Here is a 121,896-nt window from a genome sequence, read left to right as displayed (position 1 = left end):
AATAAAGTACCTATCTTTCTAATTTATGCTGGCTGATAAAGCAGGATAATTGTTCCATCCCATGAAGGAACATTTAATCACCAAATCTGGAGCTATATGGTTTTCACTGGATAGGGAGGGTTTGAAAAACTGTAATCTTCAAATAATTAAAGTTATCATGCAAATGTGGTGGAATAAAAAAGCACAATGCTGGCCTCTTAGATTCAGTGAGGAAGAAATATAAAGTTGTATAAAATGGAAATACGTGTAAAGTCAAGTGAAAAATACCTAAAATATGTAATATAAGTGCAGTATTTGAGTAAATGTTCTTAGTTACATTGCACCACTGGTTGTCATATTGAGCGGTTTGAGCAAATCTGTGTAAATCTGCAGATTTTGAGTACATTTTTATTCATAAACTAACAGAGGGGGTTCCTATCTATCACGATCTTTTGACCAGAGGGGTTACAGCTCGCTAGCGTTACACATACAGCATAGTAAACCACTCTGCAGGGAAGGTGCAGCACCACTGCCTGCCAGTCTGTGCTTGGCATTAAACAGACGGACTGCCATGCAAAAACCTAATAACATTAACATACGTGATGCTGCTTGCAATATGAGTGGTGCATGAAAGAGAGAGAGCACGATGCACGTCTTTCATGTAATGCTTGCAGAACACGTGTACTGAAAAAAAAAATCTGTGTTCACAAATGAAATGAAAAGGGGAGGGAAAATGTAAAACCTACAGACAAACTCTAATTGGATGTGCCCCCCTTTTCCTACAGTAGCTGCAGAGTCATGACTGCTCAATGCGACCTGCAGATTCATAAAACTTGAAAGCCCCGCCCACTCGACAGCCAGCGTCTGTTTACGAAAAGTCACGGGAACAGCATGGAGCGAAAGGTAGCGAGCAGAGGCGGTCACAGCGTGTTGCCAACAGGGGGAACGGGAGTCAACTGCGAGCCGCACAAGGAAGTCTGTCACGTTGTTTTGGATGGATATTCTGATGCCTGCTGATATTTCCAGTTCGGCACGCGAGTAGCTTCTAGTTTGTGCAGTAGGACTTGGAAACGCGTGTACCGGGAGTATTTGTGCTTCGGAATTATCACCCACACACCCGACTTAAAACAATGACGAGGCGTAAAAGGCGCTACCTACTGAATTGTTGCGCTTAAAACCCAGCCCGGACCACACGGAACCATTTCTGCGCTACGAGAGGGAACCACAGCGCCAAAAAAAAAAAAGAAGAAAAAAAAAAGAATTAAAAGGCACTTGGGGCGACATGGAAAGCCCGACCGAGAACCCTACTCGGGCTGCGGAATATTTGAAGGAGCTTAACAAGATCATTGAGACCCAGCAGGAGTTGCTGGAGAGGCAGAGAGGAAGGATAGAGGAGCTGGAGCAGCAAGTGTCCGACTTGTGCACGGAGAACGCCTGTTTGAAGGAGCAGTACCAGCGGCACCTGGCAACCTGCAGGCTGCTGCAGGGCACCAACAGCCTGATCACCCTGGGAGCCATAAAGGAGCATGTCACACAGGAAAAGTAAGAGATAACAACGCCTCGTGGTGCTTTCATCAAAAGTCGAGTAATCTCTATTTAACTATATTCCCTCCTTTGGTCTGTAGCAAAGTTGTACGTGATTAAAGTAATTATGAATAAATCAGACCTCAACTCGTGCGACTCCAACTGCCACACTTTCGCGCATCAGGCGCTCCTGCTTTTACTGGGGTTCGCTGTTGGAAAATGGGTCTGCGAGCTGCTTAAAACAACAGAAAAATGGCTATTACTGGACAACATGACGCTTTCTGACCATGTATGGAAATATATAAAGGAGAACAGACACCCTCCCCCCCCCCAAAAAAAAAACAACCACCATCACCGTGTGTTTTCAGAGGGAAACCAGCAACCGATTGATACTATATTTTGAAAATTACAATGCAGTTTGCTTGAAAGAGTGTGTCGGTGGTCAAGACTTGACATATCACAGCAGATCCAACGCAGATTAAGATAGAAATGACACAAACATGTTCACAGTTGTGTACACTTAAGCTTCTTTTTTTTTATTATGATTATTATTTTCAATTGCCTCTTGAGTATTTCTCATTTGCCATCTTTACATCAGGTTAATATTATTTGTCACATTCTGTAACTGTACTCACTGAACCTAAAAGGAAATTTCATGTGCATGGCCAGACACATTAATCCGTTGTGAAATGCAGTTGTTGAAACCCCTGGGAAAAAGGCACATACTTGGGATAAATCCAATATGTTTTAGGGCTAGCTTTATATCTGTAGGCAGTAGGTTAAGCCCTGGACAGGGCAGGAATAGTAGCGCATCTGTTTGTTGTCCTGGGGAAGACCTTGATAGTCAGACAGTTAGGATTATTCCCCCTGCACTCTGTGCTGAGGCTCACACTCTGTTGGCTGTATGGCCAAAATGTCCCAGCATGTAGACAGGATCATGTGATCGGGCTTGACCTTTGTCTCCAGGGGCGTGTTAGTGTCATGAGGATCAGTGGCAGCAAATCAATACTGATGACTCATGGACTGTATGTCTTTGCTGGTTGATAAAACCAGACTCATGATATTAGGGCACTGTAACACTGACCTTTAGCGCGCTCCACTTATAAATCTCACTCGGCCACTGGGGAGTATTCTGTCTGATTTCCCTGGAAAAAGTCTGTCACCGTCTCTCGTTTTGTACGGTCGCAGTGCCTGAACACCGTTTCAGTCCGTCTCTGGTACATTGGCACAGAGGTTACTGAGCCTGTGATTAACCCAGTTAACCTGATGAAATATGACAGCTGTTAATGATGAAAAAAAAAAAAAAAAGAAAGTGTGGTTTATGGAGGATACAGGATTTAAAATGTCATCTAAGTGCAGTGAGCAATTTAAAGAATGCAGCGGCCTTAAGCAAGACTGATTCTAAGATCTGCAAAGGTCATTTGAGCATAGAAAAAAAATGGGATTTAAATAGTGTGTATATGGGAATTAAATTGTCTGGCCCTCTGTTTTTTTCCCCCACTTACCAAGGTCAGTGGCAACAGTCAGCCAGAGAAGCCTGGATATATTTTCTTTATAAACTCCTGGTTTTTCTGAGGGTTTCCCAGGAATTCCCATGCTGGGAGTCTTCTTCTAATCTGCTTTTCTCTGCATGCCTCTAAAAGGAGGATTGGACAGCTGCTGAGTGGCTAAAGTACACTTATATTGATGTTAATGTTGTTTAAACAGACACACGCCAAAGCCTGGCCTTGAATATCATGCACATTAGCAGAGACAAAGCATATCCGGCTTCCACTGACAATGCAATCTTGAGAGGTTGTTTTTTTTTTTTTCTACATGATGCCAAAAATGGAGACAAAGCTCTTTGTGATGTCAAGCATGTCCTTTTCACGCTTAGCGTGGCAGTTGACATGCTAGCTTTGTATTCAGGAACTGACCAGCACTGAACGTAAGGAAGCAGGTGAATGCCTTGTGAGGTTTATAAAGTTATGGCCATTATCTCGACCAGTTCTCTGAGTGAAAGAGTTAAATCTACCGGAAAGGAATAGATTGACATTTTGGGAAATACGCCTTTTTGCTGTCTTGCCAGGAATTACACGCATCAATCAACTAGAGCACCAACTCTCATAAAACTGGAGAGAAGCTTATCTTAACTTGGATTAAAGACTGGAAACAGCTTTGTTCTGTCCAAAGGTGTAAATTAAACTATACAAATACTGAAGTATGGAAACAAGTCTTTCTGATAAATTAACCCGACTAGCCTTTTGTTTACAGCACAGACCTGAGAGTGATTACATTCTTCTCGAATAACTCTTGGCAAGGAAGAGAAGTGCATTTACCAAAATGTCAAACTATTCCGCAGGTATTGTTTATCGGAATAAGATGTCTTATAATTGGAGAGGTTGTCCTTACTGCTACATCGGCTTTCCCAGGAAGGCAAAGCTTGAAATTTCTTGGTAGTTGGAACAGAGCATCATCATCAGAAATACAAACCGAAGTGCAGACAGCTCGGTAACATATCTCATTGCTGAGTGTTCTACTATTCCACTAAAAATGTAACAATGTAATTTTGCAGACTGTAACTCTACGCTAAACGTACCCAGTCGGGTTTGAACCTAAGGCCATGTTGCAGAGACAAAATTGGTATTTGCTGTGTGTTTAACTTTATATTAGGGGGTAAAATAATTAAAAAAAAACAATAAGCTCGGTGAGGTGGAGGGGAGACCAACAAGGTCACACTTTGCATTTTGCTGCTGTTTTGAGTTTTTGCTTATTTGTTTTCACTGGTTTAAGTGGATTACTCTTTTTTTTTTTTTTTTTAATATGCATGCAGGTTGTCCTGCAGGATGTAGTGAATTTATAGTGCTGTTGCAGTTTTCTCTCGATTGAGATTTTAATCCGATTCTTTTTTTTTTTTTTCAGTCTCTTGAGTTGCTGTTTGTCATCTGGTGCACGAATGCAGGGGAACAGCATGCATTATTTGTATTAGATAGACATGAAAACAGTGTGTTGTTTGTTCATGCTGTATAGTATACTGTATGAACAGTGGTAAACTGTGTTGTCAGTTCTCAGATGGCACCGGCTTAAAATACCATTGTCAGGTGGCTTCATGATGGAAAGAAGGAATTAAAAAAAGAAAAACAGTGTAAAACAGTTATTGTGCCATAAAGATTTTCTTCCCCTGAATGATACATTAGCCCCTTTTGCTGCTATCCTGATTCTGGCTCTAAATGGAAAGCTCTTCCCTGAATGTTGTTTGTGTATTTTTTTTCCTTTTTGCCCTCCAAATACAGCGAGCAGGAAATGCGATGCATCACTGAAGGTGGAACCTGTGGTGCCAAGTCAACAGATTTGTGTGCGAACTCTGCAGAACGGGCTCCTGGGTAACGTTGTCAGTCCGGTTCTCAGTATGTACAATGGCTCCGCGGTTAGTTATCGGAGTCACGTCAGTGAACCGTTGACTGACCCTGATGTGCATCCATAAACTTGTCCACCTGAGTGATTGTAACCCTCGGGAGCTGCTTGAGCACAATGAGGAGTCATTCTTGGTCACTTTGTGTATGTAGCAGTCAGGCAAGAGGTAGCAGTCACATACATATCAGGTTTCTTCTGTTCGTGGCTCCTGCCTTGGCAGCCTTTTAGTTCAACAGTATTTATGCTGACCGTATAGCTTCCTCTTCTGATGGTATTTGTTTTTAACGGCCTTGTACGGCGCCTCGTATCCCTTGTGCCCACTATGGAGTTAGATAGATAGCTAGATAGCTAGATAGTTACTTTATTAATCCCACAAGGGGAAATGTTTTCGCTACAGCAGCATTATAGGTACAATGATCTGTAATGCTAGCCAGGATTGCACGTTTTTACAGCGCACATTGGTGATTAATGATCTTTCATGGGCAGTGATGTTGAAACTGACTTAAAAGTTTTAGCAGACTTTCAGTCACACATGCCTGGCCCATCTCATCAGTGAATATAAACGTCCCATTTCAAACTTTTAATAAAACTTGGTGGTACAAGTTTTTCTTGAGTGTTTAATCACAGCGGATCCACCATGATCTGAACCTGTCCGCTGGGGTTTGGGTCTGAATAGTGTCTGGAAGGACTTTCATTTCTTATCTCAGTGCTGGTGGATACATCTGCCAGCCCACATTAACATTCAAACTTTGTCCCAGGCCCAGATAGCCAACCGAGTGTAAACAATATTTGGGATGCTGGCGTAATCACAGGAGAGATATTGTCTTTCAGCTGTAGATGACGAACAGCTGATATGTCATTCTTTGCAAATCTTTGCTTTTCCCTTTCAGAAATGTACTTAAAGAGCATTTAAACACAGAAATTCAAACTGAAAGCTCTTGTGCCATGAAGGAGTGATATTCATTGTTTGTTAAAACAACAGAAGATCCATATTCTGGGGAGTCTCGTATCTCAAATGAATACTGGTGGTTGATTGGAGTGGTGGCAGTGTTTGTGGAGATTTTTCTTTTTTTCAGGCAGTCATTTAAATTCAATATGATTTCAAGTCGGTAAAGAAGCGCAAGTAATCTTGACTGATCAATTATTAATGAATAACATGAGAAATCATTGCGAACTCCAGCTCTCTCCCCGTTAATGCTCTAATGAGGGCTTCAACGCTGATGAGTGAGCGTCAAAGCTCTTGAGTTGTTGAGTCCAGGCCAGATCTCGTCCAGTAAGAGTGCCAAGACGGGTTACTGTTTCTACAGGGTTGTGATAACATGAAAAAAAGAGCATCTTCAGGCAGGCAGTTTTTACAGTATGTTTTCTTGAGTTGTTTACACTCATCGTTGCTACTGTAATTGCTTTGATGCTCAAGCTCTGCACTTGATGCTACTTGACGAGTTAAAGCAGCTGCATAATTATGCAAATACAAATTTGTGATGGAAGATAAAGGTTAGAAAAATGTGTTTTTAGTTGTATTCTGAACAGGTACCTGCTAATGCATGTTATTTATGTCAGCTGCTGTGTTGGGGCTTTGTTTTTATTTTACAAAAATTGGAATAAATTGTGTTAAAAGTTTCACAACAAAGTCTTACAAAAAGGGTTAATGGATTCATAAAAAAAGTATGATGTTGGATTACAATTTTAAAGCTTTGCTTCAGTTTAGAAATACCGTAGACTTGTCATATAGAGGAACTTGTACCACAAATCCAATTTTCTGCCTGACCGGTTGAATAGACTCGAATAAACATAAATTAAATCTTAAAATGTTGCCGTAACTTTGTAGAATAAAACTTTTAGAAAGGTTTGAACTAAATACTTGGCTTTACGTGGTGTTTTGCATGATGTCACTGATTTAATGTTTTTTATACTCATGCTGATATGACAGACTCGGGTGTTTCCGTATGTTTTATTTGTTTTACAGCATCTCTCTGATGGGTCTGGATCCAAGCCAAGGGAGTTAATAGATATTTAAGTATTTGATAAAGGTTCTTTTAGCATGTTGATTTTGGCCTGTACTTCCATCTCTTTAAATTCACTGGTGGTTTTATATTGCCTTCTGTATTGGTTATTGTGATTGTGTCTTGGCTTCTTTGCTGTAATTTGCTGCCTGGGGAAACCTCAGATGCCCTTCCTAAGTCCTCTGGATGGAGTCTGTAGACTGGAGATTGGCAAGTTCATAAATAGTTCACCTCAAGCCACTGTAACAGCTTCAGCATGTGTTTTGCGACCCCTCTGCAGGAAATAATAGCATGATGGAGGAAGCTGCCTCTCGTGGCTGGCGGCGTCCACTCATTTACTCAGCGATCTGCTGAACAATCAGTGTGCCAAACCAAATTTACGAGCACATGGGCTCCCTCTCTCCAGCAGAGCCCCCTCTAATGAAATACCTCTGATAGATTAATGTCTACGCAGGGATGATTTGCATTCAGACTCACCTATAAATCTCAAGCAATGGCCAAAGACAATTTGCAACTTGCGCTCAAAATCAACTGCAGGCCGCCTTCATCTGTAATAGACTGTCCATCCTGCTTCTCGGTATGGCTGCAGTCTTGCTGGATGAAAGCCAGTCACCACTGACCTCTGCTTCCCTCAATCAGGCTTATTAGGACAGAGTTAAGGTTGGTTTGTGCCCTTTGATGTTTCTAGTTGTCCCATGACAAAGGATAATTATGGCTTTAATGAGGCCTGTTACCCCTGTCTCATGGTATTGCTGGAAAGAGGCTCCACCAAGGGGGTTCAGACAATACAGCTTTGGCAGTCAGAAAACCATATTCTGTTTTAAAATACAACCTCAGTTTGATTTAATTTAATGTCTTGATATGAAGTCATGTGCTGTTGGTAATAAAACTTTTGAAATTTCATAAAATGAAATGGATAATGGCTGATATAACTTGAGTTTTGTGTGTCATTTGTATTCTGCAAACCTGAACTTTAGGGATTAACAGCTTTGCCCTTGTATAGTTTAGGTTTCTTGATGGACAGCCAGTGCTCATATGGTTCACATAGAAAATTCAGTTAAACCTACATGGCTTTCATTTCAGTGTCAACCAATAGCCTACATTTGGTTTTCAGTTGGATGGACATAAAGTTGGACCAGTAAAAGCCCTGTGGAGTCATGGTTTTCTCAGATTCTCCCGGGTTATTTTGTTTCCTTGGGGCAGAGGATAACTAGTTTTCCCTCTTCCCAGTCTGTATGTTCACCAAACCGTCTGCTGCTGATAGCTTTATATTTGGTGTACAGATGTGTGGGTGGTATCAATTTTCTTCATTTGCGAATTAAAGGTCCAATATATTTTGTCTCAACAAAGCTTTACATCTCTCTTAAGCTTCTTTCTGGACTTCTGCCAACAACAGGCTGGCTTGTGTCTGTGTTTAGGGCACATTTATATCAATTAGTCTCTCTTCTCATTGGTTGACTCTTTTCTGAGTGCAGCAGTCCGGGCCAACCACAGGTTTTGTGGCTAGCTAGCTCTGCGGCGGAATGACAACTCTGTGTTTTCTTCTATGTAAAAGGTTGGACAGTGGGCTTTGCTGATGGCAGACATATCATATGGATGTGTCTTTGTGACATCATAAATTCACATTGTCCAAACGGTACTGCTGCTGAAAATGAGCTGTGTGCATTTCCCCTTGGAGTGAGTGTTTTGAAACTTTCACAGTATTCATATAGCACATAGACCTGCTCTGTAATAAAAAAAATAAAAAAAAGGAAATGGAATCCTGAATTTCTACAATATGGGACCTTTAAAATACTACAATAAAATGTAATTGAAAATTGTGTTCTTTCTTATATTGTTTTATCAAATTAAAACAGAAATAGAAGCACCACAACTATTAAAAGGTTTATTTTTCTGTCTGTTTACATAGTTGTATTTGTACTCAAAAAGAAAGCAAACCATAACTAGTTAAAGCAGATAAAGACCACTTTTTGTGAAACATCTATATCTAAAACATTCTTAGTTTCTCTATTTCATCAGTTTGTTAGAAAAAAAAATCCACTGAGTATAAATCTGAAATGTATTATCTGATGTTGATGCACACGTCATGTTTAATTTAACGCCTTTTTACTTGAAGCTCGCTGCATCTTTGAGTCTCTTTCCACTCTCTCTTATTATTACAAACCGCGCTCAACACTAAAGCAGCACATTGTAGGGGCCACAAGGCCAAAGTATGGTTGCCTGTTCATTCTTTATTTCCTCACAGTTGAACCAATTATCCGCCTCGCAGCTGTCAAAACCAGCTGATGCAGCAGCAGCGGAATCGAAGGCAATTTGTAGCATAGTATCTGTGGAGAGCTGTTTGAAAGGCTGCCACTAGTTTTCTGCCAAGTGGGAGTGCTGTGTGTGTGTGTGTGTGTGTGTGTGTGTGTGTGTGTGTGTGTGTGTGTGTGTGTGTGTGTGTGTGTGTGTGTGTGTGTGTGTGTGTGTGTGTGTGTGTGTGTGTGTGTGTGTGTGTGTGTGTAGTGAGGGGAGGCGGGGGTAAAGGTGGGGGGGCTGACAAGGTGGAGGCTGAGTCAACAGCTAAACACAGATGAGGAGTTGCTCACTTATCTTCGTCATCACAGATAGATGTCAACACAAACTTCCCCACAGCTGGCTGGGCCTTTGACTACTAAGGTTTTGCCTGAAATATGCATAAGTGTTTCACAACGTCACCTCTGCAGTGTTTGGGTTTAGTTTGTGTTGTTTAGCTGCCACGTGTGTTTCAGCAGGCAGAGAGTGACTTGCTGGTTCAACAGTTTGCTTCTACTCGTGTCTCTCAGGTGTCGGGCTGTAATCTATGTGTTTCCACGCTGGCTGCCGATGCGCTCCGCTGTTTGTGTTCTTCATAACCCTGCACTTTGCAAGAGACTCCGAGGGCTCACCCAAATCCAAGCAATATGTTCAGGAATGCAGCCACAGTGAAAGTGAGGATTCCCTTGAATCCAGCTCTCCCTGTTAGGTCAGGTGCTTAAAGGTTCCTGGATTCAGTGTCAGAGAAAAGTATGAACAGGTGCCGTAAGGATCTGATATATAAAAGACAGATCCTATTAAGGTTGTACAATTTCTGATTGTATTCACATTTGAAATACTGAGACTGAATAGAAGTCGGCATCTGGGATGTCCACAGAGTCTTGATCCAATACTTGTATTTTCCTACATATTACAGCGGCACAATGGACACTTTAAATTCATTAAAAGTATAAAAATGGTATATATATTGTTCACAATAAACTAGATCTGTAATGCATGTTTTTTTTTTTATGACTCTTCTCAATTGCACTCATTCAGTGTCATGACACAGTGATCCCAGCGGCATCGATCTGAGAGATTGGCTTGGGACATCCCCACTTGGCACAGTAGTTTGCCATTTTGGCCACAAATAACAGAATAATGTTTGCAGATATCAGGCCTAACCTCAGGTTGACATCAATAACAATGAGTGACAGGGTCAGTATATCACTCCTTAAAGTCTCGCCAGTGCTTTTCATGCTCCGTGGTATTCGTCTAAATAATGTATTGACTGGTTGTACAGTTACAGTGTAGACGACGAGGAAATAAAGTGGCGGAAGGAAGCAGGTGGGGGGTTTTGAGCAGTTTGCAGCAGTGTGTGTGCGTGCGTGCGTGCGTGCGTGCGTGCGTGCGTGCGTGTGTGCGTGCGTGCGTGCGTGCGTGTGTGTGTGTGTGTGTGTGTGTGTGTGTGTGTGTGTGTGTGTGTGTGTAGGACTGCCACCATCATTTTATGCAGGGGCAGACAGCCAGTGGAGGTCACGCACCAGTAACTCCTCAGAGATACATAATTTGAAAGCACCATGAGAAGCAAACCACTACAGAGAACTGGACTGACTCATTATATCTGCTTAGCCAGACACATTTGTGCTTGTAATTAGTTGATTAATACAGAACACTTAGGTCTCAGTCATATGAACGCCAGAAGTATGTAGTGCACTAAAGAGTCTAACACATGATGAATGCCCTTCATTTGTGCTCTTGACTGAAAAAAAGCTTTAAACCAGGGGAGACTGACATGAAGGCACACAAGCATGGATCTCATCAGAGCAGCACGAGCAAAATCTACATCAAACGATGAATTGGCGCATGCTTTATCTTGACTGCAGCTTTCTTTGTTTTAAAGAAAAATGAATCTTATAAAATATTGACATTAAATATGAAATACTGTACCAGAACATCAAGCTTCACCGTGTTCCTCTAAGGAACCTGTCAGCGTGAGTGAGCTCTTAAGAGTCAACGGCAGGTTCAAGTCATTGATCATTTGGTGACATTGAGAATTGAGGCAAGAGCCATGAAACGGCAAAGACTGGCTGTTCTGTTTTCAATTGAAAAGTTTTGTAAATTCAGTGTTACTTTGGGGTGTGATTTATTCCTTTTCATCACCGCTCGAAGGGGCTTTGTTCACAAAAGCTTGAGGTGTTTCATGACTGTCACGGTTGCCACTGAATGACACAGTATATTCAGTAAACCCAATAACTGTTTCAGTCACTTTTGGAAATTCATGTGGCCTAAGCAGTTCAGTTAAGGACTCTTAACTGACTTAAAAATGATAGGTGAAAGAAGGTTTAATGAGGGAATAATAAAAGACGCGTGTAGTTCACTCGGAATGCCATCAATCACGCACCTTAGACAAACTATAATTACCTCTGATTTTCTGCCGAAAAAAGGAAAGGAAATAGCCACACATGTATTTCCTTCAGTGCCCGAGCGCTACTTTTTTTCTTGCCATATTAAGGGCGGTAATGTGATGAAGTACTCGAACACATTTCTTCGAGGCTCAACCCTACTCAATATTTAACAGCGAAAAACAAATAATGGCTTTTTAATTACATTGGAGCAGGTCTTTCCTGAAAAAAGTGAGGAAAGTGAAACGGCTTTAGGGGAGCGTGTCCAAGCCTTTTTTTGATACATGGCACTGCGTCTGAAATTAAAGAAAATATCACACTAAAAATGTACTACACACTGAGCAAAAAAACAACAACCAGGGATTCGTGGGCAGCAAGATGTGTTGACGACTGCATCGCTGCAGCTGCAGTAGATGATGTTCTAGTTCATTTGAAGCCAAGCAGGGAGCTATGATTAAATGAGCAGACTGCTGCATTTCTGCGGTCGTGTCCAGTTGCACTTACTCTTGCAGAAAGGCAGATTGATAAAGTCTGAGTCAGCATTTTTTGCGCTCAGCGTGCCCTCTATTTATTTCCTCCCTCACAACAGGAAGCAGACTGTCCTGACTCTGTATTTGAGCCACGGGAACAAAAAGGGGCCATCCGCATGCAGCGAGGTAAAGGACAGGTTTGAAGTCACTGACACGGCTGTAAAGGCGGCACTTGAAGATTTGGTTTAAGGAAGTAGCTGGGGTGACATCTTAATTCTGCCAATGGAGATTTGGCTTCATTGTTGGCAACCAGAAAGCAATCTCACAGCTTGTGGAGGTCTTCCTGTGGAATGATACTTCCGATGGGATTTGGCATTTCATGCATTATTTAAAAGGCTTTGGGAATGCACATGAATGAGCCTCAGTAGCCAGTGTTTCTGTGCAGTGCAGAAGAAAAACAGCTGAACTTGGAGTCTAACTTCCATTCGTGTATCCATCACCATAAACATGATAGATTCTGCTTGGATAAGGCAATAAAACATGGAATTAATTTTCTTAATTATGTCCACAAATGAACTTTGTTCATACTGCAATCAGATTTATACTTACATAATTTCTACTGGATCAATGATCCTGTCCCATAAAATCAGACGATCTCCAAGAGCTGTTTCACTTTGTATGAGCCTACTGTTCTTAATGAAAAGGGAACAATATTGTCGACCAATAGGTTAGGGTGCAAATACCCTCAGCAGTGAGTCTCCAATTTGATTCCCATCCAGCTGGATCTTTACTCAATGTTCTCCCTGGTTATCTTCTTGCCTCATCACAAAATGGGACTGGGCCTTTGATGTCGCAGTTCCCGAACTGCGGAATCGTTGTCGAGATCAGACTGGCAACATCTGTAGTGTCCTGTAAATCTATTTGTAAATACACTTTTTAAGAGGAAAACTTTTTTTAAAAATGTTTTACACGTTGCTGTGTTTTATTTATCCCACTTTAGACAGCTCGTTATGTATCTGCATTGCCTATAGCCATAGCTAGGGGCATTATTGTTTTTTAGGTGCGTTCGTACATGCATACATCTGTATTCAAACTTGGCACTAATGAACTAATATGATGTTAGGTGTCAAAGGACAATGCTCATGGTCACTATGACCTCACATTTGTCCACTCTTGTGAACAAGAGTCTCAGGATCGCCTTGGGGGAATTTGGTCAAATTTGGCACAAAGGTTAATTTGACCATCAAAATGTTTAGATGGTCAAAGGTCAAAGGTCACTGTGACTTAATAAAACATGTTTGTGGCAGTAACTCAATAATTCAAATGTTAATCATAAGAAAATTTCACACAAATGTCTAATAGGATAACATGATTAAGTGATGAGATATAATATTCAAAAGGTCAAAGGTCAACCACACAGAAGGTGAGATGGTGACCTTATTTTACATTTGGTCAACTGCTGAATTGGTGACACTAACCTTGGGTGCCCACCTTGAAACTGTGGTGATTGTGTAAATCTTCTGTGCTGTCCGGTTGAAGATGTGTGTGAAGCATTTATGTTTAAGAATTTGTAGCTTTTTTTGTAGCAACATCTATGTTTGAAGCATTTTGTACTGCCAGTCAGCTCTCTTGGCCAAGCACGTTAACGCACATACAAGGATTCCTTCAAAGTCTGCACTACATAGATCATAGGAATCTGTACAGATATGGTTGTGAACAGCAACTCGATTGGTTGGCAGAGGTAAATGACCGTGAGGCGTTAGTTGCCGTTTCTTCTTCTTTTTTTTTTTCTTTTTCTCAAGCACTTTGTATTTTGTTGAGAATAGTGATATATTCTGTGAATAAAGTTTAGTGTTATTATATATTACTGTAACTGCCTAAAGAAGCAACAATGGAAAACTCTTTTAAAGGAGCAGTGATAGTACAGTAAAAGTGAAGTATGCACTTCTCATCTGCAGCCTTCAAGTGGCTTTAATTGACGTTTTCTCATTACACTATGAAACCAATGTGACAGTGTGAAAGGGATTGCAGTGAAGAATCTCCACAGAATGATCACCCAAATCTGCAGCTTCTTCTAACTTTACAGAGCTTTGTAATGAGTTTTAGCTCACTGTTTATGTGGCTGACCAGCAACTTTCACTGTTTTGGTCCATTCTCGCGGCTCTAATGTCTCATTTTCAACCACATCAGACAGCTGCATTCAGGGAAAAAGACCTAAAAAAACAAATGTTCACTACCTGCTCAGCACCAAATGGCAGACAAAACACAATGAAGTATTCAGCAGTTAAAGAGCAGATATTTCCCTCGGGGGTTGTCAGACACCATAAGCAGATACAACAGACTGAATATTGGTCTTACATTCGCCAGGTGGCCAGAAACACAACTTTAAACTAATGCTATTGTTGCTCTGAAGCAAATGGATCAGTAAATAAGCAGCTGTTTACTTGCAATTTTGCCACGTTATTTTCACAACTTTTCACCGCTGCCCTTAAGTGGACAAAAAAAAAAATCGAACTTGTCAAGTCAGTAGCTCAGAAGGGCACAAAGTGAAGTTCCACATAAATACCAACAATGGATGATACATCAAAATGCATCAGACTGTCCATCTGTCTTCGGTACAAGTCTGACACTTTTTCAGAATAAGAAAAAATCTGTGCCCTAAACTAGGGATTGGCATTTTAAGCAAAATTATTATTCGGAAATTGGTTTGAACTATTCGACTATTAATCCACGATTCCCCCATTCATGTCTTGAAGGAGTTCCAGTCAGAATTTTTTGATTGCTGTAGTCATCTTTGCATTTTTCTCCTGTTCACAAGACATCTAATCTAATCTAATCTAATCTAATCTAATCTAATCTAATCTAATCTAATCTAATCTAGTCTAAACACAGTTTTACCTGGCAAAGCTCTAGAGCCCTGGTCGCAACATGTTCTTCTTATGTTGTTTTATCGTGGTCGGCAGACAGCTTTTAGATGCATTACCGCCACCTTCCGACTGAAGTAAAGCATTACAACCCAACGCCAATAAAAACAGGGGCAATAGGGACAAACGATAGTCGCATATACTAATTGATTTTTTTTTAAATTTAAATGACTATTCAAATTTTCAAAAATCCTGTCCCTACACAAAACAAGATTTTTATATATAGTAGTATATATATATAGTAGTGAGGGTCGTTCTGTAGGACAGAGGAGCTGTCCATGGTGCTGTCCTCTTCCTCCATGCTGTAGTTCGTTCCGAGGACGTTTCGTCCGCATTGCTGGGTTGGAAGCAGATAAAAGTCAGGCATACCATTTAGCAAAATATTTGTGAAATATAGTTATAGTCTGATCATTTATTTCAGTGATGAAGTGTATACACAGCAATCAATAGCTTCAGTAACTGCTAGTTTATGTGGACTGCAGCCTGTGTGTCAATGAATCTCATCCTACCTCTGCATTGTATTGACCCAGCTCTTGTTTTCGCCTCAACCTACTTCCACAGTTATAATGGGATTTGCTCTAATGCAAACAGCAGTGGTATCAAGTTTGTTCTGTGCTTTACGGAAATAATGAAAATTTGTTTGGATGTCGCTGCTGAAAGAACAGAAAACTTTAAGCACATCTTAAGGCGAGATGTGGATATTGTGGAGTGAGCAGAAAAGTGCGCAGCTAACACAAAGGAAAACAACAAAGTAAATTAACTAAGAGGGATGAGAAAGGAGAAAAACAACCCCAATTGAGAATTGTCCACAGCGTTTTGCAATATACAGGATCATTTTCCTCCAGCCAAATCTACAAACTACCTGATCAGTAGAGACCTTCCGAGAAGAACCTTTGCAGCTACAGTAACCTAATAACAGTCAGTTACTGCAGTCTTTTCCCCATGAATACCTCATTGTTTTCTGCATGTGAAAAGCCAGACAAGCCGACAAGGTGGCTCATAAATTCACCCTGGTGCAGCCATGCGGTCGCTTTATTGCCCCTCACTGCAATGGTTCGCAGAACAGGCTACATTTTATTCTTGTAGTGTAAAGAGCTCTTTCCTGGCTGTTGAAATGCCATTAACGGTTTCTAACAATTTCATGACAGAAATTGAGACTGTAAAGTGTAAATATAACTTTGCACAAGGCCAAATGTTATAAAGTTTGTCCGTCTAAGTTCAAGTAAAGTGAGCCCCCTCGGTTAAAGCATTTCAGCACTATTACTGTAAGTCCCATTTTATTATGCATTTGCAATATAATAGCCTTTTTTTTTTTAAAGTACATGTGTCATAATAGAAAAATCACAGGTTTTATTAATAACATTAATGTTTTGTGCCATGACAGTGAATCAGTGCAAAACATATGAGTGGGTGGGGGAAAATGATTTAACTGATTTAATCCAGAATTTAAAAAAAATTACACTTTAAGGCAAGATAAGTTTATTTATATTGCACCATTGCGGAACAAGGCAATTCAAAGTGCTTTACAGAGGCATAACAATACTTGAGGAATAAAATATTAAGAAGAAATTAAAAGTGCATTTTAAAGACGATGAAAAAACAAGGCCGGTCAAAGTGCTTTGTAGATGCAAAGAAAAACATAAAAATTGCTGTTGCACGTTTAATTTACTGTAAAGCTCCAGCAAACATTAAAGTTTTAAGTCCTTGTTTAAATGAGCTGACACTTTCAGCTGACTATTCAGGAAACTTGTTCTACAGGCAGGGAGCAGAGAAACTAAAAGCTGTTTCACAATTTGATTTTGGAAACCCTGAGTAAACCTATCCCAGATGACCTGAGAGGTACCTCATAACGTACAAGTAAATCAAAAATCCATTCAGGCCAAAGTCCATTTAGTGTTTTACAGATAAGTAATAAGGTTTTAATATCTCTCATTTGACACACAGGCAGCCACTGCTGTGATTTAGGAGCCGGTGTAACTTTAGATCGTATAATCTTTTTTTCTCCACTGTGTAATCTTTTAAAAAGAAGTTTAGGCTTGGTGATTGGTTTTCTTGATGCAATGCACTTTGGGAGTTGTCTCGTCATATTATATTTTTCCGTTTTTTTCTACTAATTATTCACCTGGGAAAGCTTCACAGCGGTATAAACCCAACCTAAACCAGTACGGAACAACCACTTACTATGCCCAGAGAGTTTGATCAACACCAAAGCAGAAAAAGAAAGCTGTTTGTATGTGCAAAGACAATATGCTCTGTTCATAATAAGCATTGCATTGGCAGAGGAAACATGTATTACACACCAAGTGGATTATTTATGTATAATTTGGGGAATTTTGTATCTAAATTGTGATTGGAATATAAACCTGAGCAATTTCAAAAGTGCAGCACCTGGCAGTGCCAGCTGAACTTGGCTGCAGTAATGTAGCTGCTGAATCAAGTGATGGTGGTCAGTGAGGCATTTTATGTAACTGTACACGTCCTTAGCTGCATTAGTGACACACTGAAGCATCCTGGTTTCTACCTGCTCAACAGAATCAGTTATTCTTTTTTTTTTTTTTTTCTGTCTTTCAGAACTGAATGTGACTCCTCCAGAATGGTCAGGTATGTCCAATTATTCTCATCTACTCGGGACCGTACATCTACCCTCGAGAGTTTTCTCCCTTTAAACACTTCTAAAGCTGGTCGCTGCTGGGGGAAATACATATTGCTTTCGAACATACTTTGTTGAAGACACTGTGTTACACAAGTCATTTGATTTGAGTGTGCAAAACTGAATAACCGAGAATCGTGGCGATAACCAGGGTGAGCGGTTTTCCTCTGTCTGAAGGACTGTGGCAGGCCTGATGTCGTGCCTGTTATTGGTGTCTGTGGATGCTACGGTGTGGAGGAAATGATGAGATCTTATGTCAAGTGTAGTCCAAGGTCACATTCCACTGTTGTTAGTTGTTGGCTGTGTGGACTTTGGTGGCTGCAGATTTGTAGGGGTGTCTCCACTGGTAGAGTTGAGATGGGGGGGCTGATTTAAAACTGTAATGTGAATCCATCATTGCTGCGTACACAGCTGAGGGATATGGCTTGCATGCAGAGAGTAGACGGGCTTCTCTCATTGGTAAACACACTCCTTATCTCTACTTTCTCTCTTTGCCTCGCTGTAGGATCCAAACAGCCTCTTCCTCTGCCTCCGTAGGGCTGCATGTTAAGGAGCCAACAGTGTCTAGACAAGTTGAAAAGAGTGTAGCAGAGCCTGTCCCGTGTTTTAGTGAACATTTTCCAGGCCATGTCTGTTCTTTCCTTAGTTGCTCTACTGTCTGAGCTCCCCGGGCCGCTTTTTCTTCTGCTCTAAATGTCCCATTACAAATCCGAAGCAAATCCAGAGGGCCGCAGCCTGGAGATGTGTGCCCATCTTTGTCTTTGTACAATCCCAGTATATGTGGATGTCTATGTGAGTGCATGCATGTGAATGGGAAGTGTGTCTGCCACTCAGTAGCACCTCTCCAAAAGCAGTGCACCAAAGAAAAAAAAATCAGCACAGAAAATAGGTTATATGAAATTTTTATGTGTACTGTTTAAAATCGGATGAATTAAAAAAAAAAATAATAAAATATCTTTGTTTAATAGTTTCACTTTCAGTGTTTTGGCAATGGTTTAAAAATATGAACCTCATTCAGCACATCCCAATGCTGTAGTTCTTTGATGATTTAGAAGGCTGGCACTGTTTTTAGTTACGAAACTTGACCTATGGTGAAATTGCTTGAGATAAAAAGAAAGATCTTCTGTTTTTCAGTGCTTTTTCACACTGGAGATTTTTGTTGTTCTTTAAGCACATACAGCTATAAAGCCACTCGGTTTCAACGCTGTTACTGGCAGTCAGTTTTACTCTGCAGCTTCCAGTACTGAATAAAACTACATCAAACATTTTTGAAAAACTTTAAAACTTGATCAAAGAGTTTAGTTTAGTTTCCACACATTTTTTTTAAAGATCCATAGAAATATCCTTTTCTCAAATACTATTTATTGTAAGAATAAGCTTTCTGTAGACTGTGATCCCTATATTAATGTCATATATATTATATATGTCATATTTCTCAGCGCTATATAGCTTGTGCCAGTGCTGATAGTGATAAAAGCTTTCAAAAATGGAGGAAAAGGCTTCAGAGGCATACAGTCCCATCTCACCAAATTGATGTTTTGATGTAGTTTTAAACCTCCCAAATGGCCGCAGCTTTCTGCATGCAATTCTTAGGTGTGAATTTGGCCGCAGTTCCTCTAATATTCCCTTCATTAATATGAAAAGTGGCATGCCAAGACTGTTATTGTTCCTCTGTATAAAATTAGGTTTGAAATGCATCTGCAGTTACACTGCATTATGCTGAAAGATGCTGATTACTGACTTCTACTCACCTTTCAGTGGCTGATATGATGGTACTGATTGTAAGATGATGGCATGTTTTCATGCAGGACCGACAGTGATTTCTTTTTTTAATATGTAATTGGATAATAATTTATGGAAAAATGTAAAGTGAATGGATAAATCCATCAATATAAAAAAATGTAATCATTTCAAATCATTAATTAAATGACACATTTGTAATTAGAAAATACAGAGTGTTTAATAAACAGCTTTAGGGATAAATTACTCTAATAATTCAAAGGGAAATATATAAATAACAACATTTAAACAAGAAAAATAAAGGTACCAGTGCACAAGGGGCTTCATTGGTTATCATGGTTCATAATCGCAAATGCACCCAGCACCATAAGACCAGGTTGTACAGCGGCTGAGAGCCTGTGTAACAGCTCAGGGCATCACAGCAAAGTGGATCCACAACAAAGCCGCATTCATTAACAACCCCCTGTAAAGGATAAAACAAAACAAAAACAGGCTCATGTTTTGGAGAAATACACAACCAGGTAGGTGCAGCCTGTCTTATATACATGAATACATTTTGCTCCTCCATTGTGTTATGGTAATTAATGGAAGCAAAGAGAGGTTGAAAGATAATTTCTCAATATTGTTAAGTATGCTTCATTAATACTTCAAATTTATAACCAACAAATGCTTCATGTAAAACTCAAACTGAAAGTGTAATTGAATTGATGTAGCTTTAATTCCTCTGTCCACTTAAATTTTCATTAGAGGATTTCAAGCTGTGCAATCTCAAAAAGGTCATATTCAGTAAGTTATTTTTTACAGTTCGCAAATTCAGATAGGAAGCACACGTGTCCACTATTTTAAATAGCATTCAGGTCAGATTTATTTTCTAACTTTCAGATCAAATATTTATGTCAACTTAAGTGATTCAAGTTGACTAATGGTACAATTGAGACAACAAAATTAAACATGAGGAATTGTAACTTAATCATCGGAGAAGCAGCAATAAGAAATTGAGCCTGAATGCAATGACTCGTGACTTCTGTCCCATCAGGTTACATTCCGTCAGTCGTACGATCCGCAACACTCAGATAAATGACAGGAAATAGTTTTATTTAGGCTTTCAAGAAAGTTTAAAGAGGAGAATTCGGACTTCATGAAGTCAGATAGACTTTCAGAGTAAAATATTTCAGAGATATGAATTTAAATTTCAACATTAAGTATGCATAAGATTGTAAAAATTTTCAACTTGGTATTATAATAAAGTTAAAATGATCACTGCCCTTTTCTGCTTCCATACTAAGTCTCATTACACAAAAAAGCAGTCAGCCTCGGTGAATACTTGCTGTATGCTCCTGCTTCTAATGCTTTCCATACGATATGGATATAGTATCTGAGTGTGACTATTCTGTAGCATCTATTTAAAGTGAAGCGGCAGCTTGTTTCAAATTGCACTGTGAATTTCTCTGTCATTCACATGGTTTATCTTGGCTTCACGTCCCCGTTGCTATCACTGCTTAAAGCTGTGTAAAATCACTACAACTGCCAAAACAGCACTCTGCTGACAGCAGACTTGCAGTCACTTACATCTCTCACCCTGTTAATATGCCACACCACGACACAAGTGAGCCTGGCTGTTTAAAATGTTGTGTGTTACATGGCTTGGTAGGTTTCATTATCATTAATAATGTAAAAGCTACTGAACTTGGCACTGGCACTATAAATAAATAAGCCCTGATCCCAAAGGATTGCTTTGCACTGGTTTGATAGATGCGTGTGTGTGTGTGTGTGTGTGTGTGTGTGTGTGTGTGTGTGTGTGTGTGTGTGTGCGTGCGTGCGTGCGTGCGTGTGTGTGTGTGTGTGTAGAGACAGGAAGATTGGCCCAGTCCTTGATAGAGTGGATTATTCTCATGCATACTCCAGGGCTAATGAGAGAGGAGTAACAACATGGTGGTGTTTAATTGGTCTGCTGTTCTGTAATCAGAATGGATGGCTTCATTCAGATGTGATTAGAACCTGGCTGAGATGGGCAGGCGGGCACTCTACAGCCTCAGTGACCTGCTTTTATTGGATTGTTCTTCGCTGAACGTCTGACGATGAGATGTTCTCCCACTGCCATTCCACCTGATGCACTTTAGTACAACCCCCATTCATACAACCCAGACGAGCACATGACAAAAGCCTACAGCCGAGGATTAGTTAGGCTCTCTATCACTCCGGCTGCAATGAGAATGCATGATGAAAATACCCCTGTCTAATATATTTTAATCAAATTCTATTATATCTTGATCAACTCCTTGAGATGCGTCATGTCGTTGTCATGGAGGTCCAAACATGCTGCGGGTCATACAGGACATAATGATATACATCACAAAAACAGCAAAAAACATCCAAAACAAATCTTTAAAGATAAACATCTGTAACGACCAATCAATGAAGAAAAGGCACTGTAGCGGTTTAATTGAAAAACATAGGAAAATTTGATTTGAGATACAAAAACAACATTTTTAAATGGGCAAAATAATAACAGGGAGCAGATATTTACTGGTAACTTATTCCAATCAGATAGAGCCCAAAAAAATTGTCCCAACTTCCTTAGAAACAAATGGGACAATAAAGAGGATCTGATCACAACTTCTTAGTGCTAAAATTTGAAATATATTAGGAACAAAAAACTGTTTTAATAAATAAAGATATTTCAAAATAAATTGTTACCTGTGAAATTGTGGCCGGTGAGCTTGTGTTCTGTGATAGATATCGGTTGTTATTTGTCTGGGAACGGAAAGATGATTGAAATTTCACATTGTTCAGGATGCATTCTGTTGTTTTTTTGTTGAACTTGTTCGGTTTGACGCAGAGGAAGGCCAGCTTGTCACAGAACCGCAGTGTGGTAACTGACTGGAGGTATTCTGGAGAGCGTTGGCGAGGTCTACGGCTTATATTTTTCCCACAGATCTCCGCAGAGGGTTGGGGAAACAGAGAGGCGGGGATAATACAGCTCAACCATTATTGTAGAAATGACAATGGAGAGAATAAAGCTTTGCGGGGCTGTTGTTGTGGAGGTCAAAACCACTCTCAAAGTGTGTCTCAAAGCAACACCAGGACGGCAAGTGTTTCCAATCAACTGAAACAACAACTGTGGCCAACTTGTTGTTGTAAAAGGATCGTGGCGCGATTTATAAAGCCAACAATGCGCCAACGGAATTAACATGCAATATTAAAGACCGCAGCTTCTTTGCACAAGCGATATCTGCTAAAATAGCTACAGAGCTGCAGTTTTCTATCTCAAGGCAGGACAACTTCATAAAACAGCACAATGTGTGAGCTGAACTGGACTTAATTCACACAGAAATCTAACCGAACAAGAGGCAGCCCATCCTCCACTGCAGTGACATGACTTGTCTAGGCAGTTGAACTGATATTTTGTCTGAAGGGACGAGAGGTGACAGTGCTGTGTTTCAGAGCTGGTCCAGTGCTGTCTCACACCCTCAGCCGGCGCCCTCCTCAGGGATCCCACAAATCTATCGTCTCCTGTCGCCTCCTTCACCGGCTCTTGTTGCTGTGGAGAGCGACGCTCAACTTTGATGGGTCGGACACTGAGCCTGCTGTCTTTGTCCTTGTGCGAGTCCCTTTCGACGAAGCAAACTGGATTTCAAGTCTTAATCGGGCGTTGTTCTTGAACCACCCTCCTCCTCGGGAATGAAACTAAACACAGTATGTTTGTGCAGCGTGTGGTGAAAGAAAGCAAAGACTTGAATGACATGGAAAATGACATTTTTTTATGAGCTGCGAGCGTTTGTTTGTTAGTCACCGCACTGACGGGTCCGACACAAGGTCTGAGTGTGACTCTGTGCCACTATCGTCATTACGAATGGCCGACTGGGGGAAAATTCTGAGCATTTCAAGGTTCACAGCTCTCAACTCAGCCAGAGCAGAGACATTAGCATTTTTTAAAAATTAATTATTCATTATGTCGAAACAGCAGCAAATGGCAGCATCCATGACACAATTAGCCACTGATATTTCTCCGGGCCTCAGTGAAGGATTTTTCATCCTGTACAAGCTCTATAAAGAGTGAAGGATAATTATATTTCTTGGTACAATTGCTTTTGGAAAATGCATGACTGTAGAGAAGGATGTGGCTTCATGTTTTTTTTTTATGCAGACCTTATCTCCTGCGAGAGTTGGGTGGGTTGTTGGTGTTTGACTTCAAGTTGACAGCTTGAGAAATGTGCTTGGGCCAGCTGAGACAACCAACCCAAAGGTGGCATGGCTCACTGAAAACCTTAACAAACACTAGATGAGACAGAAGTGTCTCAATGGTGTCTAGTGGAGGGAGAGGAGAGATGTCTGGGCAATCAACAGTGGAGGACAAAAGTGCTTGAAAAAGCACAAACTAGTTACACTGACACTACAAAGGAACCTCTCCAAAGTAACCTTTGTTGTCTTTGATCAAGCAGGTTGTGTTAGTTTCTCCCCAAATTCTAACATGTTCACATTTCATGATCCAATTTTAGAAGTGGTCGGTATCTTTCCATGTCTTTGTTTGTGCCAGACGCTCGTCACGTATTCAGACACACACACACACGGGTATTTTGGAACAAAATCTGACAAATAGAATTGTCATATTAAATGTATCTATTTCAATTTTAGTTGTCCAACAAAATATAAGGTAATGTAATTAAAGGATACCAAAAGGACCTTTCATACAAAAAGTGTAGGCAGACTGCACTTGATTACAACTTACAGTAAAGGTGATCAAAATGGCACACCTGTTAAAGTTTTACTTTTATATGTATCGTCAATACAGTAAGTACAATGTTTGTTCATCAAAAATAGCACACAATAGTACATTCATAATGAGTGTACATTAAAGTTCCTTCTTATATGACCGTTAAGTACAATTTAGTACACGTGTACAAGGTTAGACACGAGCTCTGTGGAAAAATATGAAAATATGAAAACCAGCAGCTTCCTATAGAGTTGTAGAAGTACATATTCAGAAATGTGACAACCAAACAAACAAACAACAAAGATGGTACTTTTTCAAGAGTGGTTGTCAATGTTCTAAGCTGTACATAAGTTAACGGGCCAAGCAGTGATCTAGTCTTTTAGATGGAATACTTTTACTATGTCGCAATCTCAGCTCAGCTTTCGGGTGGTGAATACTTTAGTAATACTGTGTGGTGCGTGGTTTGAAGCACACTATATTTACAGCACTGTTATTCCCCTTGAAAGGGAGACATTGCGGTACAGTAGCTGCTTATAAATATTTAATAATATCACAGAAATACCATCCCATATAATGTGAAAAGTGAACTACAGAGTTAAAAAACATCAAGGTCAGAAATCCCCAGTGGGAAACGTCGGAGGGGAAAATGGATGATTTTAATGTACAGCCTTCATTTCACATTGAAAGGTTTCTCTCGTATATGACCTCATATGTTACCAGATGTGTGTTTTGTTGTAACACGGTTCGTCCTTCTGCAGGAGACATGCATCTCTACCTGTCGAAGTCACAGAGAATCCCAGGAGGTTGGTGTCTGAAGGCTGCAGAAGAGTCAACCCCTGCCGCAAGTGGAAGTCGGCTTCCTTTGGGTACAGTAAGCCGTTCTCTTCACGATTAGACGGTGTTTAGTTTGTCCCATAAAACACCACAGCACAACAATATTTTTCATGCCTTGCTCTTGTTGTCATGACGGCTCATATCGATGCGCTGGTTATGCTAATTGGACTTTCAGCGTCAGATGCATTGGCTGTGACAGCTTGACAGTTGCAAACTTCGCTGTGTCCCAGTGTTTTCGGCTTTGCAGCTGTTCTCCACTCATCAGATGTTTATGACACCGCAGTTCGACTGCTGCAATGTTATTTTCCTGATGTGTGCAGTGAACTCCTGACCAAACGCACTGTCGGAGGAGATCATTAAACCGTAGAGTTAATGAAATATGATCCCCGCGTATACGAGCCTTCATTGCTGCGCGCCCATTAGCCTGTGCTGAGCTTGGACGTTGAGACAGGCTCTCAACAAACGAGCAGAGAAGAGAGCAGACAGTCGCATCAGTGGGACAGACCGAGGGGGCTTCAAAGGGCTGGAGCGAGTTTCAGAGACGCCTCCTACTGCTGTGCTTCATCATCAAAAAGCAATGTTTGCCTAATCCATAGCCCACTTTTGGCTCATGTGCAGCCCCAAAATAAATCCCAGTGCATAGTGGGAACGTGTTCTATTTATAAAGAGCACTGTTCAGAGGTTTCTGATGAGTAGGAACATCTGTGGGTTGTTTTCAGACTTTGGTAACATTGCAGAAAATGAGGCATTTTCTTTTTCTTGCTGATTAATAACCTCCCCGATTTGTGCTCTCTCTGTTTATCTCTGTGTGATTGTTGCTCCATAAGTAATTTTCAAGTACAGCTGAAAGCTAATGGGTTAAATGGATCATGACTGTAAACAAGATGATGGCTGTGATCAGAGGTTGATTGTTTTCCTCTGCAGCTCAGCAGCATTGTTTACTTCTGTTTAGGCTTAGCCATCTCACACGGAACAATCACACACTGTTACAATCAGCTAATTACAAAATGATGACAGTGCAAGACAACATGACCCATCAAATACGCCATCATTTTGAATTTACTGACTTTTTTTCAGATGGTTGCTTTATTGCAGTGACCCAGAGGTAATCATTAAATTACAAAGGTTAATTCTTACCCATCTTTCCATTTATTTGTGGAATATCTTGTAACAAACACTAGTCTTTATGAGGGCTGCCACGATCATTAAAGTTTCAACAATTAATTGTCATACAAATAATTGCGAAAAACAATTTTGTTGTCTTTCGGTTCATTTGATGACACTAACAAAGTATAAGCCTATAATACACATACAAATTATGAAAAAGAGCCATTTATTGGTAAACAGTTGGTGGCGATATTTTCCAGTCTTGTACCATTAAACCACAGCAGAAGAAGTATGCGCAACCTAATGATGTCATTAACGGAGCACCAGTCGAACCTAAAATGGTGGAAATTGATGTGGTAACCGTGATGGATATATGATATTTGGCTTAGTTTCATACAGCTATTTTTTATCCAGATGAATGGAAACATTTGTAATGATAAAGCAGAACAATTGTGGTCAGCTCAAATAATCGTGATCGGGCGATTATATAATAATTGTGGCAGTGGGCTGCACACTGAAACACTGAATGCATGCCATTGGTGGGAGGGCTAACTGAAAGTTTGGAAAACGGATCACTGCATAACTCAAACTGAAGGCAAACAATTATTATAAAGGCCTTGGTCACAGCTGCTCTTTGTCATGTTTGACAAGACGGGAAACTCACTTGACACGTTGTGACAAAAGGTCCTGTGGCAGATTTGAACCCAGGATGTCACAGTTATGTGTTATGCATTGCAGAACAAAGAGTGACAAAAAAAAAAAAAAAAAACCCAACATTTTTCACATTCTGTCTGAAAATAAATGCAGTAACATGGCAGATAATCATTCTCCATTGAAGCAGCGTAGCTGTGTGAGGCTCTCAGTGAGTGATTGATTTTCATGACAGTATTTTCTGACCGTGTGTGTGTGTGTTTGTGTTGCACCAACAGGAAGCGAGGGAGTGAAATATTAATTATCATACCATTTGCTGTGCCATGCCCTGCAGTATTACTGTACCACCTGTTTTAGATGTGTTTTTGAGTGAGAATCATAGCAAATGTTAAAGAAAACTTTAATTATAGGAAGTGTTTCTGATCGAAGTATGTTTGTTGCGTTCAGCTGTTGTAGCCCAGTTATTGGGAGCTTGATTTATTTTCAGACGTCTTTTAGATGCTGTGATTGTATGAAAGTTTCAGTAATTCCTGCAGACTTTGGAAACTGAGCTAAAGAAGGCATTAGGCATTAATGGGACAACTTTGGTGTTAAAGCAAAGTTGGTCACAGAGACTGGCTTGCTAAACATGTTTAATGCCAGAGTTGGGGCGATCTCTGGGGATGACCTATCAGATAGCCGAGCAAGCAGAGCGGCTGCTGGACTGTAATAGCAGAAACACGAATCGGTGCTTCTACTGTGTATTTTCTTTACCCCTTTTTATTTTCTTTTTACTCTACCTGTATTTCACTGTACCTGTTCTTTGTTGCTGCCTTCCCTCCTCTCTGCCCCTTGCAACAAAGCAATTACATGCAGAGGAAGCATTTGATCCGTTATAGAGCTACACAGGCAATCTAATAGCTGAGATGTAATAACTTATTTCCCATGCCTGAATGTGCATATTTGCATTAATGCTGATGGACCGCTGGTCATGCCACTAAACCTGCTAGCATTATCAGAAGCGGGAATATAGAGTAAATGAGTTCAGCACTACAACAATAAGCTTGTAAAAACTTCCTGTCACTACCACCACAATGGAATAGCAATCTCATCCAAATGTCTGGAGCACAAAGAAACACTAGTGCCAGCAGGTTTTGTCATTGCATGATTTGTTTTGTAAAAAAATAAATGATCGACCACAAATGTTGTTCTTGTTATGGTTCTGTTTAAATAACCTCTTAAAACATGCAGTGAGGAGATTATTCAAATCCCATTTTTTTTGTCAGGTCTAGCAGGCTTCTTTTTGCTGCATTTAAATGTTTGACATAACATTTATGTTAGATTTGTATCTAAATCGTCACAGTTGAAGACGTAAATTGAATTTTATGTTCTAAGAGCCCAAAGTGACATCTTCATATGTTTTGTTTTTCATTAACCAACGGTCCAAAATACCATTTGAAGTAAAATACACAGAAAAGCAGCAACTCTTCACACTGAAAAGCTAGAATCAGAGAATCTTTGACATTTTCCTTGAACAGTTAATTAATTGTTTCAGCTGTGCTTAATTAACGGACACAACTGCATAGTGGTGGGAAGCACATGTGCCAAAGTGCAGTTTTAAGGTATTTGTACTTTGCTGTTTTTTTTTTTTTTTTTTTTTACACTTCTTTTACACTTTTCATCGCTTTGGCAGCTGACATTAAAAATGCAACTTCACCTGCAGCAGCTACAACATTAACATGCTGCTTACACATTGATGCTTCATTATTAATAATTGAGTGATGTCATTTATAATAATATATTAGTCAGACGAAACCAGAACTTTAAAATGTCGATATTCTAGTGGTAATGGAGTATTTTTACAATGCGGTATTGGTACTTTTACTTAAGTATAGGATCTAAATACTTCTTCCACCACTTAAATTGCATGTTTCATTAAAAACAATATGCCCCATACCTTGAAAACTGGGAAAAAAAAATTTGAAATGACTGTAGACTTCAGCACCTTGGACAGCGAAATGTCTCTGTTCATATGACTCGGAGGATTCACACATGAGCGCTCTCCACTGTTATCATCACCCAGCCGAATGAGATGTAACGGGTACAATGAAAGCCCCGGTGCAATACAATATCTGAACCAGAACAAAGGTGATAGATTAGCTGACCTCCATCAGAAAACCCACATCAAATTTACCAACATGTTCCTCAAGGTGTTTAATGTCTTTTGATTCTTGACTCGACCGCAACGCTCACGAGCGCAGTCGGTCAGGAGTTGGCAATAAACCCGAGCCTGCCGAGCAGAACGGAGGAGAAATTATAGGAAAATTAAAAAAAGAACTAAATGTTAAAACAGTAAAAAACTAAAATGGTCAAATGAAAAAAGGTGAATTAATTTTATATGAATTAGAAAATTAATACTTTAACTGCCGTTAACTATAAAAAATGTCTCAACTGCCAACATAAGTGAAAGTGGTGAAAATAGTTTCTTGGGCTACTGCATGAATATCCGGCTGTATTAAACATAATGTGAACCTGACTGAGATATAGCAGAGAAGTGCAATATGCAGCCTCTAGTATGATAAAAAGCAGTTACAGTGTTTCACATTTTTGACAAGGTGAAGCCGGAATTCCTGCAGCTCATTATGCAAAGCATCAGAACAAGAGTCTGAAACTCGGCACCAAAATATGGTAATTACGTTACCCACCATATTTATTGTTACAAACAAAATACAATACAGCTACAACCACCGATTACGGTTATTAATGACTATTGTTAATATCACAATTATTTTCTCAAGCAATACAAATGTCAGAAAAATATGAAAAATACCCATAAGGCTGTAGTTTCCCAATGCTCAAATTATTGTTCTCATATTTGTTTTGTCCCATCAGCAGTCTAAAACCCCAAAATATTTTCAAATCACATTATATATGACAAATAAGGTCAAACAAATTCTCACATTTGACAATATATAACCAGAGAATTTTTAGTATCTTTATGCCTCTGCGCCGTGGCATTAATGTTTTGGGGTTGTCTGTCCGTTCATCACATTCTCGTGAACACAACACCTCATGAATGCTCGGTGGGAATTTCCTCATATTTGGCAGAGACATCGACTTGGACTCAGAACTAATTAGATTTCGGTGGTCAAAGGTCAAAGTCTCTTTGACTCCACGTCTGTCCCATACAACCTAAAAAATTACAAGCAATTCATTGATTTTTGAAATAGCTTCTTGTTGATTTTCTGACATTTAACTAATGGAATAATTAACTAGAAGTAGAATGATGGGCCAGGCTGTTATACTCACCAATATTAGGTTTTGGCAAATATATCGTCGCCTTGTTTTTATGCCGGACTTTAAAAAGCAAGAAATTACAGTACAGAAATGCCAAATTAGGTCTGAGGTTGGCAAAATATGTTTACCAGAGAACTGAAGTCAAATTTCTAAACTTTAAAATGTCCAACTGTTTTTACAATTTGCCTCCCATTCACACACCTTTACATACCAGTGGTGACAGAGCTGCTGTACAAGATGCTTGCGTTGCTGGGGAGCAACTTGGAATTCATTGTCTGGCACAGGGACACTTTGGTATGTGGACATGTACAATCAATTCATTGTGTCAACTCTAAAATAAAAAGGTAAAACAGAATTATATTTCTGAAATCAGATTACAGAGGTTTTGCAGGGATTCACAGATAATGGGATTTAGACGAACCAAACTTCATCCTATTGGGGCTGTATGCCCAACCTGCTGTATGCCCTACCTGCTGTATGCCCTACCTGCTGAACATAATGGCTCTCTAATTTTTTTTTCTGTCATTTTCTTCTTCAGTAACCTTATTTTCCCATGTCCTCCTCTGTAATGATCTCTCCCACGCTTTTCTTTTGTGGCTGTAGTTTGTATTGTAAAGACTTGTGGCTTCTTCATTTCTGCTGCTCTCCTGCTGTCGTTGTCCTCCTGTGACTGTTGTATGTGGAGTGCTCTGTAGCAGGGAGAGGTGAAACCAGGAAGTGTGTTTATGTCAGATTGAGAAAGCGAAGCAGGAGCGCTGAGCCAGTCCAATAGGGTTGCAGGATTGCAGCTTATTGTGAGACAGGATAATTGCTCTATACGGTTTACGGAGGGAGAAGAATCTGGATTTTACTGAGGGCATATGGCTGCAACTTGAAAGGGTATGGCACAAAAGAAGTGTGTTATTAATTATATGACCAAATCTAACCTAAGAGTAAAGAGGGCCTCATCAATTGAGCAAAAAAGAGCTTTTTGGTCTCTGTCACTTCCTCAGAATCATTAAACCACATGAAGTAAAAGCATGTTTTAACTGATTGAGGTTTTGCCTGTGCTGTAGCTGCTGCATTCATTGCCTGCAGCTGCCTTCTAGTTCACTCCCGTCCAAAGTTAAGACCTCTCTGCACCCATCAAGCCCAGCTCAAGGCTGAATGAATGCTTTTAAATACCCAAGATGCTCTCGCCCTCCTTTTTCCTCACTTCACGCCTCTCCTCTGATCCCCCCTGTTTTTTCTCCAGATATTTATCTTTCTTCTTCTACTCAATCAAAACACATCTGCTAGTCTGTATTCGTTCACCCTCTCTGACTTTGTCTCTCTCTTTCTGTTTCGTCAATTTGAAGAAGATTTGATTAATAGATATGGGGCAGGGGATTTACAGAGGTAAAAGTAGGGCTTGGCAGTCATGGTGAAGCATAAATCTTTTTGTAAGTGTTTACATCCCTCTTTTAAGGCTCCCATGGTATTGCCAAAAGCTCGTAAAGTTGCTACTATTGCACTGCTCTGTTTATTTGTGTTCTAGGTTCTGATTTGGGATCTGACCATTAAAAAACATCTGAACTTGGAGCTCCATTTCATGTATAAATAATTCAAATGCTTTATGATCTTCATTATGGTGAATGACTATTTCAGAACAGAACCTACAATTATCTCCAGGCCCTCTGATAATACCACTGCAGAGCCTATTGATTCCTGGGAATGGCCTGTCTTCCTGGGATCACAGACCCCCACCCCCACCGTCAGCCACTGTTATTTGCTGACAGCCAAAGGCAGGAAGGTATCTCATGAGGCTGTGATGTAGAAGCAGGGGTGAATATGGAGACAAGTGACATGTAGTGTAAAAATCGAGGAGCATTATCACATGTGGGCTCAGGAACACTGCGTTCTGACTGTTATTTCATTGCAGCATTTCCCCTCTGCAAGGCCTTGACAATATCTGAGATCATTTGGAAAAGAGGCTTAACGACACCGTAAACATTTATTGTATGTGGCAGCAAACAGTCTCTGGTAAATGAATGAGCAGTTGCTGTTTAGAAGAGTTAGTGTTGGCTTAAAAACAGCAGCAATGAAAGGGCTCTCCGCCCCGCCATAAAATTCAGCCAGTTGTATGAATCTTTTCTTTATTGGGCCTTTTTATTTACTGCTGTTAGTATTGTAAAGGTTTGATTTCACCAGATGGGAAATCACAACTGCACAATGATTTAATAGGCCCATGAAACAGAGGGCGCACTTCCATAATGTGTTTGAAATCTTGGGAAAGCTTGCGGTTGTCTTTGAAGTTCCCAGCTTCTATTTCGTCATCACATTCTCGAAGAGTTAATTACAGGCTTCACGCTGCGCTCTGAAGCCGGATCACTAGAAAACACACAGTTTTGATTCAGTAGTGCATACACGCCATGATAAGTTGCTTCGACTCTCAGTAACAGAGGAGAAGGCGAGGCTCTTTGTGCCATGTGCCTTTCACTTCCCTCGGCTCTGATGCTGATCCTTTTGGCCAAGGGAGACTTGCATGAATGTGTGTAGTTGTCATTGTTTTGCATTCAGGCAGCCATACCACACATAAACAGTTTTGTAGGATGATGATACAATAACGGTTGGCCAGCAGTCACTTGTGAGCATTTTGGCAGTGATTCGTATCTATTTTGAGTCCCAGTTCTTTTTAAGGACTCCAGATAGATTTAAATCGATGCTGCACCCAAATGTCTCGCTGATAATGTAATATTTAGTCATGTCTCCACAACCACAAACTGTTTTATTGCAATATCAATGCTCAACGTTTTGTGATTTTTGTAATTTTTAAATAGAATTTGTTGGATTAATCAGGTTGTGGAAAATAAATCATCAGCAATTTTGATAATCAATCTATCGTTACAATAATTATTTACTGTTCCAGCCTCCTCTGTTTTATGTTATTGTAAACATAGCATGTTTCTGTTTTAGTGTGTTGATTGGAATAGAAAAAAAAAGCATTTAAAAATGTCCGGAGAAGCTGTGATGTGCATTTCAATTGTTCTCAAATTTCTCAAATATAATTGATTAATTGAAAAAAATATTAATCATGAAAATAATTACTCTGTGCTGGCCTCCACTCAGTGTGGAAACATACACATAATGATAAATTCTAATCATGTGATCATGTTGTCAAGGTCTGTTAGTATAATAAGCCAAACACAGTGTTTTCTATAGATCATTTTTCATTCAGTTTTATCTGCTCTTATTCAAAGGCGAGAGCTGTCAGTGAGGAAGTACACCATTACCTTGACAGTCACAATAACCAAAATGTCCTAGAACAAATTTTTATCATTGCAACAAGCACACATCCTACTCACAGCTGCAGGTCTAAAACCCTTGAATCTTCAATCAGATATCAGCCTCTCAGTAATTTACCGTGACATTGTCTGTGATACGGTTATGACTTAAGACATACTACTCTTGTAAAATATTAATTTAAATCTCTTTTTTCAGCAGATGGGGGGGGGGAGGACTCTTTGCAATCTGCAATATGTATGCTTGAAAAAGCAACTTAATTATAACAAAATGTGTGTTTGTGGGCTCCTCTTCAGAAAGGCAGGAGTTTGGGTTCCAGTCAAGGCTGAATAACTGCAACGTGCCTGGAGTGAAAGCATCTCTTCAGTAGTAATGAAAAAGCTCCCAGATGTCTGGTGACAGAGCACAGGTGTTACATTGCCAGACAAAATCATGTGTGACATCAGTGTGATATGGAACGGCTTTAGGTGATACAAGTGCAACCGATGCACCTCGAGCCAGTGAAAACATGTCAGAGCACCGCCTCTTTTTTTTTTTTTTTTTTTTTTTGTCGGCCGATGCTTTCACTGTATTTCCCGTTGCCACTTTCCCTGGTAAATTAGATATAGTGAGGGATTAGTGATACTGTGTGACTTCCTCCCACAGCTTATCCTTTCATCAGCTCCGTGCCACAGTAATGTCAGTCAGCAGGGCCTCAGATCCTCATCTCAGTCTGATAGGAGGCGTTTGCAGGTCCACGGCTCTGTGTCGCTGCTCACAGGGAGCAGAGGGTGAGGCAGCGTGGAGCAGCACACTTCTCCCCGGGAAATATAACCTGGAGAGCGTGATCGCTTGTTCTCAGCTGCTTTTTTGGCTTTAGTACTCAAGAGGGGGGATTTGTCTGTGAATGTGCAACAAGATATTAACAAGACGCTGCTGCAATTTCCTGCGAGTGAGCAGCAGAATGACAAACCGCATATGACAGAGGGATCGGATTTGGAGAATAATAAACAATACAACACCTTATTATTGGCTTTTCGCTGAAAATTCACTTGTAATATATTGGAAAATACAACAAAAAAAAATTCTACCTCTCTGTACTGTATGAGACAAGAGGATTACTAAGAAAATAAAGATTAAATACATATTTTTTTGGAGCACAAATCAGAGTGGGGGAAACTGAAAAGGCAAGTTAGTGTACATGAAATGATAGACCTGAGAATAATAACCTGTGACTGACCCCACAGTGAGATAAGCTTCTGGCTAGAATGATTTTTATCACTGAAAAACATCTTAACTATACTATAATATAATATACTGTTCTAAACATAAAGCATGACATGAATGCCATGGCTAGTTAAGGAGTGGATATGAGGAAGTAAAGTTCTTACATGTAATTACAAGTATTTCCACCATTTATCAGATCGTTTTTATGTAACTGTTCATATGATTAAACCATTGATTCCCAACGTTTTTGACTTAAGCAAAAAAATGGAATAATGTTTATTTGGGGTTCTTATTAGGACCAAATAGGTAGACAAAAACTAAACTTTTGACCTTTTGAGGAGAAGTCCCCCCTATCGGTGTGCCCCACCGGATTTAACTTAGGTATGTATTAGATAGTCAAAACTATATTGACCAACTAGAACAGTAAAATGCTCCTTACACACTGATGAAACAGTTTTAACAACTTCATAATATAATATGCAATGATATATCAGAGGTCATTTTTCTACAGAATGCCTACTTGTGCTATTGTTTTGATGATAAAAGATTTGTACTTTTCCTTAATTATGTGATGGAGGATTTTTACATGAATGTACTCTTAGGATCGGAGTACAATTTCCTTGGCTGAACCTATCAGGTATGAGGAGTGCAGCAGCTTTACATCAGTACTACTGACTTAATAGCTTATCGAGAAGTCTAAACTTGTGATGGCAGCCTCAGCTGAGGCCTGACGGGTCAAGTAATGGCCCTGTCTGTAGTTAGAGGCAGAGAGACGGCTCTTTGTTTGGCCTCCCATGAAAAGCTCGTCTATCTTCTTCCTCTGATGTTCTCAGGCTTGAGGCCAACTCAGTGACAGAAGGAGCCTTTGCACAGCACTGTGCCCTCTACCAGCGAGCTACAGAGAGGCTGCGCTGCGTTGCGACATGGAAAAACAGCAGAGAAACTAAACTTCTCACCTCTCATGTCCAGAGCAGGGTGGAGAGGTCACTATCGAAGGGAGGGAGGTCAGTTTTCCCAGCTGTTGACACCATAATTGGGGTGGTTAGCACAATGTTTTTATGGAACATAAAAATATATGGGTGTATTGTTCATGGGAAAAGGTCACAGAAAACTGAACAAAGCTGAAATAACTGACGAGGACATGAGCTGTGATGTTTTTCCACTGTTTTAACTATTACTTGTCATAAAGCACGTAAACGGCACATTGTTAGGTTAGTTCCTGGGATTTGGTACACTCATCTTTAGTCTTACTTAAAAGCAGTTTGTTGAATGCACACGTTTGATTAATGCTGTTAAATAAGGCATGCTATATGTCCTCATTTGGTCTGTCACATGTGGCCGAACAACACACCTGGAGGGGGGGTGGGGGACGGGGGAGTTTTCCCAACATTAGTGAAGGCATTGATCACAGCTTGGTGGCATTGCTCATGCAGAAGAGGTGATGCACTGCCATCTTGTGGTTGTCAGCTCTAACGTGCTGCAATAAATATCAGTTATCTCCCACTCGTCTCGCTCTCTGCTCCTCGTTCTCTCTCTCTGAGGTGTTTGAAGTGGGCTCATGAGATGAGACAGGCTCCCTGCAGAACAGCTCAGTTCAGGACAAAATAAGGCTTCGTACTGTTAGGCTCAGACAGTTCCCCCCCACATATTGTGCAGGCGCATACAAAAACACTGCTTTCTGAATGCAGTTTCCCTTGTTAAAGCGTGATAAGACAGAAGACACCTAGCCACCTCTGAGGAGGGGAAAAACAGATTGCACTTTGATGGAAATAAAGTGCTGCATCAGTTTTGAGAAGTTCAAGCGCACAGAACTTGCTGTTCTGTGACCTCCAGCACTTGTACATCTCTGTCATCTGTCTTTATATCAGCGAAAGCAACTCGGCAGACACTGACAGCCAATTCAGCGAGAAACAAGCTCTGTGAGGAAATGGTGTGATTTTCAATTCCAGCTGAGTAACTTTTGAGTTGTTGTTTTTCTTTGTCTCTACTGTTTGAACATTGACAAATTCATACAGCAACAACTGAAATTGGAAAACAGATTTTGGTGTAAGATAGCGCTGCAAGTAACGATTCTTTTCATCATTGATGAATCTAAACTATGAACTGATTAATTGTGTAGATAATGAAATGTCAGACAACAATGGAACAAATGTCCATCACACGAGTGCTTCAGTGCCAGTCTTCAACTGGACTTAAAACAATACAGAACCCAAAGATGATCAAATTAATATCACATTTTTAATATTCACCTTCGCTAGAAAGAATGAAATGTGGGTCTTTTTTTCCAAATTGTTGCCCATAAATCTTTCTGTCAACAGGTTGATATGTGAGGTTCAGTGTGACGGTTGGCCGAGCCTCGATGGGGAAAATGCGTTGTGTGTCATTCAAAAAAGTGGACTTTTACCAAGGAGGTCCTCGAGGAAGCAACTTCGATTTGTTTAAAGAAATCTCTTTCTAACCTTAGTCAAGTAGTTTTGGTAACTCCAACCACGTGGTTTTGGTTTCCTAAACCTAGCCATGTGTTTCATTTTTTTCCTAATTCTAACCGCAGGGTTTTCCACTTGGTTTAATTTTCCTAATTGGTTTTCTACGACCAGGCGAGACACAGTTGTGACACTGACACACTGTCCTGTAGTAGACTGGTGGGTGTATTACACGCTTTAGTGAGATACCGGGTTGGTAAGAACACAGATCACTCTTACTCAGCACCTTTGATTTATTTTTTTCTCTGCTGTTTAAGATCCATTTCGATAGTCCTTTGACTGGCTCCTGTTTCTCCAATATGTCATCAGACTGGTTTCTTTACATTCATTGAATGTGCACTCGCTGTGTAAGATCTCTGATTGGCTCTCTCTTCAAAGAAATGACTCTTTATTAATTCAGTTTAAACTCATCGTGTGTCTTTCCTGTGATGGTAAATGTTTCTGCAGTGTGTGTTCACGTGTGTTCCTTGTGTGTTCGTATGCTGTATGTTAGTGTATCTATGCTTGGTGCCTTCTGCATACAATCCTGCACAGAATAATTATTTTGCAGTTCAGCAGCCCACATCATACACTGAGGCCAGCTGGAGTAGAAGAGGCCATATGGTGTCAGAGAAGAACTGGGAGGTTGGCACAAGAAGGCCAAAGTATGCAATATTTGGTCACATAGCAACATATTTTCATGTATGTCGGGCTACACACAAGAACATGAATTGCACCTTAAATAATAACTTCAGTGTTGTTTGAGTGTGTGTATGTGGAGGCATCAAAACCCTCTCTTCTGTTGCTGAAAAACTGCAACCGTGAATTTCAAGTTATTTGTCCGTGTGGACGAACATCTTGTTCTCCACTGTGCTCCTCTGTCTGCGTGTGCCCTGACTACTAACACTGCTCTGGGTTGGAACGGAGCTCACCGTGGCCCCTGTCAGAACCCCTCCCCACACACACACATGCACACACACAGACACACAGACAGACAGACAGACAGAACATTTCTAGAGGGAGCACACAAACTGGCCAACAGTCCACCTGGAAGTTAAGTTACATGACAGTCTTTGGTTGAATTGTGCTATACTTTTCCAGTCCTCACTAATTAACTGTCTCTGTGCTCTAAGGTGATGTTACAAGTCCTGTATTCCAAGACATTACAATAGTTAACTGGTTAAAAGGCTGCGATTGTGAAGGTCTGTGAGTTTGGAGGCTACAATATTCAGAACAGACAGGAATTAAAAATGTTAAATGATTACACTAACCTGTTCCTGGGTAATTAAGTGAGTGTATATTTTCCTGTAAACATGAACCGTCTGATGACTAACACTGCTCTGATTGCCATCAATATGCAGATGGGTGGCACTCTGCATATTTTGACATTTTGTGTGTAAAGTGAATGTTATGACGTGAGAGTGCATAGATGGAAGGGTGGCCGAAATGGAAAGGGTTTATCCTCTAGGGAAACCAACAACATTAATATTTAACTGAGGAGCATGACCACAGTCAAATAAATGGAAATCTGTCCAGCTATTGTTTCGAAATCCCGTTCTGAATAGGGCGATTCAAGTTAACGGACTGAGACATGGTCAAAACGTGTATAGGATTTGTGAACACTTACACTCACAAAGACACACACAGCATATTGAAGACAGTACGGCAGGGCTTGAGCAATCGGGCACTTGCGCTTCATAATCACAGCTTACATAGCCGGTGTAATTGCAGTTCGGTGACGCACATATACAATTACCCACTACACAAGCTCATTAACAAAAAAAAATACAAAGGTCTGACATCATTACTCACCTTGACATCAACACTCAATACATCGACGGCGCAGCATGCCATCGAGTCTGCCTGGGATGAAACGCATCCTCCCCTGGAGACTATAAGCCATCAGCCTGAGGTTTCTGTCTCTAGGTGTGTGTGTGTGTGTGTGTGTGCGCCTGTTTGCGTGTGCGTGTTCAGTATGTGTGTAGCTTTATAAAGTCCTGACAACAGCTTTTATTCATACGCACTCTCCTGCCTGCCCACCGTCCCGCTTTGGATGGTGTTACCTGGTGAAGGTGTCAACAACAGTACCAGCTATTTCCTAATAGGGATACAGCAGTAACGTGGCTGACTGACAGAAAGTGTACAACGTGCTCTGCACCATCCACAGTTTATTTTGTTCATTTTCACCCATTTTATGGCTAAAACCTCTACTTTTCTCCTGAATGAAGACAAGATCTTCGGTTATGTTGCCTTATATCTGTTTAGGATTTCACACTTCCATTCTGGGTTTGGTATCACTTGTGCGTGATACAATGTCCGTGCAAGCAATGTTGTTTCTAGTACACTATCTTGGTGTTTCTGGCATTAAAAAGTTAAGAAAGGCACAGTTTGTTACCGATTTTCCAGCTGATCATTTGTGAAATATTCATATACCTACATTACCTCTGTCATAGTTCTGTGGTGCTTTTTTTTTTTTTTTTTTTTCCTGCATAAGAACTTAACCAAAGCCATGCGGCATCTTTATCTGTTTGTGCCACTCCTGATTACTCTGAAACGGCTGGTGTGTTGTGAAAGACGCTACAGAGAAAAGTCCATTGATTTCAGAAGAGAGATAGATGCAGAGTGCCGGGGGGTGGGGGGGGGGGGGGGGTGAGAAGAAGAGAAATGGAAAAAGCGAGAGAGGAGAGGAGAGGAAAGAGGGAGTCAAAACAAAATGGGAGGGAGGGGAGAGAGGAGGCATGATAATGAGCCTTACCTCTGACACATCCTCCTGTTTCTATGGAGACCAAGGAGCCAATCGTGTGGCCCTGCCGAGGACTGTACTACTGAGAGCAGATAAGAGGGTGAAGAGAGGTGTGCGCAGATGCCTCTCTATTTATGAGAGGCAGTAAAATCCCAGTTAATCTCCCAGAAGCCCTCATGCAGGTTGTGTCCTCTTGTGTTTATTAAGGTGTGGCGGTCACCCCTGGCACTGATACAGCAAAGACTCACCATCCATCCATCCACGCGTTAGAGCGGAGGCTTCTCATCAGGCAGCTCATTTAGCTTCTCGGCTCTACAACACCCCACCCCACCCCGCTGCTCCTCCTCCACCACCAGCCGCCGCTCCACCCCCTCCCCCCCACCGCCTGCCAGCCTCTTGGATGCTCCTTGTTACATCACACACACTGCTCTCTGGCAGCCCATGTTTGTGACTGGGAGGGAGAGGGAGAGTGAATGCGAGTGAGCCCGTGTGCGCACGCCGTCCCACCGTCGAGTCCCGTTGACCAGAAATACAGGATGGACAAACCGAGCGTGTGGCGCGCTGTGGTGAGCAGCACAGACCCCAGGCGAACGCGAGACCCCGGGTCCCACTCGAGCAGACCAGGCTCGGCCATGGGTTACCGGCTCTACGACATGTGAGTAGCGTGATCGGTGTGAATGCTCGTCGGACGGTCAGACAGGCGGGCTCGCCTGCCCGGGCGCCACTCGTGTAGCTCCCATTCACAGAGAGAGCGGTCGAGTGGGTGGTGGTGGAAAACACGGTGTCTACCTGTCTAGTGTCCGTGCTGAGTCACCTTTGGCATCCAGACCTTGCTCTGTCCTCTCGGGTTCCCTTCCCGTGGTCTTCGTAAACAACGTCTCTCTCTCCTGGGGAGGGGCGGCGAGGTGGGACATGCGTTTGTGTGAATGACATTGTCAGATTTCCCCACCATGAATTAATACCGTGTGCCTTAATGTAAAGTGAGGAAAACTAAGTGTTGCTTTGTATTTGCGAGCCTCCCTTTATGACTGAAATCACAACAGAGTCATGTGAGAGATGGTTTTAGAGCCTCGGGTGGCTGGGAAAAATGACTAATTTCTGGATGATGCTGTGACAGCTCGTACTGGGCACATGAATTCTCCGCGGCTTCTGCTGTATGTTTGTGGGTGTGAGTGTGTGTGTGTGTGATTGGTACAATGTGTATGTGCGTGTGGCATTGCTACTGTGTGCGCTTGTGTGTGTAAAATGCGGCTGGGTCTGAGCTGTTATTTTTGGAATGACGATGAGTCCTACAGTCCGTGTGTGGAAAGCTTGCATTCCTTCTTCAGTGAAATCACGTGTTAATCCTGCAGGGATAAAAAAAAAAAAAAAAAAAAAAAGGCTGACAAAATTGTATTATCTTTCTTTTCTTTTCGGAGTCACAATAGAGTTTTATTATGGGTATGGTGCTGCACAAGAATTTTCTGCACACAATCTGCCCTTTGCTAGTACGTAGCACATTCACCTGAATAAGCATTTGCCACCTTATTTCTCTGCAGAGGCACATTTAAGTTTGTTTTCCTTGTTATAGCATGTGCAATCCGCATCACTGTGCACCCTCTGATTCCTTTACAACCCTGTAAAAGTAACCATGAACACACATTTCTCACGCATGTCCTTACCAGCTGGTGCATAATGTTGAGCTGAATTACCTTGTCATGTCATGATCTAATGCTGTACATGGGGATCAGTCATCTTAATGAATATGAGACCTTCATGAGTCTCCACTGAGTCTTTCACAGGCAATCTGCCACTGCCCATCAATGGCTTAAATCTCTGCTTTGTTTCCATTTCTTGTGTACAGCAGCACACATAAACACATAGCTAGATTCCTCAGCTTCTCAAGTTTCTTCAGTGTACCGGTTCACAATTATGATCTTACGGCATGCTTGATTTAGAAATGCTTTTGCTGTTGCATAACAAGCAGTAGAACATTTCAGCCTGTCTGTGGTTTGAGATAGAGGCTGATATCTTTCTTGCCTGCTCCGTCGTAGCTTTAATCCAAGGAAATCTTTAACCACAGACAGTCACATGGCCGAGGGGCAGACCTCAGGAAGGTGAAAGTGTGCAAATCCATGACTTTGTGAAACACTGGCCGATGTTGTTCGGGGAGAGAGGAGATGTGCTGCAGATTGACACTAATATGGAGGCTTACAGTGCTGGGCCAATACTCCTTTAATGAGGAGCTGGAGTGGGATGAGCCTGTTCTGTTGTAAATGTCATTTCATCATCGCTGGCAGCTCCTGCCCCTCTGGAATTCTAATGCTGTGCCTACAACACTTGGAAGAGGAGGAGGAGGAGGACAACACTTGGAAGAGGAGGAGGAGGAGGAGGAAGGAGGAGGAGCAGGATATCCTGGGTTTTGCCAAAGGCTTTCATGGCCTTTAAGGATATTACACTTCACTACTCTGGCCTGAAGGGACGCACAGGTTGCCTTGAGATGAATATTGCAAAATGCAAGGTGTGTTTTGTTCAGTTTAGCCCAAACAAATGTGTGTGCCGTGTGTTTGCCTGAAAATGTATTCTCTAATTGCAAGGAAAGCTGAAGAAAAAGCAACTCAAGTCAAACCAGGTCTGTTAATGGATCGCCGTGTGTCAAGTATACACTTTACTGGTACAAGGAAAGAGATCCTGCATTTTTCACATTGCACAAGTCAAAATATTTGGTGCAAAATCAATATTTTAACTACATTATATTATGTGAAATAGTACAAAAAACAAGACTGTAACAGTATTGCCAAATCCACAACCTCTGAGTTGGTTTTATTTGACATGAATGTATAGACACATTGTACCAGCACTTCTGCCCAGACACATTGTTCAACGGTTGTTTACATAGCTTGTGCACAGAAAAGGAATAATTGCTTTCTAATAATAGGCAACTGTCTGCTATTCTAAATCCTACCAAATGTACGTGTTCGAGTCGAGATGTGCACAAAAGCAGGCGTTAATCCCGTTTCCCACGACATCGTCATTCAGGAGGTTTGGTCTTTCAGATATTCAGCAGCACACTCAATATAGAACATTTCGTAGACAAGGTGGTTAATAAACATCAATGGGCTTTACCCTTCATGAAGATAATGTCATGCATTCTCAGAGGGCATTCGTGCCGTGAGCCTTTTTCAGCAGCAGTGCCCGTTTCCCATCATTGGCTGAGAAATTGTAAATGCAATGCCCCCGTTCAAGTGACGCCAGCACTGATGAAAAACAGAGTGCGTCACCAGAGCTGACGGCACATTCCCATACTAGACAGCAGAGTGTGCTCGGTCTGCAGACGGGCACAAAGACAACTGCCGGCGCTGCTCCGAATGTGCCTCTGCTGCAGACAGCAACCGTAGGATGCATGGAGCTATTGCGTAAGACAGCAACTGCACACGATGCATTGCGTTGCCAGCACATGGACTGGCGTGGAGCATGCTGTCACTTCACGTGGCGTCAGTGGATGGGGGCATACAACTACAGAGCAAGAAGTGAGTCACGTGTGTACAGTATGTTCACGCCTGTCATTATAATAACCCTTTGATGTTTCACTCGTCTGATATCTACAGTGGCTGCCCTCTGCAATGAACAACTACTTTCAGGCTGTGAAGTGGACATAATTACGGTCATTAGAACATCACAATACTTAATGCAGCCTTTAAGACTCTATAACACATTATTTATCAACTTCATTCTTAATGTGCGACCGATAGCAGGACATTCACACCTTATTATTCTATCTTCTGCTCCTTCAGCAATGTTTTTGACGGAACACACCAGGAAAAAACGCAATAAAATAAAATTCAAATCAATCAATCATTAATAGATAAGAATGGATAATACAGAGGTCAAAAATCACTTCACTGAGGCAGTGCAGGTGTTCAGTAAAGGACCCGACTGTGCCAGTTCTCCCACCAGTGCGACAGTAGCATTTTGGCTTTTGCCAAAATAGCACAAACTTGGCTAAGGCTGAGCTCAATCAGCTCAAAGGCTGTCATTTGCGAGCTAAAACGTCAGCAGCTGGACATCTGCTGGCTGGCACTGACTTTTCAGTGGAGCTAAGTTTGCAGCTGGAGCTCTGTCAGCCGTGTGTAAGGATGATCAAACCAATGGGAGCTGCTGGGCTCTCCGGGACACATCTCAGTGAGTTGAAGTTTCCTCAGGGGAGCAGCTAGTGCTGATGCATTGGTGGTTTGAAACAGCCCATAATAAGCCCCTGCCTTTGCCAATAGCAGCGTCAGAAGTGACAGCACAGAGAAGAGTTGGGTGCTCCAGAAAAGGATTCATCTCCAGAACATTTTGTTCCTCCGGCAAATATAAAAACAGATATGAGGATATGTTTGTCAGCTACGATTTTATATAATAACAACCATACCACGATACCGCTGAGCATGTTATCATGTATTTTGATTTGATTGCCATAATTTTCTGTTCGGTGTTTCACAATTGAAATAATGTTGTCACACTTAAATCCATTTCCACAGATTGCATACCGAATGACTCAAGCTTATTTATTCTCTCTATGCGTGTGTTTTGCTTTCATGACTCTGGAATTTCAGTATGTGCTGCATTTGGTTACTTCATACAAGACAGTCTAATCCTATCAGGGATGTTAAATGGTGAATCCCAGTGATATGTGATGGCGCCGTTATAAGCCTGCACAACAGGACAAATATTTATATAGTTACAAAAGAAGATACGATCATCTTCTCTATTCTATAGCAGAACTAAGCAGTGTGCTTTTGACAAATGCAGCCTGTTGTGTTGGACATCTGCGCTGTGCTGGTGGTCCTGCATCTAAGCGTACCATCGTTGACAGGGAAGACGGCGTCCTACATCAGGTCTGTGCCCAGCCGCGGGTTATAAAAGGCCTTCAGGATAGTTGACAGAGACTGAAAGTCATGTGATCCTCCTCCACGAGCCACAAAGGATTTTTCCCCATTTTTTGTTCTCTTTGTCTTCGCCTTTCTTTTTTTGGTCTATGCTTTCTGCTTCAATACAAAGCCCAAACTGGAGGAGTGAGTCTGTACTTATTGATCTCTCTCATCCTTCATTTCTCTCTCTTTCTTCCTGGTTTTATGTCTCCCGCCCTCCTTCTCCTCCTTTTCTGTTCTGTCCTTTTTTTCTTCTGTTCTGCATGGCTGCTTCCAGGCTGGCGGCTAAACAGCTGTACTGTACGATCTCTGTGACACAAGAGCTTCTGCTGATGCAAACTGTGCTGTGCTTACTTTAATGTAAGATTAGCTCCCCAGAGCTCCTCTGTAAAATGATATTATCCGCCCTGTAGTATAAACTGCCATGCTCGTGAGAAACTCATGAGCTTCTGTGGTTCCGTCTTTGCTAGTAATGGTGTCTCCCAGCTGAGTGCAGGAATTCAGTTTTCATCCCAAACAGAAGAACCAAAACTGTGTGACACATCAGTAAAGAACATGTGCTAAGTGTTGTCGTTTGTATATCCTGATCATAAATCATCCCAATGTTTATACTGCAGTTTCTATCTAGCAGTCATAAACCACAAAAAAAATGCTGGTTAATTTTGTGAAGTTGGCAACTGGAGATCTGAGGTCTGCCAGTTATTGAATGCGTCTCTGATGTGGCATGAACGAGGAATAAATAATTTCCCTGTTGTTTTTGTGTGTTGATGTAGTCTGAGTGAATCAGCACGCCTGTCGGACTCCTCATTCCTCCGCTCACATCAGCTTATTGGCTTTGAAAACCTGGAAGCTTCTCCGATCTGCCACCAGGGGGTGAACTTTTCTAACACATTCTCTCAGAGACTGTCCTTCACACAGACCTTAAAATCAGCTCATGCTCTCTGTTATACTTCATGCAATCATGGGTAGAACCCATGAACTTACCTTGAACTTTTTCATCATACAATTGACCTTGTGCTAGCCTTTATTGATGGTTATTATGTGTAATATATAAGTGCAAGATAGCCTAACAAGGTACAGTCAGGGTTGGAATGAAGTTCATCTTTGGCCAGGACAACTTCCTCCATTTTTATTCTCACTCCTGCATCCTTTTCTTGTATTCCTAAAGCTTAGTAGGATTCCCTGTCCACTATACTTTTTTTTTACCACTGACCAGAACATGTTCTGCAGCAGGCCATTTTCTATTGAAGTGTTTTATTGACCGCACGCCTCCTGCTCAGACCGGGCCACGGTGAAATCCTCTGGGCAGCTTATCTGTGATTGACTGTGTCAGTCGCAGGGAGAAGTGATGTACCTTCACTATAATGCTCACTATCAGCCTCTATCAATGTTCTACAGTATAATACAGCAGCACAGTACAAACAATAAGAACTTGTCCTAAGGATTATTTAAATGAGGCCATTTATTCAGTTTGGCCGCGGAGTCGGTGGGATATCTCTGTGTTGATTAATCTTTTATGGAGATGTGTTTTGATCCTCCTGCAGTGTAATGAAGATTTTAGTCAGGAAAGAAAAAGAAGGAAAAATCTGTCACTTTTTTATATCCTTAACTTACTTTTCACACATATTTGCTTGCATTGTTTTCGTAGCTTTGTGTGACATTGACCTTGACACTGACCTCTGCAGAAATTCAGTAGTTTTCAAGGTCTGTAGTGAACACCACAAAGATGTGGAAGAGCATCAAAAATCCCAGTAGTGGTTTGAGGCATCTTACTAAGTCAAAACATTTCTCTCTATAAAAAAAAAAAAAGAAAAGCAATTTATCACTGGAAACACAGCGCCTCTTTCAAACGCTAAAAAATGTTGACTTCTGCCAGCAAAAACTTCTGATATGTGGATCCATGCATTGTCGTAGATACAAGTACCAGTTCACCACACGTGTGAACTTGCCAAAGTTTGCCACTTTGAACAATCAATCCATCTACTCGTTAAATTATAGCCTGTTGTGCTTGTATACACTCTTGCTCAGCTCTTTATCCGGCACAAAACAAGTAATAACCATGTGCTCCAATCAGAACCACTGAATGGTTATGACAGTTAGAGCTGTCATAATTGCTTCTCTTTGCCTTTGACAGACTGAGTTGCAAAGAGGGAACTAAAAGGGTTCTCAATCTGTCACGACCCACATGAGTAAATCATCACGATGAACAAAAGGCATTATGAGCTTTTGAAAGCGATGAAAAAAATATTCTTTAAGGTCTCTTACCTTTTAACTGCTCTCTTAATTGTGGTTGGTGGATTTTATCGAGCATTAGCCGCTAACTATAAATATCATCTGATAATCTGCTTTAAATGTGTCTTTCCAACAATTCCATGTATCCAGAGTGCAGGAATAGGAATTTAAACAGCAAGATAAGTACACTTAGGGACGAAGTGAAATGTTCACTCTGAGAGCATTTGTTTTTCACAGGAGCAAACTGAGATGAAGGGCACGGATAGAAAAGACACCGAGAGTGTGCGGTCACTTGATGTGAGTTGTGTGTGAATCAGGAGGCCTTAGTTTTTGTGACAAAAGACTCCTGAATGGTGTGTAGATGAATTCATTCCTCAGTGTCCCTGCTGTTCACACAGGCTCTCAGTATAGCCTTTGTGTTGCTCTATATCGTGGCTTGGGAAAACAGACGCAGCCCATATTGTGCCAGAAGTTGTGTGTGAAAAGAGTCGTGCGGTGATTGACACCAAACAGAGCTAACTATACCAATTAGTGTGCTAATGGTGAATATGCGCAGACATTGATATTGATGTTTGTATATTGTTGGTTGATGTATGCGTATGCGAGTGTACTTGTTTGTGTAATTATGTAGCATTGTCAGTGTTTGCGTGTTTGGACACTGACAGCGGCTGAATATTGATGAGAGGCCCTCCACGCCTGTTTCCCATGACCACTGGGACTGGGTGGCACTGCATCTCAGGCAGAGAAAGAACAGCACTGTGCTTGTGTTCAAATGCACACAAAAAAACCTCCAGCAAGAAAAGAGAGCCAACGTTTTATGTGTCTAAGTCTTATTGCTCTCCTTTAAACTGCAGCACATTTAGAACATGGCTCTTATGAAGACACACCGTTTTTTGATGCAGATTTAACAACCTGAAATAAAATTTGACTGCATTAACTCTACATAGCTCTAACGTTGCACCGTTCATATTTCAGCCTTACTGTTTAATTCAGCTCATGAATCATTTTATCGATCATAACTGAGCATTTGTTTAAGCAGCCTAAGAGCAGTTGTACTTCCCTAAAATGTTCCGATGACCTTGATAGATCAAATGAAGGAGAATTTTTTTCCCCTTTACTAGATACCGACAAAATCTGAGAGCACTTGAAGCTCATATTTATTTCAACAAAGCATGTGTATAAACGCATGTGGTCATACAACATTGCAACATCCCCTCCCCGCTGAAAAGCCGACCAATCGCGGGCTGCTCTGCGCGGCTCCCATTTGAAGCTTCAGTAGTACGGTAGTGTTGCCCAGCAACCAGAATCGGCACATTTCTGGGAGGTCCTGTGTGGATGGCAGCAGCTGTAACAGGGAGAGGGAGACAGAGAGAGCAGGAGGGAACGGATCAGGAGAAGGGTTCAGGAATAGGAGGAGGGAGAAGGTTCAGGATTTTGCTGGAGGAAGGAGAAAAGGAGGTGAAGATGGCAGTAAGCTGGAAGGAGGAGACACGCTGACAGCGAGAGAAAAGACCCTATCTGTCTCCTCGTAAGAAAGTTTGCTCATGCAACAGAGGAAGAGACAGAAGAGGAGGCCTTTGATGCTCCCTGTTGAGTCTGGGCTGGTTCAGACAGAGATGAGTGAGTTTTGGAGAATCCCTCCTCGTGTCTGCGCTCCTACACATTCCTCTACCTGTGCCTGCTGGAGCGGCGCAGAGCTTCGGCTGTAGCCATGATGTCTCGGAGGATCCTGGGCTGACGCACTGTGTGGAGGGACCGGCACAGAGGACACACTGACTGACCTGGATAAGAGTTAAAACAGAAGCGAAGCAGCCAACATAGAGCTTATTTTGGAGAGGCGGATCCCGAGCATTAATATTTGTTCCAAATAAATCCTAGAAAGGTTCCTCATAGGCCTGCTTTTATGGGTTGACGATGACTGAGACAGGTCCAGGAGTGATGTGGTTGTTCTGGGCGGGTTAAAACCACTCAGGCTGACGTCCATGCTGGGAGATTCACTGGCTGAAGAAATGAGCAGCCTCCTGCGCTCGTGGAGCCTTTTAACGTTGTTGGATTCCTCTGCTTTTCTGCCCTGTTGACCGTCTGAGCCGAGGATGTGGAAGTTCAAAGCGTTTTGCCTGGATTACTGGCATGTGCTGTGTTTGCACCCACACAACAACTTTTACAAGAGGTACGTTTAAAAATTGGCAGTAGATCATTTCTTACTAGCTGCGCTACGTGGTTTGAACAGCTCATTATTATCTGACAGCGTGTTGATGTTGCTGCCTCTGTTGAAGTGCTCCCAACATTCAGCAAATCAATGTGTTTTTAAACAGACTCTGGAAGAATGACTTCATCAAACATGGCTGATTGATAGAGAAGCAGTTGTGGTGCTCGGCTCTACAGGCTGACACACTGGCTGCCTGAAAGACATTATGCAGAGGAGTGTGAGCTGCCGGAACCATTATCACTCTCAGAGCGAACCAGGTTACAGCTGTTATTTTGTAGAAGCACTTGGTTAAGTAACTCAGCTCTTAGTACGACCTTGTTGGTGTCTGTTTAGCGTTGCCACTGCTGGAAAGGACGAGTTGAGCTTTTAATTCATCTCTGCCCCGCGGCGACCTCTCACCTTTCACCCATTGCATAATCTACGCCTCGTCTCGTGACGCTAGCTTTGCACCTTGCATCAAATTTAATGAATCTATAGTGTTTTTGATTTTTTTTTTTTTCTTCTTCTTCTTCTTCTTTAGCCTCAACGTGCCAGCCATGCCATTGGATATTATTTAATGTTTTTGCCGACATTTCAAACTGTAAATCACAGCAAAGATGCAACGTACACAGTATAACGGCTTTTCTTTGAATGAAACATGTTAAGAGGTTTTCACACTGACTTATATTCAGTTTCCAGGTATGTTTCTAAGGTAAACACTACTCTTTCCCCCTCTGTGCACATCACTCATCTCCCTGCTTCCGTGTGACATCATTTAAAAAAAAAACTAAAAAAAAACATAAACATGCCCATCACCACACAGATATGTGATGCTCCGCATTGCATGCATAGACTGCAGGTATTCAAATTGAGATGCACGTGGAGTCATTTTGCACATAACCATTGTCTGCTTAAGATGTGAAGAAAAACACAGAGGTAGTTTGAGTTCCCATGATGATAAAGGTGCTTTAACGTGTGGGTGGTCTACCGTGTGTCTGATGGTCTATAATCTTCAAGCTGCAATTTCTGCTTCAGAGGACCGTAGTTCTTCTGAATTGTTACCTCCCCTCTTAAACAACATAATTTAGATACCAGGTTTTAGAGCTGTACAGATAATAACTGCGGTGTTTTGGTACATTATCTAACCGGTGATGTTTGCAGAGGCTTCTTTCACGCCCATCCCTTCATGCAGATGTTTGATGTCTGAAACAAGAGCGAGCTGCAGTGTGAAGATTCAGGATCTGTGAAAGTCAGAGGCATCTGCCTTCTGTCCATTCTCTACATGCTAATGTGTTCACACGTATATAAACACACAGTTGTCATCAGCATTAGCCTTCTGAAGGTGAGAATACAGTATGTCCATGATTCATTAATAATGCATAACTGCGAGTGTTCTTTGAACGAAGGCCTCGAGGAATCCCCCAGCTGTAGGTGCAACCTCAGTATCATACGGTTATGGTATTATAACCAGTATTTTAGTCTATTTTTATATCATATATTTTTTTATTTCTCTAGTTCAAAATGACAGACTTCAAGAGGTTTGTGCTCAAATAAGTTCCCAATAGTTTATTAAATCTTTTGCTAACTGTTGCCAACAGCTGACTTCAGTCTATGAGTAAGAGGTTTTTTCGAATTATTTGGGACAATTGTTTATTTTTTTCCACACACTCTGAACAACTCATTATGTGTCTAATCCCACAGAGTTCCTGGAATATCCTGGTCACGGGGCGTAGCTCATTACATTGCTCTGGCTTCACTGTAACATAGTGAGATTGTCTCCAGGAGTGAGATCGTGTTGTTAAAGCAAGGTCGGCGTAGTAACTCAAAACAGCCTCTCCCAGCTGCTGAACTGGGGTTCACCCTCCCTCCTGCATGGCCTTCCCATTGAGAGCAGTGTGATTGTTGGACACTGGCCCAAGTATAACCATACACACAGGGACTGAAAGCCCTCATGCTCTTTCCATCTCTCAATCTTACTTTATTACACGCTCTCGCTCTCTCTCTTTCTCTCTCTCGTTTCACTTCCAAATAAACAAGCACACATCAAATACACAACACAGGCCCTGCCCATCACCACTGGGGAGCATGATGCATCCTGGGAGCAGCAGCTGAGTGAAAGATTGCATTGGACAGAACAAAAAGGAACAAAAGGAAGGGGTGTCTGCAGAGAAGCAAAAGAGGACTGGTGTGCGTTTCGATGTGGGTGGAGAGCTTTTGTTAAGAAGAGGGATGACTTTCTTCTGCTATATGTACTGGGCCTTTGCCTTACTTGGTCATCAGGCAGCTTGCAAGAGCAGCAACTCTGACTCCAACATAAACTGGGACAAGGGGAGCTTCGAAAAGGCACAGACAAAGTAACTTTAGCAGCGAAAGAATGAACTTCTCTGTGGGTTCTCTATGGAAAGTGAGAGATGTAAGCTGTAATTTGTGGTCGAGGAGGGAGTGAGCACAGGCTGTACTTCTTCTGGCTCTTTTAGGGGCAGTTTTGTGTTTTTGAAAGTTTTTTTGAAACTTCCTTTCGGTGCCATGAAAATTTTTTTCCTGCATGTCTGATGCCTCCGGTGATGTCACTGCTGTGTGGGACGCAATGTGGAAGTACTGCATTTCCAGCCGAACTATAAGGTAGGAGACCATCTGGCATAGACCAGTGTGGATGGCAGTGGCCTGCAGTATAAGTGGTGGTTGTCTTTCAGACTGACCGCAGCATATTTCTGACATCTTGACTGATCAAATAACATTCCTGTCTATAAGCTCAAGCTCGGTGGTTTCCTTTCTGGAACCCTGGAAATATTTTATCACGCAGCTGAAATAGGCAGAGGCAACAGTTAAGACATTTTCAAGGTCTTTCTGGGCATTTTACTTAAGACTTAAGAATAATCTGGCTTTTCTATTTTCATTTCCTTTAAGCTTTACCTTTGTCTTGCCATAAAGGACGGCAGCAGAAATGTCCTCTGACAAATCTCTTTCAGAATGAACTTGGAAATCGGGGCAAATGTAATTATTATTTAGAGAAGATCTTCACACTTTATTATTCAGAATCCATTGTGATGGAATTATGTGATTACACAAACTGTCCATTTAGTCTCTTCCATTGTGTCTTTGTGCTTTACGTTAAACCTGTGACCTGATTATAAAGATGTAGTCTGGAAGGATATTTTCCAGCGTGCTCTGTAACTCACAAAAACATACCGGTCTTTTTATGTAATCTTTTTTCGTTTTTCTCTTGGATCAAACTTTTATGTCTGCACACTGTCGAGCATGAAAATATACAGGGAGGCTCCTTGTCATTATGCTGTGCAAAGATTTTCTACACCTTAGATTCTTATCCATCACGTAACACCATCAGAGAGAAGACTGATCATCAGCCCCAATTTTATTCAATGGCCTTAAACACACAGCTCATGTCACAATGTTTAGTGACACCAACAAGCAGAAGTCCTGCAGCAGGTGTATTGATCTCAACATCATCATGTCAGTATATAAAAAGACCCGAGTGATCGAGATGCTTCACGTTGGGTAGTCCAAGTAGATACTTGACATCAATTTCCAACATGGAATGAACAAACATAGAAACTTATCAGTGTACTATCCTGCTTATACCCACGGCTACTTGCCAACAACATACCACATGTAATCAAAGTCAAAAATAAATTGATTTACACACACATACATGTAGTTGATTTAAAACATTATAAAATCTAAATCTAAAATAGAGTATATATGTATAACTGGTCTGTTTAATGAGGTCGGTATCGCTCTGTGACAGATTCAGCAGTGCATTCTGGAACAAACAACAAAAAAACACAAACAAGATTTTCTACTGACATTTTACAGCTGGAAAAATAAATGGAACATGCATGTACTGCACTTTCTTCCTGAAATATCTGCCAGAAGCTAATATCGATCAAAGCATGTTTGTGAATATATTTATTAACTGCCTTCCTTGCTCATCCAATTTTTACATTCCCACCGTCTCTTTGCTGTCTAGCCTTTAATATCTGTTGATGGAACATGGGGGAAGAAAACAAAAAAGCATGAACAGCAATGAAAAAAAAAAAAAAGCCATTGGAGGTAGTGGTGAACATCCTAAATAGGTTAATGCTAACCTGTTAAATGTAAGCGAGATAAAAGTACCAAGGCAATCCATGTATGTCTGACTACATCATAAATCCTTTAGCGGTGACACCGGAGACACCAAGGTGCATTTGATCTGGCTGGTTCTGTGAGAGTGTGACGACAGGAGCATTATTTATTTAATGTGTGTGGATCTGGAGCTTGTCAAATGGAGCCTTCTCGTCCCATAGTAGATCTCCATGGGATAGAGTACTGAAAGGAAGCTCTGTGGAACCTCATCTGACTGGACTGGGATATCAAACACCTCCTGACAGACCTGCGTTGCTTCATGATAGGTAAAAGGACTTTTGGGACATTAGTACAAACCGGCGTCGGCCTGAACTGTACCGAGCGCTCGTAGGTGACTAAACATAAGGCCTGTAGATAAAATGAGAGCAGACACTGACGCCTCTGTTGATCCTCTGCTTTGGTACGCTGGCTATGTGACAAGTGAGGTCTTTTTTGGGGGAGTTGAGCGTTGAGAGGAGCTGCTTGTAATGGAAAAGTAGCAACCTGCCAACGCGAGCTTGCAGTTCCACTGTGGTGAGTGAAAAAAACTCTCCATGGTGGAAAAGCTTAGACGTGTCTCGGATGGAAGCCGTACTCTGGTCAGAAATGGCAGGATGATGGAGTTATGAGGAGGCTGTTATTGTAGTTCTCAAGCTGCAGCTGAAATTACTGAAATGTCAACTGGTTTTGTGGCTTCCGTTTTTGGTTGTGTATTTTTTACATTGGGAGGGGGGTTGCTGTGGTTGATGTGAAAATGAGTCGCAAGTGTTCATAGTACAATATGTTTCCACTCACCTGTTTGTAAGTTTTATTTATGTGCTCGTGTCTGGCCAAATGCTTATCCACTAGAAAATGGTTTCACACCACAACACTTGGCTGGATTTCACGGAGATGCATCATTATGGTTGAATTATTTTTCACCAGGGCCCACAACAACAAAACGAGCCTGACGTACCTTTGTATTTTAGTTGATTAGAGGTTTACCTGATATCTAAAGTACTTTATATGTGCAGGCTTTTTCTGATCATTTTTTAGTTGCAGTCAGTGTCCACATACCACTAAATAATTTTCACGCTTGTTTCTCCAGAGGAACGTCAGCTATGTGCAATAATCTTTTCTTTATACTTGCCTGATTATCGTCTGTAATAGTTTGCCTACCTTGTTTTGCTAAGAGAACATTTCCTTATGGTAGTAATGAATGGACATGTGTGCTGTGGCCATAACGGAAAGGCTTGAGAGTAACCTACACTCTCACTGTGTCTTTAGCTGCTGCAGGGTAGAAACATTATGGGAGAACATATCAGGGACCATTGCCTCTGCTGCAGTATCTGCTGTTCATATAAAGCTGTGCAGCTTTTCAAATGCTAATCATCTGTGGAAGCTAGTTTGTTTACTTTAATGCTCAAGAATGGCACCCTCTAGAGAAAGCACATTTCATGTTCAGGGTGTTAAGTGCACACGGTAGAAAATATTGCCATGTTTCAATCATTTCTCCCGCTCTCCCTTTTTGTACATGTTGCATGATTGAAGCACGGCCACAAACATGTGTTACCTCTGCACTCCTCTGCTCTTTGTGATCAGCGGGGGACTGAAAGCTCAGAAGAAAAACAGCCGCTGTCTTTTTCTGTTGCTTTTTTGCTGTTATTCTACTTTTGATGACATATTCTTTTGCATCTCTTCACAGTGCCATGCCTGGAGAATAATGAGGGTGTGTGCTGCATTAACTTATGTAATGGCGAGCAAGAGGAGGGGTGAGATGGGGGGGGGGGAGCAGTGAAGGAGGAGGGGGAGAAGAGAAGAGTGATGAGCTCATGCTGCTGCACTGCAGCTCTTATAGACACACTCTGCACCTTGTGGTCTTTATGCCATGTGATATTGCACATGCACAGTTTCCATTTGCAATAAATAGTTTATTGATTTATTCATATACAAATGTGTTTGCAGGTGCAAACAATAAGAGATATGTCCATTATTGTGTGTAACAAGAAGCCACTTTAGCGTTCTGCTGCAGAATCTGGAGGCTGGCATTCATGTTTTATTGTTAATCTCTCTGAATGGGAATTTGTGTGTGTACACTGTCCTTTACCTGCATCACTGTTGGTAGAGAGAGCTGATGCTCAGCTGTGAGCAAGCTGAGCCCCCCGAGCTCAGGTTGGTAATTGCTGCTAATCCACCAACTCTTTTCTGTGACAAAGCAGACCCTCATTATCCAGAGTGTGTTTTGATTTATGTCAGAAATGTGCGAGTTGAGTTAGGGTCAGGGGAAAGGGGGACTTGATAATAGCACGACGGCGCATCTACTCTATAAAGCAGAGTGGTGCCTTTGGGGGTTTTCAATTCTGTCAGCCTGCTGCGCATACGTGAATAAATGGATAAAGTACTGCTCTTGGCAGAGGACTAAACATTATAAAATACTGTCCAAGATTCTCAATGCTAATATCAAGAGAATGTAAATTATTTGAAGGAGCTGTGTGTAATTTTTTACTCAAAGTTGATTAAAAGCAGGATTTATTTGAAAGAAAATGTATCAATTGACATTTGATTATGATCTGGATTTTACCTGCATGCATAGTGTGTCCCATACTTGTGAAATTAGCACATGTCCCTGTATGAGAGGGAAATATCCATGCAGTCATGGGAGTCCGGGACTGTGGCTGGTAAACAGTCATTAAAGTTAAATGTTTATCCTGACTGGACTAATTGCCGTGGGCTGTGTGTGTAGGCCCATGCGTTTTGCATGTCTTCTGCCAGTATGTACGGCGCTTCTTTTTTTTCCCTGTCAGCCTTAGCTGTTGCCTTGACAACTGGCCTCAGAGATTTGTGCACGTGCATGCAATTGTGATAAATCCTTCTTTCAATCTGAGAGGCACCGTCCATAGAGACATAAAGATATGTTTTCATGTTTTATGAAGGTGTCGATGCTTTTTGTCCCATTCCGTTCAATAAGGGCCAGTCAAGACTGCAGAGTAATTTCTGACAAATGAGACGAGGAGATCAAACCTGCCTCCTCCTGTAGACACGAACATGTCCGCCTGCTGCTCAAATGAGCTCCCTCGGGAGCTGAATAAAGTTCCTCTCCCTCACTTTGTGTAGCCCTTGCTCTAACTCCTTTCTTCCTTTTTACAACAATAACCCTCCCACTGCTGCTCTACTTTACATCAACTTGTTTCCTTGCCCCCTCTTCGTGAAGATGATTGGAGACTCTTTTTATCAGTCATAAATCCCTAATATGGAACCGTACGGCGGTCTTCGTACAGTCTCCTGTACACCAGCGCCATCTGTTGGTAGAGAGACCGCAGGACAGAAAACAGCCTCAAGGACTGAGAAAGTCCCCCGTGACTACTTGATAGAGGTCTTATGTTAATCTCCCTCCTACTGTGTGAACAGTCCGGGGCCTTGGCTGCATTCTTCATAAAGAAACTGAGAAGACGTCAAGGTTGCTCGCCTGTCAGTGGCCACACAGTCCACCGATTCTGGCGTTCCACTGTGAGTGAGTCAAGGGCAGAGAGCTAAGAAATTAAACAATGGGAGATAGTTTAAGTCAAATAAATGAGCAGACCTGAATTCCACTGTGAGTCATCGGCGAGGGGAGAGAAGACAAATTAAGGCAGATGGGGGCTCTCGCCTTGTCTGGAGTCCCACAGAGGCTGCTGAAGCCTTGTAGCCTGTTTTTCTGGCTTTTCTCCCAGATAGCTCCTGTTCAGATTTTCTGCCAAAGTTTACTTAACCGTTCGGATATAATAATGATTTAACCTGGAAGCAAAAATCATTTTTTGTTGTTGTCTTTTGGGTGGTTGTGAAAAATCTGTGATCTCATTCTTGAATTATTCTTGCAAAAATGAGTCGAGGAACAACGGGAAATCTATCGGCTCACAGTTTCATTTTTCATTTACCCACAACCGAATGTGTGCTAACTTCTGAGAATGTCTTCTCTTACTGAGATGATTTTGTCCGCCGTGCAGAACTGGACAGAACCGGCCAGTGTATGACATAAAAGCAGATGACATCTCGTTAGACGACCTGTTATCTAACTTTATTTTAGGATGTGTTCTGGTTGAGAGCTCAAATTTCCCCTCCAGCAACACCATGTGTCCTAAAGAGGGAGGAAAAGAGGAAAAACAATCTGTGACCTTGCAGAGCTGCAACACGCAGGCTCCGAACATGTACCCACTGAACCACGGACATCAACACAGCAGCTGAGTAAATGACCACAGACAGAGGCATGTTTGGAGGTGAGAGGGAGAAGACAGCTGATGGTGGAAAGAGAGAGAGAGAGAGAGAGAGAGAGACTGGCTAATGAAAGAAAGGGAAAGATTCCAAGAAAGAGTTGAGGCTGTGAGAAACACTGTTGAGTGAGGCAGGGGGAGGGTGCTCAGCGTGCGGAGAGCCTCCTCTTTTCATTGACGTTGAGGGGAATATGCTGATTAGTGGAAAGTAAATCAGTCCGATGGAGGTTCCCACTCTGCCTGACAGAGCCACTGTGGCTTTCCAGTAACCACAGTCACCTTACCTTGCTGTAAAGAGCAGTCTGTCATCAGAGCCCGGATCTTGTTTCATACAGTATTAACCAACCCGGAGACGAACTTGTGGAGGTAGGTGGGCTCTACTATGAAGGTGTGTGTGTGTGTGTGTGTGTGTGTGTGTGTGTGTGTGTGTGTGTGTGTGTGTGTGTGTGTGTGTGTGTGTGTGTGTGTGTGTGTGTGTGTGTGTGTGTGTGTGTGTGTGTGTGATCTCTCTGGGTCTCTATAGGTTCTGTATCGGAGACAACAGCTGTTTACATTGTCCAGCCCTGTAGGTGTGTTGCAGGTTGGGGAGAATGCCAAATTTGATTAATGTTAAAATCATTTATCATGCAAAAATACCAATCCATGAGGGAATATTTATTTTCAGTTTTATTATGTCATTTTGAATGGAATGTGTTTTTTTGGACCTTTGTCAGATAAAACAATTGAAGACATCATCTTAGGCTCCAGGAAGCAGTGATGGAAAATGGTCATTGTTTTCTGTCTTTTTATACAGTTTCTCAGCTAATTAGAAAAATAACAAACTGATTGGTAGAAAATGGAATGAATGAGAGAGTTAAAAACGGTATTTTTACAGAAAGTATGCAACATAGAGCTGCTGAGGTGCTCGTACACTGGTGACAGGTACTAATGCCACTGCACTGTAGTCTGATGTCACTCACCCCGATGCACAGTGTCAGGAGGGAAGCAGAGCACAAAGGAAGAGTTGTTTGTGTTTATCGCTATCTCTCTCTATCGCTATCTTCAGAGTCAAAATAGATCTTTATAAAGATATTGAAGCTCGGCTTCAATTCCAGGACTCAGAGAGAAGCTGAGGACCAAACAACCTGTCTGAGTTCACGCTTTTGAACTGGCCAAAACCTATTTCCAATCCCAACATCTCTCTGATTGACAGCACATTCCTGCTGATCGTGCTGACCATGAAGCACATCCTGTTTACGTATTTTCAATGAAACCTATAGCAGGACCTTTGATGGCTGAAGACCAGTTTGGACCATTTGTTTATGAAGAGCCTTCACTTTGTCCATCCAGACCTCGTCTCATTAGGCCAGTCAACAGAATGGATGGCTTAGTGAGGACATCATTAAAACCTATTAGATGCACAGAGCGTGAGATGGCTTCTCCCTCATCAGTCTTAGCGAACGTGAGAACGTTGGTCGGAGAATACAGACCTTCACTGTATTGAATGCATGCACACTTCGCCTTCTCTTTACATCGCATGCAACTCACCCCTTCCTCTTTGTCCGTCCCTCAGTCCATTCCTCTCTCCTCTTTCTCTGCCCTGTGTTTACACGCCATCAAGTCTCACGTATTCTTATCTTGTCCCGTTGCAGGACGTTGCTGAGCTACAGTGTATGGTACAGCAAATAAAAGCTAGAATTCCCTTCTGGGACAATTAGGCAGCAGCTACGAATCTCAACAACTTCTTATTACACAGAATTCCTCGGTGTTGCGTCATTAAATGCAATGTAATTATAAAAATGGTGAACTGGCTTTTCTGGATACGCTGCTCATTATTCTGCAATGGGCCCACATGGGAAACGGGTTAAAATAAGATCTCGAGGCTGCTTGAACTTGATGCTGAGAAGCAAGTTCCTCCTGGAAGCATCTACTTCATGCTGAACAGATGTGTATGCACTTGAACCGGACAGCAGACAACAATGTGACCTATCACACTCACACGGGCCCTTCTGTGGAACTCAAAGCGATAGAAGCTGATCTGTTAGTACTCAGCTAAAAAAAAAAACCACATCAACAGATTACACAAGGAAAAGGATCTCATCCTGTTATCAGGGTTGGTTTGAGGATGTCCTGTATGTCCCTCCTGCAGAAACTGCTTCTCTCAGCTGTCACCGCAAGATTATTGTGGTATGTGCTGTACAGTTTACTCAAAGTTTAAGAGAGGCAGTTGACCTTGTTTACACAGAGGATTTGTTGAACAGCAGCAATGACGAAGTACCCAGAAAGTTTGACGTTGACTGACTGGACTATGTTACCTTCGATATAACAGAAGCCGTCACAGTGTCTGCTTTTCTAGGTAGTCACCTAAACTTTGCACTACCCAAACCATTGTAGAGGTAGGAAAACATTTTCAGCAGAAGTATTTTCAGTGGCATTTCATAACTGGATAAAATGTTCAATATGCTTTATAAAATCCGAATCACTTAACTAATAAGAAATGCCGGATGTATTTGCTATTAAGCTAAATGTGGCAACATGAGTGCCCCCTGCTATTTACCAATAACAAAAGAGGAAAAAAGGGGCAAAAAATGCCAGACTAGTTTGAGAGATTTGCTTTGCAAGGCCTTTAAGGGGATAGTTGGACATTTTTTTTGGGGGGGGGGAATTGTGCTACACTTTTGATCAGAAGATCAATACTATACTCATGTCTGCATACTAAACATGAGGGTAGAACCAACAGGCAGTTAGCTTAGCTTAGCATAAAGATGATAAAGAAAACAGGGGGTAATTTAAAGGAACTAGTGTGTGTGTCACTTTTAAGCATTTGAAGAGAGCAGGCTAACTGTTTTTCACAACTTCCAGTTCTTAGGCCAAGCTAAGGTAATCTCTTGGTAGCTGTAGCTTTTTATATGAAAGCGGTGTTGATCTTCTTATCTATCACCTGGTAAGTAAATAAGTTTACCAACTGTATTTGGATCGACAATGAAACCAATTATTTGAATTTAACCAGACTACCAACATTAACTGTCTCCTAGCTAATGTAGGCTAAATTAAATGCACCACTATGGCTTCAAATATTCCTTCTTAGTGCTGATGTGTACTTACTACCTGCACTCTATTCATACCTGGGCTCGTCCAGAATGTAAAATCAGGACTCCAGACCTGGGAAAAAGATCTGCAATTTTACAGATTGAAAAGAGTGTCTTCTCCTCCTTCCCATAGATATCCTTTTTCCACATAGTAACTTGTGTCGCCCGAGTTCAGCCGAGCCGATATATCAAAATGTGGAAAAAGATGAAGGCCAAGTGAACTCCTGGAATTCAAACCGTATCTGCACTGTAGAAGCAACTGGAGGAAATAGACTCCACCAAGAGAAAAACACTCTCATTTGGCCAATGTTAATGTTTATGTCAGTCATAGATTACCGTGTGGGTGAGGGAATTACTTTCTACTGATACAGCCTCGTGCTTTTTTTTTTTTTTTTTTTTTTTTTTTTTTTTTACACACCCCTGAGGCTGGACGGAAAGTTCAGTTGATTAAAATGACAGAATCAGTCCAGTCTATTTCATGAAAAGAGACAAAAACCAGCATATTGAAACACCAGTCTCTCTGTTGTACCTTTGACTTCTGGGGAAAAGTAGGATCCCAGAAAATGTGAAGTAATGAGACATCCTTTTCATTTATGTTGGAAGTGTGTATCATGGAAAACAAGATTATTTGAAGGTGTTCTAAAAACCCCAAAGTAGTGTGTTCACTGCTTTCTGTATTGGTCTCCCTGATAAGATCCCTTCTGTTAAAGCTGACATTATTACAGTTTGTGATTCAAAGATCCAGCTGCATAAGGGGCTGGTTTGTTATCTTGCGGGCTCAGAGAAGCAGGACAGGGGCCTCTAATAAGTAATTGAGGGGCTACAGATCGATAGGCCCTGCTGCCAGGAGAGACCTCGAGCTGTACTAAGGGTCAATAAAGCAGTAAACTTTATGGACCGTACATCAAACCTCCAAGGAAATAGCCACAGTAGCAGACAGATTTACTTTACATTTGAAATCCATTCCTTTGCAGTTACGGGAATTCTGAGACTCTTTTGTTGCAACCTTTGTGTTGATATAGAAGTATGCTAAGGGCAGCTGGCTCTTCTTTAGCTCGCTGCTGAAGGACTCTTGTTGTTATTGACTTCCAATGTGCACGAGAAATCCATCAAATACGCTTTGGTTGTGTGTGAATTAAATTGAAGCCAAACATCATTAGTCACTGCCAGGTAGTTTGTCATAGAGATGGCAAATAAATCTATACGCCTGTGTGTGACCCCCTTTTCTTGTAAATGCCTGGGAAACTGTCCTATGTGGAGGTTATAGGAGGCCTTTAGAGAAATGGGACAATAAACACAGCGCTCTGTAACCCCTCCTAAAAGGGTTGTTAGCATGAATTTGAGTGTGCTTGTTATTCCCAGCGTCTCTGTCGCTCTGTGAAGCCAGGCCTCGTGTCCTACCCAGCCTGCCTCAATATATTGAAATATAAGATCTGCTGACTTGCACCCACCAGGTCTTGTGGAAATGTGGTATGAATGGAACTTGCACACTCAGGATATCTTGTTCCACTGGAATATGTCAACATTAATCCATTTCTCAGCAGTCTCGTGACCTGCACAAAAGGTTTCCTCAGCTTCCTTTTCAAATTTGTGAGGAAAAGGACTGTAGATTGAGAATGACTGCTTTATCTCGCTGCTTTTGTTCTGGGATTGATTGCTTCCTGGCTGTCTGTGCGGGTTAGAAAAAATGATTGACTGACCAGTTAGTAATTTTCCTTCTTTTATAATTTCTTAACTTTTGGCTCACCTGTCAAGATCCAAATACCTTGACATGCATGTCTCCACAAATACATGCACAAGAGGGAGAAGGCGATCATGAATTATTTCTCTTTTAATTCTGCCTTCATTGTTGACAGGCTTCCAACTGTGGCTTTCAATGAATATTTAAATCACTGTTGGGAAAACTTCTCATCACATGTAAACTTATCTTGAGGTTTCTCATGTTCTTTCATCGATGACTTGGTCTGGAATTTTCTGCTTGGATGTGCAAAGTTTTTCAACGAAAGGAAAAAGAAATCATAGCAGTCAGGACTTCCTTTAACAACGGGGATCCTGACACAGCAGTTTTGCTCCATTACTGTCATTATTGGTCAGCCTGCTTGTCTCTTTGAGACAAAAATAATCATGGAATTAGTTCTTACTTGATGAAATATAGCAGCAAATCCACTTAGATTTGCTTGTCAGCACAATGATAATGTTTCTTGCTGATAAAGCCATGTTCTGAAGTTTGAATTATTTGGATTGATAATTTTTTTTTTATGCTGTATTTAAGTTGATTAGATGACTTAAATCGCAACAGAGCCTACCTTGAAATTAAATTTATCTTTACAGTAAGAGCTCCTCTGTGACATGACATGAATTTCCTTATATGAGAACTGGATCTTTAAGTGACTTGATAGTATTTGCACAGCAGATTGTGATACTCATAGCTGCCTTTATGGCTCCACATTCGCAGTCAATCCTCCAGGTTGTGTGGACTTTCTCCTGAAATAACATTATGCTTCCTGAATAATTCCTTCCCTGTCAGCCTAATGAGGGATATTAAAATGAAATATGCTTTTCACTTCCAAGCGCCGCAGAATCTGAAAGAATACATTCAAATTCTTTATGATACTGAAATTGGACATGCTCAGGATTGTGAATGTGGTTTACAGGTCCCCATAAGAAAACAATTATCATTTGGCTGTCTGACATATTGACACGTAATGGTCGTCACCGCAGGGCAAACCTTTGTTGTTCCGTGACTGTTTCCCCCGTATCAAAAGACTTGGGAAGCGTGAAGGAGCAGACAAGAAAAAGGCTGCCTTTAAGTGCAATGCCAACACAAACAGTGACTTGTGCCAGTGTGGATGGCCGAGCTGGGAGGCGCTCCTCGAGGCTGCTCGGGGCTCAATAGCCGTAGTGTTTATATGCTGTGGGCTTCGGATGCCATGGAGGCACAGTTGGCTGTGCCAGGGAAGGACGGCAGAGCACAGCAAGTACCTGAAGGCCTGGCTGTGGAGTTCAGGGCTGTAGGAAAACAAAATGAGCCCAGACTCTGCTAAAGTGATCAGACAGCTGGGTGTGGAGAGGTGAGGTGGAATCCGTATGACTATTATAGGATTGTAGAGGTTTCTTCCCTTTACCTGCTTCTCTTCAGCCTTTAATTCCTTACTTCTAATGATTATCAGCATCTTCTGAAGAAGATTTTCTTTCCATTGTACAGACAAGTATGTACGTATCTATGCTCAATCATATATTTAAGAGCATACATGAATCCAACACTTTTGTGCAATTAGCATGTCGGTTTGTCTGCTGGAAACTTAATCATCAGCTCTAAACCGCAACATAATTTCATGTTTGACTGCTAATGAAATCTTGTGAGTGATTTGAATGATTGAGCAACACAACATGTTCGAGATCATCAGCTATTTATCTGATCACTGATGCGGCTGGGGATGAATGCAATCTGATTGAAAACAGCAATTATTCTCGCTGTAAGCCTTCCACTCAATGTACCCAGTTCAATGATGTCATTTAGCTCATGGCTCTAAAAAATGATTGCATTGCCAGACACACAAACATGCACATACAAGTGTACACGCGCGCACACACACACACACGCACACACACACATAATAATTTTAGGAACTTGTCTGGTTCATATCAAAGGACAGATATGCTTTTTCTTTTTTTCTCCGGGATAACACTGATGGGGTGTTCCTGGAAATCATTTCTGGAATCAGGACACCAGAGAGACGTGATTTTGAAAGTGTTTGGCTGATGTTATACAAATTGGGAGTCTGTCAGATGATTGATTGGCCACTGTGGCGCTGTTAGGCAGGAAGGCAGATGCTTTGGGAAGGTTTTTGGGCTTTAAAATGATTTAAAACTGATGGAGACCTCGGAATAAATTGTAGTACGTTTTTATTCTGAAATATGGATAGTCACTTTGTATGTTCAGCGTTTAAAAACCAACACTTGCAGATAATATCCAGCTGCTTACACTTACACTCGTTATTTATATTCTTAAAATTTAAATTAATCTTTGCAATTAGAAATGAGAAGTGATTTAAGACTTGTTAAAACTAATCTTTGCTGTGCCACATTCCCTTGACCTGTAGCACATGTAAACCACAGGGCGCTCTCTGTGTGACTTGAGACAGGTGTGAGTCGGCTACTGCCTCAAATAGATTACTGCAACCCCTCCCACATACCCCCCCTCTCCCTCACCCACCAACATCTCTGAACCAGAAAAAGCTGGTGTCTTTGAATAACCCAGCTACCCTCCCGACTCACAGCCATGCTTTGACCTCCTGCTGAGTGACATCACTGCCACATGTCTGCCCCCCAGGCCCAGTGTGCATGTCTTAGAGGGCATGTAGTATCATGTCTGACCAGTGGGTGGCGTTGTCCCTCTAGAGAGCCCACTGTGCGACTGCCAGGGCTCTCTCAGGTCTGTTTTGTCACTCAGGCTGCTGGGCTCCTGTGGTCATCATGAGTATTTTTACCCATTGTGGCCTTTGTCACATTTACAGTCACGGCTGCTCTCGGCACTAACCGCTGGAGACACTGTCTGAGACTTTCGCTCTTTTCCAAGTGACCTCAAATTTTTACAGTGTCATTGAAAACTGCTGCTCATCGATGTGCCACAAAGGAACAGATAATGAGATGAAATCAGCAGGGTATTCAGTGGCCATTCTGTTGCGTTAATGTGTATTCTTTTGTCTTGGTCTTTACAGCATTGTCTCCCTCACAGTGTTTACCAGAGCGTGTCATCTCACATGGGTCTATTTTTAGCAGGGGAGAACTGTGCTGTAGTATGTTTCTGTGCTGGGGTGGGGTGGGGCTACGGTGAGGAGCTTCAGAGAAATATAGCAACTGGGAATGGAGTGCGCTGAAAGGAAAATATTGTAAATGGACAAATAGGGGCCGCTTCTAATAATGGTAACACAATATATAACCTCTATTTGTGTTTTATAGACCATTAGAGAGAGAGAGAGAGAGAGAGCATACATGTGCGTACAATCAGGAGAAGTACTGCTCTGGATCCCATGAAATGATTTTTTTATAGAAGTGCAAACACTGAAACGAGTACACAAACATGTGGTTGAGTTGTAAAGTAAAGGTTTATTTGGTTTCCATAGGAAGGGTGTCATTTCATTCCAGCGAATTCTCTGCCCACTCAGTTTCCAGCTGGCTGAGACATGCCCAGGAACAGGCCCTGGATGCCCACATTCATATTTTAGAGCAATTCAGTGTCTCTCCACCTGACTTGCATATGTCTTTGGAATGTGAGAGGAAACCAGAGGACACCCACGCAAACACAAAGACAACAAACACAAAGACTCCACCCGGGAAAGACTGAGGAGCAAACTTTCTTCCTGTGTGTGAGCTAGTTACTTTAACACTCAGCGGAGGCCTGGATGTCATTTACATCAATACAATACGCGGGTTTAAACACAAGTACACAAGTACTGGCAAAACTATGATTAAAATCAGTAAATTCTTGGTTAAATGTGCTCAGGCTTTTTGGCTGAGCAAAGGGACCTCCTGGCAAGCTGTTCCCCACTGCATTCAGTCACAATACTAATTTAAGCCGATGGTCTCATGGTTCGAGCTTTATATTTAGTGTACAGACGTGAGTGATATCCATCTTTTCATCTATCTTTTGATGAGAACGTAAATAAGGAGCGTATTTTCCAAAAGTACTGCCTCAAAGAATAAGTCAACAAGCGTGCAGTTACGTGCTATTTCTTGGTTCTTGGCCGTTTTTGATCAGACACTTTTTTTGTCAGTGCTAAAACAATATTGTAAGGTCAAATATATGGTTGTGGGGAAGGAATATATCTGGGGTGCTCACACTTCATGTCAAAATAAAACATTTGCTTGCTTTGAAACAATGTTTTGATGTAGAAAAATTCAAAAGTCATCCCCACGGTTCAGACTTTGTTTTCCACGCGTCGGGACAAACAGATTGTTTCTATCCACACTGGATTTACTTTCCACTACTTATTGCAGTGATGTACAAACAGGAGAAAAGAGAAAAGCCTCTCAGACATCACTTGCCACTGATGATCTTTGATCATTCCCATAGGATCCCACAGGCAACACATCTGCTCCAGCTTTGCTGCCAGGATGTGATGAGCAGAGGCAACATATCCTTTAATTACTCGTATTTCAGCTCTATTTATACATGTGCTGCCAGATCCGTCTTATGCACAGAAATTCTTTGTTCCTGAGAGTTTACAGGGAAAACGTGTTTCTTTTTTCCCCTCCTATACAAAGTCCTCTGTGTTCACAAAGCTATCCCGGGCCACTACATCTCATTTAGTATGCTGTTGTATCAAACTATGACATCAGCCTGGTCTAATTGTTTCCAGACGCGGCGAGGGCTGAGCTTTCATTTTATTTTCCGTATCTGCGTGCAGGTCTCAGCCAGCTCAGCATTCAGCAAAAGCAGATAATGAAAAACCGTGCATGATGTCATGTAGACAAAGCCTGCTGCGCCAAAAATCTTTTGACCAAGTTTCCAGGAAGCTATCACTTTCCCCTGTCATTTCCTTTGCTGTCTTTGCCTCTGCTCTGTCTTTTTTCATTGTCTTTGCAATGGGAAACTCTAGTTTATTTTTTCTTCCCCTGATAATATTCAGGTACTACATCTGGGAATGCACCTGATAAAGGCGTTTGTGTGTCACTGACCTCTTTGGCCTCGTCCCAGGTGTAATGTATCTAACTTTCCTTACTCTAAAACAAGAAGGAAGAGGAAAAGAAGGGAGGGCTGTGAAACTGAAGGGGGACGGGGGACGGGGGTTGATGGAGTAGGAGCTGAAATGCAGAGAGACCATATGTATTGAGTTGAAGAAATGGCATTTTATGAGCAGAGAATGGGCCTCTGCTTGGAATTCTCAATGACATCATTGTGGAGCAGTGCAGCCAGGACTCTGGCGATGGAGTAGGCCTTCACCAAGACGGGACGACTAGACTGGATCGTAACACTGGAGGAAGAAGAGAGAGACAGGCAGTCAGAAAGAACTTTTACAGCTCAGCTTTACCCGGAATTCATCTGATTAGATCATTTCAGTGGAGCTCTCCTTGATGCTTAAACTGATGGTGCCCCTGAGCCTCATGCTGAAACAATCATAACAGACTCGAGGCTTATAAGCGTCACAAGCTTGCTTTCAAAATGAGACCCCGATATTACTTCATATCTCATTCACAAACAAATAAACTGTAGTTAGCTGCTCCCTGTGGTCCGCCAGCAAAACGAAGCCTGCACTGGGGCTAGCATCTAATATCGCGCACACATTTCCAAACTAAATGCCTGCCTCCGTGTGTGCCTGCTGGGTGAAGATTGACAAAATGACAGAATAATGAGGATGCAGGTTTTATTAAAGGAAGTTCTCAAATGGCTTTTGTTCCCCTTGTCGTCTGGGTTTCGGTGAGCGTGAGATTGCGTGATAGGTGTAAGTCGAGTCAAGTATCTGCAGCTCCACGAGGCGTTAGCAGCTGTAGCCACCAGAGTAACGGGCCATGGTCCCAAACTGAAATAGATCACTCGGCCAGTTACTGTCTGTCTGCACGTCATCATTCTGCCCGAGTCACACATTGCAAATAGGTCTGCGCATATCCCTGGCTGTGATCCATGACACATGCATGCTTACTTTTTCTCGTTAAGTGACTCTTTCTTTTGCTTTGTCTCTCATTCGGCATCTTTCATTTGAAGTCTCGGATGAAAACAGTCCAGAGAAGAAGGTGATCATTTTAGGGGGTTCAGGCCTATAATTAGAAGAATTCAACATCTCCCTCTGTAGACTGGTCTGTGTTTGTGTGGATGATTGGTGTCCCTGTAAACTGGCTCCATATGGGAGCCATTCTGCTCTGTTTCCTGTGCCTGTTGTCATTAGATAGAAAATACCTTTGACTTGGGGGCAGTTTGCCCCAACCCCCTTCTCTCAGAGGGGTGATTAGTCTCTGGCCTGTCTCAACAACACTGTGAAGTCCAGAGATGAGACACTGTCAGTTCAGGGTCTGCTGCATGTTTGAAGCCGGGCAGAGGTCCTGGTGAGCTGATGGTGCCATACGGGGCGGGCATTTTATGCAGTGTAGCATTATCCATGAAATTAAACGATGCTGATTTGAAGGAGAATGAAAATAGAAGGGCTGAAGTTGGACAACTGCAACCTTACTGTGATTTTCTGCTGCAAAAAGGCACTGAATCCTCGCTGGTTCTTTTCTTAGTGCACATTTTTAGTCACTTCTCAGCCCTGAAAGGGTCTATTAATAGAGGTGCTCCCTCTCTACACAGTGAGTCCTTCTTCTGTCTAAAAAGGGCTAACAAAAGCTTCCTGAAATTGGGACACTCCCAAACCCCGTTCTCTTTCTTTGTGCCGTTATCTCCTCATACTTTGTCCTTTTACCTTTTCATCCATCTCATTCCTGTTTTTTGTACTACACCTATATGCACCTAACTGGATCGAGCTGCCACAGTGTCCCCCTACCTCTTCTTGGTCTTTGCCCCCTTTCTTTATCTCTCGGTCCTAACCCTGGCTGTGTCGAACTCCCCTTTTCATGGTTTCTCTGATAACATGCCTGAAAAACGAGATTTTCTTTTCCCTGTCACCTGCTCCCTGGTCATTTGTGTGTCTCTTTCTTGCAATGATTAGTGTGCTACAGGAGGCATCTCAGCCACTTCTCTCTCTTCCTACCCAGCTTCAGAGCCACCACACTTTCACACCCCCTTCCCTTCCCTGCACCCCGCCCCCTTCTATACTGCTCTGGACCTGGCAGAAACTCACACTCCCCTGTCTCCCAGCCTCCACCCCCGTACACTTCTCCCAGCACCGAGGACAGAAAGAAAGAGAAAAAGAAAGAGCTCCATTTGTCTGCCAGAGATTGCAGACTGCCCCTTAGCTCAGACCATGTACGCCTACCATCCATAGGAAGCTGCTCTCGCAAGGCAAAGAAATGAAATGGGAACGTCTGCAAGGCGTCTGCAGAGTGCTACAAGCAATGGCAGATGGCAGTTTTGAGATGTCTCTGTCTGTTAGAGGAACCTTTTAGGCAGTAATGGGGACCTGCTAATGTTTGGACGACATCGTCTTGTGAGTGCTGGCCAGCATGTGGTGTTTGCAGTGTAATTCAGAGAAGACCCAGTCGCTGCTGGAGCTGGAGCTGAATGGCTGGTAAGAGCAATAAGAGAGTGTAAACTGTGCGTGTTTGTTTTCGTGTGTGCGGGTTTTGTCCATTGAATGAGGACACACACCTGGCTGTGTTTAACAAACAGAAGAGAGACAGAAAACTATGTGTTTGTGTAAAGAGCACCGATCATGTATGTTTTTTTGGGTTTCACATAATCCACGTTAGAAGATGACAGGAGCACGCGAAGCTTTAAGCTTTAAGATCAGGAATTTAAAAAGTCTGGTTAGTCATTCCAGTTCTGAATCCATTCCAGTGGAAAACCGATCATGTCACCTCTGTGAGTCACTGCTATCATGCTGTGTTTAGTCTTACTGAACAGAATCCATCTGTGAGCAGGATTGGCCCCCTCCTGCTAGGTTGAAGGGCATTCCTGTGGTGTGCGGTGGCCCTCCCACTTACTGGCCGTGCTATATCATAGCAGGATCCTCAAGGGCAGGTGCTGAACGAAGTGTGGATGATAGCTTAATTATTTATCACTGAAAGACAATGACAGTGGCTCTGTTGTTGTTGTTTAAGCTTGACAGAAGGAAGGAGGGATGATTTGATCAGACAGAATGAGGCCTGACAGTTAGTATTGATTTCTGATTACTTGAGGAACAAGTATGCGGATGGCGTCTACAAACTATCAGCACATTTGTCACACTCGCATTAGAGGAGCGGAGTTAATTTGCTGCACTCGTGTTGTCTTACAAAAAGCTTTTATTTCAGGTCTTTTGAAAAACCTGAATGCTGTTAAAAAAAAAACAGGAGGCTTTTTGTAGTAAATATTGGTTATCTGTCACTTATTCGTCAAAATATTACAACTGTTTATCATCCTCAGTAGGTTTGCGATTGGAGTTCTCAGAGCAAACAAAAAAGCTTTTTATCTTTATAGATTGCTATTTAAAGTGTAATTGCTAGGGCAAAGGTTAGATTTTTTTTTTTTTTTTTTTTTTTTTACTTGCAGATGGGAGTCAGGTGCTGTCATTCAGCAGTAAGTTGGTTTCTGGTGAGATTAGGTGCCAAATGACAGTTTTGTAATAAAACCCAGATCCTAAAGCTCTTAAACTGAAGTATACAACTTACAGTAGTTATCAGCCGCGAGCCTTATGAGACTCTAGTCTACTATATACTGTCTGCTACAAACTCTCAAGGGCGATACTGTCAGTCTGCTGGCCTGCGTAGCTTTCCAGTTTGCAGCTGTGTCCAACTATGAATCCCAACTCGCTCCTCTCTGTGTTTTTATAGCCGTTACAAAAATCATGTATTAATGAGCCTGCTGGTCTTGAAATTATGGATACACCTGAGTGTTTACTGGCAAGCCCTCCATTTAATGCCGGACTTCCTTTATGTGTTGCTGCGTGTGGTCTCCCAACCTTTTACCTGAAAAAAACCCTGCTCGCTCACATCTGTGTGCTGTGAGATATGCTGCGTGCATCTGTATTTATGAGCTCTCTGAGTCACTTCGAAAAGAGAGAAAACATCTGCTTTTGTTGTGCTTGGAGCACATGTAGGCACTGCGTGTGGGGTGAGCAGTGTGATATAGAAGTGCTGTTTGATTTTATCGGACGGGTTTGTTCCACGTCTAATGTTTACATATACGCATAAAAAACAAACTCCTATAAATATCAAGGTCATGTTGCATTTGTGTTATCATAAATACCCTCATGAAGTTTGATAGAAGTCCGATTTTTCCTCCATTAAAAACTGTTGTAAACAAAAATAAACGTCATGGAGGAGAGCCTAGCTACTATCTTGACTGCAGTTTAATTAAAAAAAACTAAAAAAAAACTGTAAATGTGTTTTTCGGTGACATTTATTTTAAACATACATGAGGCAACTGGATGACTCAGTTTTCTGTGCACATGCTCACACTTCAAGGAACCATCTCATTACTTAGATGAGGTAATTGGATTAAAAAAAACAATCTCCCTGTATTTTCCTGATTATTGTTCATCTTTACCCTTGAAAGGGCAGACTGATGTCAGGATTACATTCATGTCAGAGTACTTTCAAAAGTGAGGGGTAACCAGAATGCTGGAAAGATTTTTCTATGAACACTGAACATAGCTTTCGAGTTCACGATTGAATTAGGCTTTAATTTGGTCCGTAGACTTCTCTGCGACTTCGTTTGGGAGTTACGCTTTAGTTCCACGCTGCGTCTCTCTCTTCCTCTGGAACTCCAGCCTGCACTTCATTAGCCTTCTTCTATTCCCAGAACTCCTGTAGATGTGACTCCTCTTTTCCGGGATGGAGGAATGTTTCTCCCTCAGGTCCGACTGATGGAATGGGTTGAGGCCTGGGCAGGGGCCTGGGCCTGTTTGCTCAGGATGTGTTGGGAGGGAAGGAGGGAGGAAAGAGAGATCGTCAACCCCCACACCCCTCAAATCCCATGGATCCTGTGGCTGAAAATCACTGCCAGCCGCGCTGACGTGCTTATCCATGCCTTCATTGGAACTAACGGGGGCTTCTAGTGGATGAAGAGCCACATGGAGGAACAGTCGGTGCGAATATTGTGGTGCCATTTTCCAGGGATGTACAGTCGCTACCAGAGAAGTGGTCCTCGAACGATCATTTGCCTCCTCCCTCACCTCTCAACAGGGGTTCTACGCTCGTATATCATAGATACAACATGTTAATACAAATGATAACATGCGTCCCTTCTGCCTCTCCTATGGATTAATGTCATGTAGCTTCCTGCTCTGCTGTCATTCTCTCCCTCTTTTTCCCTCCAACATCCTCTGCGGCATAAAATATCGGCTCTTAAAATGCTGCTCTCTTCCTTTTCCCCCGTTTCCCCCCTGCAACTGACCTCACTCTGTACAGGATTCAATGACCTCAGAGCGAAAAGTACAGCAGCACTTATTCTCCCTCTCTTTCTTCCATGTGCCCGCAATCACATTCTGTCTGAACACTTGGTAGAAAGTGAAGCAGAAAAAAAACTAAATGGACTAAAGGTGCTGGCTTGCAGGTCCAAGTAAAACCATCACTGTACCTGTAGTTTTTATAGTTGATGGGATGATAGAACAAACCCCAGAGGAGCACTATTGTAGCTATTAAAAGCAGCATGCAGTTTGTGTTTCCACTTATTTTAATTAAACTCCTTCCCACAGTTACATTGTTACATGAATTTAAATTTATTTTGGTTCGTAAATAATTAACCAAGCAATTATCCAACACAATGGAGTGGCAATTACTCCCAACAAAAGAGGACAGAATGAAAAAAAGAAAGATTAAAACAACATAACAATGAAAATACGAGTCTACAGTCATGCTAGCAGCTCTTTAATCCTCTACTTGGACACAGCTGTGCTTTGAGTTCAATGCTGTCATCGGCATGCTAACATGCTTGCATTGACAATGCTGATCTAGTGTTTGCCAAGTTCACCACCTTACTTTAACATATAAATACTTTGTTAGCATTTGCTAATTATTCACAAACGTACCGTACAGCAGAGACAGATGGGTTTTATTAGATTTAAAGAGTGTTAGACATATTCAAATACTGACCTGATGACGGTGCTACATGAAAAGTAAAGATATATCTGAAGTCATCTGAAGGCACGAATGTGTGCACAAGATTTCATGGCAACCCGTCCAAAAGTTGTTGAGATTTTTCAGTCAACACCAAAGTGGTGACCGACAAATGGACATTGCTGCAAGTGTGGCTAAAAATGTCTGTACAAAGTGAACACACAACTTATTTGGTATTAAAACAAAACAGCAAAGAAAACCTTTAAATCTCCGCTAAAGAAATGACAAAATATAGTTTTGTTTATCATAGTCGATTTTTCCGTTCCAATATGAATATGCTGCTACGCCCAACCGTCCCCTTTCATAGTCACTTTATCCGGGTCAGTAATCAAACTTCTAAGGAAGAACTTACAAAAGCAGAAATGACTACCAGCTGTTTTCCAGTGCTGTGACATTACATTAGGTGTGACTTTTAACTTTTTTTTTTTTTTAAATAGAAGAGGTTGGTCTTGTAAACTGAAGGAAGTGGCTTGTTTTAATATTGTTATTAATTTCTTGATTTTAGTTGTATTGATTATTTAGTTTTCTGTTAGTTTGACTTAAAAAAATCGAAATCTCCGATTTTTTAAAATTCGGTTTGATTGTTGTGCAGCATTTTAGTTCATTTTAGTTATATCTAAATGTTCAATATAAATAGACTAACTTGACTTAAAGTGTCTGAGGCCCTTGTAAAGTTGCAAAGTGACTTGTGTATGAGTCACATGAGTAACTTGCATCACTTGTTGAGAGCTGTGGATTTTTTATTTTTATTTTATTTGGTATCACAATTCTTACAATGTAGGAAACATTTTTCACTTTTTATTGCACTTTCGCTGACTGAAAAGAAAATGTTCTAGGAAGTTAATTTGATTTTGCTAACTGACATGTACGCCTTGTATCACACTGAGTGACTCAATTCATCAGAGCCTGAAATGTCTGCTATTAATCATTGCCTGTGGAGAACCTTGAATAGACGTATTTTGTTGGCATTGTACCTGCAGACTGTGCTAATTGATCTTGCAAATCAATGAATCTGTATTCAGTTAAGAGCAAAAGTCACCAAGCAAAACAAATGTCGTCTCAAAAGAAGTTACCACATACCTCTTGATCACCTACAGTTCCACTTTTTCACTCAGTGTTCGTGACTGCCGGCAGGCTGTTGCTGCCGAGTGTTGATTTCAGGCTGTCTAATGAAGGAAGTGGATTGTGTACACTGTATGGGTGTGTCGAGTCACAGTTTGAACGCATTAGGCTGCACCGCACCACTGAAGAGAGGATATTGTTCGTGTGGGATCTTCGTTATTGAACAAGTTGACATCTCATTCATCGACATTTCAGCTACTTCTAAGGGACCGCTGAAGTTGTATTTACTCTGTTGTTCTACTCTAAACTGGACTTTGTAACATGTATTGGAACAGTGTGTCGTTGCTCCTGCAAACATGATGTAATTCCTGTTGGTCTCTGATTGGCCCTTAAAATGGCATAAACGTCAGTTTCCTGGAGGAACCTCTGTACTCTGGACCTCGCTTGACTGAAAGAATGGTGGACAAGATATGGAGGAAGAGTTGGCAGTTTATAGAGAACAGACGGTCTTTTCGCAAAAGGCCGCCGTCTTGTAATATGGCAGAATGTAAGAGTGAGTGAGTAACCTCTTGTTTTTTCTTCATTATTTGTATAAGGGATAATCACTCAGGGACAGCAGCTCACTGGAAGTGTCTAATATTCGGAAAGTGTTTACGTGGCATTTGTGGCTTCTGAATGTAGTAGTATGACAAAATTTACGACTGGCTGTTTTCAATAATAATTTCTACTGAGGTATGCAATAGTATCAAACAGCTTATGATTGAGTGAAATGTGGGTTTTACTGTATATCATAAAGTTATAGAATCAGCGTGTCCCAGAAATGCCTACACTCATTTACATATGCACTGCAGTTCATTTCAATTCACTTCTGTATTGCCATACGTGAATGTGACCTGACTACTGATTTCAAGACCTTATTTTGGAAAAGCGTATGTTGTAAGTCCCTGAAGTGAAGCTACTTCACACTCAGACGTTTCAAACGGTGGTTAAAACAGACAGCTGTGAAAACTCCAACCTTAACCTGATAACAATTCAGTCAGATTCTGTCTTTCGTTCCAAAATCTCTGACCAACACGTCGCTCTCATTGCAGTGTGGAAGGGGATGGACGGCCCGGTGAGAGCGGCCCTTCCTTGGATGGTGGAGCCAGCTACGGCCAGGGCCCGGTGACCCACGGCTCAGCCATCAGCCCCGACCGATTTGACAACCAACTTTACAGCCACGGGGTCCAACCTGGGCCTCAGAGGCCCCGCAGGCCCAAGCTCCAGCACTCACAGTCCATCCTCCGTAAGCAGGCTGAGGAGGAGGCCATCAAACGGTCCCGCTCGCTCTCCGAGAGCTACGAGCTCTCTGCTGACCTCCAGGACAAACAGGTATTCAACTAAACTAAAATGATGTACTTTGAGCGGGTTGCTCGCAGGGAAATGATATTGTTAGATTGTTGCAGAGCTGCTGATAACTGGGAGAAGCACATTTTTGGTGACTTTTTGATCATCTGCAGCTAAGAAAAGCAATTAGATATCCCATGGGCGGCACAGTTTCACAGTTCATTTACTCCATCTTTTTACTAGGTGGAGATGCTGGAGCGTAAATATGGGGGACGATTCATAACTCGGCATGCGGCTCGCACCATTCAGACAGCTTTCCGTCAGTATCAGATGAACAAGAACTTTGAACGTCTCAGGAGCTCCATGTCAGAGAACCGTATGTCCAGACGCATTGTTCTCTCGAACATGAGGATGCAGCTCTCGTTTGAGGGCCCTGAGAAGGTGCACAGCTCATATTTCGAAGGGAGGCAGGTGTCCATGACAGAGGATGGCACCCCGCTGTCCATGGTGCAGTCTGAGTGTGGCGATATCGAGGTCCACCAACAGGCCAATATGGCATCTCACCCGGCGCCACAGAGTGACCTGACGGATGCCATCACGGAGCTGGAGGACGCCTTTTCCAGGCAGGTCAAGTCTCTGGCTGAGTCGATTGATGATGCTCTGAACTGTCGCAGCCTTCAGGGGGATGAAGGTCCTGACCCAGAGGCCATGGGCTGCTCCCAGGTGGAAGGGGAAGTGCCCTATCAGGTGAAGTCCCACCGCAGGGCAGCTGGACGGCTGCACGATGAAACGATGGCCTCCTATAGTGATGTCACTCTGTTCATCGACGAGGAGGACATGTCCCCTGCTATTGCTCTGTCGAGGTCGGGGGACCAGCCCTCCAGCACAGAATCAGACTTACGGTTGCGGTCGGCCAACTCCTCCCAAGAATACTGGCCTATTGACCCCAAAGATGAGGGTCGCGACACAGACACAAGCTGCCGCAGCACTCCTTCTCTCGAGTGCCAAGAGCAACGTCTTAGAATGGACCATCTCCCTCTGTTGACCATAGAACCTCCTAGTGATAGCTCCGCAGAGCTCAGTGACAGGTCTGACCGCGGCTCTGTCAAGCGGCCACCCGTGTACGAACCTCACAGCCACATCGTAACATCATCCCAGGCGAGCCCCAAACACATTTCCCACGGACCCCCACCGCGAGCTTCCTCCCGTGACGACGATGCACCTCTGCGTCACCGCCACCGCCAGCTGGAGAGCCACTTAGCTATAAACGGCTCCGCTAACAGACAGAGTAAGTCAGAGTCTGACTTCTCTGACGGGGACAACGACAGCATCAACAGCACATCGAACTCAAACGACACCATAAACTGCAGCTCGGAGTCCTCGTCACGAGACAGCCTACGAGAGCAGACGCTAAGTAAGCAGACGTACCACAAAGAGACTCGCAACAGCTGGGATTCGCCCATCTTCAGTAATGATGTTATTCGCAAGAGACACTACCGCATCGGGCTGAATCTTTTCAACAAGTAGGTACTCAGCTCTGAAGGAGCAGGTGCTTGACCAGTGTTTGTAGTAAAGGCCAAACAATTGAACAAGATGTCAGAGATGCCTGTTGGAAAGTCATTCACTCACTGGTGCTATAAACTGCAATCAGATGTGTTCATGTTAAATATATAGCTATTTGAAAGAAAGATTTGCATGAAAGAAACAATTAGGAACATGAATAGATTTGTTGTGTAGTATGTGACAGTGAGGCTGGTAAACCTGAATGGCACGAACATGTATTCCTGCCTGAGAAACCTCTTTCCTAAAGAGTGATTAACAAACACTCAGGGAGTCAGTTAGATTCAAATTTATATAATTATACGACAATTATATATTTCAGATGTGTGAGAGAAAGTGTGTTTGTTTTTGGGATGCGCTAATGTTTAGCCACTTCAGTACGATGTGGCTCAATTAACGTCTTTCAACAACAATTATGGATAACATGATTTAATACATCTGTTTGCACTGACTCTGTATGACTCCTTATGACTGTCCTTAAAGTTAATTCATATGAACTTAGTTAAATACATGATTTGAAGAGCAGCTAAGTTTCCTCAAGAAGTCGCCAGTATGTATTTCCAGAGAATTCAACATTAAGCAGTAACAGTTTCTTATCTTCAGATTTAAAGTTGACCTGCATCAGTCCAAAAGTAAAAAATATACCACATTGATTTTTCAGGAAGCCAGAGAAGGGCATCCAGTACCTGACTGAGAGGGGATTCATCCCTGACACACCTGTCGGTGTGGCCCACTTCCTGCTGCAGAGAAAGGGACTGAGCAGGCAGATGATCGGAGAATTTCTCGGCAATCGACAGAAACAGTTCAACAGAGATGTTTTGGAGTAAGTGTGATTTTTGTTTTTTCCCTGTCCATCTTTCCTAAACTTAGTTGGAATTCCAAGAATAGAAGGATCAAGATGCTTTGAATTAAGGTTTATACAAATACACTATTAAAACACACTTAGTTATTTATAAAGACAGACCGTGTGTACCAAAACTGGGCCATTGCCAAAGAGAATTTAAAATAAGAAGAAAAAGAAACAAACATGGCACAAATATTCTGCAGCTGATAAAAATAGCTGATGGCACAAAAAGGATCAGAATTCCCTCTTTTACAGACATTAAATATCCTCCATGATAAAATCTGAGTCAGACAATCCCTATGAAATCAATGAATTGCCGGTGAGTAGAAAATCTTTTATGTTTGTATTTAATTCTCTTTTTCTGTCCGTCTCTCCCCTCACGTACCAGCTGTGTGGTCGATGAGATGGACTTCCAGAGCATGGAGCTGGACGAGGCCCTCAGGAAATTTCAGAACCACATCCGTGTTCAGGGTGAAGCCCAGAAGGTGGAGCGGCTCATTGAAGCCTTCAGGTTAGGTCGCACACTCGCATAGAGCATTTCAACTTATGAAAGACAGACCAATAACCACAAAGAGGAAACAGAGGGGGAAAAACAAAGAGTGACACATCGCTGATAAAAAAAAAAAAAAAACATTGATGCTCTATTCGATTAACAAACTTGTTCACCAGTTTTTTGAGTCAGCCCATGTGCCGAAAATTGATGATTTGTTGTGATCATTAAACCAAGCTGATGCTGAACTACCCTTGTGTATTTCCCCAAAAAGGGCCACATAAAACATTAATGTTAGTGTTTATAATAGTGAACTTATTTCATAAAAGCTTTGATCTTTGAAACATCACCACTGGGGTGTTGTTTAGGTAACTATTGGTACATAAAGGAACCAGTTACAGCTTTACTTCTGCTTCCTTCAGACAGTGTTCTTTCCTCATCCACATTTCCTCACAATGAGCACATTTCGCACTTGTACGCTTTGAATCTGAGTTTAGTTGTAAGCTGAGACGGTTAACTCTGTTCTCCTGACTCGTGTCTCCAGCCAGCGCTACTGCATCTGTAACCCCACAGTGGTGCGGCAGTTCAGGAACCCTGACACCATCTTCATCCTAGCATTTGCAATCATCCTCCTCAACACTGACATGTACAGCCCCAATGTCAAGCCCGAGAGGAAGATGAAGTTGGAGGACTTTATTAAGAACTTAAGAGGTAAAAGAAAACTGTTCACGAAACACGTTATTACAAACATCTCAACATGTTTAATATTTTCCCAATTACATGTCATTTAGTTTCAATTTAAATGCCATTTGCAGTTAAATTAGTAGGTTGTTTTTTTTGCTAGTATTTCCTCTCATTCTCCCAACCTCAAATACACCAATTTACTGTTGTTGTAGTTCTGATATTATGACATGGAGGGTGCATTTAATAACAAAATAAAAGAATCCCCTGTCTGTGTAGTGTATGGTGCATTGTAACCCGGCTCCTCCCTGCGTTCCAGGTGTGGACGATGGAGAGGACATACCCCGAGAGACCCTGGTCGGCATCTATGAGAGGATTCGTAAGCGAGAGCTCAAGACCAACGAGGACCACGTCTCGCAGGTGCAGAAGGTTGAGAAGCTCATTGTGGGAAAGAAACCGGTGAGTAATGTTTATTTTCTTTCTTCTAAGATCAAAAAGATCTTTGTTGGATTTCTTTTTCTGCAAGGCACAACATCAAACTTTTAGATATCCTAAACAGCGTTATCAATTTTTTTTTTGTCCGTACACACAGTCGAGAATCATCTTTTATTCGTAACATTGTCACTTTTCTTCTTACTTCTAATCCCTAAATTGCAGAGTTTAAGTCAGAGAGGGTTCAGGGAGATTTAGAAATGTCTTTGGTACCTTCAGGTATTATTATATGAGTCGGGGCATGCCTGGGTTTAGACCTTCATGGTGGTGGTTTTAACACACCCAAAAGCCCTCGAGAGATCGTGCCAACTGCTGCAGTCTGATGAAAAATGGGCACATGCTGCCATCTTGGTACATAACAGTATCCACCTATAGTGCCAACTGCAATGCTTTAACACAGCAAAGCCACTTCTGTTTAAAGTTACATGCTTAAATCTCTTGATCCACTAATTATTAGTCACTTTATTTATTTCTATCTCTGCTGCAGTAAAACTATGAGCAGGTTTGTTCTGACTGTACTCCCTCGTCTCAGCAGCAGCAGCAGCAGCATTTCTGCATTATTCCGCAGGCAATAATGTCTCTGCTATGTGTGAAGGTGAAAAGTGTGATTAACCTATGCAGCCTCGGGGAGAGGTTTGTCTCACATGGACGACTTTGTTTCAGTCTCGTTGCAGTGGAGCGGAGTCTGCTCTGCTCCGCCAGTTATAATCGAATGTATTGAAAAATGATCCCTTGTCGCCATTTAGCTGCATAATGAAGGTGGACACTTGGTAATACACTTTAACATAAAACCCACATTGGAATTCCTCCCCAGAATAATCAGGTCAACCAGTGCTGCACCGAGCAGGCTTCTAGGGGAGGATATGTTTTCATTCCAACATCATTAGAGATTCCCTCAAGTCTGGCAGCAAAGAGAGATCACCATCCTATATACAGAACCAATGAGGGGCATGTATCTTCATGGATATGTGCACAGTCATTATGAGCTCATTAATAAGCAGGAGAGATTACAATTTTATGTTGTGAGAGGCAATAGTGTAAATAATCCTAAAATAACCGCTGCATATAACATTTTGTTTGTCCTCTCTTTTTAGATCGGATCACTCCACCACGGCCTGGGATGTGTAAGTAGATGAAATATTTGTGAATCATACTTAAGTTGATCATTTCTCATTCATTATTTTACTGTTCGTGCACAGCAACATGTCTCTGTCAGGGTTGATGCGCATCATGCAGGTGGTTTTTAAGTCGGCTTACCTTCAGGCAAGAACTCTCGCTCCGAAACATCCCATCGGTTAGTGAGCGATGGGAAGCCAGCGCTGTGCCCTGCAGACAGAAACAACAGATATAAATTCTTGGGTGACACTGAGCTGCAGCGTTTACAGATTCTGTGCTCTGCAGAGTGTACAGATCCATAAACAAGGAGCTATACCCTGACTTAGCACCAGTAGTATTATTTTGGAATCTGGCACCTAAAAGTTCAAATTAACAGTTTAACTGTTTACACCAGTGCATTTGGTAACCTATATAAAGATGGAGGTTACCATAGCAACATTGCCTCTGCTTCATGCTGTGTTAAATAGTGTTACCAGTTAATGTTCACTGTTGGAACAAGCTAAATATGAGTGAAAAAGGTGCCAGACAGAACACAGATAATAATTTGTTCTTTCGTTAGTTGTTTCTGTGAAACAACTTCTCTTCCTGGGTTCCATTTTTAAATATACAGTGTGCACGATGAGGATTTTGACAAGGCCTTTTTTTTTTTTCTGCAGTTAGTGTTAGTTTGATAATGCATGCCGAGGTGTCCTAAAATAAAACATTTTTTAAAAACCATAGGCTCTCTTGAGGAAGTATCATCCTGCTTCATGTTCCTGTCTCCTCATCCATTATTTTTGGACAGAATGCCTGGTTATCTTCAATATATTCATTTACATGTCAGGTCATAGACAGTCAATACTCGGGATTATTTCATTGATAGTTCATTGTTACTTTGACCATTTTATACAATTGACAGCATAAAAATAAAGACTATCACCAGACTTGTGTTTTTAATGGGACACAATAAAAAAAAAAATCCAACAGCACAATTCACAACGTCAGCACATCTTAACATTGCCAACGAATAGAGGAGGAGTAAATCAGTCATTCTTTGGCCACACCTTCTTAAAATTCCTCTCAGAGGGTGAATAACTTCTGTTCCTTATTACCGTGTGGACTGAGGCCAAAATTACCCTCTGAAGTGTTGGTGTCTGTGTCTGTTTTCTTCTGCCTTGTAGGTGCTGTCGCTGCCCCATCGCCGGCTGGTGTGTTACTGCCGCCTGTTTGAAGTGCCGGATCCCAACAAGCTCCAGAAGCTGGGCCTGCATCAGCGGGAGATCTTCCTGTTCAATGACCTCCTCGTGGTAAAAGCCCTCTCTTCTCCCCTCCTCTCATGTCCTGAACAACCCTCATAATATCCTCTTTTGCTTATAGTGTTCTCTTTGCATGATTTCAGGTAACCAAGATTTTCCAGAAAAAGAAGAATTCGGTGACATACAGCTTCAGACAGTCCTTCTCTCTGTATGGGATGCAGGTCATACTGTTTGAAAATCAGTGTAAGTAGTTCCTTTGATTCAGCTGGTATCCCTGCAGCATGTGAGCTGACAGTGTTTACATCACAAGGTTTGATGTAGCGCAGTAACACATTCAGCAGAAGTGGGAGGTCAGACCGATGGGCTGCGACGTGGTTCATACGCTCCAAACATCAGACAGATTCTTCCAATGTGTTTTACCTCTGTTTTGATCTATAGGCCTTTTGTAAATGTCTCCCCCTCTCTGTTTGCCATTTCCACAGATTACCCGAATGGAATCAGACTTACGTCAGCGATACCAGGTGCAGACATCAAAGTCCTCATCAACTTTAATGCACCGAACCCCCAGGACCGCAAGAAGTTTACAGATGACCTCCGAGAGTCCATCGCCGAGGTCCAGGAAATGGAGAAATACAGAATAGAGTGTGAGCTGACTTGTTTCCCCTCCCATCCCCCTCTTACTCTGTCTACCTCAGGCTGTGTGAAGCAGGAACAGGACATGGTCCTCATTACTCAACTGCAGCAGTTTATGAGGGTGAATGTTTACAGAGTTCACAGGATGACGAACAGAAGAGCCAGCAGATTAGTTTGGACATTCAGATGTGTTATATACGAGTGCAGGATGTTCAAAACCTTGTATGTCAATGTTGGACTCCTCACAAGTTTCAGACAGTGAAAAGGTGGCTGGCCAGAGTGAGACGTAAAAACCGGCGCCGCTTACCTCAGTCTTTCCGTGGCTCCTTTCCACAGCCGAGCTGGAGAAGCAGAAGGGGGTGGTGAGGCCCAGCATGTCGCAGAGCTCCGGCCTGAAGAAAGAAGCTGGCAACGGGAACATGAACCGCGCCAGTCTGGACGACAGCTACGCAATGGGAGAGGGCCTGAAGAGGAGCGCCCTCAGCAGCTCCCTGCGAGACCTCTCTGAAGCAGGTATAGCCAGAACGTCTTTGCTTTGACCAGCTGGTCCTTTAATGGAAACGTACACTTCTTCTGTCATCCACCTCGCTGTGATGATATCAAGGGGATAAAAATAGCAAAATGTTGTTTCACAGCACCATACATTGATTTTAGAGTTCTCCCCTTTAAATCCATTATCTAACTCCCTCATGGCTGGATGGTTTGGTCTGGACAGTGTTTCCTTCAATGTTATACTTTGTTATAGCGAGACTTAAGGGGTCCTCCGACGTTTCACAATTCAAAGCCTGAATTCAGGCCTATTTGAGACGAGGTGTAGCAACGTAGTTTTTCTAGATTTGTCTTCTCAGTGATGAATGAAATTGACGGGCAGTTCTCACCCGAGTTTATTTCTCTTTTTTTTTTTCATCCATGTTTTTATCATCACTTTTTAGTTTTAGTTTCTTAGCACTTTCTGCACTCTTACGTTTGTTTTATTCAAAGACATTTCATGATAATCTGTTATGTTTTACTCCGAAATCATGCGTCATTTACCTCTCACGTATATCTATGAACCAAAACAAATCAGTGCTGATGTGTACCATCGTCAAGCAGCAACAGGATCCAGATTTAACTCCAGTCCTGGCATTAACAGTCATTTCATATCCATGTATATCAGTGTTTAACACAGCTGCTGTGTCTCTGAAGCAAGAATACATTTCATTCATTACAGATAACAGCTGTGTGAAGTTATCAGGTGATTAACTTGATAACAAAATGAAATCCAGTTAGGGGTCTGCCTCACTGTTGGCAATGTGATATGCTTTGTTCTTATGATCACTACCTCAACGGGAAATGATAGGTTAGACAGTGAAGAAGTCTCTAGAAGTCCCTCTGCCCTCCTGTGTCCTGTGTTCTTCAATGCAGGTTGTGGCATGTTAGTGGGGTCATTTTTGTTAAGTGTTTCCTTTTTTTTTTTTTTTTTTTTTTTTTTTTCCTTTCCTGCCATACTCCCATTTCATGTGTATTTACTGTGTTAAGTCCATACACATCAGGGTTTTCCTGTTTATGTGTAATTATTGGTCATATATCATTGGCTGAGTGTGCCTAACACAATGGGGAAAAGTGCGCCGTCCACCCTCAGACCCTCTGTGTATATATCTGTACATCCCATGTGCAGCAACCACTGTATTGCTTTTGATGTGTCTCCTCCTTTGTGTTTGTCACTGAGACTGGCTTTTTGCCAACCCTGACCTTGTATGAAAATCTACATCTTGTGACAACATTAAGAATGAGTTGTCAAATTTCATCAAGCCAAAAATCTAGGAAAAAAAACCCGTTGGCATCAACCCTGTTTGAGGTTTTTAGAAATAGGTGGCCGTCTTTTGGTAAAACTTTCCTTGGTGTTTCAGAGTTGATGCTCATGGAGCCTATGTTTGTTGAGATTTATGATGATTCATACTAATTTTAAAGTATCGTTTGACTCGGCTTTCGGTTCGAAGAGCGTCTAAAAACTGAAATTTGAATGCAGATTTAGCTTGAGTGAAGATGTGATTTCACCGTAAAGAAAACCACAGTACCACCTGTCAACCACCACCTCCTCAAACCTGAATGCCGTCTCCCCTTCCTGCCCATATTTGGACCTTACTCACAGTCACAATCCACTGCACTGCCCCCTATGGGACTGGTGGGCGGCCTAAACGTCTGTAGTCGATCCAGAAGTGCTGTCGATCTCTAATCTCTGGTATTGCATGTCTCGGGCAGGCAAGCGGGGGCGTCGCAGCAGTGCAGGATCACTAGACAGCAATATGGAAGTAAGTTGGAAGCAGCTGGTATCCAAGCTTCTCTCTATGTGATGATGTGCACTGTGAAACACTCCATTTATTTTTGGTCTTACACCTTCTTTGCTTCATAGACTCAGTCCATTTGTTTGGATCATTTATTTTTCTTCCTGGGATGCCTTATAAACTGCTTGCCTCAGTTAGTGTGCATGCATGGGTTGCCTGCCTCTGATCCTGCCCCCCTTTTTGGAAGCCAGAGATCTCCTGTTTTTGGTCATGTTATATGACCAATATACACTCTACCTTCAAACAAGCATGACTCTACTAATGCCTCCTCTGATCCCTCCCCTTGTCGCCTGTCTCTGTCTTTCATTCAATCACATCCAAGCGGTTTTCATTTGGTTCTTCTCTTTGGCAGGGTGGTAGCTCTGATAGACACTAGGACACTACATCTCCTGCAGCCCCTCTCCCGCTGCAAGGTTCAGGGAGGAATGTAACCTTCGTAGTCAGAGGTCTTCACAGCTGATGGGCTTCACATGGACTTAGAAAGATGTGGATTTCATTCATATTTCACTCATTTCATGTGTCCATGAGTTCACGTGTTGGGTTGAAGTCTGGGACCGTGGAAATTTCATTCTGCTTTCAGAGACATCTTATGGTCTTTCTCCAGTCTTAGATGAAGCATGTGCCAAAGAAAAAGCTTCTTTGTTTGTTTTTTTTAGGAGAATTCCTACCTGGATATCAAGTAGTGTTGGACCCTAAACAGGAGGGAAAGTGTCCAGGCCTGTTGAGACGTCTGCACACAAGAGTTTAGGTCCTTTTGCCTTCTGACTTCTAGCTGAATGAGTGGATGACGAGTTTGCCTGTCACACCCTCTGCATGTGGAAACTATGCCTCCATTGATTATAACAAGTTGCATGTGTGACTCTTAGAGAGTTAAGCACTTGGACTGCAATGAAGATGAAATGTTTTGGTTTTTTTTCTTCCCCTCTTAATGTCTTTATTTATGCCTCTAACGGTATTTATGTCATTTCTCTTGTTACAGATTTACTGTTTCAAGACAGTTAGCTCCCTCACAACAGATCTTTTTTTGAATATAGGCTCCCTTCGTCATGAAGCGTTTGCCCAAGCCGAAATATTCCTAGTGTTGCTGCTGCCTATCATGAATACATTTTTAGTTTCTCATTTGCATGCCCTATAACATTTTGCTACTTGTTTATCTGAAATGAGAAAACTGTGAATTCATCCTGCTGGTGCCTTGTGGCTGCAGCGTAGCAGGTGTTGTGCAGTAGCACAGAGTCTGACAGACATGCTGTTACCTTTTTTTCCCTCCTGCAGGGGTCCATCATTAGCAGTCCGCACACACGAAGGAGAGCCACCGCGCCACGTGAGGGCGCGCCACGCGGCCATCCCGCCATCCCTAACACAGCGTCGACTTCCATCCTCGGGTCGCTCTTTGGCAGCAAGCGAGGGAAACCGTCATCTCAGAGCCACCCTCCTTTCCCGCCACCCGGTCAACCCACCCTCATATCCCACAAGCCCCACCCGACTAACCTGCACCACACAGCACAGGTATCGCACTCGGTGCAGGCCCAACTCCACGGCCACCACTCTCAGTACTGCCAGGTCCCGCAGAACCCGCCGCCTTACCACCACCACCACCACTACCACCCGCCTCCCCACACACAGTACCACCAGCACCCGGCCTACGCCTCACACACACACCAACACCCCCACTCACAGCACAGCCATTACAGCCAGCATTCCCATCACGCCTCACACTCCCAGCACGCTCCCCACCACCACAGTCAGCAATCGGGTTCGGCGCCTGGCGGACCCAAACCCAAACACAGTGGCATCAGCACCGTAGTGTGATGCTCCGAACACAGAGAGGAGAAGCAAAGAGGGAACTGAATGAAAGAAGGACAATTGCTTACACCAAAGGGACTGACAGCATAACTCTATGGCCTGTCCACTGTGTTTCTGCTGCTGTGATGGGAACCAATCACACGCAGTCACCTTTTTCACTTCCAGGTCCAACTAATATGCAGGATGGAAATCGGACTCAAATCTTCCACTAGGGGCCTTTTAATAGTTTGCCTGATCAGGGGCTTTGGGTCCCTTCAGGGTTTTGTGTGGGGGTGGGAGGGGTTCTGCACAGTAAAATGCTCTTTGTTATCCAAACACACACAAACACACCGCCTGGCCGTGACGGCTGAGGAGAAACCTTGTTTTCCAGCAAGCCGACCCCACCCTCCCCACCCCCCGACCACCCTATCACCTCCGCTTCCCTCCCCTCCCCCGCCGCTTCACTCCCTCGATAACCTGTCTTACATTCACATAATCAGGAGGAAGATGGCCTGAGATGAGAACATGGCTGAGTGTTTTCTCTCTAACATCGGCAGAGTTTCCCGTGCACAGCCTTTCGGAAACCCAACTTTCTAATCTTCGGTTTGCAGACCCTACCATCATATGAATGCTATCTGTTGTTGCCTCCCTTAGAGCTCATATGTAGTGAAAAACCTAGATATAATCATTTCACACTAACTTAAATCAAAGGACAGGAAACAACTCGACTGAGTCAGTCATAGTAGTTCTAGTGCTGTATTTACTGTAGATGACAGCTATATGTGTTGTCTCCTAGCTCTCATAAATAAATGTGCCAATTATTAATGCATAATCTATTTAGTCAAGATTTCATGTACAGTATATTGTGTGTAAAGTAATTTGTAAGATTATACTTACAATTATTATTATCAGCAAAAATGAACTTTATCAGTATTATACTGACTCTGTGGTAACAGGATGTAGATCTGATAGGAGTGAACTCCCATTCAGTCCGACCTATAATCTATTCTGGACTTTTTGCCTTTCAAACGGATCAGTAAAAACCTCTGGAGGGCAGCTGTTGCATGTGAGCTTCAAACCGCTGCGCTGTCACGGCTGACGCCTCAAAGCAGACTTTTCCTGTCAACTCTTGCGGTTTATAAACTACGTTGTTAGCTCAGTTTACGCCTCACACTGCGGCTGCTTTAACTGTAAGATGTAAAATTAAGGAACACTTCAGTTCCCGTTAAGAACGGACCCACAGAAAGCGTTGAACATGTTAAGTCTGTTGCCTTCAACATGTGCAACAGCTGCTTTCCGACACTCTTCAAATCAAAACTAGAAACACTTCTTAAAGTCTTCTTTTGCCTTGTTTAGAATATTTTTTTATTCACCGACGATATTTGGTGAGTGAATAAAATCAGTTCTTACATAGTGGAGTATTTTTTTCATCTTTTTTTCTATTATATGTGCAATATCTTTGTACTGATTTTGTACATTAAGAACAAGAAAGGTGTCCCTCCCTATTTGTGCGTTTTTCTTGTTGCGTCATTATTTATTTATTTTGTTTTGTTTTGACCCCTGTCAGAGTCTTTTTCGCGGTAAATTAAATGTCTGGCTTGTCCTCATGCTCTTATGAGAGGTACAGACTCGGAGTTCAGTGGAATGTCTAGTAAGTGATTTTTTGCATGTAATGTTATTGATGTGAGGCTATCCTCTGCACATTGTATAACAAATCAGTGTTACCATAGCAAGTTTAAGTGCAATCATGTTCGGAGAATGCAGACTTGCGCTGAGAGTGGAAGTCTGTTATCTTGTTGTCCAGGACGAGATTCAGGTGAAAAAAAAAAAAAAAAAAAAAACTTTTTTTTTTTTCATTTAAAACTATATAAATACAGTTCACGGTGGAAAGAAGAATGTGTGTATATATTTTAATAAAAGGAATATGCTTCTCCTGGGGCTGAACAGAAATATTTTGCTGGATAAGCACATATGAAAGAACACTTTCATTTTTTTCAGGAAATGCAGTTATAATATACAAAATGCAAACTGAGTAAAAGAACTGGGTATATGTAAAGAATAACTTTCTACATTCTACAAATAAGAGTCTATTCTAGTGTGTAAATTAGTGACAGTAAACTGTTTGTCCCAATATTCAGGTTGTAAATGTATTTTAACACTCACAAAGTAAACCATTAACCATAAGTCAGGCTTCTTCTCACATTTCTCCTCTTGTGAATGAACAAGTTCAGATGACAGACATATCACATATGGGACATTAATGATCAGCTGAATGTGTCTTCCCATTGATTTCTAGGATTCTGAAATCTTGGGATGATGTGAAACTGACGAATCTGTTTATTTTTGGTGTGTGTTGTAGTGCTTCAAATGTCTACAGTCATTCTTTGTGAGAACGTACCCCGACAATGCACTGCATGGATCTGATGCATCATGTGTCCTTTTCACTGTGAGCTGATGGGAAAAAAACAAAAAACAAATCAGCCTATAAAATTTTGACTTCTCCTTTGGGTTTGATTAATTTTCTGATGTTGACGTGTTCTTGTTGTTCCATGTTAGCCTGGTAGTTATTGAAGCTCAGCATGCATTTCATCAACAAAGCCATTGTGTAAATTACAAACATAAAGAACATTGCACTTCTGTCGCTGAGGGCTTTCATCGTGTAAATACGGGATTTTGATGTGCAAACTGATGAACTGCTTGGTTGGAGGGTTTCTCTTTCTGAAGCTGTAAAAGGGACCAAGACTGGGGTTAAAGGAGATGTACATAATGTGTATATGATCAGCGCTCTATTCTGATATCTGCAGTAAAGATAGGGATGTATATACAACACCTCATAGATGGACGCGAGGGGTGATAACCTGAACATATCGATTGTCTCTGCCTCCAGCTGTTGTGAACTGACATTTGCTGTGGAAATCAAAAACGGACTGTTAAAGTTTGCTGCCATTTACATCTAGCTCTCTTTTCATACATGCACCCACATCCACTACACACACACACACACACAAACAAACACACACACGCACATAATGTACACAGACAAATGACACATCCTGCTGCAAGCTGTTCAGTCTGGCGTGAGACACATTTAAAAGAAAAAAGGAAAAGACAGGAATGGCCTCATTTATATGTGCATTCTGTTTGTACAGTGAGTAGTGAGTCAGTAAGACCCCAGTTATTGTAAAACTTCAACTGTGACAATGTTGAGAACGCAAAATAAACAAATATATGACTTATGGTACACACGTGTTGTCTTTGCTCGCCAGTGCATTTACCAGTCGGCGCACACACTGCTTGATTTTATCAGCTGACGTGTGAATCAAATGAAAATTACACAGTTTTTCTCCTTTTCTTTTTTTTTGTAATGCATTTCCCATCAGTGCCTTATCTTTAGGCTCCCATAGCTTCTGCTTCCAGACTCCAACAATGCTTTCTACTAGTGTGGCAGCATTTCCACTAGAGGGCAGGCATTAAAGTGGCATTAAATGAGATAGAAAATGTGTGCCATTACACCACCTATGGGTGAGACCCAGTGCATTCCTCTTTTAAGGAGCAGTGAAAATGATTGTTAACACACTCGCCTCTCGTCTTGAGACTTGTTTTTCTTGGATTGTCGATAGTCTTGGATCACTGTTGGTCACCCTCAGCGTGTGTCCATTCTGCTTTTTACTCAACATTTCCATTAAGAAACATTCTCTCTTTGGCCTCGAGCTCATTTCAGTGTTTGTTTGCTGAAATATTCAGTCCAATCCACTTAAAGCTGTACATGCTCCCAGCTACAATTTGCAGTAAAGTGCCTCCTGTGCCATCAGCACTGCAGTGGATGTTAGTTATAAACACTGAGTGGGAGAGCTTCAGATAGCCTCCCCTACTATTTCAAGAGATAAACTATTATCTCTTTTAAGCAGATGGATTTCTTTCATGTCATGTGCAGCGTAACCGTGTAGTTTTATTGGTGCATCGCTCACACTGACGCTGCTCTGTATTGGGCGTGTGATTATTCTGAGCTTAAGAACACATCAGTTACAAAACAGGGATGCCTTGAGGTCAGAGGGAAACTTCTGAAACATTCAAATGTCACATTGGACTAGAACAGTGAAGATACAGTGAGATTTTACGGATGACAGGCACCACAGGAGGTAACTTTGATGTAGGCTTGACTCTGAAAGGTTTGTATTCCTGTTAAATATTTGAGCGGAAGTTTGGCATTTACTTTTTCATTTTCCCATAATTTAACACTGATCTTTATTCAAGCTTCAGGCTGCGGAGAAACATTTATTTTTTCTCATCTACTGGATGTGTGGATTTTCTTTGTTGCTTAATATTAATCTTGTACTAACACAGTTTTATGTACAGTCTGATTTTAGAATATAAAAACTCACTAATTGTTGTGCCGGAAGCGTTTGTCAAAGCATCCTCGCTGTTTTGTAATTTTGTAAAATGCTTTTTCATAATGATGCTGTATTTTTAAGAAGTGTGACCATTTTACAGACCCTGCAGGATGCTGTCCAGTTTAAGCTTACCTGTCCTCCTCCTCCTGGCCACATCAAGTGCACACAGTGTTGGTAAACCCTGCCTCTGTTCAGCCTTCCGGCCTGCTGGACTGAAAGTCAACTGCAGCTCTTTAAATCTGATGGAGCTGCCTCATCTGCCCTCAGACACTACAGAGCTCCATGTGGAGGACAACCGGCTCACCTCAGTGTCTCCGGGCCAGTTTGACCGACTTATCGGTCTGAAGAAGGTCTCCCTGTCTGGGAACCCCTTCCACTGTGACTGTAGGATCCAATACCTGAGGAACTGGTTACTGAAGAACAGGGCGCTGGTTCTGAAGGAGCCTTTCTGCTCCAGCCCCAGCGCTGTGGCTCAGAGAGCCATCACTGAACTTAGCGACGACTACTTTTCTCCCTGCGCCCTGGCAAGGTGTCCTGATGCGACTTACAACGTCATGATGGGGGGGGTCCTATGCTGCATCATTGTTCTGCTTCTGTGGAGCTTGAGCCTTGCCCGAAAGTCCACTTTCACTCTGTACATAGATGAGAGACACTCAGGATTGGAAGCCAACTCTTTGCGCTCCCTGAAGCCCAAACACAGGAGGAAGCTGCACACTGGACCGTCAGGAGTCACCGCCGACTCTCCAGTCTGTACACAGGATCTAGAAAGGCCACTTACCAACATGGAGCTACTGCCACAAGAACTGGATGTGTTACACAAGAAGCACAATATAAAGATAAAGGCTACCTGAAGGACCTTTTTCCACTGCAGTGGACTGACAAAAACATTACAAATGGAAAATAGAACAGAGGGGAAACTTTAATTTCCTAAAACTTCATGTTATTTTTTTTTCTTCACAATGGCACAGTGTTACAATGGTTAGCACTGTCGCCTCACAGCAAAAAAGGCCCGGTTTGAACCTCAGATGGGGATCTGTGTACATGGGTGTCAGATGATTTTGGTGATACTAAAGCGTATACCTTTAGTCTCCTCGGATAGGCTCCAGCCCCCGTTACCCTGTAGAGGGATAACGGAGGGATGGAGAACTCTGAAAATTCATAGAATTGTTACACATTTCACATTTAGAAATTCACCAGAAACTACTGTGTATGATGGATTATCAAACTTAAGTCACTATAATTAATTTGCTCATTACAAATAACCTTACATTGTAGTATTTAGAACTATTTTGACTGTGCTGGAATTGATTGAGAACGAACTACAAAAGCCTAAATACTAATCTGTCTATGTATGATACTTGTCATCATAGATAGACTGTTACAGCTGTCAGGACTCTCCCAAGAAGACGGAGCCAGTTGAGCTTTTATGTTCAAAGAATTTGTTAAAAGACATTAATTGTGGAGAAATCTACACCAGTCAGTCTGTTATGAGTGTCTAATTAGAGTCATCATTATTTTGTTTATTTCAGATAAATTGTGGATAATTTCTAGTTGAAAAAAAAACGCAACAATTTGACGTATCTATTCCTTATATTTTCTCACGTTAAGGTATTTACAATGAGTCGGTTACTACAAATGAGGTGATCAAAGTTTACGACATAGCTCAATAAATGTCAAGTTAGATTCTGCATCGGGAATTAAAATTTTGAAGCATAAAAATGAATTTCTAAATTATAATTAACACGTCATGGAAGGAAGATATGGTAACATTTAACAGATGAAAGTCTCTGATCTGTGCAAATATTGGTCAAGGCTCTCACAACTAGACAAACTGCAGACAGACAGTACTATTAGAAGACGATATTGCACATCAAACAGCTGCTTTTGTTTTTTTTAAAGTACAAGTATTACTCTCATATTCATGCATAGATTTTCCAGGATAAATGGGTAAACAAATGACTAAAAATCCAATAATATAAGTCACCTTAAGAATGAAGGTCAAATGTTTCCGGGATCTTCTTCAAAGCACTGGCAAATTCTTGTAATAAATATAGGATGGTTTCAGGATTCGTGGCAATCTAGAACATTACTATCATCTAAAAAAATATTTGTTAGGATCAAATAAGGCAGTTCTTACACATTTCCTCAATGAAAAATAAGGTAATTAAAGACTATCACGAAAACAATATAAAAGAGCAGAGATGATAGTAACAGTTACATGACTTGTTTTTTTTTTTAAGTTTCTCTCAATGTTGAATGCTTAGAAGATTACCTATATTTTGTCAATGTCCTGTCAGGTGGTTAAACAAAGTCCACAGTGTTAGGCTCCTAGAGGTTTATGCATTAAGTGGTATTTCCAGTTTAATGCCCTGCATTCCCACCCAGCCCCCTTCTTACTTGGACCTCCATCACCACTGTTGGCTCGAAACTCTACTGAGGCACAAACTTTTCCTGCTCGAAGATGAGGTCGACAGCTTCGGCCACATCCTGCACAATGTGGCCCGGCTCCACCAGGGCGGGGTCGAATCTGAAGTCCCGGTGCCCGTGGAACACAGTCTCTTTGATGCAGTGGTTGGCGTCGGACGGCACCTCCGCGTTGGGGTTGTACACCCCCGTACACACCAGGACAGACTTACAGGAAGTGGCAGAGGGCAGCGCCAGCTCGCTTTCCCACAGGCTGTCGATCTCCTCCTCCCTGGGCACAGCACTGGTCGACCCAGTGGCAGCCGCCATCTTGGCAACGGCTTTGGGGTTCTTTCTGGCGACTCTGTCCTCCAGGTAGCGGCTGTACAGGTTGGCGCCGTAGATGTCCGTCATGAGGTTATCTCTGAGAGTACAGAAGAGAAAAGATTACTGGGTGCCTCAGCCGGAATGCCTCTATATGAATATTAGCCAGAATGGGTTTGTTCTGTGCAACTCCAATTAGAAAAGAGCCATTAAAGCAAACACAGAACAGCTGTAGAAGCAGAACAACAACAATCAGGCCAAAAAAAAAAAAAAAAAGTTGGAAGTGAAACACGCAAGTTCTGAAAGTAAACCATGTTATGTTCACGGACACATTTGTGGGCAGCTGAAAGGGAGGACTTCTGTTTTTTTTAGCATGTTTTCTCAGATTAGTGAGCGACCAGGGGCTGTCATGATCATTAAACTTTAGTTGATGAGTAATTGTCATAAGAATAACTGCGATTCCTAATTTAATTGTCTTTTTCTGTACATTTTTTTGCCCCTAATAAAAGTATAAGCCTACTAGCCTAGTGATAGCTTAATAATAAACCAAATGAAGGAGAAGACATTTATTGGCTATAATCTTTGGCTTTGCAACTACATCCATGATTTGAATGTCAATAGATGAGACTTAAAATGCAGTCGAACATAAAAAGTTAAACACCCCCGAAGTAAACAGTTGGTGGGGCTAATTCTTCACTCGTGCCTTTAAATCCCAGCGGACGAAGGGGACAGACACTATGAGATGTTGTTGAAAGAGCGCCAGTCAAACCTCAAATGATGGAAAACCACATGGATATATTGGTGGATATATATGACATCGATGTTAAGTTTCATTGAACTGTTTCCAGTGAAATTGAAAGGATTCTAACAATAATGCAAAAATTATTGCGGTCAGCTCAAATAATCGTGATCAGGCCATTTTGTAATAATTGTGACAGGCCCACTCTCCACCTCTTTTGATTGCTTACACGGCCATTAAGACAGCGTCAAAAGGAAATTCTGCTCACGGCCTCACACCTCCTTGATTTATTTTTTCGTTGTGCTGTCGCTATAGAGATAAAAAGCTGGCGTCTCACCCGATAGCATAAAGGGAGGTGATGGGTAGTTTCCATTGCCTCTGCATGGCCTGGCTTCTGATGAGGTACTCTGCAAAATGGTAGGTCAGCTCACTGGGTTTTCCCATGAGAGCCTCGTACTTCAGGTCTTTGCCCGTTATCTTCTTGTAGATGTTCTCTAGACACACAAGAAATGTCCCGTGTCCAAACCTGAGACAAAATAAGACAGAAAGGTACATCAGCTCACTGATTTGGTCACTTAAAAAAAACCCGGTGCTTTAAGTTGTTAATGTTAATAATGAAGATAACAATGATTTAAAGGTTACCGGGGAGAATGCGCCTCAGCCATCCACATGAGGTCCATGTTGCAGGCCATCAGCGGGAGGTGAGGTGTCTTCTGGGTTTGGTGAACACTGCTGAGGTTACCATTGGTCAACAAAACATCGATGATCAGCTGCAGGTTGGTCTCCCATCGAATTGGCTCCCCGAACAAGACCACAGCTGTATGTGAATCAAAAGATACGGCGTTTGAGATATCAATAATATCAAAAATAAACTGTAGAGTCACAACTGATTGATGTTCAGTTTGAACGAGGACATACAGATCTTCTTACCTTCAACCTTAGGCAGGTTGACAACAGGATTGGACTGAAATTAGAGAAAGAAAACTCAACATGTGCTGTTGACAAAATATTATCATAAGACTCATGTTTCTATAGTCAACAAGCACCGGCAGTTTGGGTCTCCTGTTGTGATCCACCATGTCCAGTAATGGGTACGACTCCCTCAGCATATCAATACTGACAACATTGTTAAAGCCCACGCTAAAGACAGAGCGTTAAGGAGAAACGAGGAGCATTATTGAAGTCCAAATTTAAACACAGAACACACAGAAAATATTAAGAGACAGATTTCAGGATACTTTTTAGCAATTTCCAGGACGGGTCCCTGTCCAGACACCAGCACACACTTCTCATGGAACTTCTTAAACATCCTCAGTGGACTGTGGGACATGATGACTTGGTCTTGTGTGATCTGGAAATAGAACGAGTGTTAGGGGAAGTTAATAGCAGCGGAGTCAGGGGGGACACCAGATTAATAAAAAAAAGAAGAAGTGTTTTTTTCCTTTTAACTCACAGGCACTCCCAGGATGTGAGAGAGCTGGTCGGCTTTTGTTTGTCGTTGGCAGTTCCCTGCGTTTGTGACAAAAACAACTGGCACCACAAATTGTCCCTGAGAGTCCACCAACTTCTCGAATGACTTTTTTGCAGCGGGGATTGGCATCCTTCCCCGGACAAGCACGCCATCAATGTCGAACAACAGTCCAAAGCTTGGCTGTGGCTGGAGGAGGGAAAGACGGGCACAGATTAATCAACCAGACTGATTGCACGACATCAAATGACATTTCTACTTGTAGGGAAATAGGCGATAAAATATTGAAAAATGAAATAACTCATTTGGAACGAAGTTAAAAAAAAAAAAAAAATAAAAAAAGATCAAAATGTTCATGACATAGTGACACACTAGATACCCAATGGACTTGAATGTTTTATTACTATTGAAAGATGGGAATTTGTCACCAGGCACACAATTAAGAGGTTTCATTTGAAAAGAAATGAGTCATATTGCATCTGTTTTCAAATCAAGATGGTGTATTTCTAAAACGAAATCTTACAGTTGACTACAACGTAAAATAATAGGGGCCCTACGACATTTGTAACATACGTGGGAGCCACTGATAATCTAGAGTGGGAATCCGGTGATGACACGGCAGTACATGGGGAGTGTTTACTGTCTGCATTTTAGATTATTTTACAGCTATCCGAGCATTTCTGCAAATAGTCTTCTTGTGCTTTTTCCTCTGTGTTTTTCTGCGACTGGGTATGATTAGAACAAACAAGGAACACAGTGTTTCGGCGGTGGTTTATCTCGTGAGGGAAGAAAATACAGGAAAGCTACATCGCCTGTTGTTGAGCGCATCCACAGCTGCAGCTGTTGCATGCAACATTGTGTGCAACGTCCAATTTAAAAAAAAAAAAAAAAAAAGCCTACACTTTAACGTAAAAAAGAAAAAAAAAAAAAGAAAAATCGGAAAACAAACGACAAAGTATCGCCCTGTCAACAATGCATCGTTTGCCTGAGCCGAGGCGCAGCAACAGCTCCAACCGTACCTTGCTATTTGACCGAGTTCCGCAAAGCCCGCACCGAGAACCGACAATCACAGCTTTTCGCCTGGCTTGACGGTTACTCAGGGTGTACAGGCCCCGGTAAAACGACAGGAGTCCCCTCATCTCCTTTACTTATTCACCGGGTAAAAAAAAGAGAGAAAAAAAAAATAATATACATAAATTACAAAGACCACCGCACGAAGCAGGAGCCGGCTCGCACCGGCCGCGCTGGCTGGCTGGCTGGCTGCAGATGCTCGGCTGGGTTTTGTTTTTTTTGTTTTTTTCAAAGATATTTTCTCGCCTGAAATTTGACTGGGCGACACACGGTGACGTCATATGAGGAGTAGGAGGGCTCTCTCTGTGCTGCAGCTCTGCCGGAAGGAGCTGTGGCGCCCGTACAAGCTTGCATCTGTACTGCAACCCCCGCTGCCATTTTAGACTCCGAGGTGGAGTTTACCATTTCTTTACAAGCACGGGCAGATCTGCGGACCCGGGGGCGGCGGCGGCGGCGGCTGCAGGGTAGAAACGGCGGCGCTCATTGACCACCGTTCTTTACGATGGCCGCAGTTTTCTTTTGAATATTTCCGAATGAGTCCCTTATCTGCATTTCAAAGCACAACATTGGTGCGGATGAGCGGGGTGTCATTCGGACGCAAAAAACCAGTTCGGTTTAATCATCGAGGTCACGTGCGGCAGTCTTTCCTCGTGCCCTACATCTGTGCCCAATTTTTTTTTCCCCGTAAGAAATCTCGCCTGTTTCGGTATGACTGGGTACCAGTGTGATCCACCATTGCTCTGCAAATGACGTGTAAATATAATGGATATACATATATATATATATGTACACGTGTCCGAATTAAAGGGATATCATGCTACAGATGCTTTGCAAAAGTGGAACACTTAAAGGTTAGACTACACGAACTACGAGAAGGCAACGTGTTTGTGGATTTAAGAAATCAAAAGTCCACTTTGTTTACCATTAAATCTGAAGGCAACCTACAAGTTATTTTGTGTTTTAGTTCTTTTATAAAATGATTAGAGCACTCGAGCATCTAGAGAAAAAAAAGGAAAAAAAAAGCATCCTAAAACAAGCAGTGTAACTGTGATATAAATTGTATGTATGGATTGCAGTGAAATGAGATGATAAACCTCCTCCCCGTGCTCCTCCAGCTTTATTGATAGTTTAAAATTACATTTCTATTTTCTAGGACTTCAGTTGCACTTTCCTTCCGACTTAAAAACTGAGTACAAGCAAATGGTATTTATACAGTAGTCTAAGTGATATTGTACAAAAATAACATTTTGAATTCTGTGAAAACATTTTTCATTCCCAAATAACTCCTAATTCTGCTGTTCTGACAACTGTTCTTGATGTTAAATTTTGCCATGGTAAAAAAAAAGAAAAAAAAAAGGAAAATAAAAATTCCAAAGCCATTTTTAAAGGAAAAGTCTACCTTGGACTACCAAGTGATATTTAAATTGTAAACAGATTTCTATAAAAGAGCATGTTTCTTTTAATACCTTCAAAATTTTTATATCATAGTAATATAACATGTAGTTTGTTATCGCCCACTTAGCTGCTTGTAGGGCTGAAATGCATCATATTATGAACTGTTTCCATGTCATACTCTCGGCCAACTCATATCCCACTAAAACAAACCAAAATAACCGTAAATGGAAGTTTGGTTTCCATTTACTCCCTTCTTTATCTCATTTTACTGAGATTCACTTCCACAAGCTCAGAGGTCCTATAGATTCCCATGTGTTTAGTCCCATTTATTCATCTCTGATCACCAGTGGCTTGGAAAGGGGGGTTCTTTAACAAAGCATTATACATAACACCGCTACCAAACTAAAACATTTTTGTATTGAATGCAGAAAGATATTTTTTTCACCCCTTTCATTGTATTACATGTCGAGAGGCTCACTGGCCTGGGACTAGCCTCTGTTAGCCAACCTTTGGCCAGTGAAGAGGATTCAGAGAAAATAATACAACCAACCATCAATCTGAAAAAAAGGAGGGGCAACAGAGGGCACTGATTATGCGGTGGCTTCAATGGTGCACTCTTTTGCCAGGTGGCCGGCCTTTCCGCAGTTGTAGCAGTTAGTCTCACTGGCTTTACTGCAGTGCACAGCGACGTGACCAATCTCACCACACCTACAAGAGACAACAGGAACTTCAGTGAGGGACAATAAAGGGGAAACCAACAAAAAAAAAGTGACAGAAAGTTTTGCACAATAAGCTTTCTTTAAAGGTTTAAATAGAGAACAGGGATATCAAATAATTGCATTCAGACTATAACGCTGGCCTTGTAACTTGTTAAAAAAAAAAAGAAAAAAAAAAAGGAAAAGAAAGAAGGAAAAAAAAAAGACTTACCTGTAACATTTCACCTTGTCACAAAGTTTCTGGATGTGGCCAAACCCACCGCAGGAGTAGCACTTCTGCTCATCAGCATGGTCACAGTCACGGGCCATGTGGCCAGCTTTGCCGCAGGTGTAGCAGAGCTGCTCCCTCTCCTTTTTGGGCTCCTTGCAGTCCCGGGAAATGTGGCCACTCCTGTGGCAGTTGTAGCACGCTGAACAAGAAGAACAAAAGAGTTCATTTTTAGGGAATCTTAGGGGAAACCATGTGTACGATGAAAATTCAACTGTTCACAAAAATACAACTTCACACTAACTAGAAATGGAAAAGAAAGAAGATGCACACCATCCTCAGTTTGGTCACAGTCCCTGGCCATATGTCCTTGGTCTCCACACCGATAACAGAACAGCTCTGTAATGACACAGAAGCACAAGTAAGCAGGATGAAAAGAAGGCAACAGTATTGGAATTTTTCTTTTCTAGTTTTACATGAACTTTGAATGTGATTCTTCTGGAATAATTTCAGTATGCACATTAGAAAAGCTGTACCTATAACCGCCAGTGACGACAATCCCCAAACTACAGCTACAAGTGCAAATAATATCACCACTACTACAAGAAAAAAAAAAGTATGTGCTAATTATCCTATACTAGGTGTGGCCAGGATAGTAGATAGTACCCTTGCCTCGTCCCCGGCCCCTGCCACGTCCACGTGTGCCACTGGCATTAGGGCAATGCTTGACCCAATGCCCGGAGCGGCCGCATCCGAAGCACTCGCTGTTGCTGCTCATCTCCATTACCTAAACAAAAACAAAACAACAAACAAAACAAAAATCAGTAAACAGAATTCTGTTTGTAACAAAATTGTTCCAAGCATTTATTAACTTGCACACAGTCTACACGAGGTGCATTTCAGCTGCGTTTTCCAGCTGTCCGTCTAACCGAGCTTTCACACACAAGACATTTTACTTCCAGGGATTGGATATTATCTTGGCTTGCACCACCCTGATTTTCCACAAGGTTTTGTGTTAACTAAATCCAGCTTTGAACCCTCTAAAAGGCCGTCCTCTTATCAGAAGGCAGACAGAAAGTGGTGTGTGTGTGTGTAGGCCAGTGATGAACATGTGCACTATAATCATACCATTCACTGGCCATTACTGAGAGGATATGCTTACCAGTTTATATTTCTCATTTTCAAAATTAGGGCTCAACTAAAGCTCAGAAAGGTTGCTCTTGTTTAGCAATTAAGCTGCTTGTTAAAACCTAAAAGCAGTTACAACTCATTACTCTGGTCACTGATGGCTAAATCTCTCTCAACTACTTACAATCAGACCGACATAATGCCATTTGGCTCGACACTCATATTAAACCGAGACATATTAGGTGCAAAAAGCTTGTCTGGCAATCACACTTTTATTTTATCCGATACAGCTGTTTACACCAATGAAAAACAAGCTGTGTCATCAAAGGTGATTCAGTCATGGACATAATTCAGGAACACTTTTTTTTTATATATATATAATGTAGTTCTTCAAATTGCAGTAATTTCAATACTGTTTTTTAACATCTGATTCAAACAAACACAATTTATACACCAGAGCTGTAAGACTCAGTCTAGCATGATGGACTAACCAGCGGGATCTAATCTACGATCAAACAGAGGGGAGTACTTTTTCCTTTAAAAAAAAAAAAAAAAAAAAAAAAAAAAAAAAAGCTGCAGCCTACCTGGCCATCCTACTACAAGTAACTACTACCGAGCTAACTTACGGTCTTCCTCTGTGGGCTCATGATTTGCTCGCCATAGGTCAAACTTCGGTTTGCTGACAGGGCTGAAGACATCAAGTCGGGAACAATTCGAGTTAATGAGTAATCACGTCCTCAAAAGACGACGACGACGAGGACGAGGAGGAGGCAGCTGGGTTTAAAAAAGACTTCACGTGGTCAAGACCGCAACGTGTAACTTGTTGATTGTAAGATGGGTCAAATCAAATGCAACATGGGGCGTAAACTTACAGCTCGAGTCGCGTTTATCTATTTAAAACGTGTCTTTTCTCCCCTGCCACGCGAGTTTTTCCCCCAAAAAGGATCCTCGACCATTTGATCCATTAAAATCGCAGCACGCTGCTCGTCTCGCCACAGGAAAAAAAAAAAAAAAAAACCGAGCACGGACGCACGCCGCGGACGGTCTTGCTAACTTGGGGAGCGCGCTAGCTTCAGAGGGGGCAGCACGTCGCATCGTGTTATGTTTGATTATTTTTATTTATTTATTTATTTTTACATCTGCGGAAGACAACAAAAGACGAGGTCCAACTAAGATTAAGACGCCTTCGAACTGGTTTTAAAACGTAAAATAAATTAAAAAAAAAGGGGGGGGGGGGGGGGGAGTCGACGGACCCTCTTGTTTCCAAGTACGCGGACCGGATGATGTGATTTCCGAAACGTTTCGGCGTTTACAGAAGCAGAAATCAAATACCGAAAAGAGGAAAAAAAAAAAAAAAGGGGTTGAAGCTACGCTAACGCTGGCCTAGTCACGTTGACTCTCCAGCGTACTCGCGAGACACTTGTGCTTTGCTGGGCTAGCGCGCAAGCTACCTCACGACCACGACCCGAGAAGCGCGGTTCGGTCGACGACCCGAGCCCTACTTTTCTCCAGCGAGAAGCGCGTCGACCCGGCACATGTTGCGATAAGTGTTTACGTTAGATGCTTTTTCGACGGCCGTTCGAGTGACTGTAGCGTAAAAGCCCCCAAAAAATTCCCGCGCAGGGGGCGCAAACACCAAAGTCGTTGTGACGAGCTAACTGCTAGCGGGCCTGACCGACCCGAGAACCCGATGCTTCCATTAAAGTGAGACCAAACCAAACCCGTACGTATACACAAAAGAAATGGGATTGGAAGAGAGAGAGAAAAAACCAACCCCGCGTTGTTTACCGCTATTACCGCTTTTAACACGCTGCAGTTTCGACGTTAATAGACATACAACAGCTATTGATTAAATTCCTTTCAATGCCTTTTATTGCTTACCTTGATGGCTACCTAGCTATGTCAGTGTTTACGCCTCCTTCTTTGCGCTACATGCGGTGTGAGCAGGAGTTCCTGAAGTGTCATTCACAGGATCCAGTAAAAAACCTGCACAGTCATTGGCCACATACTCTGCAAGCAGCCAATCAGGCACGAGAGTGTCTGGACACCGCCTCTATGAATCAGCCAATCATGGACAGGGAAAGGTTCTTTTTTCCTTAATCGACTGACCCTAATTTATCCACCTCATTTTTTTTTTTAACATTTTAAACTTCCTAAATTGACAAACCACAGATAATGTTACAGCCCATACAATAGGAATATACTTGCTACTTCTACTACGACTGCAACTAAACATACTGCTTTTATTCATAATAATTCACACTATATTTCCCTAAAATCAAGAAAATTCTATATATAAGACTGTTCTTCACATTGTAACAGTAAACTTGAAATATTTTCCTCTGACCACTATTGTTTGTCAGGTAGCCTCAATTTATTCATGGTAATTTGCTTGAGATAAATGTGTGTATTAAGGTTAAGGTTTCTGTGAGCCATTTCAAGCACCGGTGGAAGAAGTATTGAAATCCTTTACTTAAGTAAAAGTACCAATACAGCAATGTGAAAATACTCCATTATAAGTAAAAGCCCTGCATGAAAAAACCTACTTAAGTAACACTACACAAGTATCAGGAGAAAGTATAGTAAAAAGTATCATAATAAAAGTCATGGTTTGGTCGCTCTGACCAAATGATGACATCATTAGATTGATACTGTTGGAGCTGCTGCAGGTGGAGCTAGTTTGAACGATTTTATATCCAGTTCAATATTCAGGGACACCAAATAAATGCAAGGATCCATGAGATGATTACTAAAACAAAATTCTGATATGCACAAATTAGTTTCCAGTTTTTGGACTTTTTTTTCTCTTCTCTGATTTTTTTTTTTTTTTGTGAGATAAGGGATCAATTGAACATTTATTAAAATTAGACAGTTTGTCAACAACTCATCTGAAATGTGACCCTGACTATACAGGTATTTTTCATAAGATGTCAAAAGACAAAAAAAAATAGGAAACCACTAGTTTAATTTTTTAACAATGTGTTGTATTTGATTGTTAAATCTTCATTTGAAAAAAATAAAGCTGTCAGATAAATGTAGTGAAAGTAGATAGTACAATATTTCCCTTTTGAACAGGAGTGGAGTTGAAGTATGAAGTAGCTTGAAATGGAAATACTCAAGTAAAACGACTCAAAACTGTACTTAATATTTAAGTAAATGTACTTAATTACTTTCTACCACTGGTTTCAAGATCATACTCATATATGTGCCAAGACTGTAGCCTGATGTACTGTCTCTAATCTCCTTGGTTCTTCCTTTCAACTAACCATCTTGATTGCTACAATTTTATTTAATTAAATCAACAACAGAGATGAAGGCAGATCCCAGAAGTAGCTTTGTTTACAGAATCATTGCAAGGACCTGTATATATTTCACTGAGATGAAAAATGTTTACATAAATTTGAAGTAAAAAGGGGATTTTCTGTCTATAAAAAAAGTATTATATTTATAATAAGAGTATTATTAGAATATTTATCAAGAATTATTATCCAAAATCACAGATAATTATGACAATAGTTTATTGAATAAAAGGCTACATTAAAAAAAAAAAAAAAAAAAGTTTCTACAAAACACAAAAATATTTTTTCTACCTTTTCAACACCCATGAAATGCAAAATTATAGGCTATCAAGCTCGTTTGTAAATGCCCTAAAGTTAATTATTGAAACCCTCAAAATATTTCTGAAAACTTTTAATGCGAATGTCAATAGGCCTAAAATAAGGGAAAACAATTATACAATGGTGTGTGTTTCAAACTTAATTTCACCAATGCATTATTGTATAACCCCCATTATTTAATGAGTCACGATTGCATCACATTTAGAATTCAAGAAGACCGGTAGAGACACAATCCTTGAGAGCTGCAAGCATCTCAGCTAACTGGCCTGAGTGCTCTGCCAGATCAATAAGTGGGAAAGATTCGTTGGTCTCAGTCTTAAGGTGGCGTTGCCTGTAAAGCTCGGAGAGCAGCTTATCATTTCTGTGGTCTTCATTTTTAAGCTGAAAACATGCAATGCAAAGCAGGTAAAAATATTACAACTTGTGATGCGTATGTCTGAATTGATTAGGCCACGTATGATCTAGCGCACTGATTGAAACACAGTGGTGCGCTTGCATGTGGGGTGGAGCACCTTAAAACACTCCACAATGACAAAGCCCTGCCCTCATCCTCATAGAAACAGTATTTGGTGTTTCTGTTACATGTTAGATTGAATATCTGTCAGAAGCTCATTTTGGAAAAAAGAAGCCTAAACTGTCCTTCAGATATAGAATGAAAGTACAATTTGCTGTTAGACAATAATGTAGCATGGGTTTTTGATTTGGGCATCGAGTTCAAACTGTCTGCTGCTGCTTTATGGAAACAATGCTGAATCCATCAAGCTATTTTGGCCGGGATGTTGTTGATGAGGCTGTTTTATTCTCAGATGGTGTCAACTCCAGCTAGCTGAAAGGACCCTATGAGCCATCTGTGTTTAGGGAACCTCAGGGGACCCACACCGGGATGCTACAGAGATGGTGAACACATGGTGAGTGCACAGGTTTCACAGTGACATCTGCTTCAGGGCCACAGACTAAGCTGTGGTCTTGGCTGAGAGAAACGGTTGGGATGTTTTGGAAAAACACACAAGAAATCCAATGTAAATGAATGAATTATACATTTCTGCCCGCTGAGCATAGATATGTTTGGGACTCTAACCACGCGTCTTTATTGTCTTTTTCGACCGGATGTGTAAAATGGGACATAAACAGGAGAAAAGCTACTAAATCATTTCTAAGGTTTACAATGCTGCAGTGCTCCTGTTTGTCCAGATGATGGCGGACTTGAAGTTAATATGGATTCCTCCAAACCGGTAGTGGGTTGATTTGTTGGTTTTCAAAAGATAGGCAACTGTAAAATCTGCTATTTTAAAAGATGTGCATTTAAAACTATGTTTATGATAAATAACATTTGCGAGAAATTAACATTTGTACGTATGAGCTCATCAGACTTTAGCCTTAAAGGCGACTTAGGCTACTTAATATGACTTTATATATGTAAAATACGATTATATCAAGATGATCAACTTTTTAAAAATCAGCTGTGGCCTTTTTAATGTGCAAAAACAAGAGTATCGCCGGAGTGGGAGGGCTTAAGTTTGTGCGCAATGAGTGATGCTTTGCAACTCTTGTTATGACTGCAAGGTCCTGTTTCAATCACTGGCGTCAGACGGACGCACGACACCAACTCAAACCGCTTCACCTTCTCTCGAACAACGTAAATATTGATTTGAAAAAAGCGGAGCAAACAGCGAGCTGCTTTTGGGGAGTTTTAATTTGAAAGTGCTTCGCGAGAGGACGCCAAGAATATCCCCTCGTCGTGTCACTTTGACGGTCCAACGGATTTTTTTTTTTTTTTTTCGCTTTCACCACGACTGGGAGATAACAACTTTTCTTCTGTTATTTCCAGTGGTTCGTATAAAAAGAAACCCTCCTGTGACCTTCGCGTCTTACATGAATGCAACATTTACCGGATACAACATTGTTTGATACAATTTCGGGACCTTTACTGACGTCGACTTTTCTTTCTTTCTTCTTTTTTTTTTTCCTCTTTTCTTTGAATGCGTTGCAAATATGATGATGTCACCGACGCCACTTTTTCCTGAAGTTATGGCGGAGCACAACTTTTTTAACTTCTCTTGGTGAGCATACAACAAACAGCCTTCTGGCTCCCGAGAATTTCTTCCTCCTTGACTCCTGTTTAAGTCGCTGACTATGACCGAGGCACGCAACCGACAAAATGCATCAGTTTGAACGAGTGGACATTGAATGGAGGGCGAAAAGAGGAGCCGTGCAGTAAAGTTTAACGTTACAGTCCGCCTCTGAGGGCCTTCAGGCAATCTCAGTTATAACTGGATCTACCAGGCCTTATTGCAAACAAACGTAGCAACCGATAGCTTCTATAGCCGTGCAAATCCTGCATGCCTTGTAGTCTTTTTTTTTTTTTTTTTTTTTTTTTTTTAGTTATAAGTATAATTCGATTGGGACTCCATTGAAAGCGTTCAAACCTGCAGTTGAGTGCTTCTCTGTATAACTGCTGACATTGATCTCACCTACATTTATGACTTTGAACGCTTCAGTCAAGTCACAGAAACTTTTCTGTGGATGTAACACTGACGTGGTGTTATTTAGACTGACCTGCTGTAAGCAGATGGGAGTAAAGTCTAATTCTTCGAACATGTTGGTGCCCTTTCCTGGGGGTGGGGGGGAATCACAGCTCTGGTTTTGAACACAATTCCAGCAGCATGGTGGGGAAGGTGGAGGTAGAGCCACAATTTCCAAGTTCCTGCTTTTTTTTTGTTGGTCTGTACTACTGACAACCCAGTATGTCTGCTGTGACAGCTAACCACTAACTCTACGGTAAATCATCTCTGCAGTGTATTTGTGTAAGGCACAGCAGAGATCATTAGGAGTTCTTGTGGTATGGAAGTAGACATGCCAAATGTGAGGACCAAGAATCATAAACAAAACAAAAAAAAATCCTTCTATGTATATGTTGAAGAAAAACAAAGAAGAGGGACACTATTTGTTTGCGATGGTTAAATCCAGTTTGAGTTGTAACAAATGCAGGTTGTGTTTTTTTCAAGCCTAGTTAACATGTTTTTCAAAAAGCACAAGTTGTTCTTTAGAATTTTTTTTCATTAGCTTACCAGTATTTTTCCATTTCCTAAAGTCCTCGGCCTCTTTATCTAAATAGACCTTTTCTTGAAATATTGCATTCCTTTGCTGTGTGTTGTGTATTGGTGAGCTTCAGGAGTCTGCTGGCTGAAAGCCTGCCATACTGTCAGTAACACAACTGACCTCTGTGGTGGCCTGAGGTGTGTTTGTCTACATTGTTCTGCAGTTTTCTTTACAAAAAAAATTTAGATTTTTTTAATATTTTTTTTTAATGCAATTTTTATGATAAAAAGACAAAACCCTTTATGTGGTACTTTATAAATTACAGCTATAGTTTGATCAAGTGTAGGCTAATTTTCAGGGTTTAATAAGAACAAAGGACTAGTAAACAGGTTGCAAGTCACACTTTTGAAATAATTGCTTCTTACATATCTTAAATTACCCGAATGGTGCCATGATCCAACAAGGTTGCACTTGGTGAGATTGGTGCTAGATATTACATCAAACATGCGGTTGATGTCATAACCTAAATCTATCTTGGTTTTGCTATTTTTTTTACGCCTTTCTGTATCAAAGGAATAGCAATTTAAACACGATTGATGAGCAATTAAACCTCATTATCATCATGAAAAATATTTGCATTTGGTGTCATGTTGTTGGCTTGTCTTTCACACATTGCACACCTCCAATATTTGTAGAATGAAACAAATGTGATTTTTTTTTTTTAGACTTTTTGGCTTTACTAATGGAGCACCTTCAGGGAGCGTGGAAGACCCTGAGTAATGGCTTCGGAATGAAGGACTCTACGTTTGAGGGCCCCTGCCTGTCCCCCACCCTGGTCCAGGGCTTTACCTGCCAGCGTCGCTCCTCAGATGACAGCAAGATGCCGGACTCGAGGACCAGCAGCACTATCCGCGTCTACCTCCCAAACCAGCAGCGCACTGTGGTGAGTTGATTTCTGCTGAAGGTAGAAGATGACATACCGGCGCCTCGGACAGTTTTGATACCTTGATTCAATTAAGGCAAAAAAAAAAAAAAATACTAGATTGGTACAAAGTTATTTAAAGACATATGGATATGCTTATACCCTGGCAGGCACAAAAGAACTTGATGTATTTTTTCCGTCTCTCAGGTAAACGTGCGACCAGGTATGACTCTTCACAACTGCCTGATTAAAGCGTTGAAGGTGCGAGGTCTGCAGCCTCAGTGCTGCGCTGTCTTCAGGCTGCATCCAGGACAGAGGAGGTGAGTTCAGGACTGTTGTGTATTTGTAAACAGTCATAATGAGACCAGAGAATCACAACTTGTTTAGATCACACACCTACTGGCTGCAGATAATTTATCCAATTTTTTTTGGTCTTTTTTTCTTTATTAGTAAAAAATTTCGGATGGATTGGAATACTGATTCGACCTCACTGATCGGGGAGGAGCTGCTGGTGGAGGTTTTAGATCATGTTCCTTTGACGACGCATAATTTTGTGGGTACCCGAAGCCATTTACAGTATCCTCAACACTAAAAAAAAAAAAGTGTCACTGCTAAATAAATAAATTCACCTTGTTTTCTGTACTTCTCAGGTTCGGAAAACATACCTGAAACTAGCGTTCTGTGATATTTGCCAGAAGTTTCTTTTGAATGGTTTCCGCTGCCAAACGTGTGGCTACAAATTCCACGAGCATTGTAGCACCAAAGTGCCCACGATGTGCGTGGACTGGAGCAATATCAGACAGCTCCTGTAAGTATGCAAAATACATATTTTCCATTCTTAACACATTCTCTGCATGGAAGCTTATGATTTAATGTTAAAATGATGAAATATGAAGAAGAATTCATAATGCTGCCAAGATTAAAAAGGAAAAGCAAGTTCTCCTGATACTACAGCTCTCGTGTTTAGGTAGTCATATTTTTGCATATTTGCACTCAGAATAGATTCTTGTCAGTTTTGTTTTGCGTGCAGGCTGTAGGATTGACTAATATTTTCTAGATCCATATCATTGACACGAGAGAGATAAGACCTTTTACCTGACGATCATGTAGTCTATAGCAGTCAGCTGTTATTTCTTTAAGCACTCACACATACCCGGGAACTGCATGGTGTTGAGTTAGTCATGCTCCGGTTCTATCTTCAGGTTGTGTCCAACACCAGGTGAGAGCGGCGCTCCGTCCCTGCCATCGCTGACATCCAGGCGGATGAGGGAATCCTTAACACGGTTTCCAAGGTGAGGAAAAGTTTTGTCTTCAATCTATCTGTAACTTATCCCCCTTCTGTTTTTATTTTTTTTTTTTTTTTTAATTTTATACTCATCCATGGACAACATTTAAAGTTTATGAACATCTACTGTGGCTATGACAGAGGAGGACATGTGATTGCAAAATTGAGGCCCTCTGTTTTTATTAGCAAAGAAGAGTAAAATAAAAACAAATTCGTAAAGGTGCCAAAAGTTCTGTTCACATTTCGTGTTAGTCACCATTGTGTGTATCTTTGAGCTCTCATTAACGTGTTTAATGGGTTTTTTCCCCCTCATAAAACATTTGCAAAATAGATTTTTGAAGTGCTTTAAATCCTGTATTGTTAAAATCAATGTTTACTTGCTAATAGTTTTGTTCTCTGTTGTCTTTATTGCTGAGTTGCTGCATATTTTGGCATGTCACCACCTCCTTTGAATCAGTGTGAAACCATTGGCAGACTCGTGTGGGTGTGTCCATGTGTGTTATTGTGAGTGTGACTGAGCTAAACATAAACGCAGACTTGCTTATGTAAAAACAGCTCTGTAGTGGTAAATAAAATCAACAGGCAAACTACAATGTAAACACATTTACTGTTGTGTGACGGTGAACTTTTTGCTTAGATAAATAAGCACTTGACGGTATCACCCACTCTAGTGCTCCTCCGGGGATCATTCTAGTTATAGTTGGATATGAAAGAACAAGAAAATACTGAAATTATTATTATTTTCTTCTAGGTGGATTGCTGGATGATAAAACTGAGGTGTTGGAGGAGTGTACTGTATACAGGAGTTGAGACGCATTGACAAGCAGTCAATTGTGTTATTTGTCATGCTTGAATGCAAGACAATTGTAGTTATGTTGTAACTTCTAAAGGACCTTAACCGTAATTGAATCCAATCCTGTTTTTAATGACCTCCTCAGCTTTATTGGGGCTTACCAATGCTTACCAATCCAAGGGCTGACGTAACGAGATGTGAAAAGAGTCTGTTGTTTCAGGAGCACTTGAAATGGTTAAAAAGCACCCGGAGCTGCCAAATTAGCTCTCCTCAAAGTATCAAGTTGTTCCATGTCGAGCACTTTCAAGTTCTGTTTTGAAACACTGTTTTGTGTTGCCAAAAGAGAGATTGTTCGAAAGGAGTGCGCTCCGTGTTTGTAGGTGTGATATAATATGATCCCTTGTTTAAATACGTCATTCAGCTGGAGTTCCACTGTCCTCATTTTAACTAGAAGCTACAGCACAGTACAGTTAGTCCAGTCACAGAAGCTTACTGGACAAACTTCAAAGCTGGAAGTTTTATGTATAGACAATTGGCACAATGCTCACATGTTTGTGAATATTAAAACTTGTGAAAATTAGATTTTGTGCTGGTAAGTAAACATCTCAAAGTCAGAGCCGTATTTGGGGTGTTTGGAGATCAACATATTTAGCTTGTGAGCTTTGTACTTTTCAACTGAGCCAATACAGATCTGGGCAAACATCAGGGGCAAAATACCTCGACAGTGTCAAGTGAGCCAAAAATGGCATTAAGGGAAAGGCTGCAATAAAACCAATAACTACTTCCCCACAAAGCTATTTTTCAGTTTTACTTTGTTCTTTTTTCTTTTTTACAGTAAGGCATGCTCCATATTGACTTTGTCTATTAGCATTCCATTGTGATGCTTGAATGCGAAAAGTGAAAGCAAATGACAAATGAAACCATAAAGCTCCCGCACCAACTACCACCACACCCATATGGTGTCCCAATTCTAAAGACGTTACAGATTTCAGCATTTGTTCCTGGTAAATGTTTGTGGTTTGTGTCATTTTGAAGCAGTGACACCCACAAAAAGAAAAAAGAAGCTCTAGCTTAATATTTGATTCTTATTCGCCCTTACAGCTCAGCCCACCGATATTCCACCCCTCATGCCTTCAACTACACCACACCTTACCCACCCACAGGCGGCGGCCTTTCCCAGAGGCAGCGCTCCACCTCCACGCCCAATGTCCACATGGTTAGCACCACCCTGCCTGTAGACAGCAGCATGATCGAGGTAACTACACACCATGTGGGCCCCTGGGGTACTCTTGTAGGTTCAGGCAGCCACTCCTAAAATATCTCATGCCAGAGATTATTCTTGCCCTCCTACGTTCTTTTCAAGCATTCCAACTATGTTCGTCTTGCTTTTCTCTACCTCTTATCTACCTCTGTGCTAAGTAATCCACCTGGACACAGTTTAGTCTGTTTTTCCTGAGTCCCCTGATGGCATCTTATTTTGACAATTCATAGTATATGCAATGTTTAACTTCCCTCTTTTCAGTTCTAGTTTCTGCTTTATTGCCACGAGTGTTCTTGCGTAATCAGCTCACAATTTTTTTTTTTATGCTTTGTAGTTTTGTATTTCCTCTTTATTGTGTCCAGGTAAAGACCTGGGCATAATTTCTGTCATTGTTCCTTCCTCACTTTCCTTTACTCTGTCCCTTTCCCTCCTGTCTCCTCACTGGCCTGTTGTATTGTACCCTACTGGGGAGTAGCTAGACTGCCTGAATACCTCCCCCAGCTCCTGGTGCCATAGATTCTGGCTGAAGAGGAAAGTAGGTATTGTGCACTTCTCCCAGTCTTTTGTTGAGGCCTCACCTGAGATTCCAGAAAAGGTTAGAAAGCAGAGTGTCTGTGTGCAGTCTGACATGACATGCCTTGCAAACAGGCTATCTGCATTCATATCTTAGTACTGCAGTCAAACCTTGAGTGACTGCGTAGCATGTGGTTCAGTGTACAAACGAGCTAACCATAACTGTGTATATCTTGTTTCATCTTCTTAGGATGCAATGCGTGATCATGACTCGGGTAAGTACCTGGTGTTCATTTCATTAACTCTGTCGTATGGTTTAGCGCTGCATCACACCTCCTCCGTAACCTTCGACACAAATATTTCATTTTGATTCTGCTTTGATTTAAAAGACAGCTATTTAAATTCAGATCTTCATTTGACTTACTGATTCGCTGTCTGTCCATCCCCTCTCCATCTACAACACAAAAACATTCTCATCACAGCATCCGACATCAAAATCTACCAGTTTAATAGTCATTAAAAAAAAAAAATAGCCTAGCAGTTGAGGGTAGTAATGGAAGGCTAAACTGAATGAGATAGATTGAACACCTTTGTTGCAACCTGATCTCACTACAGGGTAATGTGTCAGTATCACGTTTTGCTTCTCCGAGGCATAAAAACTGAGGTGCCTTAGTTTTAGCCACCAAAAACCACGTCGTTAGGGTTCGGTACAAAAACGACTTGATAAAACACAAAGCTACTTTGTTCGGGTTTGGAAAGTATTCCTTTAAAGAAATCCATGTCGTTCGTCAAATGACCTCCGTTAAATATTCCTTCTTCAGGCTTGGTGATACGTTTGTGTACTTTTCAAGCCTTGGCGAGGCAAAAGGTCCCTTTGATACAGTATCCTCTGATGGACTGATGGATGTATTGCACAATTTGGCATGGCATCAGCCCATTTGTAGTCAATCTATATATTTTCCATTCCACTGGAGACTCCTGCTCATCTGTTGAGCATCAAATGTGACATCCGCCGTTTGTTTTACCATTGCCCTTCATAGCATGCTGTTTTTACGGAGGAAAAAAAGCTCAATATATTAATACCATTTAGCATATTTTTATTTAAGTTGTTGCCATTATTTGGATATTTAGTGACATCCTTAAAATCAACGTGAAGTTGATTGTCACTAAACACTTACTACATAATGCATTGCACAGAATTCTCTTACAAATTTAGGTGACTTTCAGGTGGAAGGAATGACCTTCTTCTTATTTTAAGACCCTATATTGTGTGTACTGAATGATTTGGACAAAGCTAAGGTCTTCCATCCCTAATTTCTTTATTCTCTTTTGCTTTGTAGGGGGCAGTTCCCCCAACCAGAGCCCTACCGGCTGGACCCAGGCCCAGTCCAAAGCCCCTGCACCTGCCCAGCGAGAGAGGGCCCCATCCTTCAACAATCAGGAGAAAAATAAAATTGTAAGTTTTGTGTTTAGTCTCGTAGGATGTATGTACTGTAAATAGTTTCAGACACCTTTGTGCAGTCTTCCCCGCAGAATACTGCTTCATGATAACAGCTTATGTTTAGTTTGTGCGTCAACATTTTCTCCTTTTTGATCGCTGTTCATCCAGAGGCCTCGGGACAAGCGGGACTCCAGTTACTACTGGGAGATCGAGGCCAGCGAGGTTTATCTGCACTCCCGCATTGGTTCAGGCTCCTTTGGAACTGTATACAAAGGAAAGTGGCACGGTAGGAATGCATTACAGATCGGGCAGGGCGCTGTCAGGTGTAACACTTTCACTTTCGTTGTTAGTGTGCATGCAGCATTGTTTTTTTTAATGAGCTTTGGGGATTTTATGAGCCGAATATAACTAACCAGTGAGTGTTTTTGTTGCAGGTGATGTAGCCGTGAAAATTTTAAAGGTGGTGGACCCCACACCAGAGCAGTTCCAGGCATTCAGGAATGAAGTGGCTGTCCTAAGGTAAGAAAAAACAGTGTTTTTTTTTTTTTTTTTAGTTGTTGTTGTTGTTGTTGTTGTCGTTTTGTGTTTTACGAGCGAAAATTCTCAGCTGCAAACTGTTTAATTCTTGGTGAATCATCTTCATTGCGAACCTTTATCTTATCTTCTGTATGGTGATTTCCTCTTCCCCTCCACCTTTGTTCGCAGGAAAACACGACATGTCAACATCCTGTTGTTCATGGGCTACATGACAAAGGACAACCTGGCCATTGTGACGCAGTGGTGTGAGGGTAGCAGTCTCTACAAGCACATCCATGTCCTGGAGACTAACTTCAAGATGATCCAGCTCATAGATATTGCCAGGCAGACGGCTCAGGGCATGGAGTAAGTCACTAAAGAATGGAGCCTGTCTGATAAACCAGATTTGAAATAACTGCGTTATCATCTAATTTCTTTTCCTTATTTATAGCTATCTGCATGCAAAGAACATCATTCACCGCGACATGAAGTCCAACAGTATCCTTTCCATTGGTTTTCCAGCCTGTCTACTGGAGATAAAAGCACTTAATGCACCACAGTCCTCGTATTGTTCAGGATCTGTCTTTCCTCACTGTGTTGTAGCTGTGATTCCTTGACAGCAGTGCAGACATCTTCTTGCATGAAGGGCTAACAGTGAAAATTGGGGACTTTGGTCTTGCTACGGTGAAGGCCAGGTGGAGTGGCTCACATCAGGTGGAGCAGCCCTCCGGATCCATTCTTTGGATGGTCAGTCACACAGCTTTAAACCTTTTTCAACAGCAATGCAGTTTCTGTCAGTGTGATCATAATAAACACTTAATGAAGAGTTGGAATAAATTGGCACTTTAAGTTAGTGAGGAATAAGAAGGTTTTTAAAGTGAATGGAAAAGTGTATATTGAGGTTCCACTACAACAGTAAGATGACTACGGGGAGACCGTTTTTTTTTTTTAGTGGACAAAAAACAGTGCACACAAATAAATTCAATTAAAAAAATGTTCTCCATTATGTTTACTTGTTGTTGTGTGTTGACAGGCTCCAGAGGTTATCCGGATGCAGGATAACAATCCCTACAGCTTTCAGTCTGACGTCTATTCCTATGGAATGGTTCTGTTTGAGCTCATGACGGGAGAGCTCCCATACTCCCAGATAGCAAACAGAGATCAGGTAAAGTCAAGACACGTCATACTGTATCACATATGGCAATAGTTTAGCGGGACGGCAATGCATGTAGGTGACATTAAGATGCCATGATGAGTCTCATTTTGTCTTCTACACACTTGGTAATTGTATTTGTCTAGCACTTTTATTTTGCTCGACAAGACTTAAGGTTTGTAAGGTTTTTGCCAGACAGAGCTGCAACCCCACAATCAGACATGTGTCTAAGATCCAGTCCTCGCTGGGTCCCAGCGTCAGACTGCAAACCCAGGCCAGAAGGTGGTGGAAAGACACTGTGTTGCTGTCTGAAGGGGGTTGTGGAGCTGGCCTAAGGCCCACCATGGGACAGAGCTGGGCGCCATGGAGCCACTGGCCTAATTTTAGACTCTGTAACACAACCCTGTACGTGTGTGAGAACAGGGGTGCACCAGGGTGCATATGTGCGCGTCAGTAGGGTTTTTTTGTCCTCTCACGGGCCACAGACCTGCTCTGGATCATATCTGGCTCCCTCCTCAGTTCAGTTTACTGTGTCAGTATTCAAATGAGACTAAAGGTCTGCACAGAGTGTGCCCATAGGTAGTGTTACGATCCACTGTTGTACCCTGTTCTCCTTGATACCATAGAATGACTTTGTACTCAGCTGATCTGGCGAGCACATAGAGTACTCCTGTCATCCTTTATCTCTGCTGCATCATGCACTCATGCCTTCACAATAGCTCCAGTGTTTTAGATGTCTGTCACCTTAGACTCACCGGCCATTTTTATGAAGTACCTTTGAGACGACTGCTGATTTAGGATTGATCGGGTCTCTCCCACAGCTGCATAGACTTCAATCTGTAGTTCAACTCAAATATTTTACGATGTGATTACTCAGTCTCGTCTGCTCTCTGTGACACTTCCTCTCAGATTATCTTCATGGTGGGAAGAGGCTATCTGTCCCCAGACCTCAGTAAGCTCTACAAGAACTGCCCCAAAGCCATGAAGAGGTTGGTGGCTGACTGCATCAAGAAGATGCAGTTGGAGAGGCCGCTCTTCCCCCAGGTGAGCTACTCTCTTGGTGACATCACGCTGAATTGAGACTGTTTAATTTACCTCGACTCTATTTGTCTTCTCGTTTTTTCTGCATTTTTAGATCTTGTCCTCCATCGAGCTCCTCCAGCACGCCCTCCCGAAGATAAACCGCAGTGCCTCAGAACCGTCCCTGCACAGAGCCTCTCACACTGAGGATATCAATGCCTGTACGCTGACCTCCACTAGACTGCCTGTTTTTTAGAAACTCAGACAGCACTGCCCCTCCTCCTCCTCCTCCTCCTCCTCTCTCTCCCCACACTCACCCTCCTCCTCCTCAAAATATACACATTATTCCAAATGTTCAGTATGCCCAAATTATTTACATAAAGACGCTAATATAGACCAACAGATGTACATGCAATCAAACATAAACCCGTGCTAATCAAGAAAATATGTAAAGAAAAGAGGAGAGAAGGAAGTTCAGAGGAGTGCATCTGAGATTAACTTTTGAAGGAACTGAGCGAAGATGTGTTGAAGGATGTACAAATGAAGACGTCGGCATAAGACACACTGTGCTTATCACAGCCTGTACGAAGACGTATGCAGAGACGCTTCATGTTGGCATTGCATTTGGTATGAGTTGTAAATATATGCACGCACACCTACCTAAGACAACGATGAATGGACACTGAAGGAAATTCGAGCGTCTCTTGATTTGGATTCTGCGATATGAAGCTCGCCCTTCTATCAGGCCGACCTCGTCTCTGATAAAGAGGACTTTTTAAGCTTACCTGCCTTAAGAGGAAACAAAGCCTGGACGAAGATCCTGCACAGCTTCACCTCCTCCTGTTATCACAAAGCCGTGGGATGTAGTCCATTTAGTTGCACAGTAGAAGTTGATTTTGCATTGTCTTAAATGCTAATGAAGTAGACATGGGAAATTTTTCTCTTTTTTTTGACTTCTTTTAATTGTCTATTTTTGGGTCATTTTGGATGAATTCTAGTCTGTCAGACAGCGAGCACGAGTGATGATGGATATCTGCACATTTCAGCAAAAGCAGCGGTTATGTTTGAACAGCCTACGCAGGGGTTTCACAGCTCTGAGTAAACTGATTTGTAGATACCCACACATTCTCAACGGTTATCACGAGCTGGACCTTTGGCAGTTGTCTTAAATATTTAAAATGATTTGGAAACTAATTTGTATTTGTTTGTCGTGTCACTTTCAGGAGGTGAAACGTTTTATTGTGAACTTGGTGAGAAAGTTGTCTATTCGATATTTTAATAAAATTAAGTTAAATTCCTTTGCCAAAACAGGCTGTAAAGATCATCTTTCTTCTCTTTTTTTCCCCACTTGTTTCCTCTTTCCTCTCGTTACAGATTAGTCAACATATATTGATAATGTCGATCACTTGAACTAAATGCAGCAGTAGAAGCAGGTGACGTGGAAAGTTGACATTAGATTCTTCTTGTTCTCTTAACACAGTAAAATCCCATACATGTGCAAGACTTTGTGGCAGGGTGTAATGTTTGCTGTAACAGTGGCAACGTGGTGTAACCTCACAGGGGATCCAGTCCAGACACGCCACCAAGGGATTCCACCATTGGCTGGTGCCACCGCAACGCATAGCCACTGGCAAACTCTGTGGCACAACAATCATGGAGCAAGAGAGGGACACGCGTTGGAAAGAGAGAGGACAGTTCAATTTTGTTTTAGTGTAAACATCCAGCGTGCAGTTCCTGCTGGCCTGGACTGCTTGGTTTAGTCCCAAGTGCAAATTTATTGTAAATATGGGAATGTTTGCAGTGATCTAGAAATGGAAATAAGTATTTGGTTTTTTAAAAATATTTTATAGCTCTTATATTTGAGGCCAGTGCAAAAAAACATGACGGAAGCTTTTTGAGTTCTTTTAAATTTGAATCACATGTCTAAAAAAAAACCGCAGCACAAGGATGAAGTAGGCTTAACGTCATCCCAAGTGAAGCAACACAATAAGGGCGAAGCTTTTGGGTAACCACTACTCCTATTTTTACAACAGATCTGCTATATGTGTTTATCTGTTCTATTTCTGCATCCTGACAAGTCACACAGGCTGGTGCAGATGAAATCAACAAAGTCCCACTTCCTGATGTACAACATCTCCATCTAGTGGTTCTTCCTGAAAGATGATCACCTATAAACCAGATGAAAAAGTGTTATAAGAAAAATATGTAAGTATCAAATGGCCTCTGTTAATGATTTAAATTATATTATAAAATTGTTGATGCATCTCTGCATAAATGGCATTTTACTGCTGTAGCTGGTTGAGGTGGCGCCTCAGTGGTAAGGCTTCGTAACCATTACTTTATAAAGTGTGGTCGTTTAGGCAGGTGGTTCCAAACCCAAGGATTGAGCTACTCCAGAGGATCACGGCTTCAGATTTTGTTTTTATTTTGTATTTATTCCGTTTTAATTTAAAATATTTGTACTATTCCTGCTTCAAACAATTTTTTACCGACACAATCTTAATAGTTTAGAGAAATCACTCCCTTCATAGCGCTGTCAACAACTCATAGGCATATAAAGGACAACTATTATTATTGTTGTTGTTGTTATTATTTTGTTTAGGGCTCAAAAGCCAAAAAGGTTAAGAAGTAGTGCTTTAATCTTTAACCATGAGTTGTATTTCAACTCAAGTTCAAAATTTGTTTAGCAATTAAATATAGAGTATGGAATAAAACGTTTATAGTAACAAATGTAAAGGAACAGGAACGAGAATTGCTCTAGTAAAGTACAGGTACCTGAAAGTTGTGATTGCCTCCAGTATTTTACTAAATGTAGGTTATTCGTTTTCACCACTAACAGTAATAAATCATGACACTTATTTTGTGGCCAGAGCAAGTGAATTAGTGTATGTTGAGCTCAGAAGGAGAAACTGTGCTCTCTGATGATTTTCTTCCTACTGGACCGGACAGTTCAGTGCGGACAAGAGAAGAAAGATGCATTTTCCTCTTGAGCGATTTAATAAACACAACCTCTAGATGTGGTGCTCAAATGTAAAATGGCAGCTCGTTGATTTATTTAATTGTGTCTTGCCAAGACAGTTAATTGCCTCTCTCTCTGTCATAGCCGCAATTGTGTATTAATCGAAGTGTTATTTCCTAATATTTATACAGTATTAGGCCATATTTTAAAGCCATGATGCTCTAACAGCATCCTACATCTGTGTAGTAGTACGTACACATGTTGTGAGTCTCATGTCGGTAGTCATTTAAATTCTGTCACTATGCAAAGGCACAGTCATGCAGCTCTAGGGTTGATTATGTAACAGTAATAACAGTGTATGTTAGCCTCCTTTATGTTGTCCCTCAACTCCGCCAGCAGATGGCAACAAAACAACCCTTGACGGTGTCATTTGATTTTTGAGTTGAAATGATTATTTGAGAAAAAATAATCTGCCTCGAACATATTAATTACTCAGATCCCTTTCACTGTTCAAACAAGCACCGTCTAGCTGCAGCTTCTCACATGAGCAGATACACAGTATATTTCATACACCACTGTAAAAAGGAGATGTCACCCTGGGAAGTTATGATGGCTGTTTATCATTTTGTTTAACATTTAATCCAAAAACAATCTGCTTGATTGATAATGAAAATAACTGTAAACAACTGTTCAATTCCTCTTATACCAGTAAAATCAGTGAGTATTAAAAAGATGTTGTGCTTAAATATGTTATGAATAATGATAATTTGCATTACGTGACATTCAGAGATTTAGCAGAGATTATCTTTACATTTTCCTTCATTATAGGATGGCAATCGCTGTGTTTCTCAGCAGATGGTCAGTGCAGCGTGCCCCCACAGGGCAAATGTGCTTCATGTTGTGCAGCAGATTGGCAGACAGCTGGGTGGAGTCTAGACGGAAGTTGGGAATTCAAGAACCCACAGTGCCTTTTCCTCCGAGTTCTTTAGCAGCTTTATCGTCACCAGGTCAGTCTGCTCGTTGAGGGAAAAGCATCGGCTACATCTGGAAGTCTGACAAATGCAGCATGTTCAGCATGTTTTATCTGTGGGAGATGTTTGCTGATGTTTGTTGAAACAAACAAAATGAATCTGTTGAATGAGTGTTGACTTTTTCAAAGATGAATAACAGACTTTATTGTCTCATATGCAGTCATCTAGCTCCAGTAGTAGCTTCCCAGCGAGGCTATGCTGCCATTGAAACACCCTGAGGCCTCCGCAGTCATTATGAGCCAATAACTCTAGCTTACACAAACAAGTAAAGGATACATTTCTCGTGACGCAATACAACCAATCACAAGTCAAAAATACTCATCAAATCATTTTTGGATTTCATCATTTTGATTGACCGTTATCAAACAACTGCCATCAGACACAGACTTTAATGCTGCTCAATTGTGTTTAAAATGTAGAATTGCAATGACACCACTTTTTTCTAAATGAGTGAGAAAAGTGCAGAGGACAAATACAGAAATACGTAATGGGAAATGTTTATGCAGGACCCGTTCATTCTCACAGGAGGAACCTGCCGGAGAAATTAGGTTTTCAGGGCCTTTAAATATTGGGCTATAGCTTTCATTGGCAGTGCACCTAATACAGTATATGATGCACACGGTTTCCTGTATTGTCAAGCAAAAATGCATTAGAGCAGCTGTGGGATCTGAAAATAGTTGATTTATTCAGAGAATAGACTTGCAAAGGACTTCCTCAAGTTGCGGATGCTTTCAGCACTTGCTGTGCCTTCACTGACAGTGCGGAGAAAGGACATGCCTCTCATTCCTAAGGTGCTCCTCAGAGAGTGGGATTTTCTGGAATACAAGAAAATCACGACTTGTTACGTGTTATGAGTCAGTTTAATGCTGTATGTCAATTATACCGGCATCACTCAAAAAGCAGGTCCTTATTTCAGCAGAAACAAAATGCTATTCATTCTTACTCCAGCTGCTGGGTGTGCCTGGAGTTTCTCCTCACTATCTTGCTCTTCCAGCTGTTGTTGTTTACGATCCACAGTTATCTGTATATGGGTAGATGTGTCTTCTTGGTGAGACTGAGCTCCTGCTTTCTGCTGTTCCTGAGACTGACCTCGGTCCTCGGGATCGAGTCGCACTGGACTCGCAGTGCTCCTGATGTAAGAGTGTCTTGCTTCACAAACTGAAAAGGGTTTTCATCTTTTGCAGGTGATTTGAGGGTCAACTTTGAAGCAAGCCTTTGTGAAAGATATCCTTGGGGTTCCTTTGGGCCCCCTAATTTCAGCATGAGATATTTATGACATTCAGGTATTACAGTTGTGAGAAACTTTATAATGTGAAGTTATTATATCCAGTTGTAGTCCAGCATGTGCTTGCAGATTACCATTTTATCCATGAATCAAATATGGTATCTCACATTGTTATTGTACAAGACAAACACCGCAAAAAAAGCCGCAGAGGGGATACATTATCACAACACAATTATTTCCACAATACGGAAATCTCTTCATGCATGGGAAGCAATGCAATGCTAGCACTGCAGTGTGCATGTCCTGCAGCTGAACTAATGTCCACTGGATTGTGTAACTGATCAATTGTGTAACATTTTTGAGCACAAACTAATAGTAATACTCACAACATGACACATATGAGGAAACAGACCAAACATCTATTGCAAAGGAAGCTTTATTGCCAGTAACTACAATATATTTTATTCTGATCTGGATTTTAACAGTTCAACACCGGTTTTCAAAGTACCACAGCCCTCAATAGTTACATGGCGTAAGTTTAATCTCAACACAAAGGTCACTCATAATTTATCAAATGTTATATCACCGTATATCAAGTCCTAACCATGTAGCTGTTACCTCTGCATGTTCTTCCCTTGGAAATCAATGTCATGGCATATTTCCTACTAAACAGAACAACACTTCCATAAAGCCTCAAGCATGGCTTTTACAAGGATA

The 121,896-nt window shown here is 41.7% G+C and overlaps 6 protein-coding genes across 20 annotated transcripts in view; 3 read left to right on the top strand and 3 right to left on the bottom strand.

Moving 5' to 3' along the window:
* The first annotated feature begins 841 nt into the window (after window positions 1–841).
* Window positions 842–89,802, top strand: iqsec1a (IQ motif and Sec7 domain ArfGEF 1a). Of its 8 annotated transcripts, XM_069723542.1 has the most exons (16): window positions 847–1,521; window positions 17,523–17,552; window positions 24,814–24,921; window positions 75,170–75,449; window positions 75,648–76,927; window positions 77,626–77,787; window positions 78,197–78,319; window positions 78,843–79,009; window positions 79,299–79,438; window positions 80,566–80,595; window positions 81,748–81,873; window positions 81,966–82,065; window positions 82,305–82,466; window positions 82,792–82,968; window positions 84,697–84,746; window positions 86,052–89,802. In XM_069723542.1, the coding sequence occupies exons 1-16, from the start codon at window positions 1,262–1,264 to the stop codon at window positions 86,586–86,588; spliced, it is 3,732 nt and encodes a 1,243-aa protein (XP_069579643.1). In that variant the 5' UTR covers window positions 847–1,261; the 3' UTR covers window positions 86,589–89,802. The 8 variants fall into 8 exon arrangements, with proteins under 8 accessions (XP_069579691.1, XP_069579643.1, XP_069579650.1 ...); XM_069723590.1 differs by lacking the exon at window positions 84,697–84,746 and having other exon boundaries at window positions 842–1,521; window positions 86,052–86,156; XM_069723549.1 differs by lacking the exon at window positions 17,523–17,552.
* A 799-nt stretch (window positions 89,803–90,601) lies between these two features.
* On the top strand, window positions 90,602–91,812 carry gp9 (glycoprotein IX platelet). 2 transcript variants are annotated; one of them, XM_069723512.1, is made up of 2 exons: window positions 90,602–90,700; window positions 91,062–91,812. In XM_069723512.1, exon 2 carries the CDS (start codon window positions 91,063–91,065, stop codon window positions 91,801–91,803), a length of 741 nt encoding a protein of 246 aa, XP_069579613.1. In that variant the 5' UTR covers window positions 90,602–90,700; window position 91,062; the 3' UTR covers window positions 91,804–91,812. The 2 variants fall into 2 exon arrangements, with proteins under 2 accessions (XP_069579613.1, XP_069579604.1); XM_069723503.1 differs by having other exon boundaries at window positions 90,602–90,730.
* Window positions 91,813–91,892: 80 nt separating this feature from the next.
* Window positions 91,893–97,170, bottom strand: LOC138635818 (haloacid dehalogenase-like hydrolase domain-containing 5). The gene is made up of 8 exons (XM_069723491.1): window positions 96,906–97,170; window positions 95,872–96,075; window positions 95,657–95,769; window positions 95,465–95,558; window positions 95,349–95,382; window positions 95,061–95,235; window positions 94,756–94,944; window positions 91,893–93,779 (listed from the first exon to the last, which is right to left on the bottom strand). The coding sequence occupies exons 1-8, from the start codon at window positions 97,023–97,025 to the stop codon at window positions 93,383–93,385; spliced, it is 1,326 nt and encodes a 441-aa protein (XP_069579592.1). The 5' UTR covers window positions 97,026–97,170; the 3' UTR covers window positions 91,893–93,382.
* Window positions 97,171–98,055: 885 nt separating this feature from the next.
* cnbpa (CCHC-type zinc finger, nucleic acid binding protein a) lies at window positions 98,056–102,382 on the bottom strand. 3 transcript variants are annotated; one of them, XM_069723480.1, is made up of 5 exons: window positions 102,286–102,382; window positions 99,943–100,063; window positions 99,610–99,675; window positions 99,280–99,478; window positions 98,056–99,060 (listed from the first exon to the last, which is right to left on the bottom strand). In XM_069723480.1, exons 2-5 carry the CDS (start codon window positions 100,058–100,060, stop codon window positions 98,943–98,945), a joined length of 501 nt encoding a protein of 166 aa, XP_069579581.1. In that variant the 5' UTR covers window positions 100,061–100,063; window positions 102,286–102,382; the 3' UTR covers window positions 98,056–98,942. The 3 variants fall into 3 exon arrangements, with proteins under 3 accessions (XP_069579581.1, XP_069579567.1, XP_069579573.1); XM_069723466.1 differs by lacking the exon at window positions 102,286–102,382 and adding an exon at window positions 101,031–101,417; XM_069723472.1 differs by lacking the exon at window positions 102,286–102,382 and adding an exon at window positions 101,031–101,416 and having other exon boundaries at window positions 99,949–100,063.
* raf1a (Raf-1 proto-oncogene, serine/threonine kinase a) lies at window positions 101,937–117,272 on the top strand. 5 transcript variants are annotated; one of them, XM_069723439.1, is made up of 19 exons: window positions 101,937–102,127; window positions 104,828–104,929; window positions 107,786–108,003; window positions 108,190–108,302; window positions 108,433–108,535; window positions 108,633–108,790; window positions 109,185–109,274; window positions 111,162–111,315; window positions 111,797–111,916; window positions 112,085–112,109; window positions 113,175–113,290; window positions 113,444–113,561; window positions 113,710–113,794; window positions 113,981–114,157; window positions 114,243–114,289; window positions 114,420–114,538; window positions 114,825–114,956; window positions 115,854–115,988; window positions 116,080–117,272. In XM_069723439.1, the coding sequence occupies exons 3-19, from the start codon at window positions 107,803–107,805 to the stop codon at window positions 116,218–116,220; spliced, it is 2,034 nt and encodes a 677-aa protein (XP_069579540.1). In that variant the 5' UTR covers window positions 101,937–102,127; window positions 104,828–104,929; window positions 107,786–107,802; the 3' UTR covers window positions 116,221–117,272. The 5 variants fall into 5 exon arrangements, with proteins under 5 accessions (XP_069579540.1, XP_069579532.1, XP_069579546.1 ...); XM_069723431.1 differs by lacking the exon at window positions 101,937–102,127 and having other exon boundaries at window positions 103,469–104,929; XM_069723445.1 differs by lacking the exons at window positions 101,937–102,127; window positions 104,828–104,929 and adding an exon at window positions 105,590–106,081 and having other exon boundaries at window positions 111,797–111,856.
* Window positions 117,273–121,597: 4,325 nt separating this feature from the next.
* Window positions 121,598–121,896, bottom strand: part of syn2a (synapsin IIa) — an 11,076-nt gene continuing 10,777 nt past the window's right edge. The window contains exon 11 of the mRNA XM_069723409.1: window positions 121,598–121,896. This exon is cut by the window's right edge and continues 1,865 nt beyond it. The gene's annotated coding sequence lies outside the window, so the exon portion shown is untranslated.

The sequence above is a fragment of the Brachyistius frenatus genome, unplaced genomic scaffold (genome assembly GCF_029030835.1).
Source record: "Brachyistius frenatus isolate BFR_SWC_R1_liver_20210118 unplaced genomic scaffold, ASM2903083v1 Contig_6, whole genome shotgun sequence".
Taxonomy (NCBI): Eukaryota; Metazoa; Chordata; class Actinopteri; family Embiotocidae; genus Brachyistius; species Brachyistius frenatus.
The sequence above is the reverse complement of the archived record's forward strand: the minus strand, read 5'-3'. Positions and strand labels throughout refer to the sequence as shown.

Bases quoted from the DNA above. Each gene is read 5' to 3' on its own strand.
- iqsec1a (XM_069723542.1), top strand. From the start codon at position 1,262: ATGGAAAGCCCGACCGAGAACCCTACTCGGGCTGCGGAATATTTGAAG. The intron at 77,788-78,196 runs GTAAGTGTGATT...CTCACGTACCAG, and splicing joins TTCAACAGAGATGTTTTGGA to CTGTGTGGTCGATGAGATGG. The intron at 82,467-82,791 runs GTGAGCTGACTT...TCCTTTCCACAG, and splicing joins GGAGAAATACAGAATAGAGT to CCGAGCTGGAGAAGCAGAAG.
- gp9 (XM_069723512.1), top strand. From the start codon at position 91,063: ATGCTGTCCAGTTTAAGCTTACCTGTCCTCCTCCTCCTGGCCACATCA.
- LOC138635818 (XM_069723491.1), bottom strand. From the start codon at position 97,025: ATGAGGGGACTCCTGTCGTTTTACCGGGGCCTGTACACCCTGAGTAAC. The intron at 96,076-96,905 runs GTACGGTTGGAG...TCCCTCCTCCAG, and splicing joins GAACTCGGTCAAATAGCAAG to CCACAGCCAAGCTTTGGACT. The intron at 95,559-95,656 runs GTATCCTGAAAT...CTCTGTCTTTAG, and splicing joins GTCCTGGAAATTGCTAAAAA to CGTGGGCTTTAACAATGTTG.
- cnbpa (XM_069723466.1), bottom strand. From the start codon at position 101,102: ATGTCTTCAGCCCTGTCAGCAAACCGAAGTTTGACCTATGGCGAGCAA. The intron at 100,064-101,030 runs GTAAGTTAGCTC...GTTTTTGTTTAG, and splicing joins TGAGCCCACAGAGGAAGACC to GTAATGGAGATGAGCAGCAA. The intron at 99,676-99,942 runs GTACTATCTACT...GTGTCATTACAG, and splicing joins GGGCCGGGGACGAGGCAAGG to AGCTGTTCTGTTATCGGTGT.
- raf1a (XM_069723439.1), top strand. From the start codon at position 107,803: ATGGAGCACCTTCAGGGAGCGTGGAAGACCCTGAGTAATGGCTTCGGA. The intron at 108,004-108,189 runs GTGAGTTGATTT...TCCGTCTCTCAG, and splicing joins CAAACCAGCAGCGCACTGTG to GTAAACGTGCGACCAGGTAT. The intron at 113,562-113,709 runs GTAGGAATGCAT...TTTTTGTTGCAG, and splicing joins ATACAAAGGAAAGTGGCACG to GTGATGTAGCCGTGAAAATT.